Source organism: Bubalus bubalis, chromosome 3 (assembly GCF_019923935.1).
Source record: "Bubalus bubalis isolate 160015118507 breed Murrah chromosome 3, NDDB_SH_1, whole genome shotgun sequence".
In the NCBI taxonomy this organism is placed as follows: Eukaryota; Metazoa; Chordata; class Mammalia; order Artiodactyla; family Bovidae; genus Bubalus; species Bubalus bubalis.
Genome location: NC_059159.1, coordinates 126,623,130 through 126,767,308, shown reverse-complemented (window position 1 = coordinate 126,767,308; position 144,179 = coordinate 126,623,130). Strand labels below are relative to the sequence as shown.

At 40.8% G+C, this 144,179-nt stretch overlaps 2 protein-coding genes, 1 long non-coding RNA gene and 1 pseudogene across 11 annotated transcripts; 1 reads left to right on the top strand and 3 right to left on the bottom strand.

The window, feature by feature from the left end:
* Positions 1-20,404: 20,404 nt before the first annotated feature.
* LOC123332875 lies at positions 20,405-21,295 on the bottom strand. The gene is made up of 2 exons (XR_006550016.2): positions 21,235-21,295; positions 20,405-21,126 (listed from the first exon to the last, which is right to left on the bottom strand). It is a non-coding gene; the product is annotated as an uncharacterized LOC123332875 (long non-coding RNA).
* Positions 21,296-27,258: 5,963 nt separating this feature from the next.
* On the bottom strand, positions 27,259-69,944 carry NR4A3 (nuclear receptor subfamily 4 group A member 3). 9 transcript variants are annotated; one of them, XM_025281795.3, is made up of 9 exons: positions 69,425-69,944; positions 65,960-66,133; positions 64,811-64,943; positions 62,140-63,113; positions 58,395-58,524; positions 57,763-57,935; positions 47,433-47,632; positions 44,224-44,402; positions 27,259-30,538 (listed from the first exon to the last, which is right to left on the bottom strand). In XM_025281795.3, exons 3-9 carry the CDS (start codon positions 64,839-64,841, stop codon positions 30,291-30,293), a joined length of 1,935 nt encoding a protein of 644 aa, XP_025137580.3. In that variant the 5' UTR covers positions 64,842-64,943; positions 65,960-66,133; positions 69,425-69,944; the 3' UTR covers positions 27,259-30,290. The 9 variants fall into 9 exon arrangements, with proteins under 9 accessions (XP_025137580.3, XP_044796012.2, XP_025137579.3 ...); XM_044940077.2 differs by having other exon boundaries at positions 62,140-63,912; positions 64,811-64,882; XM_025281794.3 differs by having other exon boundaries at positions 64,811-64,882.
* Positions 69,945-71,649: 1,705 nt separating this feature from the next.
* LOC102389162 (homeobox protein Hox-D9-like) lies at positions 71,650-106,443 on the top strand. Its single transcript, XM_044938454.2, has 5 exons — positions 71,650-71,771; positions 71,859-72,027; positions 88,799-88,914; positions 105,443-105,616; positions 106,331-106,443. Exons 1-4 carry the CDS (start codon positions 71,650-71,652, stop codon positions 105,498-105,500), a joined length of 465 nt encoding a protein of 154 aa, XP_044794389.1. The 3' UTR covers positions 105,501-105,616; positions 106,331-106,443.
* LOC112583926 lies at positions 82,884-83,203 on the bottom strand (annotated as a pseudogene).
* Positions 106,444-144,179: the final 37,736 nt, after the last annotated feature.

Sequence of the window (144,179 nt, the reverse complement as noted above, 5' to 3'; positions counted from 1 at the left end):
ATACAGACTCACACAACACTTGCTGATTTCTTAGGGGAGCTTCTATGGCCCTCCAAGTTTTCATTTAAATTTCCAGCTTCATAGCCCAGCATTTTCTGAAATTCCATGAAGTTCCTATAATTTCCTAAAATCCCATCCACTTTCCTGCTTCTATGCTTTTGCTTAAGCTCTTCATTTCTTTGAAATGTTTTCTGCTTCCTCCTTTTTTTTTCTTAGATTTTTTTTTTAATGTGAACCATTTTTACCGTCTTTATTGCATTTGTTACAACATTGTTTCTGTTTTATGTTTTAGTTTTTTGGCTGTAAGACATGTGGAATTCTAGCTCCCTGGCCAGGGGTCAAAACTACACCCTCTGCATTGGAAGGCAAAGTCTTTTTTTTGGTATTTCTTTCTAACTTTTAATTTTATATTGGAGTATAGCTGATTAACAATGTTGGTGGACAGCAAAGGAACTCAGCCATACATATGGTATCCATTCTCCCCCAAATTCCCCTGCCATCTAGACTGCCACATAACATTGAGCCAAGTTCCAGGTGCTTTACAACAGGTCCTTGTTAGTTATCCATTTCAAATACAGCTGTGTGTACATGTCGATCCCAGACTCCCTAACTATCCCTATACTATCAGGGAAGTCCCTCTGCTCCCTTTCCATTTATCAAAAAGTGACTTCTCCCTGAAGACCCACATCAAATCTCTTCCCGCCCCAGAAACCTTCTCTTATTCACCACTCTTGTGCCCACAGTACCTTGGTTTAATTTCACTCTGCAGTAGAGTCCTTCACATATCTGTCTTTCCATCTAGAGCAGAAACTCACTGAAGGCAGGCACCTTGCGTAATTTACTGTGTGTTCCCAGTGCACGCCCTGGAATGTGGCATTTGACAATTGTTTGTTTTAAACACAACATGTTTGTCTCATCACCTTTGTGACCTCATTGATCTTCTCCAGTTTCACAACTGAGTTTGCCCAGCTGGGCAAATTTTCTTAAAGCTCAGTTTGTAACTGAGGGTGAGAGCAGAGGAAGAATAAGAGCACCACCTGAGGCACACAACAAAGTCACTTGGGCATCTTTAAAAAATATAATTGCCTGGGCCTCACCTTCGGAGATTCTGATTTAATTGGGCTGAAGTGGGAACCAGGCGTCTGTATGTTTTTTAAAGTTCTCAGGATAATTCTTAAGTGTGGTTGATTTTGAGGATCATAGACTTCAAGGGCATTTGAGAAATAGTTACCAGTCCCCATATGTGAACTAGAATAATTTCTAATTCACATATGTTGATGCTTTTCCCAGAAATTAAAAAAAAAAAATCCCAAAGGAATGGGGCCACACAGTTTGGATGAAATTGACTTTTTTTCCCCAGAGAAATCTTTGCTACACGGTGCCTGAGTTTCTGTAGGATGAATCACACATTGGACATGACACCTGGCCTTCATAATCCTGATCAGCTTGTCCACAGAATCTCATTGTGCCCCCTCATAGACATCTTTAATACAAAGTTATAGAAAGCCATAAAACGAAATCAAAATGCCAGGCACCAAGCCATCAAATGAGTTAGAAATCTTGAGAGTCCCCAGTTCTCTTCACAGTCCCCAACACGGGTACCCTCTATACACCTCAGTTAGTGGGATGGGAGGACAAAACCAGACTCTCTGGGGAGGATTCCACGTTACACAACTCCATGGGCACCATGCTGCTAAGTCGCTTCAGTCGTGTTCGACTCTGTGCAACCCCATAGACGGCAGCCCACCAGGCTCCCCCATCGCTGGGATTCTCCAGGCAAGAACACTTCAGTGGGTTGCCATTTCCTTCTCCAATGCATGAAAGTGAAAAGTGAAAGTGAAGTCGCTCAGTCGTGTCCGACTCTTAGCGACCCCATGGACTGCAGCCCACCAGGCTCCTCCGTCCATGGGATTTTCCAGGCAAGAGTACTGGAGTGGGGTGCCTTCGCCTTCTCCATGGGCACCATGCACGTTGTATTTCATATGAAGAGCGCCCCCTGGAGTTGGGTAATGCCACATTTGGACGCAGGAATTTTCCTGTCCTAGGGGATTTCCAATAGTGTTCTCCATCTTGCTTTATCTCCCCAGCCTTCTTCAGGCTTGGACCTGTCACTCTGAACCAAGATGAGGAAGGAAGAGCTTCCTCACCAAAATACCTCTACTGGAGTCTTTTCCCACCTCATGATGTCTTCATTGGAAATTTCCGTAAGTGGCAGCTCTTGTAGGAACAGCTTTGATCCACTCAATGTGCTATGCCATCTTGCTGAAATCTACCCAGAATTGGTCCCTAAATCAGTCTCTGCAGTAGAGTTTTCATAAAGGGTGTTGGCTCCTTCTTAGCATCACTACCCCCTTTCTTTCCTTAAGAGAATATCCACAGAGAAGGACAGTACCTATTTTATTTCTAGATTTTGGCTGGGTTTTTTGTTTGGGGGTGGGGAGATGGTAGAGAATCAAATTGAACAGTCTGTGAACAAAGAAGATAGCCATTGAAGCTGTACAGTCCTCCCTTGGAGTCCAAGGGATACTGACTCCAGGACCCGCATGGATACCCAAATCCAAGGATGCTCAACTCCCTTATGTAAAATGGCATAAATGCAAATGCTATGCAAATAGTTTAAAATATAATGTAAATTCTATGTACATAGTTGCCAGTGTGCAGCAAATTTGACTTTAGTTTTTTGCAATTTTCTGGACTTTTTTTCAAATATTTTCAATCTGTGGTTGGTTGAATCTGTGGCTGCAGAGCCTGAGGATATGGAAGGCAAACTGTATTAGCTATAAAAAATTATCCCCAGCATCTGGCAGAGAATAGGGAGCTGAAAAAATGTTAGTTTCCATTGGAGGATGATAACATAAGTGTGGTGGTGATAACGGGCAGTGTTAATCTACTGATTCCACTTTTTATGTTTTTAGAGAGTGTGCAGAGACCAACAGGGTACTCAAGGTAAAGAGGATTATTTTTTCTTTAAATGAAGCTGTTGTGAGAACTAAAAACAAACAAACAAACAGGTATTCAGCATGAGAAACTGTTTTGCCAACTGTAAGACACTATATAAAATATATGGAGGGATTATTGTCATAAGAAATGTGTAAACCAAATGCCACTGAGGGTTTGAGGGAGAGGAGGAGACCACGCTCTGTTGTGGAAATCAAGAGAAAATGGCATCCAGCACTTAATAAAGATTTATCTTCTATGAGACTTAGTTTCTGCATTGTAGGAAGGTCCATGATCCCTACTCAGACCAAAAGGCAAGCTGGTTGTAAGGATACTTTAAAAATTTTTGTATATACACTTTGTTAACTGTAGAGACTATACAAATGCGAAGTGTTATTACAGCTGCTACTGGTGATGGAGATGTTATCATTATTATTGACTTTGAAGCTATTGGTCAGCATTCAACAGGAAGAGAGGTGTCAGAAGGTCTTGCTGCTGCTGCTAAGTCGCTTCAGTTGTGTCCGACTCTGTGTGACCCCATAGATGGCGGCCCACCAGGCTCCCTCGGCCCTGGGATTCTCCAGGCAAGAACACTGGAGTGGGTTGCCATTTCCTTCTCTAATGCATGAAAGTGAAAAGTGAAAGTGAAGTCGCTCAGTCGTGTCCGACTCTTAGCGACCCCATGGACTGCAGCCCACCAGGCTCCTCCATCCATGGGATTTTCCAGGCAAGAGTACTGGAATGGGGCGCCATTGCTTTCTCCAGTCAGAAGGTCTTACAAGTAGACGAATGAAGGTTGGAAAGGTTTCTGCCAACTTTTTTGACTGATTGAGAATTCCTCTATATAATATCTTTGAGAGTCTGTTGACACCTACTCAGTCACAAAATCCTATGACAGTGTTGGTTAACACAATATTGAATAAGAGATGTCTGCCTTCAGACAGGCCACTTTGATTTGGTTTTGAAATTTGGGCTCAAATATTAGATGAAGACATTTATAGTGAATTTATAGGCAATGAGAGCTCCTGAACCTTTTAGAGCAGAGGAGTGACGTGATCTGAATTGCTTTTCAGGCACCCCTGACAAAATACTCAATTTTCAATCACCATGAAATATTTCAGGTTAGCAGATGTTTGAGCTCCTCCACCCTCAGGATTCAGAATCTAGATTAGCATCCCCCTCTAAACAGACCTTGTTCCTCCCCAAACTTTATGAATCATGGAACTGTTTCCTCCTTTGTAATGGCTTTTAAAAAGCCCAAGTCAAATTTAGCAAATAAATTAGACTTCAAATCATGAATGTGAATATTCACTTCAGCCCTTTCTTACTTTTCCCACATTCATTTTCTTTTTAACCCTTCCCTTGCTTTAAAATTTTTTTTGTTGAATTTAGAATGTATAAACAACAAAGTCCTACTGTATAGCACAGGGGACTGTATCTAGTCTCCTGGGCTAAACCACAATGAAAAAGAATATCAAAAAAGAATGTATATATGTATAAAACTGAGTCACTTTGCTATATAGCAGAAATTGGCACAACATTGAAAATCAACTATACTTCAATAAAAAATAAATTTAAAAAAATAAAAGAAAATTTTGTTGAATTATATATAGTTTTGTAAATCATCTTTAATCCTTTTTGGAATAAAGGTAAGAAAAAAATAGTTGAAGATCATTTCTTATTTTTAATTTCTTACTTAATCAACTTCTTGTGAAGAGTATTTAAAATGTCCCCAGGGGAAATTTGCATGGATGAGGCAGATTGGGAAAATAACTTTACAGACGTTACTCTCTGGTTATACTGCTGATCTCCTAACTTTTAAAATTTTGGTTAAAGTCCTGTATAACATAGCACTTGAACATAATGTGAATCTACTGGTAACTGAATATTTTTGCATTTAAAATTTGAATTTTGTTTTCAAAAGACTTTAAGAAAAGATACAAACTTAAGACTACCTAAATCTTTGCTCCTGTGTGTTTAAAAAATTCTATTTAAGTTTAAATAAAATAGCTGATTTACAGCCTATCAGAGCATTAGGAGATAAAATCTGTTATCCTGGGTGTTTTTTTTTTTTAAATCATACATATAAAACTGCATTTGAAAAGGAATGTAACCTGTTCTGTTACTAAAAGATTTTTGTAATGCTAAAATTACATTGCTAGATCAGAAAAAAGGAAGACATAGAAAAGTCTGTATGTCTTCCTGTATTCAATATTCCTTATCATTTTAAAGTTACATTTTAAAATATTTGAAAGCAAGACAATCTTTAAGAATTTGAAAGTATTAGGGATATTTTCCTCCATTAAAAATAAATCCCTGTTTAGAGATTGTTTTCAGAGCCAATTTATAAGACCCCCAACTAAATCAGTTTCCTTGGCTTTCTCACTTAATTCAATTGACTAGGTAATTAAAGTTCATGTTTTTTGTTTCTAGTAGACTTCACTATAGGGCTTCCCAGATGGCACTAGTAGTAAAGAACCCGCCTGCCAATGCAGAGACACACAGGTTTGATCTGTGGGTCGGGAAGATCCCTTGGAAGAGGGCATGGCAACCCACCCAGTATTCTTGCCTGGAGAATCCCATAGACAGAGGAGCCTGGTGGGCTACAGTCCATAGGATCGCAAAGAGTCAGAGACAACCCAAGTGAATTAGCACAGCACAGCACAGACTTGACTATTTATGAAAAAGTTAAAAATCAATTCTCCTTAGGGCAATAACTTTCTACTTGTAGAGACAGAAAGTAAACTTCAGAAGAAAATTCTGAAAGTGGAATTAGAGATGTTCCATATGAAGGCAATATTATTAGAATGAAAACATTGCCTTCAGGGTAACTGCAGGAGCTAGAGTGGGCACTTGGTCAGGATGGACTCACTGCTGAGTTTTACCCAGACTTCTGAGGAACAAATAATTGCTGGTACATGAACTGACTTGGGACATAGAAAGTTAAATACCATCCAGTTGATTTTATTATTTAAATTTAGGTTTATCTTAAATCTGATAAACCAATAAATAAATGTGTCTGCTAATAATGCAGCCTAGAATGTAAATGATGAAATTGTTGAATGGCGGATGCATTTGTAGTAAACTCATGTTGCTTCCTGGTCATCCCTGCATTCTTTTCTACACTCAATAATCTGCCTGAATTTTTCCAGAGGTTTGCATTAAACTTACTTTTCCTGTCTTTGCAGGATCAAATAATTTCCTTTTTCAAAAAGTCAGAACATACTTTTTATTTTTAGTGTTCAAGCACCTCTTCTCATTTCTATGATGTCTCAAAATGCTCAGAGGATGATAAACAGTGTCTGTTTTTCTTGTGCATTATGGAATAGAATTTATCTAGAGAGTTGAAGTCATGCAGACTATTTCGAGAGCTCTTTCTTACTCCTCATATATCTTGAGCCAAGGTTCTCTACTACTGTGGTTTGTCTTGACTCTTGATTTCCTATTATGTTTCCATTTGCACCAGAAGAAAACGGAAATCATATTCAAATTGAATATAAAATGTCAGAACTAGAAAATCTATTTGATCAAATTCAGGTAAAGAAACAAGTGAGGGATTTGATCTGTCTTATTCCTTGTGGAGGCGCGTGCACTGGGCTTTATGAAAGTTAATGCTAGTAAACATTTGAATCGTGTGCCAATTCCCCTTACTCTGAATCTATGCTAATGTGCAATAGATTTTTGATAATAATTTGACTTTCTTTGTAGATCTGTTTATAGAGGACAGATAGAAATCAGAGGAGCCAAGTTCCTAATTATAAGTTAATAAGTTTCTTGGTTCATATTTCAGAGTTTAACAGTAAGTGTTCATCTGAGAGAGAGAAAAACATAGAGAAATCCACTCTCACCATGTTGTAAAATCAGGTTCCAAGATATAACCCTGGAACTTGGAGGTACTGGCACTTTGAGGCCTCCCCGGGTACCTAGCAACTCTCTACCATGGGGCACTTTGATTCCTTCTTGTTGCTAGCTGTCACAAACACCTGCTCTGTAAAGACAGTCCACCTCTTGGTTTGCAAGTTCAGAAATGAACACGGCTACTTCTTAAGAGACAATTTCTAACCATGATAGATCTTTTATTCTGAAGAGCAAACGCCTCCCATCTGTTAACACCTGTTAATCTTCTGAAATGCACCATGGAACAAAGACATTTGTTTTTCTTTAGACATATGATGTGAAAATCCATTTTTACAGCCATGCAGTTGTGTGGGAAGCTTCAGAAATAAAGATGACAATAGAGTCCCTTGCAAACCTTTTAGAGATTCTTCAGATAATGAGTTTGATGCATGTTCCAAGGACTGAACTGTGAGCCTTTTCAACAAGTAGGAAAAAAGGATCAAAGATGCCTAAAAGCTCTAACACCCATTTAAAAACAAACCCACAAAATATAATTATTGAAAAATGCTATTTGGAACTTTATCGTGATTAAGGAAGCATCTGAAAGGAAAGTTGCTTGACAATTTTGGGTTACTCTCCAACTAAAAAAATCTGTTTAATGGACTTTAAAATGATTTTGTGTTTGTGTTTAAGAAGTTTGCATTTCAAAAAAAAAAAAAAAAAGTATGCATTTCTATCTGGTTTGACAGCTTAAGTACCAAACCCTAGCCAGATAAAATCTGAAGTGACGAAGGCAGTGCTTCTTAAATAAGAGCAAACTGGAGCTGCCATCCCAAATCACTGCCATCTCTTCTGGCAAGACTAGATTAGCACTAACTCTCATCTGATGAAGGAGTCACCTAAGCTTGGAAATAGCCAATGTGAATCATCCAGCAAGTATAGGGTAAAACCAAAAGGAGATTCCAGAATCTTGCTCTTTGGTCAGTCCATAAAAAATAGAGAATTTTGTAGAGATGATGTTGTTAACACTTAGATACACTCAAGAAGAGAGCACGACTCTAGTTTCTTTTCTGTCTCTTTGGGTGAGCTCAAAACAACCAAGCACTTGCCCTTGCTGACCTCTAAAGGTGAGTTACTGTGAAGTTTCTTACTTGCTCTTGCTTTACACCTCCTCTTTGTTTTATTCAGCTACCTGACTTTGGTTCTGCTTCTAGTTTTTTGGAATTAATGTCTGAGCTTGGTCTCTGGTCCTTTAGACCCTGGATCTTCCTAACAGATTCCAGTTTGATTTATTCTGCTGGCTTTCTATGCTCTGGGCTATCCTAGTTCTTGCATTTCTGAAGCTAGTTTCCAGCACAGTCCACTTGATGGGGTTACTGGCTATTTTCTGTGTCTTGAAGAGTACATGTGAGTGTATGGAGGGCAGTGGGTGGGTATGTGCACATTTTGGATAATCACTCAGTAAAATAAGAGAGAGAGATCTAAACAGAAACTAGGGAAGCGGGAGAAGTAATGCATTTGTTACACCTTATTAACTATCCTGAGATTTGAGGCAAATTCTTGTTTACTTTTATCTCAACTCTCAGATTTTTCTGCCATCTGGTGATAAAATGTTCTAGGTAGTGGTGCCGAAATAGTTTGACAAACTCCAGAAGTATAACCTAGATTCAGAGATACCACAAGTTAGGATACAGGACATTTAACAAAATAAATAAAGGATATGACATTGAAAAATCCCTAATTTAATATCATACAATCATTTAAGAAATGAATATAGTAGTATACCTGTTAAAGCAAATATATAAGAATCAGTGATAGTAAATTACTATGTAGTTCTGAGATGTCACCACCTCTTAGAAGTATGGTCCCCATTTGAGCTGTCACTCATAAATATGACAGAATACTTAGTGTTATCACATTAACAACATTTCTCTCAATTTTCTCACAATAATTTCTCTCAGTTAATGCCCCCCTCAATTAAAATGGGAGGGGGCACTTAACTTATACTCTTTGTAAGTCAGCTAAATTTTGAAGAGTCTCAGATTTTGTTCTTTTTCCATCCTTTTATTCCAGAAAGATTTCATGAGAAGTTTGATGTGTTTGGTAAGAAATACCTAGCTCACCACCTGGTGAGTGAATATAACAATTGTCCAGGACTTCCCTGGAGGTACAATGGATAAGAATCCATCTGCCAATGCTGGGGGCACAGGTTCAATCCTTGGTCCAAGAAGATTCCACATACCAAGGAGCAACAAAGCCTGTGCACCACAACTACTGAGCCTGCAAACTGCACACACTAAAGCCCGTACACCTAGAGCCTGTGCGCCCCAAGAGAAGCCACCACGAGAAGCCACCACAAGGAGCCTATGAATTGCAGTGAAGAGTAGCCCCTGCTCACTGCAGCTAGAGAAAGCCCATGCGCAGCAAACAAAGACCCAGTGTGGCCAAAAATAAATAAATAAAGTAAATTGTTCTAGAAAATTAAGAAGAAAGCAGCCTGTATCTAAATCCATAATGTAAAAAGCTACAGGTGTTTCTGTTTCAGTATTTGACACCCTGCATTTTTAAAAAGGCTTAATTTAGGGGGCTATAAATTACTAAGATAATATAAAATGTAAGCCTTTATTAAACAAATGTGTAATTTGATCCTGAATTTATAAAATTTTATTTTATTTTTTGCCTTTCTCTTTAACGAGTTGGCTAGCTGTTCTTTGTGTATGTGTATGTATGTATTGGAAGGTGAGAGAGAGCAAGATATGGCATGGTGTTCACCTAATTTGATGATTATTATTTTGAAGTTGTAAGATTGTAGGTGATATATGTTCTCATCTTAACCTTCTTGTATTGCTTAAAATTTTTTAAATGAGAATGAACCTTAATAGAATATTTTTAAAAGTAAAGAAAAAAAGATTGGCTAAATTTTTCCAAGATTTATTTATGTTCCACAGAAACTATTCTTTCCTTTTATGACCTTCATCCATCTGCTGTTTCTCCCCATTTTTCATCCTGCCGCTACTGTTCATTGCTTCTCCAGGCAGGATTTGCTGCTATTGCTCTATTGCTCCTGCATACGTGCTAAGTTGCTTCAGTTGTGTCCAACTCTTTGCAACCCCATGGACTGTAGCCCACCAGGTTCCTCTGTCCATGGGGTTCTCCAGGCAAGAATACTGGAGTGGATAGCCATGCCCTCCTCCAAGGGATCTTCCCGACCCAGGGATCGAACTGGTATCTCTTATATCTCCTGCATTTGCAGGCAGGTTCTTTATCACTAGTGCCACCTGGGAAGCCCTCTATTGCTCCTGCTGCTGCTGCTAAGTCATGTCAGTTGTGTCCGACTCTGTGCGACCCCATAGACGGCAGCCCACCAGGTTCTGCCGTCCCTGGGATTCTCCAGGCAAGAGTACTGGAGTGGGGTGCCATTTCCTTCTCCAATGCATGAAAGTGAAAAGTGAAAGTGAAGCCGCTCAGTCGTATCCAACTCTTCGAGACCCCATGGACTGCAGCCTACCAGGCTCCTCCGTCCATGGGATTTTCCAGGCGAGAATACTGGAGTGGGGTGCCATTGCCTTCTCCGTATATTGCTCCTACTTTTCCATAATTGTTTGTCCCTATTCTTCCACTCACTGTGTTGAAAGAGATTTTTTCCTTCCAGCTGATAACATTTCGTGCAATCAACTTTTCCAATTCTACCTTTTAAAGGAATGCTACCTACCCTGTTGGACTCCCAAATAGAACTTTGCTCATTTAGCTTTTGAGTCCCAGATGTGAGGGATGTTAAAAGAATTCCCCCAAACCCAGACAAGAGGGCAGTTTGGTAGTGCCATCCACCTGTGGCAGATTATATTTTCAGGACATGACCAAAAGAATAACTCCCACTCCACATGCTCTTACTTAAATGTGACTTTGACCATTCTTCCATAGAGAAGTGGAATCTATGTCCCCTGCCCTAGAAACAGGTGGATTTGTGGTTGAAAGAAGTGACACTATGTGACTTCCAGGGTTAAATTATAATAAGGAATGAAGTTTCTGCCTGGCTGTCTTATGAAGCTCACTTTCAGAACCCAGCCACTAAGCAATGAGGAAGCCCAACCTCCCCGAAGGAGTGTGGCCTCAGCTACTGGTTCCTACAAAAAGAGTTATAGCATTGATAGCCTAATATCAGTGTTTCCTTGATTATTCTAAAATGTGTTGAGATATTACTATTTGCCAAACATTATGCTAAATGCTCTACATACTCATTTCAATCCTCTCAGCAACTTTATAGAGTAACAGCGATCATCCCTCCAATTTTAAAATAAGGAAAGTAACAGAGAAGTTAGGTAATTTGCTCAAGGCAAGACAGGCTGTAAAGAGGGATTCAGATGAAGGCAATCTAAGCCCAGAGCCCATGCTCTTAACCACATGCCCCATGTACAGAACACTAAACAGCTCCAGGCATCAGACCAAGCCCAGCTTTTAAAGACTATTCCAGGGTGAGTGAAGATCTTACTTACATGTCCCTCTTCTCTTCCTCACAGCTTCCTATTTCTTCACATAAGGGCACATGCATCTCTACCACTTCCAGGTGAAGAACATCCAGTTTAACTTTTTACAGAGAAAATAAGCATTTCTCCCAGAATAAGCAACAAAATATGTAGATGCACAATTTTGGCTGCTAAAACCTAGCCAGGACAATTTATATTATACCACAGTCGGGTTTTAGGCTAAAACATCTGTATTCCCGTTACATCACAGCTCTTCTCAAGAACAGGGGGAAACTGGTTTTATATTTGGGTAACTAAAGGGCCAGTCCAGGGCTTTAGCCTCCTGAAATGAAGGGCAATCTGCCTCAAAGTATATTCTTGCAGGGTAGAAACTACTCACAGCAACTTAATAACAGTGCTTTGCATTGGTTTTTGCCAATATGACAGGAGTACGGCAGGCTTCCTGGGAGTACCTACAGCTCGAGCTCCAAGCCTACTATTGAGACGGCGCTGAGCATTTTGATGTATTCCCACTGTAGCTCCACCTCTTCCAGCATGGATGAGAAATAGGTATTTTACTGAAAATTCCTTGGGACTAGGGGAGGAGGTTCTATATATATTGTAAAAGTGTATTTTAAACCTTAATAAAATCTGTTAAATATCTCTGTTCTTTCCCCAATGTTCCATTGTGGACAGCAGCTTTCTTTTCTCTTCAAAAATTTCCCCCCTCCCTCCAGGGATAGTCTCTAAGCTCACACACCTCTTCAGCCTCTCATTCCAAATCATCACCCCAAAGTACTGGCAGAAGTTGAAATGGGATGCCTGCAGCACTCTAGCTCCACTCAGGTGTGGCTATGAGGACAGTGTTGAGAAATCTTCCCAGCGGGCAAAACTCCAAGCAGTACACCTGGTTGGTTAATTTGCCTGGAAGAAGGGATGAACAAAGGTATTTCTCTACATTAACTCATGAGCAAATCCCTAAGAGTTTGGACTTGGAAGGCAGATGACTGGAGAACTGGAGGCAGTAAGTTCTGGAGAAGTATGAGGATAGACCTCTTTGAAAGAGTACAGAATATGATATTTGTGTCCCAGATGAATGCTAACCAAACAGCAAGATCTGTTTTGTGGATGTCAGTCCATCTCTTTCCCCAGTCATTCCTGTCCTTGCCCAAGGTACTCATAAATAAAGGGGCCATTGGCTGCAGGGACAAAGGTTGCCCATATTGCTGACCTGGTTACCTCCACTACTGGGTCTCTGACTGCCAACACCAGTCAAAGATAAGATACTATTTCTCAGGTCACTTGGCATCAGACTGATTATATTGAGCCATTTCCACCATAGATAGGGAAGTGCATTGTTCTTACTAGAATAGAGCCTTATTTTAGGAATGGATTTGCTTTCCCCTCCTCACTGATTCTTCCAAAAACACCCATCTCTATATGGACTTGCAGAATACCCTCTGTACCATCATAATATCCCACAGAACCTTATTTCTGATCAAGGAACTCATTTTCCCATCACCTGGAAACAGCTCACCTGATTGAGTTATGTAATAGCCTTTTGAAGATTCAATTTAGTGCCCAATGAATGGCAAAATTTTGCTCTTCAGGGAAAATGAAGTGTACTTTTGGTATCTTTTGGTTAGGAGATGGTTAGCATGTTTTTCAGTTGTGTGAAGAATAATAATGTTTTACAGAAGCATGGTCTTGATGATTTTATTTGAAAATTACATATAGTTTAGGAAATGTGCATAGATACCAAGTTGACAAGAGATGTACTATACTGGATTGTGATATGTCAATTTGGATAAACTGAGAACTTCATTTCCTAGAATTCCTTTTTTTTTTTTTTGTATGAGTTAGAGTTGGCCAAGAGAGGAATTTGTGCTAGATTTGAAAGCCTGAAGTCAACCCTTTCTGAGGGTTATTTTGATCAGATGTGATGATGAACAGATACAGAAGTGCCTGGCAAACCCATCTTGTCCTTTCCATTAGCATTTAAATATGTTTTTCTGATCTTTAAAAATCTCTCCCTTGACCTCAGGTCCCTTTCCACAGGATCCTCTCCTCTTTAAAGCCATGTCCATTTTCACCTTTCTTCTCAATCCTCTGCCACAGGCCTGTCACATTCTTCCCCTTAAAACTTCTCTCATTGTTCTTCTCCCTAAACTCATTTCCCCCTCCTGGATTTCTATTACTATTGTATGCTGATACTGCTCAAGATATATTCAGATGTCTCCTGAGTTTCATACCAGCATATCCAATGATCTATTCAACACCACCACCTGGATGATAGACAGGCAGCTACAACTCAGCATCCAGTTCAGTTCAGTTCAGTCACTCAGTTGTGTCCTACTCTTTGTGACCCCATGAACTTCACTATGCCAGGCTTCCCTGTCCATCATCAACTCCTGGAGCTTATTCAAACTCATGTTCATTGAGTCGATGATGCCATCCAACCATCTCATCCTCTGTCGTCTCCTTCTCTTCCCACCTTCAATCATTCCCAGCATTAGGGTCTTTTCCAGTGAGTTGGTTCTTTGCATCAGGTGGCCAAAGTATTGGAGTTTCAGCTTCAGCATCAGTCCTTCCAATGAATATTCAGTACTGATTTCCTTTAGGATGGACTGGTTGGATCTCCTTGCTGTCCAAGGGACTCTCAAGAGTCTTTTCCAACACCACAGTTCAAAAGCATCAGTTCTTCAGCTCTCAACTTTCTTTATAGTCCAACTCTCACATTCATACATGACTACTGGAAAAACCAAAGCTTTGACTAGATGGACCTTTGTTGGTAAAGTAATGTCTCTGCTTTTTAATATGCTGTCTAGGTTGGTCATAACTTTTCTTCCAAGGAGCAAGCGTCTTTTAATTTCATGGCTGCAGTCACCATCTGCAGTGATTTTGGAGCCCCCTAAAATAAAGTTTGTCACTGTCTCTCAGCATGTCCATAACTAAATATGTCTTGAGTGTGTGCGTAATAAGTTGGTCCAGTTGTGTCTGACTCTTTGCAACCCTATGGACTGCAGCCCACCAGCTTCCTCTATCCATGGAATTTTCCAGGCAAGAATAGTGGAGTGGGTAGCCATTCCTTCTCCAGAGGATCTTCCTGACCCAGGGATCGAACCTGTGTCTTACTATGTTTTCTGCATTGGCAGGTGGGTTCTTTACCACTAGCACCACCTGGGAAACCCCAATACGCTTTATTTCCCCTCAAAACTATATCTCCCTTATATATCAGTGAATAGCACCATTATTAACTCAGAAACCAAGCTAGAAACCTGCTACTCAGGTTTCCTGTGTCTTTTGCCTGGATTATTACAGCATTCATTTTTCCTAAAGTTCCAAAGATCCAGCTCAATAATACAACAATAATGTACCACAAAAGTCTATGGTTAATCTTCAATGTAGATCTGTATTAACCCTGAGAATATGGGGCAATAGATCTCTATGTTATGGGAGAAGTTGCAGCTGATAATGGGCTAAGATGAACAGAGGAGAAACACATTTGCACAATAGTGGACATTGACAGTGTGTTAGACTTGATGACAATTTTATTCTTTCCACAAATATTTATTAATTTCCTAACATGAATTGGAACTGTGCCTACAAGAGATGCTTCCAGGGAATTGAGTCACTGTGTACTTTTTTTGGGTCCTGCATATGCAGGGCATACAAAGAGATGAAAAAGTCATCGTCTCTATGCTTAAAGGGATCTCAGCTCTCTCCATCCATGACCCATGTCAAATGATACCTCAAATGGCCCTATCTAATGCTGAGCTCCTCCCACAGACAGTAAAATTCGTTCCAGGGCCTGTTATTTTCAAAGAATAAATTAATTTCAGAGGAAAATAAAAAGTCAATCTAGAGACATAGGTAAGCTGTTGTCCAGATGCAAGGATTCTGGAAAACCACTGAGATTTAAAAAGCTGTATGTGTGTGCTTAGTCGCTAAGTTACATCTGATTCTTTGCGATACCATGGACTGTAGCCCACCAGGCTCCTCTGTCTATAGGATTTCTCCAGGCAAGAATACTGAAGTCGGTTGCCATGCCCTCCTCCAGGGGATCTTCCCAACCCAGGGATTGAACCCAGGTCTCCTGCATTGTGGGCAGACTCTTTACTGTCTGAGCCACCAGGGAAGCCTGAGAATACTGGAGTGGGTAGCCTATCCCTTCTCCAGGGATCTTCCCGACCCAGAATGGAACCAAGGTCTCCTGCAGTGCAAGGGGATTCTTTACCAGCTGAGCTACCAGAGAAGCCCAAAAAGCTGTCTGCAAGGATTCTTTTTTGATAACATAGAGACCACCTCCTTGGGACCTCAGTTAAACTGCAAGCAATCTCAGTAATGAATTCAGTCTTGTACTCAGCCCATTCTCAGAACCTTTGGCATAATTATGAGAAGAAAACCTATTTATTCTGGAGCATCACCACTTTGGGATAAATTCCTGGAAGCCATCGGAAAAGCAAATGGAAGATCTTTCTCAGAGTCTCTTCTTCTGGATTTCTGAGAAAGAAGTGTTTCATGTTTAGCCTGTCAACTTGCTTTTCATTTCAGTCCATGAATTTGCCCTGTATTGAATACTTAGTTCTCCCTGTCCATCCAGAGGCCTGGGTCTCCTATGAGAAGGTAATTCAACCTTTTCTTATGTCTTCCTCAGATATCATCTTTCTCTGAGCACATTCTTCATATTATTGGTCACAAAAAATAATGATATTTATATAGTACCTTACATTTCACAAAGCTCTTTCCATGTGTTTTAGTTCATTTAATCCTAAGAGCATCACAGAGAGGCAGAGCCATGAGGAACCTGAGGCTCAGAGAAAAGTAACCTAAGATCACACAGCTGTTGGATGACAGACCTCACCAAGAACCCAGATATTCTAACTCATATCTTCTTTCAGCTATTTCTCCCTATATTCATCCAGTGGCCAAACTCATTTCTAGTCCTGATCCATTTCAAAAGTATTTTAAAATCTGAATACAGCTGTGTTCATACTGGGAGCCAATGAACACTGATGTCTTTCCTGGGGACTAGCCTTGTTGTAAGGACCAGGAAGCCCCTCATAAGCCAGGACTCCCAAGACCTACTGAGAGCAAGAAAATACAGGAGTTCTGAGGCAGTGGTTCTCCATTTTTGCTACACATTGAACACACCTGGGGATATTTAAACACTACTGAAGCCTAGGTTCTAGCCCCAGAGATTTATATTTAATTGGTCTTGTGGACAGACAGGCCATTAGATGTTTAAAAGATTCCCTAGGTGATACTAATATGCAGCCAAGATTGGAAACATTGCCATAAGGCTTCCACAGGTTTACCTGTTCCTTGCAGGACCTGTGGCCTCATTCTCTCTTTGCTAAATGCATATTACATCAATCTTATATGGTTGTTGATTAAAATCTAGAACCTACAATAAAGAGGATCAAGACAGAGGAGTACGAAGACCCTGGACTGACCTTTCCATAATGAACTCATAAAAAACTACAACTACGTATAGAGCAACTATTACTGAAAATGACAGGAAAACTGGCAGAATGACTCTCCTGTGACCAAGGCTATAAAGAAGCCATAGAGTCTGGTAGGAGGGAAGGAAAAATGACCTAGTCGGGACTCGCACCCCTATCTGGTGATGCAGAACAGTACAGGGTATCACAGGCTTGAGGATCCTCCCTATGGAGTGAGGGATTAGAGCCTCATATTAGGCATCCCAACCCTGGGGTTCAACACTGGGAAGATGAAACAGTTTGGAAACCAGTGGGGCTGCCTGAGGGCTGTAAGAAACTGAGACTCCACTCTTAAAGATCATGTGCACAGACTTGCTTGCTCCCAGTCCCAGTGTGGAGGCAGCAAATTGAAACCTGCCTGGCCCTCTGAGGGCCTGCCAAGACCCCCCAGGCCTGCCCCTCACCCAACCTGAAGCTTCGGCTCCAGCATTTGCTGCTCCACCGCTGAGGCCACCACAGCTGGTGAGTGTGCCTGCACTTGGAGGGAGATGAATCAGCTCAGTCTGGCCCTGCCCCTACACAGGCTGGAGACTGCCACTGCTGGCCTGCACTTACACTGGGGAGAAAAAAACCAGCTCAGTAGTGTGGCTCCAAGCACTTTGGCTCCAAACTCTCTGACCTCAACCCAGCCTCTAACCATGCCCAAACACTGGGGACAAAGTGGAACCAGCTCAGAAGTATTAGTCACTCAGTTGTGTTCGTCTCTTTGTGACTCCATGGACTGTAGCCTGCCAGGCTCCTCTGTCCATGGAATTCTCCAGGGAAGAATACTGGAGTGGGTAGCCATTCCCTTTTCCAGAAGAATCTTCCTAACCCAGGGATCAAACCCACATCTCTCACACTGCAGGCAGATTCTTAACTGTCTGAGCCACTGGCTCAGAAGTGCCACTCCAAGCCCTCAGGCCCTGACCAGGCTCTCAACCAAGGTGGAGATTTCCTTTTGGCTGTTGCTCCAGCCCCTAAGGCCTTGGCCCTGTTCATGATAGGGCCATAGGGTAGGGACTGCCACTGAGCCTGGAGAAACTCCTATTGACACTTGGCTCTGGCTCTAGAGCCCAGTGACTCCAGCCCTCCCTCCCACCAAGGTGGTGACTGCTGGTGCAACCTGGGGGGAGATGTGGCCCACACTCTCACTTCAGACCCAGCTTTCCCACTAAAGCCACTGGAGACCCGCAGATCACCTGGGGACACCCCCCACAAACGGTCATGCCTTCAAGACCAGGATAGGTAACTGTTTCACCTAATTTCATAGAGACAAACAAAGAAAGGTAAGCAAAATGAGAAAACAGAGGCCTATGTTTCAAACAAAAGACCAAGATAAAGTTCTTGAAAAAAATCCCTAATGGAAGAGAGACAAATACTGATAAAGACTTTGAAGCAATAGTGATAAGAATACTAACTGAACTTGGGAAAAATATAGATGGACACAGTGAAGATTCAGCAAAGTACTAGAAAATATAAACAAGAATCAGTCAGAGGCTGAATATAATAACTGAAAAGAAAAACATACTAGAAGGGATTAAAGACAGATTAGGTGATACAAAAGAATACATAAGTATCTGGAAGATGCCTGCGTGCTAAGTTGCTTTAGTTATGTCCGACTCTTTGCAACCCTTTGGACTGTTGCCCACCAGGCTCCTCTGTCCATGGGATTCTCCAGGCAAGAACACTGGAATGGGTTGCCATGCCCTCCTCCAGGGGATCTTCCCTGGAGGAGGGATCAAACCCGCATCTCTTATGTCTCCTGTGTTGGCAGGTGAGTTCTTTACCACTAGGGGCCACCTGGGAATCCTGATCTGGAGGACAGACTAGTGGAAATTGCCTAATCATAACAGCGAAAAGGAAAAAAATTTTAAAAAATGAGTCCCTCTGGGACATCAAGCATACTGACATTAACATTCAAAACAGCATAGTGCTGGCACAAAAACAGACACAGGGATCTTTGGAACAGAAGAGAAAGCCTAGAAATAAACCCATGTACCTATGGTCAGTTAATCCACAACAATGAGGCAAGACTATGCAATGAGGAAAACAGTCTCTTCAATAAGTGGTATTGGGAAAACTGGACAACTACATGGGAAAGAATGAAGTTAGAATATTTTCTCATACCATCTACAAAAATAAATTCAAAATGAACTAAAGATGCAAATATAAGACTGGAAACCATAAAACCTTTAGAAGAAAACATAGGTTGTAGTCTGACATCAGTCTTAGCAATATCTTTTTGGATCTGTCTCCTCAGGCAAGAGGTTGGATCTCCTTGCAGTCCAAGGGACTCTCAAGAGTCTTCTCCAACACCACAGTTCAAAAGCATCAATTCTTCGGCGTTCAGCTTTCTTCACAGTCCAACTCTCACATCCATACATGACCACTGGAAAAAGCATAGCCTTGACTAGACAGACCTTTGTTGGAAAAGTAATGTCTCTGCTTTTCAATATGCTATCTAGGTTGGTCATAACTTTCCTTCCAAGGAGTAAGCGTCCTTTAATTTCACGGATGCAGTCACCATCTGCAGTGATTTTGGAGCCCAAAAAAATAAAGTCTGACACTGTTTCCACTGTTTCCCCATCTATTTCCCATGAACTGATGGGACTAGATGCTATGATCTTAGTTTTCTGAATGTTGGGCTTTAAGCCAACTTTTTCACTCTCCTCTTTCACTTTCATCAAGAAGCTTTTTAGTTCCTCTTCACTTTCTGCCATAAGGGTGGTGTCATCTGCATATCTGAGGTTATTGATATTTCTCCCAGGAATCTTGATTCCAGCTTGTGTTTCTTCCAGCCCAGCGTTTCTCATGGTGCACTCTGCATATAAGTTAAATAAGCAGGGTGACAATATACAGCCTTGAATACTCAGCCTTGACGTACTCCTTTTCCTATTTGGACCCAGTCTGTTGTTCCATGTCCAGTTCGAACTGTTGCTTCCTGACCTGCATACAGGTTTCTCAAGAGGCAGGTCAGGTGGTCTGGTATTCCCATCTCTTTCAGAATTTTCCACAGTTTATTGTGAGCCACACAGTCAAAGGCTTTGGCATAGTCAATAAAGCAGAAATAGATGTTTTTTTGGAACTCTCTTGCTTTTTCCACGATCCAGCGGATGTTGGCAATTTGATCTCTGGTTCCTCTGCCTTTTCTAAAACCAGCTTGAACATCTGGAAGTTCATGGTTCACATATTGCTGAAGCCTGGCTTGGAGAATTTTGAGCATTACTTTACTAGCATGTGAGATGAGTGCAATTGTGTGGTAGTTTGAGCATTCTTTGGCATTGCCTTTCTTTGGGATTGGAATGAAAACTGACCTTTTCCAGTCCTGTGGCCACTGCTGAGTTTTCCAAATATGCTGGCATATTGAGTGCAGCACTTTCACAGCATCATCTTTCAGGATTTGAAATAGCTCAACTGGAATTCCATCACCTCCACTAGTTTTGTTCATAGTGATGTTTTCTAAGGCCCACTTGACTTCACATTCCAGGATGTCTGGCTCTAGGTCAGTGATCACACCCTCGTGATTATCTGGGTCATGAAGATCTTTTTGTACAGTTCTTCTGTGTATTCTTGCCACCTGTTCTTAATATCTTCTAGTTACCAATTGTTCATTATCCTTATTGAGAATCAATGCTCCAGGCACTGAACTAGGCACTTACTATAAGTCTTCTATTTGATAGGTCTCATAAAGCCTACACAATGGCATTATGATTCCCATTTTACAGTCTCAATAGAGTGCCTGAGTTCACTTGTTAAAACTTGGATTATGTCATTTTTTTATCCAGCATTGTATAGCTCAGCGCCTTGTACTGTGCCGAGCAGAGAGTAGGCACTCAAAACATGGTTGATGAATGAAGGAATAATTAAATCCCATGCCATTTCATTAATTTATCCTGTCTCTGGTTGATGCAGAGATTGTTTCTCCAGAGGAGATTTACTTCCTGGGCCTTCATTCTTTGGCAATGATTGCTCACCAAGTAGGGATTTGACGGCTCACAGAAATGTGTCTATGTTTTTTTCATTATCTAGGGCAGTGGTTCTCAAACTGTGGACCCTGGCCCAACAGCCCTGCTGTCACCTGTGAGCTTGTTAGAATTGCAAATTCATAGATCCCATTCCAGACCATTGAATTAGAATTTCTGGGCATGAGTCTCAGGAAACTGTGCTTTAATTAGCTTTCCAGATGATTCCAATGAATGTTAAATTTGGAGAACGATGGGAAATAAATGAATTTTTTCTGTCCAGAGATTTGCAATAATAGTATGGCTTGGCTGATTGGGTGGATGGAGGAGCCATTTACGGAAATTGGAAGACAGGAGGGAAACATTTGGATGCAGATTTGGGTTTTGTATGTTAAATTTGGAGTACCCATGGGTTATCCAGGTGAAGATATCTGGAGGCATCTGCAAGGACAGAGTAGAGACTTAGATTTGGGAGTGGTGGTTGAAGCCACAAATAAGAGTGCCCAGGATAGTGGGAAGCACTGGAGAAGACAAGAACCATCGACATACCTTAAGTAATAGCATTGCTCCCCAGGTGGCTCAGTGGTTAAGAATCTGCTTACCAATGCAGGAGACTCAGGAGACATGGATTTGATCCCTGGGTCAGGAAGATCCCCTGGAGGAGGAAATGGCAACCCACTCCAGTATTCTTGCTGGGATAATCTCATGGACCTGAGGAGCCTGGCAGTACATGGGGTCGTGAAGAGTCGAACACAACTGAGCGACTGAGCTCACACACAAGTGTGTGTGAGTTGAACACAACTGAGCAACTGAGCTCACACACAAGCATTACTTAAGGAGAACAGGGAAGAGATGCTTAAAAAAAAACAGACTCTGAGGCCAGTCATTCTTCTTTGTGAGTGACTTGCATCGGAATGTTTGTCTCATCTTCCCCTCTGGATTATAAACTCTTTAAAGCCCGGGACTGTGTAAACTTTAATAGGTCCCTCAAACAAAAGTACATTGCTGCACAGCCTGTGAATAATCAATGAATTCCTACCAGGATTCTGCTTTGCAGAAATCCAATGTGATCAGAGCCATGAGCAAGATGTTTCCCCAAAAAAACATTTATATAATTTCCCAATGGACAGTGTGGCAGATTAAAAATAAGTGAATAAATACAGGGCATCATGTGTAATCCACTGATATCTATGCTAATCACATTAATCAGAGTGAATTAATTACACCTGAAAACAGATGCAACGTTAAATTCCTTAGAAAATCAATTCATTAAACTCACATTGGAATGCACAGTCAACAACCTCCATGTTTAGAAACTATCAGCATGATTTGTGACAACTTCTGATTTACTAACGAAACTGCTTTAAACATTTTTAAAGGCAATTACAATTACTGTCTGGCATTTGATGGAAAGAAATCTTGTCAGCATTGTCCCTCGTGTGTCAACTGTCACAATTTTCTAAAAATTTGGAGGTGAAAAATAGGCAGGCTCTACTATTTGCTAGCCTCGATTAGGGTTAATTCAATGTGTGTCTGCAAATAATAGTGTTTAATGTAATCTCTCTAATTACAGATAAAACGCATTTTCAGTCATGCTCATCACTGACAGTATTTTGGGATAAGTTAAACTGACAGCTGCTTTCTACAGGGAAAGGAAAAAAAAATAAACCTTCCTTAGGGTTGTGTTGAATTTTTGCTTTTCTTTCTCTCTCTCTCAGGCATTGAAATTCAGAAAAATATGAAAGTAGACACTTACACTCTAGATACCAACTTTGAAAATCATGACATAGTCTCTCTCTTGGGAATTTGATATGGTTTCTGTCTCCCACCTCCATCAGTGAATATCTAACTTGAATTCACTCAGTAAGCATTTCTAAGGGTTTGTGCTGACCTGGGCATTGTGCTAGATACTCAGGATGATTCTACCGAAACTACCCTCCACAATGGCTTCATAAGCCAAGTCAAGTTTCCTACTGTACTGAACATGAGAGTTACAGTACCACTATATTTACAGCTCTTTCAGATTTAAACTATTCAAGTCACAATACTTTCTGAAGCGTCAATGCATGTTCTTCTTCAATACCAACAGTATAGTAAGACAGCGCTTTCCCCTTTGGTAACCATAAGCCTTTTTTCTATGTCTCTGAGTCTGTTTCTGTTTTGTAAATAAGTTCATTTTTATCATTTTTTAGAATCCACACATAAGTTATATGATATTTGTCTTTCTCTATTTGACTTCCTTTACTCAGTATGACAATTTCTAGGCCTACATATATTGCTGCAAATGGCATTGTTTCTTTCTTTTATATGGCTGAATAATATTGCATTGTATATATATATCTTATTTATCTATCTATTCATCTGTTGACAGATGGAAAAATACAATTTGAGCAAAGAGAAAACAAGTTGCAAAAGAATATATACATTATGATACAACTAATATAGAATTTTGAAAGTGTAACTCTAAACCATAAGTTGTTTAGGAATATATATATATATATATATATATATATATATGCAATGATAAACCAAAATTCAGGATGTTGGGGAGAAGTGAGGAATATTATTAGAGAATCATAGAGATTCCAACAGTTCTTGAATTGGGTGATAAGTTAATAGATGATTGTTATATTATTGTTTTGCATGTACAAATAATTTTACAGTTATTTTTTCTTTTAAATTAGTCTTATTTTTTGTATATATGAAATATTTTACTTTTTAAATCAGTTTTATTTTTCCAGTTTTATATTACTTTAGTTTCATGTAGGCTCTTTTGGCAATGTAAGAAGCAAAAATGCAAATATATAAGGATGTACTCTTTATTTTTTTAAATAAGAAAAAAAAACCCTAAATATGTACATATGGACAGTGAAACATATGAAAGCAGCTATGTTAGGATAGTATATTTACATGTCTTTTTTAATATATACTTAAAAACACTTTTGTATAATTCTGAACAATTGATTAGAAACGCGCAGGAAAAAATGGGCAAGGGTGGAATAATCAGAGTGAAGAAATTAGGATTTTAGGAACAAAAGGTGGAAATTGTGTTAGGAACACATATATTCAATGTGCAAAATGAAGGCCTGGCTTCTGGGAAGAGAACAACTCCGAGACTGTCCAGGACTGCCTGGTTCTCTGCTTGCTGTAGCACCCCTCTTCAGGGACAAAGAAAGTAGGTTCTGGGGATCAGGAGGCCACTCTTTGTGCGTTTAGTGATCATGGTCAGAAAGGGACAGAGAGGTGACTCTAGAATCTGAAGGAGGACAACTTTGAGGCCGTTGACGACAGAGCCTGAGTGTAAGTTTTAAATCAACTGGAAATTGGGAAGTTGGCTGAGGGCAGGAAAGAGCTGTGAAGCGTTGAATGATTGAAGTCCACTCTGAGGACAGAGAACATTTGTATTTAGAGGGGGAAAGCACAGGAAAGGAACTCCAACAGTGGAGCAGAGCTTCCGTATTACAAGGCTCTGCAGTCTAAGGCTAATGAGGGACAGAGTTCCCGGAGACAAAATGGTGGATACCTTGAGTCAAGGAGGCTGAAGAATTAGTAGGACAGGTGATAAGTTTGACAGAAAGAGAAAATGAGGTTGTGACAGAGTATAGGCTAGTAGCTCTGTGCTTGGGTAGAGTTTCTTACCACTTGCTGATGAGCAAGGAACTCAGCATAAATGATCTCTGTGCTCAGAGAGGAGGCAGGGGTCTAAAGACTAAGCTCCAGGAAGGCTGCCAGAGGTTTTGGAGCCATATAGACATGCATTCAAATCTCACGGGATGTCAGGCAAGGTACTCAACCTCTCCTAGCTCCCTTCCCCATTTTCAGACAGGGGATAATGACACCTTCTCAGCAGCAGTGAGCATTAAGTGATGTCATGGATGAGTATTTCTATCAGGATAGCTGGCACACATAACAGATGCCTAATAAGCGTTGAGTCTCCTCTTCTCCTCAAATAAAATACCCTTAGAACCCCAGCCTGGAGGATGACCAGCATCATGGCAGGTGATCAGGTTAAGGGGCCAGTGATCCTTGGGCTGACTGTTAGAGCCATGAAATGGGCTGAGATTTAAAAAAAAATAAAACAAAAATGCCAGTGTGCTTGCAAAACTAACTGAATAGAACACACAAAAGTATTGTTTATAGTAACGTCACAATGCAGTTCAGGATGACACTGAAGAATAATTTTCTGAAGTATCTTTTGAAGAATTTTGTTCATGGTGAGGGGTGTCAGATAATAGATGGTACAAGAACCACCCTCTTTGAAGCCTGATGAGATTTTCAACCTGCTGGGCAAAGTACAGACTTTTTCAAATATTTGGACAAGATGATGGACTATTTAATACTCTCAGATTTTAGTATTCTCTGTTTTTTGATTTTGTTCTTTTCCATTTTTCTCCTAGTCTTAGAACAAAAGTTTATAAGTAGCTTGGTCATGAAGCTACCTGATAGAAAAAAAATGGGGGAGAGTGTGAAATCAGTGCCTAAGGCAAAAAAATCACATATAATCAAGATTATCTTTGAAAATAATTTGCATTAGGCTTTTTATAAGCTCAAAAGTCAATATTTAGTCAAAAGAATTGAAAGCAAAGTGTTGAAAAGATAATATTTCTACATGCATGTTCACATCAGTATAAAAGGAGGAAGCAAATCAAGTGTCCATTGACACGTGACAAGGTGTGATATAATATTTGTTATGGAATATTATTTAGCCTTAAGAAGGAAGGAAACTCTGACACGTGCTATAGCATGCTGAATCTTGAGAACATTATGCTAGGTAAAATAAGCCAGACACAAGGGGACTAACTCCACTCATATGAGGTACCTAGGTAGTCAAATTCATAGAAACAAGAAGAAGAATATTGGTTACCAGGGCTGTGGGAGGGAGGAATAGAGAGTTATTGTTTAATGGGAACAGAGCTTCAGTTCTGTAAGAAGAGTTCCAGAGATTGTTTAAACAACAATATGTGGTCTTAACATCACTGTACATTTAAAAATGGTTAAAATGGTATGTTTTCTGTGTGTTTTACCACATTTTTTAAAAAATCAATTAAAATTGTGCACAAAAATAACAATTCTTGTGTTATCTTTGTCCATTTAACCAATGGAAATTCATCCATAGGCATATGCCCCTTATCTAAAACTAATCTTTCTTGCCTCCTTCCCCACTCAAACCAGACTTTTGCCCCTAGAGTCCCCAAAGAGCGAGCTTCTCCACTCCCCTTCTCTTTTATCCCTTTGGTCCAGACATTGACATTTGAATTTGTATGCAAGATGGTGCTTTACTGTATCTCTCATTCTCTTCATACAATATTTTATAGTTGAGGAATGAAGGTACTGTCAAGAAGCAGAGAGAAGTGTTTGGCTCCTAGACCACACACAGCACCTAGATGTCACAGAAAATACTTTATGTATGAACCAATAAAGAAAATCATGAAAACTCCCACATTTCTGTTTTTGAGCTATCCATGCATTAAAAAAAACCCATATTTGGAACTGTGAGATTAGGTTTGACATAAATACACTTCCATGTGTAAAATAGATAGCTAATGGGAACCTCCTGTAAAGGGAGCACAGGGAGCTCAGCTTGATGCTCTGTGATGACCTAGAGGGGTGGGATGGGGGTGGGGAGGGAAAGCCAAGAGGGAAGGGATATACGTATACATATAGCTGATTCATTTCTTTGTATAGCAGAAACACAAGCAATTATATGCCAATTAAAAAAAATATTTGTACTCACTTGGAATATATATTTGGGATATGCTAAGTCATTTCAGTCATGTCCAACTCTTTGCAACCCTGTAGACTGCCAGGCTCCTCTGTCCATCAGATTCTCCAGGCAAGGATATGGAGTGGGTTGCCATGCCCTCCTCCAGGGGATCTTCCCCACTCAGGGATCGAATCCGTGTCTCTTAAGTCTCCTGCATTGGCAGTCAGGTTCTTAACCACTAGCGCCACCTGGGAAGCCTGTATGTTTTGGCCAGTGTTGAATAAAAGTTGTATTTGCATTGCCCACAGGGGCGTTTCTAAGCAATGTAGTAGGTAGTAATGGCTTCAGCAAAAAGGCAGAGTACCAATCAATCTTTGAGAACTCTAACCCGGATTCTTATAAATTCTGGTTCACAAATAACTGATATCCCATTAATTTGAAACAGAAAGAAATCCTTTACATGCCTAAATGATACTTTTAGGCAACAAATTGTTAATTCCACTATATACAGTTGAAAGCAAAAGCTTCATACACTGCACGTTTGTATCTCCTCAAAGCACCCAATTGTGCTTTGCTTGTAGGAAGTAATCAATAGATAGTTATTGAATTTAGAATGTCCCTCTTCCCAATCAGTGAAGTTTAATATATTTCTGATTCAGAATGCCTATTAATTTTTCAGCACTAGTAAGCCTTTAAAAAATCCATTCGAGATATGTTTAAGAGTTCACATGGGGTTGCAAACAGTCGGACATGACTGAGTTACTAACACTTTCACTTTCTTCACTTTAAGAGTTCACAGCAAATACCATTATATAAATGATTAAGAAAATACCGTTAAATGAAGCGTGCTTATTCAACAGACCAGTAGCCATTGATAAAATGTAATTTAATTTAATCATTTAAATTTACATTGTTAATGTACAAGAGCATTTCTTTCAAACACAAGGTTAATACCCACTAAAGAGCAATGCTGTTAGAGGAGCAGAGAAACTTTGGAAAACTCTGCCGTCTGAAATGGAAGCAAGGCACTCTCCATTAACAGCTGGTGGATTCCTGATTTCTGCCCACAGAAGGCATATTAGCACTGAGAGAGCTCTCCCACAAGGGAAGATCACCTGCTTTAATTCTTTGCTGTCCTCTTCTGAGCTAGTTCGGTAATCCACTCTGTATAAACTTGTGTGTCAACATTAAGACCAAAAAAAAAAAAAGAGAGCTGAATTGATAGATGACTTGGTGGGGGTTTGGGGGGCTCTCATAGTTGTAGTAACTATGGAAGACAGAAGAACACTGGCTATAATCTTTATTTTCAGCACTAGTATCTGGACCTATAACTAAAGACCTTCTTCATTCCTTCCAACCAATCAATATTGACTAAAAAGTCTTCCTTAAATCCAATGGGTGTAAAAATAAAAAGTGACAGCATTTCTCTAGGGCTCTGGTTTTTTGTTTTGTTTCTCCTTTACAGACATGACAAAAAACAAGGATTAACATTCTAAGACTAACAGTGCACAAAAGGGTTATATGTATGCACAGCATTTCTAATTTATTCAAATTCAACTTGAATTTGGTCTGAAGCTACCTTGTATGAAATGTTAGCTTTCCTGGTATTTAGTAATGTCTATTATGTCTGCATATAAACTCAAAAAATTACTGCAAAAGTACTACTTTACTCATGGTAAAATGTAAGTATTAGTGGTTATTTTTAAAAGCCTGTTTTCCTGTAGATGCAGTAAATTAAGTAAGAAGACCATGGAAAGAAGAATTAAGTCCTAGTCTTGATTTTGTTACCAGCTGTTTGATCTTGCATAACTTTGCCTTTTGCTGGGCCCCAGTTCTCTTCTCTATGAATTTCAGGGAGGGTTGAACTAGTTGACAAGTCAGGCCCCTTCTAACATTCCAAGATCCTAACATTCCAGATCCTATCATCTTGATATTAATATAAAAATAATCTCTCACAAAAGCTCACACAAACATAATACAAGATCAAATATCAGAATGACACTTGGAAAAAAACATAGACGATTTGCTATCTGGACTCTCCTTTGCAGCAATTAGGCAATCATTTGGCATTTGTTTGATTGTATAATTTAATGGCAATATAAACAGCATAGTTTTGTTATGTTTCCTTTAAAAAGACTAAAGCAAAGATGATTTAAAGCTAACAAAAACTACTATGACATCAGTTTGACATTCAAAGTTTGTTTCTTAGCAAAATGGCCAAAGATATTTTGACTTGATACAGAGTATATATATAATATAAAGTTACTTTTAGACCTAAAAATCTTCAAACATTATTTGAATTTAGCAAAACATAAGCAAAATTTTAATATCAAAGTGCTAAACAGTACTGCCTTAAAAGTCACTGCAAATGAACCATAAAATAACCGCATGGAAAGTAACATTTATTTTACAAATGGTTAATAAAAAGACACATTATAAATATATATGTAACCTGCTATATTTATATATGTATTTGCTTATTTAATTTCTAAGTGGTGTATCCAAGTTCACCGTGAACACCCCATTTAAGTACTCTGTAACTCAGCTTCCGGGAGCTGGTGGTCTTGCAATAAATACAGGCAAAGCTATTACAATATAACGTGCATACAAATGTTTATACAAATAAGGACACTATGCAACAAATTATCTCATAATAATATGGCATTAACAGTATAAACATACAAAAGGGAGTACGAACACGGAATGTTGAAACGCAGCCCACTAATTCTTTCTAGTACTTACATTCACACTATTTTTTTTATAATAAGACTTGCCTGTTCTCCAAAATTGTCTCATTAACCAATAACAAAAATTAAATTATATATATTTTAAAAAACCTTATTATCCCTGGTGCTTACCCTGTATGATCCATTCCTACTTATTTGTATGTTCTTATCTAGGGTTCAATATACTTGAAACTTATTGAATGCTCCTGGGGCTTCTGAATGAATGCCAGTCAGTTTCTATAATTGGAGCAAGTTTAGGGAACTCTGGCAGGATTTACAAAACATGACAAAAAAGAAGCTATGTGGCAATCCGTCTTATAATCTGAGCCCTCTTTAGGACAGTTGGACAGTTGGGGCAGGGGTCTGGATCCATCAAGAATGGCCTAAAATCTTGGATGGACCAAACCTCAGAAGGGTTCTACAGGGCAGGTGGACAGAGCCTCTGCTAGGGAAATTAGCATGTGTCATTTGCTAACCTGACTGCCTCCTTTTTATTTCCATACAAAATAAAGGAGAGTTAATAAACAAGACTTAGTAAGACAGCACTTTAAAAATTGCACTTGTATATGGAAGCGAACAGCCATTATCATTTTGCTATGTCTGATGTATAGGTAATCCTCCATCTTTCACCATTTGTTAAAATAAAGGAAGAAAGAAACTACGAAGAGGAAAGTTCTGCTTTGTTTGCACCACATACATACCCTTGATACAAGAAGTGTATTCTAAAGGGATCAGTCTCAAGACACATCCTACCCTGGAGAACAACCCTTGGCTGTTCTTGTTTTTAAATACAAACCAACTATAATTGTATTCCCCAAAAAGAGTTTTAAAACAGTTATATTATCCTTTTTTTTTTCCTGCTGGGATAGCATTGTCCAAAAGTGCTTTGTTAGCAATTTCTTAGAAAACCCTCATGAACTATACCCACCTCCCATCCCAACCCCAAAACCTAAATATAAAACACAACCCCAACACAATACTTTGCAAGTTTTCTGGCTTTCAGATGTAAGGAAAAGTGCCAGAAAAAAAAAAAAAAAAAGTCTTTCATTTCGACAGGAGCTTGCTTTCTCTCTTAAGGAAGGACAGAAAATGGTAGGTGTCCAGACCCCCTCCCTCTGCTACTTAGCAAGCGGCTGCTAGCAGATGAGGCAGCTCCCTGCTCAGGCTGCTCCTGCTCAGAAAGGCAGGGTGTCCAGGAAAAGCTTGTCGATGATGGAAGGTGGGGACACCAAGTCTTCCAGCTTCAGGTAGAAGATGCGCTGGAGGCCCAGGGTGCAGATCTTCTTCAGTTCTACCAGGGCACGCAGGACCTTGGGCTCACTGGGCTCCAAAGCCTGGCCCTTACTCTGGTGCTCTTTTAAGCTGCTTGTGATCTTGTTGCATAGCTCCTCCACTCTCTTTGGTTCTTTTAACCCATGTCGTTCTGCAGAGGGATAGAAAAGGATAGGAAAATTTAGGAGGCAGTTACATCTTAAAAAACCCTGAATCCCTAACGGAGGACTGTGTCCTGTTCTGCCAGTTGGGATGGCATTTTACAGTCATAGTGCCCTCCCTCTTAGAGGTAGTTCATGGCCTTTAGTATCAAATGCAGCTTCCCAGGTGGTACGAGTGGTAGAGAACCCGCCTGCCAACGCAGGAGACATAAGAGACACGGGTTCGATTCCTGGGTTGGGAAGATGCCCTGGAGGGTGCCATGGCAACCCTCTCCAGTATTCTTGCCTAGAGAATCCCCATGAACAGAAGAACCTGGCGGGTCATAGTCCACAGGGTCGCAAAGAGTCGGATACCACTGAAGTGACTTAGCAGGCACGCACACAGTATCAAACAGCACTAGGGACTGAATCTCAGTCCTGTCACTTACTCAGTGTCCCCTAGAGTCCCTTAACGTCTAAGCCATGATTTCCTTACAAAATGAAGATAATAATCATACCCAATTCAGACTTTCTAGGAGGACCAGCTTGGGAGAATAACACAGATGAAGCACACAGTTCCCAGCACAGAGCCACAGTGAATGAATAACAGGGTGGTTACTATTTTGCACACATCATCTGACAGAGGTCTTACAAAAGCCCCATGAGGACGCAACTCTTTTCAGAGTGACACAGACACACATCCAGGTAAATGAAAAAATCTTGCCATCCTGACAGACTCACTTGGTAGTGGGGGCTGTAATTTTCCATTTGCGAATGCAAAAGCTGCCCCAATACAAAGTGCATTCTTGTGTTTTCATGCTAACCAGCATTGAGAAGAATCTAGATTTTCTTTTCTTTATCCCCTCCCTCCCCACTCGCATACTCCTATTGACCTATACCTGGCACATGTTTCTCGTCTGTGAAGATGGAAAAGTCAAAGAGAAGAAGAGGGGGACCTGAGGAGGTGATGCAAGCATTTCATAATGTGGCAAGACATGAACACCAGTAATCTTATATTTTATAAAATAATATATAAAATTATCCCTATGTTAAATAGTATGATGTCTTATTTTGTATAGATGGTTAAATGGTTTTCCCAAAGTCACACAACTGCTAAGAACTGGGATTTGAACCCAGTCTTCTGAGGCAGCCTCTGTCCTCTGGTTCCAGAGCAATGTTGTATCTCCTGTGAACAAAAAGGAGCCTGACATCCAGTGCCAATCAGTTTGCTCTCCCTCAGCGTGTAGATTTCAGAGCCTCCTTCCTGAAAGAAGACGTTGGCCCCTGTTATCTCAGGCAAAGTTTTCTTCTCTCAGTATGTGCATGCTAAGTCGCTTCAGTCATGTCTGACTCTTTGAGACCCCATGGACTCTAGCTCGCCAGGCTCCTTTGTTCATGGAATTCTCCAGGCAAGAATACCGGAGTGTGTTGCTGTTTCCTACTCCAGAGGATCTTCCTGACCCAGGGATCAAACTCACCTCTCTTATGTCTCTTGCATTGGCAGGCGGATTCTTTAGCACTAGAGCCACCTGGGAGGCCCTCTTTCTCTCAGTATGCTGTGCTGTGCTGTGCTTAGTCGTTCAGTCGTGTCTGGCTCTTTGCGACCCCATGGACTGTAGCCCACCAGGCCTCTCTGTCCATGGAATTGTCCAGGCAAGAATACTGAAGTGGGTAGCCATCCCCTTTTCCAGAGGATCTTCCTGAATCTTCCTAACCCAGGGATCAAATCTAGGTCTCTTGCATTGCAGGCAGATTCTTTACCACTAGTGCTGCCTACTGTCTACCTCAAGAGCAAAAAATCTGGCTGCAAACTTGGCAGCAAATTTCAAAAGCTATAAAATGTCCATAGTCTCTGACCAAGTAATCCCACTCTTGGGAATTTATCTGAAGAAAATGTTGAAAAAAGAATAAGACTGTAGGCAAGAAGACACTTGGGGTGGCATCACCTAGAATCTAGAAAATTTGCATAGATGAACTTATTTGCAGGGCAGGAGAGGAAATGCAGATGTAGAGAACTGGCGTGTGGATGTGGAGGATGGGGAAGGGGAGGGTGGGATGTACTGGGAGATTAGGTTTGACATAAATACATAACCAAATATAAAATGGATAGCTAGTGGGAAGCTACTGTATAGCGTGGAGAGTTCAGTTCGGTGTTCTGTGATGAATTAGAGGGGTGGAATGTGGGTGAAGAAGGGAGGCCCAAGAGGGAAGGGATATATGTATACATATGCCTGATTCACTTTATTGTACGGCAGAAACTAATACAACACTGTAAAGCAATTATACTCCAATTAAAAAAAAAAAACAGAAAGGGATAAAATGAAGAAAAATAGGGAAAGTGTTGAGTAAAAAACAGTATGTCCTCATAATGGAAGATTCTGTAGACATCAAAAAGGACATGAAGGCTGTGAAGCAACATGGTGAAATATATACTATTACATTAAATAAAGAATGGAATACAAAATGGTATCTAAGCTGTGCTACCATCTATGCAAAAATTATTCTGATATCTAGAGAAGGGTGAATGGAGTAGGAAATGGCAACCCACTCCAGTATTTTTGCCTGGAAAAATCTATGGACTGAGGAGCCTGGTGGGCTACAGTCCATGGGGTTGCAAAGAGTCAGACACGACTGAGCGACTGAACACACACAGAGAAGAGTGAATGGAAACAGAAAAGTGAAAATATTCATGAGACTGTCAGATCACCCTTTTCTTTTAAAATATCCAGGTTAATGGTATTGGTATAACAATGTTAAAAGAGAACAAACTGGGATTTGGTCCTTTGTGAAACCTTTTTGTTGCTGTAACATGATCAAACAGTCATCCTGCTGATAGTAAATTCTATTAAATCCTGAGATATATCAAATTAGGTTCATAATGCAGGGAGAGATGCTTTTCCCAGAATAAAATACCAATCCATTGATTTAAGCTTTCCCTTCCCTTCCATGCCTCATGTCTTGCACTATATTCAGGATCCTATATTCATTATCAGAAGAAAGAAACTGAGCAATGTGTGGGCTGGATTTCAGGAGGGGGTTGATTATGGAACCCTGTAACCAGACTTTCTCATGGCCAAACTCGCAGAAGGTGCCTCAGAGTTTTCCCTGCTCTCCAACCAGTTGTGACTGCTCGATAACTATGGCAACCATTATTTATTCAGTGAATTCAAGTGGAGATCGATACCTCCTGCCAGCTGGATCAACCCTAGGCCTGGAATTCCTTGAGGAATTCAGAGACACTCCTGTTAGAAGCCAAAGGCACCTTCTTTGTTGTGTTGAACAGCTACTGGATTTGTGGCTTCTTTACTCTTTCAAAAGGATTGAAATAAAATTCAGTCTCCAGGCAAACTACTGCCAGCAGTCAGTAAGATTTTCAAATCACTAGGGAGTCACTAAGTGTCTGAGACCTTCCCCATAATCTGAAATTCCTTAAAACCCCAATCACTGACATTTTAGTTTAAGGGAACCTCCCTTTCTTATTGCAGCTTGGTAAACATGGCTGCAGAGCTGATATACAGAGAGTTCATAAATTGTAGGGGAAATTAGACATTTGGATTTTCCCCCTTCCTATATACAGATTTCAGTTTAAGATCTTTGTCCAATTAAGTAAAGCAAGCTTCTCGGTATTTCTTGCATTTTGATCTACATCATTTTTATCCAATATGTATTTTAACTCAGCTTCATGTATTCATAACTTTAAAATACAGATTCTGTAAAGAATCTGCCTGCCAAAGCAGGAGATGCCAGAGATGTGGGTTTGATCCCTAGGTCGGTAAGATCCCCTGGAGGAGGAAATGGCAACCCACTCCAGTATTCTTGCCTGGAGAATTCCATGGACAGAGGAGCCTGGCAGGTTCCAGTCCTTTGGGTTGCAGAGTCGGAATGAGCATGCATGCCCACACATATGGATTTATGTGTCATAACCATAGAATATTTGAATTGGAAAGCATTTGAGTCATTTAGTTCAAACTCTCTCCTAAGACAAGAGTCTCCACTACAAGATACCACAAAGAAAGTGCCTGACACCAGCCAGACTGGGAGTTTACTTTTACACCCTGATAATAAAAATATATTTAATAGTACTTTACATTACATTCTAAAAATTTAGATTATTTTATTGTTTTATTATTTTATTCACCATAACTCTATGAACTAGGCAGGGCAAAGATAATCTTTATTCAATGAATAAGAAGGTTAAGGCACAGAGAGTTAGGTGATTTGCCACAGTTAAAATTAACAAGTGGCTCATTTCTTTCATGCCAAGTCCAGAGATATTTCTATTATATCTGGTTGCCTTGAACATTGTTAGAATGTCCCTTCTCTTCCTGAGATGAACTCAGCCTCCCTGTAACTCCCTCCTACTTTCTGTGTATCTAATTAGCTAATTGACTAATTGCTTCTTTCAACAAATATTTGAGTATCTGTTCTGTGCCAAGCAGCTTTATAGCCACTGGGGTTAGAACAGTGTACAAAGCAGAGCAACAACTTCCCTGGTGGCTCAGATGGTAAAGAATCTGCCTACAATGCGGCAGACCTGGGTTTGATCCCTGAGTCAGGAAAATCCCCTTGAGAAGGGCATGGCAACCCACCCCAGTATTCTTGCCTGGAGAATCCCACAGACAGAGGAGGCTGGTGGGCTACAGTCCATGGGGTCATAACGAGTTGGACACCACTGAGCAACTTTCACTTTCTGTGCCAAGCAGTGTTATAGCCACTGGGATTAGAACAGTGAACAAAGCGAGCAACAACAGATTGCACTTCTAACCTGCCTCGTGTTAGTATCTAAAGACACTGCTGGATTCCTGTGCATTCTAGCTAGCCATGCAGTAGACATCTCTGCTAGGAGAGAGAGGAAGGCAGGGAGGCAGGGAGACAGGCAGTGGGGAGAAGGGGTGGGAGGGAGGGAAGGAGAAGGTACGAAACAGAGAGAGATGGGGAGAGACTGAGTGAAAAAATGAAGCCATTTAGCTTTGTGCTCCTGTTCTTCCCTCTTCACCAGGTTAACATGTATTCATCCTGTAGATTACAGACCAAATATTTCTTCAAGGAAGCTTCCCTTTTTACTCCAAATCTAGATCTTGTTCTCCTGTGGCATTTTCTCTATTTTTTTTTCCCTTTGAAGGATATAACAGGTTGAAATCAGGTATTTTTTTGTGACCAATGCCTGCCTCTTCCATTAAATGTAAACCCCATGGACTGTTGCTCACTTTCTCACTATTGTATGGTTATTATTTGCAGTTTAACAAGATGTCCAATAATTTGCATGCACGTGAAAGTTGGAGAAGCTGTTGTTACAGTCAATCCCAGTCCCCATAAGATGTTTGATACAACATACAACTAGCATTCATTCAATCTCGGTAAATCTCACTCCTCTAGGCAGGAACTCACTCCCCATGGCTGCTTATTCCAATTTCAAATAGTTCTGTCTTTTAGGAAGCTTTCCTTATGTTGAGCTAAATTTTGCCTTCCTACAGTTTACAGTTCTGCCTCTTAGGCCCACACAAGAAATGCCAAATCCTCTTCCTCATGGCAAGGATCAGGGGGTAAGGAAAGGAGTGATGGTACCATTAGCAGCCTCAATAAGGAAAAGTAACTTCTTTTGACTTTGAACAGATCCTGGCACAGGCCAACTCAGTAACAACAATAATATAGGTCCAGCCAAAGGGGAAGGATAAGAGAGCACTTGGGGAGAGATGTGTGTGTGTAACTCAGACACCCACTAACAAACAGGACTTCCTGCTCGGAGTTCTACTTCTTTCTCTGGGAAGTCATCTCACTGCTACTTCTCATGTCATAACATCCTTTCCTGACGGGCAGTCCCATAGACGCTGAGCCCACACTGATCAGGAAACCACAAGTCAGTCAGCAACCTGTGCTCAGGCTGTAATAGTGCATTTCAGGCTGTCTTTGATTTATTAGAGCAGGTGTCTGTCTCCCCAATGAGACCACAGATTCTTCAAGGATAAGGGATTTTATGCCTGGCACATAGCAGATGTTCAATAAATATAGAGCCACTCTGAATTAAAATAAGGTAGTTCTCAGGAATTCTGACTATCTTCTAATAATAAAGTAGTGGACTAAAAATAAATAACACAGATTTTCCTAATTTGGGACACTTTCTGCAATTCACAATTAACCCATTCATTCAAGCAATATTTACCTTATGCCAGACACTTTTCAACGCTAAAGTAATTATAAAGATGAATAAACCTCTCCCTTCCCTTAAGAAATCCTGACTCTAGCTGGAAAAGAAAGACCCAAAGAAATTGCTTAATGTGATGTGCACAAACAACTGTAGGGAAGCATCAACATTTTGGGGGGCTTCAAAGGTGGTGCCAGTGGTAAAGAATCCACCTGCCAATGCAGGAGACATGAGAGATGCGGGTTCGATTCCTGGGTCGGGAAGATCCCCTGGAGTAGGAAATGGCAACCCACTCCGGTATTCTTGCCTGGAAAAACCCACAGACAGAGGAACCCGGCTGGCTACAGGCCACAACACTGCAAAGAGTCAAACATGATTGAAGCGACTTATGGATTCTTAGAACTGCCAGCTCTTCTTGGAAGTAAAACTTGTGCCATTTAGGGTAATAATAATAAAGATTTGTCTAATTTTTTTTTCTGTAAAGTACACATTAAGTCATTCAATCTTTACAAGAAACCTACATGTAGACATCATTATCCCTGTGAAAAAGGAGAAAACTGAGATTCAGAGAAGGTAAGGAACTTGCCCCAAATTGCACAGTTAGGAAGTAAGCATGGTGAAGACTTGAACCCAGTCCTCCAATCTCCAACTCCCATGACATCCCTTCTCCACTACCATTTTTTTTTTTAATATGGCCCTGCCAAGTTTTACATTTAGTTTTCCTTGCAATGTAGCTGATGGCTATATGCAACAGAAAAACAGAGTAACCAGGTAACCATTTTGAGTGAACAGGGGAGCTCTGAGAAGACAGGTGCTGGAGGGTGTGGCAGGATCAGCCACCTACTGGGTTCTGCCATGTCACTGTTTCACTGCTTTCTGCCCCCTCCTCAATCTCAGAGTTCACATTCCCATAAGACAAAAGAGAAAGACTACAGAAAGAAAAGAAAAGAATAGTTTCTACCTGATGGAAGACATGAGTAGGGAATGAAAGCCATGGGGAACATTGATTTAATGTAGTGTCTTGCAAAATGGCATTTGGGCACTCAAGATTCTCTCTACTAGCTGGTCTAAATCTGCCTTTCCAATGTTCTTCCTCTTTAACTCTATGTGCTGTGCTTAGTCACTCAGTTGTGTCTAACTCTTTGCGACCCCATGGACTGTAGCCCGCCAGGCTCCTCTGTCCATGGGGATTCTCCAGGCAAGAATACTGGAGTGGGTTGCCATGCCCTCCTCCAAGTGATCTTCCCAACCCAGGGATCGAACCCAGGTCTCTTGCATTGCAGGTGGATTCTTTACTATCTGAGCCACCAGGGAAACCAGCAAATCCTGGAGTGGGTAGCCTATTCCTTCTCCAGGGGATTTTCCTGATCCAGGAATTGAATCCAGGTCTCTTGCATTGCAGGTAGATTCTTAACCAGCTGAGCTACCAGGGAAACCCCTTTCACTCTATGGGAAATGCATTTTACTCTGCGGTTAGATCATAATCATAAGCCATAAGATAAATATTACATAGAATCAATATTTTTCCCTGAAAATTCTTTAAATTTCTCCAGAGTACAGGACATACTGTCAGCTCTCACCATCAGAAGCAGGGAGTCCTTGGCCCACAGTGGATTCATGTTTTCTTTTTCATGCTCATTCTAAGATACAGCATCATCAAGTGCAGTAGCTTGTACTCTTTTAGTTTTTCTGTTCTTTCTACTGAGATTACATATAGGATTTAAAAGACCTACTGTATAGCATAATGGCCTATATAGGAAGAGAATCTGAAAAACAGTAGATATATGTATAACAGATTCACTTTGCTGTACACCTGAAACTAACACAACACTGTAAATCAACTATGCGCCAATAAAATCTTGAAGAAAAGGAAAAAATAAAAAAAATACATAATGCAACTCCAGCTCCTTGCTTTTCCCCAGACTGTGAAGAGTTCCCCTGCCATGCCCCTGCTATGCAGTTTCCTCCATTGCACAGCGGAATGTCCTTCCTCTAAACGGTCTCATTTCTCGATGCCATCTGCTTGGGAAGCCATGCATGACCAGTACCTCCATTTTCCTTTACCCCCAAAGTGCTAGCAGTAATCTGAACTTCCCCTGCCCTGAATCTATCCCTTTTGAGGATCTGAGCACTCACTACCATGCACTGAGTTCACTACATCAACACATGTGACTTCCTAGTAGACCATACACTTTTCTGCTGTGAATTCTGACAGCAGAATTCACACATGGCTCATCGGCTCATCTTTGCATCCCTAGAGACTGTCACCGTGCCCCACATATAGTAGGGCCTCAATATTTACTTAGTGAACAATACTTATAAAATGGTAATTCCATACTAACTTTTTATTTGGGAGAGGGCTTCTTATTTATTACACATACTTAACTGCAACTAGATATTACCTCATTGGTATTCTATCAGAAGCAAAGCGTTTCCATTACTCCTATGTCAGAAATATAGGAGTGGTTAGTGTAGATAAAGTGAGGACGTAAAAACACGTAAAAACATGTGACAACCACAACTGTGGGGAACTTCCTTTTACTGTGCGAAAGGAGAGTGATCTGAAGAAAACCATTTCCTGCCCCACCTCGCCACCTAGTTTTTTATCAGGGCACAGAGACAGAAGTGGAGGAAGAAAAAAAAAAAAAAAAGAATTAGGAAAAAAAGTCATGTTTGTACAAACTACCATTGTGGTACAGATTCTTAATAACTTTCCTGGAAGCAAGACTGATTAAATGTCTAAAACCCCATTTCCTTTTGATGAGTTCTGTGTGGTTTGGAGCAGACAATTTGGGGACAAATTTTCTCCTGCCAATAGCCCGACTGATATTCCACAATCACCTTTTATGATCAATGGAGCTTTCTCAGAGGTCAAGATTTCAGGGAAGCCCACGTTCAAATGAAAATTAATATCCATGACAAAGTGCACTGCTGGGGCTCAGGCACTGCCTTTTCTGCCATTTCCTGAAGTTTTCACACATTTCAACCCCTCTCCTAACCAGCAAATCACAGACAGAGTTCTGCGAGATCCAGAAATGAGAGAAGAGGCCTTGTTTTTCTTGTGTATTATAACTATAGCACCTGTAGCAACCAGCTCTGCACAGGCCTTGGGACTGACAGCAGGGCCTGGAAGCACCCCATCAAGGACTGGGCCCTTTGTCAGAGCCTGGTAAGTGGAGCCGAATTTCTTTAATATCACTGTCTTTCTTCAAGCCTCTCTCCAGCGTCCTAGGAGATATTCACCAAACACACTGCCTTCTAAGGCTACCACCTGTTTCCTCATGCTGCCGAGTTTGATTTTGGACTGCTAGGGTTTGTGGAAAGGGCAGGCATGTGCCTGATTTGAGGGAGTCCCTGTTACTATCCCTCCAGGATGGAAGATAAATGCAGAGAGCACCTGTTCTGAAACCAGTTTGGCTACATCACAAACCTAGTTATCTGTCATCCTTGCTGCCACCAGAGGGAATAGATATTATTATCCCCATTTTACAGATGGGGAAACTGAGTTCAGAGAAATGCATTTCTCAGTAGCATGCACTTACTAAATACGTGATCTCAGATTCAAACCTGGGGTGGTGGTCTCCAAAATCCTTGCAATTTCTGCCATGCCAACCTGCTGCCTCTCTGAGCAAGTCTCCACATAAATGGGCAAAAGCTGAGCAGCTATAGTTGGCTCAGCAGCAAAGGATCTGCCTGCAATGCAGGAGATGTGACTTTGATCCCTGGGTTGGAAAGATCCCCTGGAGAAGGAAATTGCAACCCACTCCAGTATTCTTGCCTGGGAAATTCCATGCAAAGAGAAGCCTGGCGGGTTACAGTCCGTGGGATCACAAAGAGTTGGACACATCTTACTGACTAAACAGCTGCAGCAGCAAAGCATCTGTAACTGCTGTACACACAGCAAACTGCAGGCAGAGATGGGACTAGCACCACCTTCTCCTAATTCCTAGTCCGTATTCTCCACACTGAACTGCCCATCTCTCCAGGTTGGGATTGCCTGGCACTCACATGCTGTGACCTCACTGTTGTCTATTAATTTCTACTTAAAGGGTAAAACAAAAAAAGATGTCAGCCTCAGGACCACCTCTTAAACCAAACTTTCATACCTGGACTGGCTTTTTCCCTCTCAGTCTCTTTCCTGCTAAAATCTGTGCTCAAAACCAGCTGTCAGGGTCAGTTCAGTTCATTCGCTCAGTCGTGTCCGACTCTTCGCGACCCCATGAATCGCAGCATGCCAGGCCCCCCTGTCCATCACCAATTCCCGGAGTTCACTCAAACTCATGTCCATTGAGTCGGTGATGCCATCCAGCCATCTCATCCTCTGTCATCCCTTTCTCCTGCTCCCAATCCCTCCCAGCATCAGAGTCTTTTCCAATGAGTCAACTCTTCGCATGAGGTGGCCAAAGTACTGGAGTTTCAGCTTTAGCATCAGTCCTTCCAAAGAATACCCAGGACTGATCTCCTTTAGAATGGACTGGCTGGATCTCCTTGCAGACCAACGGACTCTCAAGAGTCTTCTCCAACACCACAGTTCAAAAGCATCAATTCTTCGGTGCTCAGCTTTCTTCACAGTCCAACTCTCACATCCATACATGACCACTAGAAAAACCATAGCCTTGACTAGACGGACCTTTGTTGGCAAAGTAACGTCTCTGCTTTTCAATATGCTATCTAGGTTGGTCATAACTTTCCTTCTCAAGAGTAAGGGTCTTTTAATTTCATGGCTGCAGTCACCATCTGCAGTGATTTTGGAGCTGTCAGGGTAGACTTTTCTAAAATGCAAGCCTGGCCATGATGCTCCTCTCTATGGATGCCCACTGCTCTCAAGATAAACCCCAACCTTCTCATCCAAGTGTGAAACATTCTCCATGCTGTGCCTCACCTTAACCTATCACACCTGTCTCACTTCCCATCACTCTGGTTTTTAGACCTGAAATGTATGACAGCCACATTTTCAATGGCTTTAGCAAATTTATATTTATGCCTAGAATTCTCACTCCTTCCATTTTAGCTTGGAGATATCCTATGTTTTTATCAAAGACCAGCTCATGCTGCCTCCTTTTTTTTTTTCCTGGTTTGGATATATTTACATCTTAAAAAAAATTTTTTTTAATGGAGTATAGTTGATTTACAATGTTGTGTTAGTTTTAAGTGTACAGCAAGTTGACTCTGTTATACATATACATGTATTCACTCTTTTTTAGATTCTTTTACACTACCTCTTTTGAGATGACCATCTCCCACCATGGGTCTCTCAGCACCTTGTACCCACTCTCACATCCCCACCTTGGCACTCAGCACTTTGTATCACATGGATTCTTTTGCGTGCTCTATCTCTTCCAGGGATATGTGTTACCATCTCTGAAAACCCACTGAATTGCAGCAGAGTGCCTAGATCAGGGAATACTTGTAGATGAACTATACTCAAAACCCATTTCCATAGAGATGTGCAATGTGTTGGCTTTACTCACTGAAAGCAAAGGTTAGCTGGCTCTGGGTTTTGTGTCTGTTTTTCTAAATTAACTAAATTTCATACTTTCTAGCTTTGAAGGTTTAACTGTTCTAGGAAGAGTTGAATGATTTTAAAACTGAACTGGAGAGCTTCAGTGGAAAGCTAGCCTTTGACCCAGGTTCATTCCAGTCCTGCTGGAGTGAAACGTTTGTGCCTTCAATGTGTTTCTTTTCTTCAGGTGCTGCCTTATGTGTGCCATTTGAAAGACCCCTTAATCAAATCCATACTCTTGGAGACTGTTACTTTTTGTTTTGTCAATGGTTTCTTTGTAAGCCTCTGGCAGGGGAGACTTCTCATTCAGGACCAAAGACCAGGAGGAGTCAGTTTCCACTTGGAATCCTGAGGGAACTGGTGTCCTGTTCCTCCCATTGCACACACCTTTACTCTTCTTGGCCTTTATGTAAACCATCAGATGATGAACCAGCTTAGTCTGTTAATGTACTCAGACATATCTCCCTTTAGCTAACAGGAGACGTCCCAGGGAGGTGTGTGTAAGCATATTTCTGATGCATCAGAGAGAAGGGCACGTGTGTGCCCCAGGATGCATTTGGCCCTCTGTGAAATGCATCACCAGCCTAAAAAAACATGTTTTCCACAGCCAAGAGCATGTCAAGAATCTGAAACTTAATTCTCAGTCCAATGACCTAGCCTGTACTTGAGTCTGATGAAAAGGATGGGAGGTGAAACCCGCTCTGGCTAGCCTCTTCTGGAGCCTCCATCTACTGTCACTACCTCACCAGGCCCCAGTTTGAACAAGAAGGATGAGATCGAACAGGAAACTCTGAAAGTATGAAGGAGCAGAGGGGAGCTGGGACCTCAAGCAGCTACAGGGAGATGGTGTTCCCTTTCTTATCCACTATGCCTTTGTTTTTCTTTGTCATTCTGCCTTGGAATCGTTTACCTCCCAAAAGATAGACAGGAAGAGACATCTAGGGGGAGAAAGGCATAGCAGAGAAGCTGAATATGTTCTAGGCTTCTGGTTTAAACCCTTAAAGTAGTTGAGTTGAACCATTTTTGCTGTATATGAATACCCATTTTCCTCAGTCCTCTGCCAATTAAAGCTGCTAAATAAAGCTGTAAATAAATAAATGTGTGTTTTATGTGTATGTAGTTCTTTGGTTTTACTTTGGGTTACTAGCCAAGGACTGGGGAGAAGCAAAGACCCACCCCTCTGTCCCAGAGGACCAGGCTGGTTATGGTAATCATCCTTCAAAAGCTCCTGTAAAAATAACCCTGAAGCAGTGAGTCCAACTGCCCACAGTGACCCTGTGGAAATTTAGATTTTCATATAACTGGGTTTACTGACAATAACCAAACCCACTGGGAATCTTCTGTCCTGGAAGTTCATGACAATAAGTTGCAGCTGTGTGTCTCCTGTTTTAAACTATGATAAACCTAGTGGGGCGGAGAAGGCAATGGCACCCCACTCCAGTACTCTTGCCTGGAAAATCCCATGGATGGAGGAGCCTGGTGGGCTACAGTCCATGAGGTCGCTGAGAGTCGGAGACGACTGAGCGACTTCACTTTCACTTTTCACTTTCATGCATTGGGGAAGGAAATAGCAACCCACTCCAGTGTTCTTGCCTGGAGAATCCCAGGGACGGTGGAGCCTGGTGGGCTGCCGTCTATGGGGTCACACAGAGTCGGCCATGACTGAAGCGACTTAGCAGCAGCAGCAGCAATGGGGGACTTTTCTGGTGGTTCAGTGGTAAAGAATCCACCTGCCAATACAGGAGGCGTGGGTTCGATCCCTTGGTTGGGAAGATGCCCTAGAGAGGGAGATGGCAACCCACTCCAGTAATCTAGCCGGGGAAAGCCTATGAACAGAGGAGCCTGGTGGGCTACAGTCCATGGGGTTGCAAAGAGTCAGACACGACTTAGCGTCTAAACAACAACAAACTCAGTGGATTTCAGCAAAGTGGGGCAATCATTTTCCTAATTTCCTGTGTTTGTGGGATAGCCAAAGCCAGAATCAAACATAAGCCAGGAAAAGAGAGAGGGGGAGACACAGTCCTTTCACGTCATGTCAGGGTGGCGCTTACCTGTGACCATGCTCAGTGCTGACAGGCAGGCTAAGGCTTGGATATCAAGGTTCAGGCTCTGCAAACTTAAGGAAAAGTCTTTAATGGAGTCGAGCCACTCCCCAAATCCACGAAGGCACTGAAGTCGATGCAGGACAAGTCCATTGCAGAACACAAACTTATCTTCAGCAGTGTTTGACCTACGAGAGAAAGTCATAGGGGGGTGAGGATAGAGACACAAAAATAGGTCTGTTCAATCTGTCCAGTGGGATAACATCATAATGCACCGGTACCTGCACAGCTTTGGGCAGCCTTCACAAACCCAGTGTGGTGCTGTGAAACCCGCCCAGACACTGTCAATGAACAGCCCTGGGATAAACAACCACTGCTAGTGGTCTGACTTCCCTGGTAAGCCTCAGCCCTGGAGATGCTCAGAGTAGGGCGTTTGCTCTCTTAGGTTTAGAAGCAGTTTCTGGCTTGCCCTGGGATGGATGCTGGAAGTGAAGCCCAGTGCCCTATCTCTCTGTGCCATGAACATGAGACTGTTCCCTTCAGTGCTCCTTCGCCAGGACTTCTCTTTCATTTTCTTAAATGTCGAAAACTGATAAGGCCCGAGGTTAGACACTACAATTCCATTGTGCAGACTCTAAAAACACCAAGTCCTCTCAAGCGCCAGAAATCAATCATAAACTGAACAATGGTCTAAAGTAAAAAGAGTCCTTGTTTTGTACTACATTCTCCACTTTTAACAGTGGGGCTGTAGAGGGCTATTTCTCAATCCATCCTGATAGTTTATGTTATGTCCACAGTGATCCCATTCTTTTCTCAGGAACGGCACCCTGGAACTTCTAGTTAGCACCACTTCTCTGTGGAGCCTTGGGCACTCCTTTAATCTTTCTGCATTTCCTTATCCTTATCTATAAAACAAGAATTCTAATTGCTACCTCCAAAGAATGTTGTGGGAATTAAATAAAATAAAGAATTTGAAAGTCTATGCACAGTGCCTGAATACAAGAGGAGCCCAACCAGTGTTGCTATGCTATGTTATGCTAAGTCGCTTCAGTCGGACTCTGTGCGACCCCACAGACACAGCCCACCAGGCTCCGCTGTCCCTGGGATTCTCCAGGCAAGAATACTGGAGTGGGTTGCCATTTCCTTCTCCAATGCATGAAAGAGAAAAGTGAAAGTGAAGTCGCTCTGTCGTGTCCGACTCTTAGCGACCCCATGGACTGCAGCCTACCAGGCTCTTCTGTCCATGGATTTTCCAGGCAAGAGTACTGGAGTGGGGTGCCATTGCCTTCTCCGCCAACCAGTGTTAGGTGTAACTAATTCTGAATTTTAGGTGGACCTTAACTTAATCTTAACTCTCCTTTAATTTTCAAATCTCTTGCTACATATTTCTCTCTCTTGGCCCATTGCAGTAACATGTTAATGTCTTTTTATTTTAGAGAAATAACTTCATTCATTCATTCACTCAGCAAATATTTCTTGAGCACAAAACCAGTGCCATTCCTTGGCTGGACACTGGAGAAAACCTGATGAATACGGCCTACATGGTGTCTGCCCTCATGGAGCTGATCATGGACTTAATCCTTGCTGCCTGCCTAATAGATAGTAGTCATATTGCTGATTCAGCTTGGCTCCTGCACATGCAGGATTGGCTGTAATTATGCTAATTACTGGCAGTCTGGTTGTAACTCCACTTTGGTCTCTCCCACAGATCCCTCCCCAGAGGCATGCATGCACAGAACAGAATGATTCAATCTCAGGGTTTAAAACCTGGACCTCAGATCAGTGGCATCAGAATTGCTAGAATATGACTTAAAAATGCAGATTTCTAAGTTAATATGTCACACTATGATTATATATATTTTTTCTTTTCCCTCATATTTCTTCTGATTTTTGCTTTATGTATCTTTGTTTCTTTGTTGTTAGGTGTCTAATGGTTTACGATGTCTATCTTCTTTGTGAATTGTACATTTCATCATTAAAAATATTCATCTTTCATTTAAAAAATTAATAAATACATAAAAAAAAGCAGATTTCTAGACTTGCTTCAATGTAGATCCAAACCAAAACAGCTGGGAATGAGGCATGGGAATTTGCATCTTAAATGAGAGTTTCTGGTAACATGATGTGAAACTGGGGAGTGGGTAGCAGGGAAGAGAAAGAGGGGAAAAGTGATGGTTTTTCCTATAATATTGGTAAAATGTTGGTACCATCTCCTATAAATATATAACTGAAAGGAAGCAAGGAAGATAGAATTTAAAATGCTACATGTGAACTTTATGGCAGAAGCTTAGATTCCAGGTTCTAGCTTTTTGAAAAATAAGTTTCTGTTTGTTTTTGATGTCACTGAGTGCGGTAAGGTGAACCAAATTTATTGATCCAGAAGCTGCTGCTGCTGCTGCTAAGTCACTTCAGTCGTGTCCGACTCTGTGCGACCCCATAGACGGCAGCCCACCAGGCTCCCCCATCCCTGGGATTCTCCAGGCAAGAACACTGGAGTGGGTTGCCATTTCCTTCTCCCTCTTGGAATAAATACTGGAGGCTGCAAAGCTGTGGGAACTCTTTAGCGCCCCCTCTGGTGTATCAGAAAGTAACACTAAATAGAAACCTGGGAGGTAAAGGCAATGCTGAAAATACTTGCTCCCAGGAAATACCTTATGTACCATGAGAATCTTCCTGGAATCACAGATTGATGGCGCTGCAAGGGGCTTTGCTGTGTGTCGTGCTTAGTCGCTCAGTCGTGTCTAACTCTTTGCGACCCCATAGACTAGCCAGCCAAGCTCTTCTGTCCATGGAGATTCTCAAGGCAAGAATACTGGAGTGGGTTGCTATCCCTCCTCGAGGAAACCTTCCTAATCCAGGGATCAAACCCAGGTCTCCTGCAGTGCAGGTGGATTCTTTACCAGCTGAGCTACCAGGGAAGCCCATCAATTGCCAAATCCAACCTTCTCATTTTATGAAGAAGGAAACTAGATTTCTGGTGAAGCAAGTGACCTGCTTAGGGTCTTACAACAAGTCTGTTAAAACTGAGACTAGAACCCAGGAGACCTGGCTACCAGCCCAGTGTTCGATCCACTGCTCAGTTTTTTTAATGCCTGGTCATATTACATATGTCCTTCTTGAGCAAACTTTTCACCACTGACTTAGTTAAAAATCCAGCAGGTTTCAAACTTCTTCAAAAGAAGGAGTGGACTAAAGGGAGATAAAAGAATAGTAATTACCTGATGGAAAGTCTGAGAACAAACAGCTCCAAAAAGGCTGATTCTATAAGTAATGTCTGATCTTCTTTGGGGAGATCAGTAAATCCGGGAATCTTTTCTGCCCAGCTTCTGGATACATCAATGGAGGCTGTTAGAAGGTTGTAGAACTGTTGTACATGCTCAGCATCTGTGCCTGCAGCAGCCTGGTCAGTGGGACAGTACTAGAATGCAAACCACAGAGAGCAGCGTTATCTCAGTCCAATAGGGCTGACAGCATCATTTGCTAATTGGCTCTTGCAAGATTGTCAATGCCTTCTCTTTTCAGGAGGGCTTTCTTTGACCACCAGAGCCCACTCTTAGTGTGATTGACAGCAGAAAGTGCTAGAAATTAGCATCCTCCCTGGAGAACCTCAGTCAGTGGGTTGGTGGATAACCAAGCCGTGTATCCCTTGGGTGGGGTAACTACAGTTCAATGCAGGTTCTAGGACTGTCTCCTAGAGCATTCCTTTGGGACCAAGTGTCAGCTGCCCATACGGTGTTTTATGTTATGCTGCATATTTTATTGCTTGCTTCTCTTACAAGTCTTAGTCCTCATCCCCCTAATTTCCAGCACCTTCTAATAAAACAATTTACACTCAAAGAAAAAAAAAAAGACTGTCAATGCCTAAATCTTTACTCTTTGGTCCTACAGTTTATAAAACCTTTTTGCATTCATAGTCTCATCAGATTCTCATGATAGCCCTGTGACATAAATAGAGTGGACTCTGTTACCACTTAAATAGGCAACGAAATTTGCCTAAGTCCCATGAGTGCACTGGTTTTCAGTTCTGACTGCAATTATCTGGGGAGCTTTAAAAAACACTCATGTCTGGGTCACATCCACAGAGATTCTAATTTAACTGGTCTGGGATGGGGACTGGTCATCAGGAATTTTTAAAAGCTCCCCAGGTGATTCCAAAGGGCTGCCAGTGTTGAGAGTCATTACCCTAGGGGGTTGTCTTTGTGAGCCTCCAGGATCCACAGAGTCCCTAAGGCATAGCTGTCTCCAAACAAGATGTTTAATTAACCCCTGGTTCTCAAACTGTGGTCCTTGGACCAGCAGCATCCGCAACACCTGGGAATGTGTTAGAAGCAAAAATCTCCAGCTCTGCCCCAGACCTACAGAATCAGAATCTCTGTGGGGAGTAGCCCAAGAAACTGTTTTATCAAGATCTCCAGGTGAATTCTCATGCACAGTGAAGTTTGAGAATCTTAGAATTAACCAGTTCAAGAAGATGAATGCTTACTGTTGATGGATTTCTGAGAGATAGAACAAAAAAGGAGGGATTGGGGGAGGAATGTGTCCTTGGCACGGCCCAGGCAGTAGGGTGCCATTAGACTCAGGACTTGTGGCTACTTAAATGAGTGAAAATCCTCTATCACACTAGCCATATTTCAAGTGCTCAATATCCACCATGTGGTGTAGAACGGGTTCTGTTGGACAACACTGACCTAGAGGGCTCCAGGAGAAGGAAGGTACAGGCAGGATTAAAGTCTCTACCCAGCTTTTAGCTATGCTGGTGGCCTCAGAGTTTTGCTTCAATCTTTGGAGGAAAATCTTTCCTGCTTCAGGCAGAAAGATTGATACAGCAAGGTAATAATCCAGGGACAACCAACAACAGAGACTTAAGAGATATGCAAAAACCTTCATGTAAATGTGCATCATTGCCTTCACAGAAACACAGCTGATGGTGCTTTTGTGTCTCCTTTCTCAGTTGATCTTCCAGGGGCATGGATTTTAATCCTTATTTTACAGATGAGGCAACTGAGACTCAAAGAAGCACAGAAAGGCTAACAGACTTTCCAAAGTTACATAACGAACAGTGGTACAGCCAAGACTTAAACATGCCTCTGTGATTTCCAGTCCTACACCTTCTGGCTATTAACAGTTCTGATATTACTAGCTGGTGGCCTAGGATAGTTTTTAGAAGTATTTTGCTTTGATCAATGGAAGACTAGAGTATATGTGTATATGAGAATTTACTCTGTAATAAAGGTTGCATTTCAAAAAAAAAAAGTATCTTGCTCTCCATGTATATATTCCTTGGTCTCATATTTTGTCACCACAGTGACTGGCACATAATTGACTCTCAGTGACTAAATGATAACCGTAACAAACCATTGTTGAATATTGTTCAATGAAAGAACAGTCAGGGGATGGAGGACAAAAAGCCAAAGAGCAGACAGGTGTTGACTGTAGAATTACATAGGTCTGAAGAAATAAGGCCCTTGTCTGAATTGGGTCTCTCCTCATCCCACTGTGTTTTCCCAAAAGGCATCATGAAATAACAAAAGAAACTTCAGACAAGGAACCCAATTACTTCAATCCTAGATTTCTCTAGGCCCCTAATTTGTGAAATAATGTAGCTCTGCTACTATAGTTATCTAGGGTAAATTAACTTTTCTGAGCCTCAGTTTTCTCCTCTGTACAATGGTGGTACTATCTTCCTCAACATTTTGTTGCAGTGATTAACTGTGATAACATATGTGGAAAACCTGGCACATAGAACATATTTAACACATGAAGACAGTAATGATACCGATAATGATTTTGATATTTAGAATTATCACTGTCCCTCAGCTCCCATATTATAAGATGAGGGATGAGGTTGAACTGGAAGGTTCCTAATTTTCAGCCTGACTTTCTAGGATCCCATAATATCAGGTCCAGTCCAAAGTCCTGGCTCCTCTATTCCCAATAATCTTTCCAGGGCTGGATTCTATTAATATGAAGCCCTGGATGTTCTGAGTTGGAATGGGAGGAAAGTAGGGTAGAAGGAAGCAGTCATCTCTCCTTTCCATGGATATTCAAGGATGACAGCATGATCTGGTGTCTCGGACACTCCCCACCACCTCCTTTTAGCACATGTACTATTAACTGGAGGAGAGTGGGGAGAAAAAGATTTTATTTTTAAACTTTCTCTTCTTACATGAATCTAATTCCAAATGTTCCCCACAGGCAGCATGAAATTCAAGGCAGCACCACGTTTAGAAAACTGATAGCACTACCTGTGAACCTCAGGTAACGGAGAGTTGAGGAGAGAATGTTGGATCAGACAGCAAATCTCGGGTTCCTCCTCCAGGCTTTGACACTGACTTGCTGTGAAGCCCTAGATTAGGCACTTAACTTCTCTGGGTCTGTTTCTGCCTCTGAAGTAGGAAGTGACTAGACTAGCCAATCTCTAAGATTCCTTTGGCTCTTGTATTCAGTTGTGTTTCTGTTATTGATTTCTAGTTTAATTCCAGGGTGGGTTTGATGGCAGACACTGTATGATTTCTATTCTTTTACAGCCCAGACCATCATCTATCCTGGTGAATGTTCCACATGATGGCTCTTGCATTCAATGATTCTAAACATTGCTAATCACATCAGGTATGATGGTATTGCCTAGAATTTGATACTAATTCAGCCTTATTGTTTCAAAGTAGGGTGTTAAATGGAGAGAAAAAGACTAAAGAAGGTCAAGGAATGGGACCTAACAGCTCCCTCCTGCACTGTTGTCCCTGAAAGCAGGGCTCACAACTCAATAATCTCCCTGCTTCCAATATTTGCTCAGAAGCCTCCAGAGCACTTAGCTTTCACCCAGGGTCCTCTGCAGGCCTCTGCCCCTGCTGGGCTCACATTTCATGCATCCTGAACACAGGGAGATGCAGTGGCTGCCTGTGTATGCAGTTCTCTCTGATGGAGTCCAGCAAGGAGGAAAGCCAGCAGGCCCTGTGTGCCAGACTCCAGCCAGATTCTCTGGGCTTCACCTGCAGTGATTCCGGTTCACATTCCAGAATTCTGGAGCCAAACTGGATTCAGTCTGAGCCACCAGTAACTAGGAGGTGACTGGAGGGTCAGCATCAACTTCTGGGGGTGAAAAATAAATCAACTGTCCCCTCTATTGAATATAAGGTTTAAAGAAACAGAACAAAACATATTAGAGTCTCTCTCTGCCTGGGCTAGAAGTTTATAAACAGCTTGCTGTGAAATGCTGAGCATGGGGTTGGAAGAACCAGACCCCAAACTCTGCTTTTGTACTCCCCTATATCGCTCCATCTCCGGGCTAAGCAGTTTGGGGTTCACCAAAGAAAATCTGGAATAATTTGTTTATTGATCATTCTAATCAGATATAGACTGAATACAGAAAGACCTTAAAAGTCAATCTTTTTTCCTCTTTATGTAACGTTGTATTCCAGCCTTTATGGATAATTGATCCATCAATAATCAGATTTTGCCACTACTCAAAGACACAGGATTGCATTTACTGATAGCTAATGTCTAATGCAGATTTCTCTGAAGGACTTAGATTGAGAATCTAGGACTGCAAGCAACAAATATTATTTAAATGAGTTGACACATTTCAAATGGTAATACCATGTATGTACAAGTCAGATTTCAGCCACAGCTAGGCCTAAAATAAATTATGCAAGACCTTTGGTGAACACCAGACCTAAAATTTAGCAATGTGATGTTTTCATAGCAGAGTGGAATCTGATACTCACTCTATCTAACCGTCAGTTGAGGCTAAATATGTAAAATGTCTTAAGAACATTTTATTTTCTCTTACAATGTTACTTTTCCCTGGGTCCTTATATTTCAGATGTTACTATTCTATGAGCCAAACTATGTATACATAGTCTTAGGATCTTACACTGTAAAAAGTGACACTTTCAAAACAGGCAATTAATACAGTTTTCCCCAAAATTTCTTCTTTTCTGATCTAATTGCCTCCCTTCTCTAAAAAAAAAACAAAAACAAAACCCCTAAACCCTCCTCTCTTCCCAAAATGGCATCACTGGAGTTACATATGGGTTTATTTTCTGTCTCCCTCACTGGCCTGTAAGCTCCATGAAGACAGGAGTTGCATCTTGTTCAGTAATGTGTCCACTGCTCTGGAAGAACTGTTCAGTGAGTCAGTTACTTTCTGTTAAATTCATATCTATTGCTCATTTCTTCTCAATGCCAGGCAAGTTGGGAAATAGGAGATTCGGGGTAAAATTGAATTGTTCTTATTAAATTATAATGATGGTTCTTAAACCTTAGTGTGCCAAAGAACCATCTGAGGCCTTTTTAAAACTGATTCCTTTTTAAAGCAGATTCCTGCCTGCTTTCCCCGTCCCCCAGTTCTGAGTCAGTAGGCCTGCGTGTAGCCCTGGGAATCTGCATTTTAAGCAAACACCTTGGCTCCTTCTGATACAGGCAGTCTGGGTACCACACTTTGGGAAATGGAGACCGGTACTGATAGGGGAATTGTAGCAGGTATAATGGTCACAGGGTCAGGGGATGAGAAGGCTGGAAGGGATTGTGGCACTGCATGTAGTCCAATCTTCTCGTCATTCAGATGAGAAAACTGAGGCCCACAGAGGGGCAGAAATGGCCTGAAATCATCCAGTGGGTTAGTGGCAATTTGAGAGGGTCTTTGAAGTAGCTTTAAGAAGGACTCTGCAGAATCTTCATGTAGTTTATACTTTGTAGGCCTAACATGTGCCAGCTACGTTGTTTCTTAGGCTATTTTGTTAACATATTTAAATGCCACTTGCTGGGGCCTGGTTGTATCTGTACTGTATCTTGTTTTTGGAGTCTGTTACAGTGCTAAGTGATACTCTTACCAGAAAACATCCTAGTTTGCTGGCAAATACTTAAAATGACCAACAAATGAGGATGTGAAGTACACTTTCTCATTAGGAACTACACAGGCTCTGAAGTCAAGTCCGGTATCTATATATACTTGTAATGCTAAATTAAAAGCAACTGTGGGGTAGAGAACAGCAACATTTTGAGGCGAAACAAATCAAATCTGACATGTTTTGACTGCACTGATATATAATGATCTGAGCTCACTTTTGAAGGAGAGAAGTCTGGCCCAAAGGAGAAGAGAAGGTCTCAGCGCCAGGAACGTTTCACAGAGGGAGGAGCAATCTTTCTGGCCTTGAAAACACCCTTCCCTCTGTGACTTGGAACAAGTCCTCCACCTCCCTGTCCCACAAACCAGGAAAACACCCACTTACTACCTTAAAGGCATATAGGCTGGGACAAGAAGATTAGAATGAACCTGTCTGGCAAATGTTTTCTCATTTCTCTGACTCACTGGGGGAAGGTAGCATCTTTAATAAATTGTTTTGGTCATGTTCAACTGTCTGACTTGAAACTGACAGTGCATTTTCTTATTTAAAATGTAATAAATTATGTCTACCACTATGCTATGGTTTAAGCAGGAATAAATGAAGAAGATACTTTCATTTTTCACCTGATTCACTTCTAAATGGTTTGCCTTTTTCAAACCATGAGTATATGTTACTCTTATTGTAATTTAAAAAATCTAATAAAGACTTTTATTTGAAAAAAAAACCAAACTAGTACATTTCCATTAAATAGAAAGGCAATATGGTGAGAAACATACTCTCTTGAGGGGTGAGATTTGGGTCTAACTGTTTGCCACTGACTTTAGGCAAGCCACTTAATCTTTTTAAACTTTTATTTACTCTTTGAAAATATGAATGTTGGATTAGATTACCTCAAGATCACCTCCAGTTCTCTGAATTCTTAAATAAAAACTTTAAAGAGAAGGTAATATGAAAACGGAATTACAATGAATGATATTTAAAAAATGACTGAAACCATAAATTATACCACATAAACTAAATATATGTGATGGTAACTGGCTCAGAGTAGACTTTCAATAAATTCATTTTGCTTCATTCACTTTATGTTAATTTTTTTTTAAGAAAATGAAGCAAATTCAATCTTGTGAAGTAACAATTACTTAACAGCACACATTCTTATATGTATATGTATACCTATTCACTTGCATTTAGGGACAATAAGGTAGACCCTAGAATCATGAAATCTTAGAGCTGGAAGGAACTTAATATCAGCCAAAACAACCTGTCTTCTTGTGAGGAACCCTTAAAGAGTTCTCCTTAAGTTTCTTCATACTTCCATAGCAGTTCTTGGAGCCAACAGAACTCTTTCTTGTCCTCAGAATGGACTGGAAAGGCCACTTCCTTCACCCTCTAGATCTGCCCTTGGGAGAACTGTCCTCTTGGTAACATGGCAAAAGTGTGACCTAGTCCCAACACACCTACTCTCTTTCTGTCTACATACTTTCATTTCTTCCAACTATCCCTTTCAAGTTTTCAGAAACAGTGTATCCATTGCCCTCTTAAATCCCAGCTTGGAACTGAACTCCATCCTTGAAGTGTGGACTGACAGCACAGAGCCCATGGGGCACCACGAAGTTGGTCCTGGTCCTATCCTTCTTCTGCAGAGGCCGAAGCTAATTTAGCATCCCTCCTTCCACCACCTGAACACACTGGTGGTTCTTACTGAGCATAGGGAATAGACTCCTGAGATCGTCTCAACATGAACCACTGACAAGCTAAGTCTCTCCCATTTAAAAAAATTCTAAATGCTGAGCTTCACATTTATTTTTGTTAACTTTCTCCATGATGGTTTCATCCATCCTGTTCCAACCTGTCGAAATCACTCTGAATGTTGATACTGACATCCATCATATTAGCGATCCCTCCCAGCTTTCTGTCATCTGCAAATGTGATCAGCATGCCTTCTATGCCTTCATCCAAGTTTTTGATGAAAACTCACTGTATTTTTTAAAAAAGACTTTTAATTTAATTGATTTGGGTCCAATTTTTGATAATTTTGTAAAGCTATCTAAAAGCAGGAGAATCCAAGCTATGAGGTTCGATCTGATTCCAAAACAATGCAATTAAAATGAATATGCTTTGCAAAACTGAGCCAGGCCCCAAAGGTAGTATCATCGTGACCCAGACTCTGGCATGGTCAATCTGCTATTTTGGACAAAGCTAACAATTAAATTGGATAAATGTTTGTTGATGAGGATGATGACTCTAGTCTAACACACTGAATGGTGTGGAAGCAAGCAAACACAGTGGATTGATTTTTCAGTGTGGAGACAGTTCCCAGCTGGGACAACTCAAAGTATGGGACAGGGTTTGCCACTGAATAACTAATTAGGCCATGTAGACCAATAATTGGATGATGTGTCCCCGCCATCATCACTTTGTGGACAAAATTCTTTGGACTGGCCATAGTCATTGCCAATGCCCTAGAACAACATCAGATTGTATGCTGTAGCCTCAGTGGAGGCAGTGCCAAGAAGCTTCATTAATTCAGACAGATTGCATAAGGGAAGGCCAGAGTTGGTTCTTGAAAAAGTCTTTATTCCCAAATGCTTTTCTATCACCCATTCTCACTGAAACCAGAGAGGCAGGGAATTTTGGTCTTAGGAGCACAGACTTTGTGGGGCAAATTGGACCCATTGGCTTCTAATTCTATCTCAGATACATATTAGCTAGGTGACCTTGGAGAAAGAAATGGCAACCCACTCCAGTACTCTTGCCTGGAAAATTCAATGGACTGAGGAACCTGGTAGGCTACAGTCCATGGGGTTGCAAAGAGTTGGACAAGACTGAGCAACTTCACTCACTCACTCATGTGACCTTGGGCAAGTCAGTTCTTTAGCCTTTCTCACTTTCAATCTCCTCATCTATGAAATGGCAATCATCACACTTACCTTAGTGGTTTTTCTACATAGCACCTGACATATGTAGTGTTTATACTCATTAAAGCATTCAACAAATGACAGAATAAGAAGGTATGGTCAAGGAGATAACATACAGGGTACTGAGCTAAAGCTCTGACAAGTATCTTATTTAAATTTTACAAAAACAATCCTGGGAAATAGATATTATTATTATTATTCCATAACACAGATGAGGAAGGTGAGATATTAAAAGATTCAATCAGTTGCTCAAGGTCACCCAGCTTGGAATGTATTGGTCATTCCAATACATGATGGTATTGGAATTTTACTTGAGGCCTGTACGGTTCCAAAGCCTTAGCCCTTTAACCACTGCATTATTCAGTTAAACTATTATTTGAGACTTGACTTCAGTCAAGAGATGCTACTTGTAATCAGAACAAGAGTCCTCAACCTTTGATGCTAAGGACCTACCATGCTTCTCATAGGAAGTCTTGTGCTCCAGAGTGCAAAGGAGGCCTCACAGCCTAAAAGGAGGGAGGGGAGGAAGGGAGGAAGATCACAGCAGGTATACCAATCACCCTTTCATTTTTATCAACACTACAACCTAAAAAGAGGGCAACGGCAGACACACTCACACTCTTGGCCAACCCTTCAACCAGAAGTTCAAGATACTGATTGGACCTGGAGAAGGCAATCTGGTAATTGCTACCAAGCCAAATCAACCAATTGGGGATCCCTTGACTGGTTTCTCTCTCCTCTGTGTGGAAACTGTGTTTCTAAGTTTTCTTGTCTTAGAGTGGGAGTAACTATTCTTACAGTTTATGGTTCTTTAAATGGTCGTTAGATGAGACAAAGTACCACAATGTCTAGCATGTAGAAATGGCTGAATAATTATGATCTTTTTCCTTTCTTTTTTTCTCTGGTGAGACCCTGCCTTACTAGAAGTTTGCTTTTCTAAGTCTCTTTTAAAACTGTCTTCCAGTAATATTCATACATTTGCTCAGAAAATCATTCTTCTTCATGTTATCCAAATTTCTGGGAATTTTCAGGTTTCAAACTGATGATATTTCACTATATCCCATATCAAATAAAAGTGTTGATATATTTTGGTTGACTTAACAACACTGGTGGTCATTTACAGTTTCAAATGTTTTCTCAACCATTGTTCCTATGTGACTGATGTTCAAAACATCCCTCTGAGGTTAAATATTGTAATCATCTCCACTGTAAGGATGAGAAAGCCAAGAGCAGGAGCCAGGTGACCCAGGCAGGAAGCAGCAGAGGCAACATTCCATCCCAGTCCTCCTGACACCTCCTGATGTCAAGGCCAGAGTTTGCTCCTCTCCATCAATGGTCTAATCCCTCTCCATAAGCAGTAGGTCAATCAATGCCAGTGCAAATGGGTAAACTGTTCAAGGATAACTTGAGGCTTACCCAGCTGGTTTGGTCACAATATGAAAAACACAGTAGTCATGTTGTCTAAAGCATGAAAGAAATGTACAAATTGTAATTCACCTGTGCAGATTTTCATTGGCACAACCATCAGGAATCCTGCAACAATGGGTATGACAGGTGCAGCACTGTCAGGGTCATTTGTTAAGGCATTTAGAGATTCAATAAGGCAAAAATTATTTGGTGCAATGGATGCACTGGAATTGCTAAGTGAAGTGAAAAAATAGAGAAACGATATGAAAATGGTTGAGCACAGTGCCAGACACAAGTCATTCAATCCAAGCTTATTACTAGCATCATGAATAGAGACCCTGATCATTCACTCAAAAGCAGGATATCATAAAACTTACTCTGGAATAATCAAGATCTCTGGGCGTTGAGTCTGTTAAAGCTCGGACAAGGGCATTCATCATACAGATCGGAGGAGAAGGTGGAGAGGGCTGAGAGGCTTCCTGCTGTAATGGGCTCTTTGGTTTGGAAGGCAGCCGACCTCTCCTCCCTTTCAGACTGTCTGTACGGACAACTGACACCAAGAGAAAAAAAGAAAAAACGTCTCCAAAGATATCCACAAACAGCCATAAATCACAGAAAGGAAACAAAACACTTTACAGTTGAGCAAATCGTTAATGAGACTGACCGTTTAAAGTGGAAAAAGTTTGGAGTAATATCCCCACAATGATTTAATGAGAGTTGAAACATGCAGCATAACAGCCACCCCATACGTACATTTGGTAATGAATTAGCCCTAAAAGTCTCCTTCTCAAATAGAAGAAAGATGTATGTACACAAGCTCTCTATTGATTTTGAGAAATTAGAATAAGCAGAACTCTGCTATTTTAAAATGTAAATACACCATAAAAATAAAATGCTGAAAGGAAAGGGAAACTAGGAAAATTCACCATCCCAATGTAAATATTAATTTTTTTCAGGGATATCTGAGAATATTTTCAAGCAAGTTGGATAAAAAGCATTATACCCATACCTTCTTTAACCATTCCGACACTGAGACACTTCTGAAATCGACAGTACTGACATCGGTTTCGACGTCTCTTGTCTACGGGGCAGTTTTTATTTGCCAGGCAAACATATTTTGCATTTTTCTGCACTGTTCTCTGAGGAAATACAATACACAGATAGTCAACTAATAGTTTCTGGAAAGAGGTAGGACCTGACAAGATGTATTTTAATTACAATGTGAAAAGCGACAGTGCAATTCGTATAATTAGATAAATTTAATTTCCTAACACACTAGCCTGCAGGAAAAACAATTTTATTAGTGTTAGCTGCTGACAATGAAAATCATCTCAGATTGTTCTGAAGCAAGTCTCAGGAGATATCCAAGTCTGAATGATAAAATCATATCTGAAATTACCAGGTCAACATATCATACCTTGGAGGATTAGATTATCTTCACTTTTAATATCCCCTTGGGAACAATTTTCTACTTGGTCCACTCCCCTGATTATTGCTGACCTTATTAAAATAAAATCAAAATTATCTGGGATATACTTTGTTGCCTATCACTATTGTAAGTCAAATATCACAGAAACTGGCTTTGTCCGCCAACAGAGATGAAATCATAAAAAGCAAAAAATGAGGACTTCTCTAGTTACAACATATAGGAAATAAAGTTTTAATGCAAAAACAAATCACTTAATCAGCCTTTGCAGTGTATTTTATTTTTAAAAGAATGGTAAACTGTCCATTTCTGACTTTTGAAAGTAAAGATTTAAAACTGGATACTAAAAACCACTATCACATCCAATAAAAAACAAACAAAAAAGAATGAGATAAAGAAAGGAATATGAGGGCCATATATTTTCAAGGAAAATTCCCATTAATAGGTTATGTCATAAATGACTATTGACATGAAAAAATAGCCATATTGTAAAAGATGCAACATTAAACTTGGGTCTGGATATAAAATAATGTTGTATTCTTCAGAATCACATACAATTTTAAAATGAAACATGAAATAATAAAAGATATTTTATGCTCCAGATACAAGAGAATGCTTGATTTAAAAAAATAAAAATAATCTGTGCAAATGGATGTATATTCATCACTCATTCAGAAGTTACCTGAATCTATTCAACTCCAAATAGAGCAGAAAGGTGAATTTATTTGGTAAGCCTGGGCTACATGAAAAAAAAAAAATCTAGGTAATCTAGGATTGGTGATCTATTTTGTGTCTAAAATTCTAGATTTACTTTCTATCTTTTTAAATTTTCAGCAATTCTCAATCCTCTTGTATCAGTTTTCACTCTATCACCTTTTAATTTCATTTTAAGGGATCGTTTCTAAACTGCTTATATAAAATTTAAAGCCAGATACATTTTCCCTGCTTTAGCAGGTGATTTTAGTTCAAAATGAGAAATTTCAAAAATACAACATACTTCTGATGTTTCCAGCATTTAAATTTGTAGCAGTCTGTAAGGGTAGGAAACTTGTGTTTCCTGAATGAAGCTCTCTTTCATTGTAATTAAAAGCTCTCTTTCAAAGTAATTTTAGAAAACTGTATTTCTTGTCATCATCCTCAAGGATATACCAATTTGAGTGCTGGTGGCATTTTGCTTCAGGTATATGTTTTCCCAATAACCTGAAACCTTCCTAACATTTGTGTGTGCCTGCACAACTGTTTAAGGACAGGGAGAGATCGTTATGGTTCAATCACTGAATTCCCATCATTAACTGCACTTCATGTCACATTTTTAAAGAATTCAATTTAATGGTAGAAAGCCACTGGGTAAAACCTGCTCCTGCTCCCTTAATTAACAGATCCGTGGGGTGGTTCTCCCCTATCCTACTCCCACCCATTCAAGTATAGATTTGTTTTCAAGGTATTGCTGTAGAACAAGGATGCTTGTTGGGGAACACAACTGACATTTCTAGACCAGAAATGTATTATCACTCCTGCATTTAGGTCAACTCTCAATTATTCAGGGGTGGTTATATTTATGGATTACTTATACTTCTTGTAATTGTTTTTCTTTCTTTTCCCTCTTCTGGCTGCCTGTTTGACTGCCTTTCAGTATTTTCACTGAAACACTGTAAAAATCAAATCTGCTGAAGAAATGGAGTTACTTGACAGAAAAAAATGACTAAAACTGACGGTTCTACATTTAAGACATCATAATCTAGCATACCTCTTGTATGGCGCTTAATATACTGTAAAATCTTTCCACAAACATTTTCTCATTTGTCTGCACAATTTAATTAATCACATGATTCCTATCTCCATCAAAAATAACTGTTGCTTATTGGTATGTATACCAATGTACACATGTGCATTTTTCATAAATATTTTGTAGTTTTCATTTACAATGTACTATTCTTTTATGACCCTTTAAAAATTATATTTTCATAAATGTTTTATCTCATTTAAAACTAACACTTCTTCTCTGTATTGTATTCACCTGATAGGGAAACTGAGGTCTGGAAGGAAGTGTCCTACCCAACATCATAAAATTGATAGGTGACAGATCAAGGATTCCTTTCTGGGTGTTCTGAGTCTTAATTCCAGCATGCTCAAAGATTCAGCCTATTGGCCTCCCAAATCCTCATTACCCAGTCAGCATCCAGCTTCTCCTCTCTCTCCACCCTGGCCAGTACTGGAGGTTAGGAATTGAGAACTGTGGGAGAACATTCTTGGGTTTTGAAATATCTGATGCAATGACCAAGGCAGTGGAACAGGGAGGGTGGTGCAGAATTAAGTGTCTGGGGGTCAAGAGCAAAAGTAGAGCTGCAAGAGAATAAGGCCTTTTCTCTTTGAGTGGTGCAAAGAGCACTGAACTCCAGAGTAGCAGAAACTAGTTGGAACTGTCCCCATGTGCCACTAAATCACCTCTCTAACCTTCAATATCCTCATGGGTAAAATACTGGGGAGGCTGAAGACCCCTCCCACTGTAAAATTCTCCTTTGGGTCTATGAGCTAATGAAGAGTGTCCACACCTGGCCTTGTGTGTGGCACAGAAGCGGAGCAGATTGATGAGACTCCAGCTTCTCTCTTCTGCAAGGGGAGCTAGCTGCCCCAAGCTGCATCCCCCAGATGTCCCTGTCTCTTCTTCAGCTGCTGAACTGTGAAGAAAGCATGCACTTTGGGGTCAGGCAAACACCAGTTGGCATCCTGCCTCCATCTCACTTTCTGAGTGTGTGTCCAGGGGCAGTTGAATAACTTCTCTGAGCCTCCATCTCCTCATCTATAAAACAAGGATAACTAATTCAAACCCTCAAGATGCTATTCATAAAACTAGCTAGTGGGTGGCCAAAATTCAATCTCAGTTCTGTCTGATCTAGAGTCCTAGCTCTCACTAGGAGGATTAAATGAGATACAAATACCCAAGGCCTGGCACACAAGACTCTATTCCTTCAGACATTTGGGATGGATAGAAGAGGAATACAGAGAGGTGTGTGCATTTTTGAGGTCACAGATCCCTTTGCGAATCTTCTGAAAGCACTCTCCAGAAAAAAATTGCAGCCGGTAAAGCCAAGTCGGGAAGTTCACAGTCTCTGCAAGCCCACCTGGGGCAGCCTCCTGTGATGGACACCAAGTTAAAAGGCCCCAAGAAAGTGGGTGTGAAGGTGCTAGTAAAGGCTACAGGAATGCACAGTGTAACATCACACCTCTAATAGTTAGGACCGGGAAGGACCCGCTTAGATGCTCTCAGCGGGTGGCTGGGGAGGCAGGCAGTGGAGGGGAGGGGAGCCAGAGGAGGAGAGCGGCTCACCTTGAAGAAGCCCTTGCAGCCCTCGCAGGTGCGCACCCCGTAGTGCTGGCAGGCGGCGTTGTCCCCGCACACGGCGCACGTGCCCTCGCCCGAAGCCGAGCTCCTGCTGGGCGGCGACGGCAAACTGGGGCTCTCACCCAGGAGGCTGGACGCGGTGGGGGAGGCCGTGAGGCCCAGCGGCGGGAAGGCCAGGGCGGGCGCCCTCTTGGCCAGAGGCAGCCCGTACGGGTGGCCCTCGAGCGCGGCGGCCTGGCTGCCCGCGGCGGCCGCTGCGGCAGCGGCTGCGGCGGCGGCTCCCAGCGGAAGGCTAAGCGCGGCGGCGGCCGTCGGGTCGTAGCCCAGGTGGTGGCCGCCGGCGGGGCCCGGCGCGGGCGGGTGCGGCGGCGAGGGCTTGAAGTGGAAGAGTGGGAAGCGCGCGCCGGCCACCGTGGGCACCGCCTTCATCGGCGGGTCGAGCAGTGTGCCGGGCGCGATGCATCCGGGCGCCGAGGACATTGCGTCGTCCCACATCGCCCCAGCCTGCGAGGGGAAGCCCGGCGTGGTGGGGGTGGACGGCGGGGACTGCTTAAAGTACATGGAGGTGCTGGGTAGCACCTCATCCTCCGGCCCGGAGGGGGGCGGAATGGATGGCTGCTGCTGCTGCTGCTGGTGGTGGTGGTGCTCATGGTGATGATGGTGGTAACCGTGCGCGCGACCCTCCTCCATCTTAATCAGCGGCCGTGGCCCCGACGGCTGCATTTGGTACAGGCAGGAGGGCTTGAGTTCGTAGTTGCTGGAGTAGCCCTCCATGAAGGTGCTGAAGCTGGGCAGGGACGTGGTGGCTGTGGCGGTGATCTCGGTGCTGCCAAGGTCCATGGTCAGCTTGGCGTAGTCAGGATTCATGATCTCCGTGGTGTAATCCGAGCCATATGTTTGTGCTGCATAACTGGAACCTGGCGGTGAAGGGCTATACTGGGCTTGCACGCAGGGCATATCTGCAGGGAGAGGAAAAAAGAACTCTCAGAAGCGTCTTCCTAGCTAATGGGTGGCAATGGATTCGTTGCTCTCTAATATGGGAACTAGGAAATGACAGTCTTTCCACCTTTCTAGCAGCATTGATTCCTTCCTTCCCTCCAGTGCTCGCTCTCTCTTTCATTCCTTTTTTATTTCTTTCCTCCTTCCTTCCTCCCTGTCTCCCTCCGTCCCCCCCACTTTCCTCCCATCCTCCATGGGCAGAAAACTGAATCCTTCAGGAACTGTCAATGGGGACACAGACTGTCAAAACCTAGCCTCCTGGGGACCTCTGTGTCCACCTTCCTTCCCTTGCCCTGTCCTTCATTAGATCTGGGAAGTTTGATGTCTTCCCTCAAAAGCCCAATTGTGTTTTAAAAAGTGATTTTGAGCCCTGGAAATTTAATGGAGTGACCTCAGCTATCAATTTAGGAAGACAAGAAGAAATCCGGTGAATGCCCTGTTGGTTTATTTTGGGAGAAAGAGACCACTACTCCCCCACCCCCCAAGTCAACTCTCTGATTTGTAAACCTGAGTGTTAGTAAAAGAAAGAAAAATAGGTGTCCTATTTGGGACTTACTGGCCCAGTGACATTCTAATATTTTATGAGTGCCAACTTAGGGTACCCACACACTTTGTGGTTGCTTTCTCCCACCCCCTCCCTACTCCTCCAAACAGGACTGGCAGCCTGCTCAAACTGGACCCCTGTTGATGATTTCAGCCAGCTAGGTGGTGAGGTGGGAACGTAGGCCCAGGAAATGGGCTCGAGGGAGTTTGCACCATCTGCAAAGAAAAAGATGGGCAGCTGCAACAAAACACCCACCAAACCTGCTCTGTGCCATATACACCTATATATAGGTTCCCAGGGGGCACTAGTGGTAGTGGTAAAGAACTCAACTGTCAATGCAGGAGACATAAGAGATTTGGGTTTGATCCCTGGGTCAGCAAGATCTCCTTAAGGAGGGCATGGCAACCCACTCCAGTACTCTTGCCTAGAGAATCCTATGGACAGAGGAACCTGGCAGGCTATAGTCTACAGGGTTGCACAGAGTCAGACACAACTGAAGCGACTTAGCACATATATGTAAGCAAGTGTTAGTCGCTCAGTGGTGTCTGACTTTGCGACCCCACAGACTATAGACCTCCAGGCTCCTCTGTTCATAGAGTTTTCCAGGCAAGAATACTGGAGTGGGTTGCCATTCCCTTCTCCAGCACTATATATGTATATGTATAAATGTATATGTAAATATATATATTTCTCCATCTAAGTAATAAATATATCAATAGCTGCTTAATAACTACAATTTGGTTATAATAAGTGAGTTATCTACATATTTTCTTATGATAGAAAAGTTAGCACCTCTAGAAAAGAAAACATTTTCTTAATAGATATAGTTTCCCTCAGCCCCAAAGCACTGATATCTGGAGTACTTATTACTGTTCAGAGAGGTTGAACTAATGAGAAAGCCCTGAGATATATTGGATCCAGTGGATAATGTATCTAATTATTTCCTCTCTTCTATGGCTAAATATAAATAGTAAACCGGGCAGTTTCTGGTGGTTGGTTTTTCTGAACCAAAGGAAAACCATGTGCTAAACGTCTCTTTGGAGTCTATGGTGTAAAAGGTGTGACTAATAGAAAAGCGAATACTTCACATTTCCTTTGACATCTTTCTCTTACCCACATTTCCAAATCTGATTGAGTCATACATGTATGGGATGAAATCTTGACTTGAAAAAAGGTGTTGAGGGCCTGTTGGAAGAAGCAGTGATGAGGAGAGGCCAGTTCAAGCCTCTATTTTCCAAGCAAGGCCCTACAAATGATCATTAGTTTCAAGTTAAAAGAGCACTTACCCTGTGAAATGAAAGGCTAGTCATTAAAAAAAAGAACATTGCCTGATGTTTCATTTGTTCTCTTCCCTTGGATTTCTCTATGACTCTTTTCTATCATTCTTCACCAGTCCCTACCTATTGTTGTTCTTTGTGACTTTCTGAGGTTTCCAGATAGAAGGTGAGCTTGCTGGGACTGAGTTCTATTTATTTGCATCTCTTTGGCTAGGCACCTGGTATCCCTTTGTTGTTGTTTAATGGCTAAGTCCTGTCCGACTCTTTTGTGACCCTATGGACTATGGACCCACTAGGCTCCTCTGTCCATGGCATTTCCCAGGCAAGAATGGTGGAATGGGTTGCCATTTCCTCTTCCAGGGGGTCCTCCCAATCCAGGGATCGAACCATGCCTACTGCATTGGCAGGTGGATTCTTAACCACTGAGCAACCAGGGAAGTCCTTTACCAAATGCAAACAGAGGTTCTACAAGCTAAACCTGCAATCCTTTCTTTTGCTTAACTCAAATTTCCTCCTTGGTTTTCAGCTCAAATGCTTTCCCTCTTTCCCTCTGAGCTTCAATAATCCAAATGTCTGCACTCAAATGATTTGGGTTTTATACAAACAAAAATGCTTTGTATTGTTCGAAATGATCCCATAACTCTTAAATGCCTTAGCATTAAAAGGAAAGCAAAAATGAAGACATTAAAATGTATAAAAAGATCCCAATCTATTGGTGTATTTGCATTTTTCTTAGGAAAAATATCTTTGAGAAATGCAACGCTTAATTTAATCTGGCTGCTCCACTAGGTAGCAACAGCGTGTGGTATCCAGAGGAGCTTCGTGCAAAGAAGCCACCTGTGCCGTGAAATTCGCGGCCAGCAGTCACTCACTGTCCTGGCGCTGGGCAAGTCCACCAGCCTGCTTGTGGGTGTGTGGCTCCCCTCCCCCCCCCCCCCACATCTCCCAGCCCGGGAAGAATAAGGGGTCGTGCCTTCAGACCTACCTGGAGGGTATCTTGCGCGCTGAATGGTGGGGCTGGGGGTCTCTCCAGCGGAGGCCGAGAGTGGAGGAGGCGGGGAAGTCCGGCTGGGTGAAGTGGCTGCGGTGCTGCCCGGCTCCGCTGAGGGTCCAGTCTCAGCGATGGGGCTTGCCGGGCTGCGCTCTTCCGCAGTAGGCTCTGGGGGGACGGGGGCAGGCACCAGGAGAAAGGATAAAGGTCACAGTGAGACTATGCTGGGTCACCGAGGCCTGGACTGGGCGTACGGGGGTGGGGGTGGTAGGAATCTCTAGAAATGACAAAGAATTAAAAGGCAAAAAAGCAATGTTTAAGGTGACCGGAGTCCCTGGGCAAAAGGCATCACAGCGCCGTGGAGAAGCCGAGGAAAGGTTGTCCGCGCTCACGGCGGTTTTGTGGTTCCCGAACCGAGGCTAGAAAACGCGCAACCAGTTTTGGCCCAGAAATTAATCTGCCTGACCCTCAAGTGGTTCCGAGCTAGCGATGTCAGGAAAACCGAATGGGAACACTTGAGGAAAGAGTTCCGCCGGAATCGGAGTCTGTGAGTGTGCAGGAGCGGAAAATATTTTCCAACTTCACCCGCCCCCACCCCTCAAATACAGATTTTACACGTTGCGTAGGAAATGCACAGGGTCCGGAACGAATGCATGAATGCCCCGAGGAATTAAGAAAGTCTGCGCTTTTCATTCTAAATGCTAATGGAGCTTCGCTTCTATTAGCGGAGAGTTTCGGGGTCCAGGGGTCAAGCAAACAAAAGGACGCAGTGGAAATAGGCCGGCGCCGGAAGCACGGCACAAGGCTGTTGGCGTTTGCCGCTGCTGGTGCCAGCGGAGGGAGGCCCCCCTGCACCCACGGGCGGTATCCCAGAGAGTGGGCGACTTCGAGGCTTGGGGCCATAGGGCGACCCGGAGGGGGCATGACCCGGAGGGGGCACTCTCCAGAGGGCGCCGAGAGCGGCTCTGGGGCAAGTGTCTCTGCGCAAAGCCTTAGCGAAACTTTGTACCTGGAAGCGCATTTCGGTGGGCCTCGGGAAAGGATCCCATGGCCCCAGTTCAGTTCAGTTCAGTCGCTCAGTCATGTCCGACTCTCCGGCCTATAGCGCCCCCTTTGCCCGGACCCACTCACAGCTATAAGAATGGGAACCGGTACCCGAAAAAAAACCCGCCAAAATCCCAAAAACCTCCGGCGTGCGCGGACCGCGGGTATCGAGTAAGTTTGGTCTCCCGCCGCCCCTGCGCCCGCGGCTTGCCTGAAAGGAGACGGGATCGGAGTCCCCAGATCCGGAAAGCCCTTGACAGCCAGGAAGTGGGGGATTCCCTTGCCACCCCCACCCCCAGCCCCAGCTGATACTACAGAAAGCTTGCGCTCGCCCTAGTGCAGGATCTTCCCACGGCTGTAACGTGCGCTTCGCGTCCCTCCGCATCTTCAATGGGAGTCTCCAGCAACCTCCCACCACCTCCTCCAGGTGACCACGTTCCCACCCTTCTTTGGGGTCTTTCAAGCGGAGTCGTTCTCCAAGGATCGACCTCTGGCTAGGGTGGGTGAGGGAAGTGTCTCCCCAAGGAAAGGGAGGCTTCCCTCGCGCTCCCAGCGTTCGCGGGGGTGGGGTGGGGTGGGCAAGCCACACCACACCTCCTACAGCAGAGCCTAGTGCCCCTCGACTCTCTCCGCGCCCCCCCTCTCCCCCCGCCCCGAAACGACTGGTTACCTAGGCAAAGCCTCCGCGCCTGGAAACACGTTTCTCCGCTCCCGCTCGCGGCCGCCGCGGCCGGGAACACGGAGCCTCGGGGTTGTAAATTAGGAAGAAATAACTACCTCTGTCAAAGCCCCTTTCTTTCTCGTGGGCAGACGAAAGGAACACCCCCGTGTTCCCCTCCCCGTGGTGGAGTGTGTGAAGGAAACCGTGAAACGCACCATTGTGACCGGGGCTCCTCCACGGAGTTTCCAACCCTGGGGAGCGGGGGCGGAGGTGGGGCGGGGGCAGGAGGAGTGGAGGAGAGATCGACAGAAAGGGAAAGACAGAGATTCTCAGAAAGACCGAGGGAGAGGAGGCAAACCGCGGGGGAGAGTTTCTGCGAGCGCAGGGTCCGAGGGAAGGGGGAAGGGGGCAGGGTGGGGTGGGTGCGGGGGTTGGGAGCGGGTGTGAAGTCTGCTGTGGCCCAAGAGGTTTTTGATAGTCACATTATGAGCATCTTGTTAAGGTAAGAGAACTCGAAAAAACTCAAACTTCATTGACTGTGCTCAGAAGCCACGTTGGGCAGCTTTTCCTTTACCCGACTCAGTTCTGTAAAATATCTCTCCGTCTTGGGAAAAGAAGATTCAGGATTGGGTTCGCGATGAAATGACTGAACGGCGCTCTGTACCTTTCTCCCGGCACTCTAGGACTCGAGGGATAATAGCCTGAGATTTCTGATTACCAAACTCCTTGCAGCTCTTCCCTTTAGACAGTCCGTGGGCACAACAGATAAATGACAATCTCCAAGAACGTTCTTTAGAATCAAGGGACAAATGCCTTCTCCCTTACGATTGCCCCAAACTTCCAAAAGGTTTGAGAGGTGCCCTTGGAAGTCAGTCTCCGCAGGCTGCACTCGCTTGACCGTTCTCTTACCACTGAGAACTTTCATTTCTATCAAGAGTAAAACACTCTGAGCAACTTCTCCAAAAGCGCGAATTCTGTCAGTTAAAACATGCCTTACCCATACCAAGTCAAGGCCCAGAGGAGGGGGGTGGGGGTGGGGGACACTGTCCCCACGCATGTTGGGGCACGGGGGTCGGCAATTACACCCGATTACCTACGAAGGGAAAAGTGTACACGGGCAAGTCGGCGACGCCAGGCAGACGTGCCTGGTGGAGCCCCAGGCTCATTTCAATACAATAAGCCACATTCCTACAATTACGCCCTCTTTCCTGAGATCCTCCGAACCCGGCTGCAAACTCCGGCCAGGTCCTCTTCCCTCTCAAGCTTCCTCCCAGTCAACCATCTCGGAGTCACCATTAGGTAGATTAACTTGGACCCACTGGAGCCCCTATTTCCAATCCTGGTTAAAAGGCAGAAAAATTACTGCCGTTCATCACAGGAGCTGCAACTCCCTGCCGCTGCCGCCGCCGCCGCCGCCTAGAGCATCATTACCATGACAACTAGAGCCGAAATACCCTGAATTACATCGCTGGAGCTGCTACTGCACAAATCCCGGTCCTGGTCTTTGTTAGAGGCTTTTCGCCTCTTCGGGTAAGGAGAGGAATCCCACAAGCTCCAGAGATCCCCGCAGGCCCGCTACCTGAGGGAAAAGTTTCAGATCAGAACCCACCGGCGACTCCGCGAGCAAAGCCAGAGCGAGAAGGCTAGGGGGGGAAAACCCCAACTCAAAAAGTTGTCAATTTCAGAAGCTGAGCTTCTCAGCGCGCCAACTTTTTAACAAGTCCCCCTATTAACTGAGCGAATCTCATACGTACTTGAATGCTGTGGCGGTTCCGTCTTTAGTGCGAGTTTCTAGAAAGCTGCCCCGAAATCTGCACTGGGAGGGGAGTCAATGTTGCTGTCCCGGAAGGGCTGCGGTGTACAAGTCCAGCGGCTCCCAGAGGCAGTGAGCTGCTGGCAGGGGATGCTGCGATCCCGACTCATGGGAGAGCGCCGCCGAGGGGTTCCGCGGGCGTCCCGTCTCCGGCCGCAACCAGGGGATAGGATGCCGCTTCTGTTCCCACCTCCACGGCCACCGCCGGCGCTGTCAGCGTTGCAAAGTGAGCCCGGGAGGGGAGTCCGACTGTGGTGCTGCGCTGCACCCGCGAGGGCGCAGGGCGAGAGGGGTGTGAGCGCGCGGGAGAGAGTAGAGTGTGTGTGAGGAGCGTGTGTGCGCGCGTGTGTCTGTATGTGCGAGTGAGGGAGCGGGTGTGAGCTTGTCTATGTGTGGGGAGCGGAGGAGGAGCAGGAGCTGGAGGGGTGGGGGGTGGGAGGCAGGAGACTCCGCTCTCCCGGCTGCGCGTTCGCTCGCTCTCTCGGCACGTCATTTATGCCACAGGAGCCCTAGCGCCCTCTCCATAGAGTGCCTGGAATGCGAGACGTCAATGTGACGCCATGGGACGCTACGTCACCCTCCTCCTCCCTCCTCTGGCCCAGTCGGTTCCGCGTGTGCGAGGGAGGGTGTGTGTGTGTGTGTGTGTGTGTGTGTGTGTGTGCATGTGCGAGCACGCGCGCGCGCGTTCCCCGGCCATTCGCAGGGCAGCACAATGGAAACTGCGGCGCAGCCAGTCCTGGCGCGGGGACCTTTCGGACTAGTGCTGCCAACCCCTTTGCAACCGCGCGGCTCGCCCGGTCGCGAGTCGGTAAGAGGGTGCAGCGGCCCGCCCGCAGGTCAGGCGGGACCGCCCAGCTGTCAGGCTCGGGTGGAGTAGAGTTGGAGGAGTGCTACTGGCACGCCTCCGAGGCTGCCCCGGGGCAGGGAGCCAGGGCGAGGGGGTAAGAGAGAGGACAGCTCTTCCGAAAGGCAAGGCTCCGCCAAACAGCTTCTCTGAGTGACCTGGCAGCCAGTACAGGAGTCAGGCACCAGTCCGAAGACTCCCTGAGGTGCAGTTGCGCTTTCCCCAAGCAACAGCCTAAAGCTGTTTACGTCTCTCGTCTCTCTGGCTCTCGGTGCCTAGGCTTAATCCCTCTCCTCCTCCGGTCATTTGCTGGGTGCGTGTTTTGCACAGGGATACCGTTGGCTCTGGGAAGATAAGGTTTTCTTTCTTTACACTTAAGTTGTGAATTTCCTAACTGGACCTTATAACCCAATTTAGTGCACATCCACCATCCGCGCGCGCTGTAGCAGCAACTACTTAATGTGTGTAAAACAAACACACACGTGTTGAACAGCTGAGCGGGTCTGACTGTTGCAAATCACCTTCTCCCGTCAGAAATGGAACTCTCAGCTTGCACTTTCACTTTTTGATGGTTGTTGATGGGCCTCCCCTCCACCTCCCAAATTAAACATTTCGAAATCAATCAACAGGATTTATTAGTCAGTCATTCGTTAGGGGATTTGTTCTGGTCTCCCGAGACGCGTTTGTTATGAAATGGTGAGCTGAAAGCCTGCGAGATTCTGTTACGGAGAGCAGTTTCTTCCTGGAAGTGATGAATTTAAGTGTGAATTTCTTGCTGAAAATAATAACAAAATTTTATCAGAGTTAAAGTCTTCTAGCTCCATAAGTTGCAGCTGGATGCAAGCAACCACTTTTAGAAATGAATTTTTGAGGAGGAGAAAATATTTGAGTGAATCTATGCAGACAGACAATGGTTCCATGTGGTCCGCTTGAATCAGACGTGACATTTATGTTTCTGACCTGTCACAATCTTTGCGTGTGTGTTGGGGGTGGGGTGGAGCGGAGCACACAATTCAGAATCGAAGGTTCGAGCTAGCACAGGAAACTTGAAAACTAAAGTTATATATATGATCTGGGTATATTTCTTCGCCTCCACTTCCACTTCAGACAGGGTGGTGTGGAGAAGACCTGGAAGGGTGCTACGAAAGTTGACCTAGAGGACAGGAACAGAGTCTCTGCACTGCCACAGGTTCCAATCCAGTCTCGGAAGGAAGGAGGGCGCTGCTACATTGCATCCATTCAAAGACTGGCGGGTGGTGGGGGGAGCAGGACCTGGAGCCGCGCAGCACTGACGCACGCGAGGCGCGTGATTGACGCAGGCGATGTTACTAAATTCGGCGGTTGGCCCGGCCCCGCCGCCGGCGCGCGCCGCAGATAGCGGAGTAGGTTCCCCTCGGTCACCCCCGCCCCTTCTCCATTCAGCGCAGCGCCCCGGCGGGGAAGGGCGGGGCGGGGCGGGGCCGGGTGCGCGCGGGGCGGGGCGGGGCGGGGTGCGCGCGGCCGCGCCGGGATCCGGCCGCACCAAATATAGTCGGGCCTGGTTATTTTTAGCCGGGCCTCGGGCGCGAGCGCGCCGCGTGAGGGGGCGCCCTGACTCCGCGGAGTGCGGAGGGGGCGGGGGTGGAGTCGCCATCTTGGACTCGGCTCGACCCCGTCTGGTGACCGGCGACGCTGGGCCAGGCTCGGCGCAGGGGGTCGGGGTGAGTGGGTGTGAGCTGTGGGAGAGAGTGGGGCGCGCGGGCTGTGACGGGAGCGGAGGGCGAGTCAGGGCGCGGAGGCCGCCATGAGGGGTGACTCAAAGGAGGGCCCGGGGCGCGCGGACCGCGGGGCGTGCTCGGCTTTCGGCCGGTGATCCCCGTCCGTCACGGGCCCGGCCTTCCCGCCACCCGGCGTCCTAGCCAGCCCAGAGTTGCCTGGGGGCGGAGCCGCCCGCGGCCACCACTTCCTGAGGGCCGGGGATACCCCTCCCGGACGTCACGGAGGAGCCGAGGCGGCGGTGGCGGCCCGGGGCTCATCCTGCACTTGCATCACGGGTGCAGCAGCAGCTGCTCGGCTCCTTTGTGGCTTTTTCCCCTGTTGAGTAACTGCTTTGTTAACTGAAAATACCATGACGGGCCAGTGTGATCACCAGCTCCAGACCTCAAAGAAAGTGAAGCTGTCAGGCAAAAAGAGGGAGACTCCCCTAGCCGGCTGCGATGGTATCTGGTGGGTGGGTGTGTAGAGAAGGACTTGACAGTTTCCACGTATTACCTCTTGCCTAACTTTTCACCCCAGGAAGGTTTAAAAATACTTTTATTTCCATGCTGTAAAAATTTCATGTATTCTGCACCCCACCCATTCCCCCTTCAATTTGAAATCGCGTGCAGGACTGGAATCACTCAAAAGGACAACTGTTAGGTACAGTTTTTTAGGAAATAGGACATCTTTCAGTGAATTTGTTGAGTAAACTACGTTTTGTAAATGTTAATATGTAAAACTTGTTAGTTAAGTTTGTTCATATGACTTGGATTTCCTCCGTGACAGTTTCGATATTCTTATTTATCTTAAATTAAAAAAAAAAAATCCACCCCAGCTGAATGTCTCCAGGTAACGCATTTTTCTCTTTGACATGTTGAGTGGATGTGACTTTCTGGACGCTTACGTTGGTTAATTATGTTCTCTCCTCGTCCCCTTCCCCCCTCTCCTGCCTTTTACATCCTTTTTTCCCCTGAATATCTGGTCACCAATCTTTGTTCCTTGACTGCTTTGAGGCTGAGGCCTGTTGTCTGATTGCTCTGAACCAATCAGCTGTCTCAGTGCTCCTCTGGGTAGGAAGCCGAACTGACTGTTGGAGAGGTTCCAGTGGTCACTGATAAGTGGCAACATTTTTGCACTCAAATGGAAAGTCGTGGAAGCAGAGACTAGGCTTTCTTACAAACTGGGACACCACCCCCTGCTTAAACCTAGGGCCCTAATCATATGCACTTCTTCAGATGACCTCAAACCAAGTGAATCTTTTCAGTCTTCTTTTTCAAATACCTGTTCCATACTGTTTCAAAACTCTGATTTACTAAAAATGAGGCATAATTTTTTGTAAGGCTTATGTAACTTGACCATTTTGGTGTACCTTTTTGATGACTTTTTTTTTTTTTTTTTAAATAAAACGGTACTTTATAATTAAATCTCTTCTTTTGGGAAATCCAGTAGAATAAGACTATCTTAATCTGTGAAATGTTGAAAACTTAACCTGGTTTGGTCCTTTTTCTAGAAGAGGGACATTCATGTGTGGCCCAGTTTACACCCAAAGCAAAGAAAGCAGTTAGTTTCTGCTTTCATGATACTTGGTGGCAGCCAATCTGTTAAAAAACTCTATGAAGTAACTATTACACATTCACTGGATAATTACGTTTTGTTTGTTTTGATTATGTGGTTGTAGTCTGCAAGAAAGAAAGTGCTCTTTCTCTTGGAAAATAAAATATGAAATTTGAGGGAAATTTATTGTGTATGATATAAAGCAAATTCTTTAACAAAATAGGATTTAAAAATTGCTATAAGTGCTCTTCTGATTAAGCACTGATAATGTACATCTTGTTGATTTTGCTAATATGTAAAGATGATAAGGAGTCTTATTGATAAAAAAACTTGAGTGAGGTAAAGTGAAATAAAAATTCCAAGCCAGAATTTGTTACTAAGGTGAAGATAGGAGGGAAAATTAGGAGACTTGTGTGTGAGTCCATGTTTTCCTGAATCACTATAGAAGTTCTATATTACATTCAAGATATGTATGTAAAATGTGGTAGCTTGGCATAGCATTGACTTATCCACTTAAATTACTCGGCTTATGAACGTGGGACAATTGTAGTATTCTGTCTGACCTGCCTGCATACTATTCCTTCTCTGTCAGTTCTATTATTGCCAAATTATTCTTCCTCAAGTGTGGCTTCTGTTATATCACTTTTTTTTTAAGCTTATGCTAAATAACACCGTAGGTTTAATAGTCTCTTCCAAACATATGAAATATAGGCCTTTGTTATATCACCCTTGGGTTCAAAAGTCTTCAGCAGCTGGGTATTGTCTCCAAAATAAAACCCCAAAGGCTGCACACCTTGGTTTCTTTATTTCCAAGTAATTTTCCTGTCCTAGTCAAATTGATATCCTCTCTGTGCTTCAGAAGACATCCTTTTACCCTGCCGCATTTGTTCCTAGTTTTCTTTTTTATGGAGTTCTCTTCTTCTTTGTCTCTGCTTATTGAAATCTTACCCTTCCTCTAAAACTAGCTCAAGAAATGAATTCTGATTGTGCTTTAGTCTTTCATAAAGTTCTTATTTCACTTTCTTTTTGTACTCTTGTGTACATTGCTTATTCTCCTGTCAAACTGTAAGCTTCAAAAACATGCCTCATATATCTTTGATATTCCTGTGGCTCCTAAGTCTAACAGAGATAGTAAATACCCATAAAATATTCCCCCATCTACATTTGAATATAAATAGAGAACAGCTATAATATAAATAACCAATTATATGGATTAGGATATTCTTGGAATGAATGGACAAAATGGTATCATGCATTGGTTCTTTTCTTTAACTTTTAACACTTTTAATTGAATATACCTTGTCAAGATGCCCACCACAAGGCCAGACAGCTGCATGGTGATACAAAGAAATTGCAGCTTGACTTGTGTTATATCTGTGTAGGAAGATTTGCTATGATTTTTTTTTCCTGACAGACTTTTGGTTTGACTCTTCTATCATTTTCCCCTCTATTGGTACTTTCTCTTGTGCTGCTTCCTCTCAATAAAGAATGGGCTGCTGTAGGTGAGGAAATATTAATATCAACTAATTTTGGGAAAATTTCTTAAGGTTCAGGAAATAGAACCATGGCACCTTTGTATAGCCAGTTAAACATAAAAATTCTTGAATTTCTTATCTTTTCTAAAATATATGTAAGTAGATTTGTGTGACACTACATATATGTTGAAATAAGCGAGGCAAAGAGATTTTGGAATTTTGGTTTCTTAGAAGTTTTAGAAAGAGGCTCATGGGAATTTGAATATTAATATTTAACAAGGAAAAAGTAAATAATAGAGCAGCATAGACTTTCTGTTATGGAAAATTTCAGAAAAGAGTAAAAGCCAGAGATGGAATGATTACTTAATGGTATAAGTGCTAATATTATTTTTTAATCTCATTAAATAATAATTTTCTCAGTGAGTGAGTAAAAGTTGCTCAGTCATGTCTGACTCTTTGTGATCCCATGGACTGTAGCCTGCCACATTTCTCTGTCCATGGAATTCTCCAGGTGAGAATTCTGGAGTGGGTAGCTATACCTTTCTCCAGGGGATCTTCCCAACCCAGGGATTGAACCCAGGTCTCCCCCTTTGCTGGTGGATTCTTTACTGTCTGAGCCACAAAGGAAACCCCATTAGTAAATAATAGGACAGGCTTGCAGTCTGTTTGAAAAGATAGTTTATTTCTTTGTCATGTTTTTCGCCAGTTGCTGGTAAACTCTGGAAGCCCACAGTAATATGGGGGAGAAAAGTTATTACTCATGTCTGATAAATAAATTCAGGATATTATTTAGGGCTATGAAATAAGATCTGCATTTTATCTTGGGTTGATGGATGAAGCAAGTATCTCCTCACATGTAACTAACTACATAGCCCTTTACTATCACCCAACTCTGGGAAAAAAAAAAAAGATTGCCTCACATGTACAAGGTCAGTCCTTCAGCATATTCTCCAAGAGTGGGATGCTGTATTTTGCAGAGAGCACTAGATTGCTTCTCAGAGGCCTTGGACTGGTTTTGCTGCTGTGAAACTGCCAAGCCTTGGGTAAGTTAAGTAATCTTTTGGGTGAACATAAGTATCATCATCTGTAAAATAATAATGTTGGGCTTACCATGTGATCTTTAAGGATCTTTCAGTTTCTGAGGTTGAATGCTTGTGTCAGCTCTGACCTAGCCTCTTGTCACTGCCTGATTGTTGTAGTCAGGTGGCTCAGAACTCTTTTGTATATTATACAAATAGTAGTAGTAGTAGTAATATCATGCTTAGCATTTTTGGCCTATGTGGTAAATAACTGTAGCCATTGAGTGAGATCTTGGTGACCTGAAAGAGTCAATGAACTGCCAGCTTCACAGCCTTGTTTTGTCCATAAAGTGAAAACAAGCAGAAATCTGGATAGTCCAAAAGTCATTTTATATTTAGCTTTGGAATTTGTTTTTGTTCATTCATTTGAATATGGATGAATCACAAATTGACTTCATACAAATTAATAAACTTTCATTGGAATAGACACTGTTGTTTGCTACTCCTGTTCCTTTCTGATTCTTACTGCATGCTAAGCATAAATAATTTCTTCTTAAATGTAGCAGCTAAGGCGAAACTGTCCTTTTTGCTTTTTCCTAGAATAGGACTGGTGATGGTGGGCTTGTAAGTCTTTACATTTCCTTTTAGAGTGTAAATAGATTAAGTGAAATATTGAGAAAGCAGATCAAAAGTAAAGTACCACGTAGGTATTAAGTTGGAAAAATGTTAGCAAATCAGGCAGGAAGAATTCAATAAGTTCTGTTTGCAAACTTGTTAGATTTGCAGTTGGATACATTTTTATGGATAAATACACGCACACATGCTAAGTCGCTTCAGTCATGTCCGACTCTGTGCGACCCCATGGACAGCAGCCCACCAGGCTCCTCTGTCATTGGATTCGCTAGGCAAGAATACTGGAGTGGGTTGCCATTTCCTTCTCCCTTGTGGATAAATAAGAGCTGACTTTATAGGCATTGGGAATAGCCAGATTTTAACACATTGCAGGTTTATGTGTTATCTGAGTTAGGTTTGAATAGTAAAAACATGGTTTGTCCATTAATTTTAAATGCCTCTTCTAGGTATTTAAATATCTGATTTACTACTTGGATCGTGTAATTAGTAACTGATTCTAAATTTTACCATAATACATTTTTCATTATTTGCTTCTCATGTTTATAGTTCACTACTGGAAAAATTCTTCCCTGACATCTGTTCTGAATTAGTTCCCTATTTATGTTTTCTTGTTTTATCAATTATAGTGATGAGAATATGAAGCCATATTTTAAGTTTAGTATAATTCCTCATTATCTAAAAATGATTGTCTTATTTAAATTCACATGTTGTCATTGATTTCACTTTTTTAAAAAACAATAAGATAACCTGTGTACATTTTGAAATCTGTTTACCATAGTTTCGTAGCACTTTATAGTTGTCAGTTAACTTTTAGCGACTTCTTTTTTAAACTTTTAAGCTTCTGTTTATCTCAGAAATCTTTTAAAATGCCATTTGGTTTAAATTATTTTGGACATATTTATTTGGGGGGATGAATTTATTGAGCCCGTGGAGAAGTTCTTGGCACAGAGTAGGTGTTCTGTAAATATTTGATGAATGAATGAATGAAAGCAGTTTTCAAGAAACTTCATTCAAAATACTGTTTCCTTTATTGTAACCAGCCTTGTGGCCTTATTTGCTTTTCTCAGAGGGTTTCACTCGGGTTCAGCCTGTGAGCAGCAGAGAAGGCCTGCTGTTCATCACTGTGCTGCTGCGTCTGCACTGCCCTTCCCTCCATTGCAGCTGCCCACCTGAGGGCAGCACCCCTGAGTCACAGCATTCTGTGGCATCTGTGTTTGAACTAACAGATTCAAGTACCCTATGGAATTATATCACCTTTGATCCTGAACCATCTCAAGAGTTAACCTCTGGTTTATCTCTTTATCTTGATGTGACACGTTTGCTCCCATCTTTCGCACGATAGTATCCTTCCCTCTTTTCTTTAGTCTTGGTTTCTATAACCTGTTCGTTGGTAAGTTCTTCCCTTCTCCTACATATTTCCTTCTGTAACATTCATTGTGCTTTGAATTTGAAGTTAAGGCCTCAGTCATTTGTCTACCATCTATAACCTATAAATGGAGGGGTGCAAAATGGAGAGGTGTAGAATATTATCTAGGAACTCAAGCTATATTTTCTAAACATTTACTATATTAAACTTTAAGATTTAACTTTTGCAAAGGAAATGCATTCACATGAGTCTACAATATGTTTAAAAATAAAAAGTTTCTCTTCCACTTCTATCTACCATCTACTCAATTCCTATCCTTTCAGAGTTTTAAAATTTATATCCAAGTCAATACAAATATAAATTCTGTTCTGCTTTCCTTTTTTTATACCAGTGAAAGCTTATGCATATTATTCTGCTCTTTTCACAAAACAGGGTGTTTTAGTGTTCTTTACATAACAAGGGAGAAATATATGAAGTATATTTCACTTTAACAATATGTCTTAGAGATCTCTTGCATGTTGTTGTGTGGATATATGATCAGTACCATATTGATGGACATTTGGGAAATTTTCAGTCTTTGCTATTAGAAACAGTGCTGCAGTGTTACATAGATTATTTCACACTAGTGCAAGTATTTTTGTAGGATAAATTACTGAAAGTGGAATTGCTGGTCAAAGAGTGTATCTCATAATAATTTTATAGGTACTGCCAATTTGTCCTTCATAGAGGCAGTTTATATCCCCTCTTGAGTCAGAGAGCACCATGCTACCCGTCTTCTTGCCAACAAAATGTGTTCTTGAACTTTCGAATTTTTTTCCAATCTCATAGGTGAAAATTTCTTAGTGTACTTTTAATTTTTATTTCTTTTTATGAGTGAGTTTGAATATTTTTTCATATGTTTAAAATATTTTTGTATTTCCTTTTCTGTAAAGTATCATATTCTTTGCCTTTTTTGGGGGAGTCATTTGAACATCAATTTGTGGTTGATGTTTATAATATGGAGGTTTGCAAAGTGAATTGCAATATCCCCTTTACCCCCAGTTTGTTATTGGTCTTTTGTCTTTGCTTGTGGTATTTTTGCCAGGTAGATTTTTTCCTAAGCCGTAGTTGAATTTGTCAGTCTTACCTTTTATACTTTTTGGATTTTCTGTCCTAATTAGAAAAGCCTGTCTCTTTACAAGGTTATAATTGTCTTCTACTACTACTTTTATGGCTTCTGTTTTACACATAAGGTTTGTGGTGTGTTTTTCTTAGTGTATGGTATGAGAGATAGGCCCAAATTAATTTTTTTTTCCAAGTGGCTACTCACTTGCCCCAATACTATTTGTGACTAGTCCCTCTCTATGTTGTTTTACTTCTTACTAGAAACAGATTGATTCATATGCCTTGTTTTTTCACATCTGCTTTGCTGTGACTGAATGTAAATGCAGTTCTCCATTTTCCTTCCTGGAGAACACCTTCTTTAATGGCAAAGATGTCTTTGCCTTCCACCCTGCTACCTCTCTACTTACCTCAGCTACAGCAGCAGTTTGGCAGCCAGTTATACTTGAATGAATACAGGCTTCTAAGAAAGCTCTCCAGGATTTTCCATTGAGCAATAATGGACTAAAAAGAAATCTTAACTATAATCAGGTTCCTTTGAAGATTGTTCAAACCAGAGAGGGCTCTAGCCATGCTAATCAGCTGTTCCAGAAGCTGAAACCCACTACCTGGGTATTTTACTCCTGAGGCAGTCCAGTTCAGGTTGCTTCTTTCTGTGCAGATTCACATCATTTGCCACCTCTGCTTTTTCTGACAATTTGGGATATTACCGTCTATAATTTGGGAGAGGGAACCATAATATGCCCAAGAAGTGATTTGGGTTCCCCATCATGCAGTAGTCAGTTCCAGAACCTCATTTACTGGGAAAGTGACTGTGGATGAATAATTTGGGGAACACGCCTCCTCATTTTGAACCCCAAACAAATTATAAACATTTTTTTCATCTAGGGAACCTAGGGAAAATACAGCATTGTTCCTAGGGGAGCATGTCCAAGCAGGCAGCTGAAACTGAATTTACTTGATATGCATACTAGCACTTTCTAAGTTATTTGGGCTAGTTTTATAGCTCCTTGATAGACATTTCCTTCTACTTTGAACCATTGCCCTTGGTGATGTTTCTGTTTCAGACTTGCCTGTTCTTATTAATGAACCTTTTGGGGAGCCTATTTCTTATCTCTGCCTTCAGACTTCCCCCCTAATGCTGGTAGTATACTCTGTCCAATACCAATTTATCTTAAAATCATTTTGGCCAAAATCAGTTTTATCCAAATACAACTTAGTTGAAAGTGAACTAGTCCACTAGAAAATTTGGTTAAAACAATTATTTAGTAGAAAGTGAATATGCTAAGTTACAAATTTTTGAGTAGTAATACTTTTAGTATATTATGAGTTGTTTAAACACTTTTGGTCATTTTTCTAGAGATTTTTCTAATTTTTCTTCTTTTATATTTCAAATTAATTTTCAACTACAGGAGCACTATGTTGCTTGTGATACCAAAAGATTAAAACAACCTAGCTGCCCAACAATAGCATAGTTGGACAAACTTGATCTTAACTCAAAGTCAGTAAGAGGTTATTGGTTATTGGAACAACCAAAACATTGAGCGATAAGATAAAAACATGTTTCCTTTATTGCTTTTTTCCCCTCATTAAAATGGCAGTGCGTATGTGGTACAGGACACTCAGAAAAATGAAGATAAGGAGTATAAAGACTTAGTAGAAAAGGAAAAAAAAAAGCCATTAATTATAATTTACGGAAGAATAACTGCTGTTGTCCTTTTCTCTCTTTGCAAGTGCATTTTATACACATAAACTCTGAATGCTGCTTGTCATCTGCCATTATTTAAGCATTCTGCAGCTATTGGTTCATCACCTTTGTCCAGTTTTAGACTTTGGTTCCTTTCTACTTTTTGACCTACAACTATGGGCCTGTTTTTCCTTCAGTCCCTGAAGCCTGCTGAGGTCCATCACTAGCCTGGGCCCCAAAGAGCCCCCTGCTTTCTTTAAGTGAGACAGTTTATAAATTAAGTGATTCTGTCCATCCTTTCTGTGTATTTACAAAAGGGTCTCTGTGGAACTCTGATCATCTACAAAATAATTTTTGGTGTTCATGCTTCATGCTTAATGTATATTATGTATATATATGTAAATTAGATGGAAGTTATAAAGAGGAATTAGATTGGGTCCCGACTAAAATAAAAATAAGGCAGAGAAATCCATTTATCATTAATGGGAAATTATTTAAATAGCTTTTCTCTAAATCAAGGCTGGCAGATACATGTTGTGTGTTGTGCCCAAGCTCTAGTACATGGTAGACATCACTGATCAGTCACGGTACTGTTACTCATTGGATCCAAACTCAGCTTTGGATCTTTCTTGAAATGGGATTCTAGGCAGATATACCTACTGGAGTTGCTGTGACAAAACTATTTACCATTCTTGCTATAAGGTATTGCATTGAAGTTTTTTTTTTTTTTTTGAAGGACAATAGCATGTGGCTTTATTTATAATGGAAGGAGGGATGAATGTGAAAAAAATGCTTGAAATTGGTATATTTTGCATTGATGACATTCCTTAAAGTCTTGAGAATGTAGAAAAGAATTTGGCAAAAATCACTATGTGATCCATGGGTACTTCTTTCATAGAGAAGAAATTAACCATTCATACTTGAGAGACTACAGAAGGAAATTAACTTAATCTTGCAATTCTAGAATCCTTCACAATAAGGAATTCTTAAGTTCTCATTGAGTGAGGGGGAAAAAGGGGAGAGAGTGAACATTTAGAACAGTGTTTTCCAAATTTGGCTATTTTCAGAGACATATTTTTGGGGGAGGGGGATACATATTTTCCACGCAACATTTAAATTTTTATGTTTTTCTTTTGTTTGTAATCTAAACAATACATGCTTGTTCAGGATTCTCTGGACACCATCTGACCTAACAGTGTTGCCATATGGTCACCGCATCTAGATTTAGACCTCTGATCCCTGTAGCACAGAATGTGGACCAACAATGTCTAACTTTTTATATGGCATCTCTCAGATTGGGTGCTCAGCCCCCTCACAGAACTGTTGAACATTTCCTATGAGATCTGTGAGTTGTCAAGGTTCAGGACAGTGGTTCACAGCAGTGACTGTCAAAGTAGGAGGGGGTGAGGTGGGGTAGGGATGGTGGCCTGGGAGACACCTTTTGAAAAAGCACATTCAAAATACCTATTGATTTCATAATACAAATTCTAGGAAGTCAAACTCAACAAAATAATTTTCAGGCAGTAGCGGAAAACAAACTCTAGCTTCATCCTTGGGGACCTGAGATATACTTGGTTGAGAAACACTGGAGTTAGAGGTAGCAGTGTCCCAGCAGAAGGAGAACACTTGCTAAGAACATGTGCCACAGAGATTTGGATCAGTGAGTGAATCCTAAGCATACCTTGTCATGTCCCTTTGGAACCCAAAGGCCAATCCACGTGAAAGCCGAGACATCCATCAGACTGCTCAGACCTGTTATTTTGGGCACGTTGGTCCATTTTTTAATACTGGGTCAAAATAAGCTGTTTTTTGCCTCCCAAAATGCCTCTCCCCCTTTATTGAGGTTAACATATTTCAGAATTTTAAGTAAACCATTGCTGTAGCTGGGTAAAGTCGCCCCAGGTCCATCCTCTAGGAACTGCTGTTGTTATCTGCAATGCCATCCATCCCTCAAAAGGGTTATCAGCCTAGGTCTGCTCTGTAATTATTGCAGAGCTCCAATTTGCTTTAGCCATGTCAACAGTTCCCCTGTCTCATGCATATTTACTAATCAGTGCATCCACCTATGCACTCTTTACCAATGAAGACCTGAGGTACTGTTCTGGCTCCTGTGAGCTGTTGCAAGTAATCTTGAATTTCGTTGATGTTACTGTTGGCTGTGATACCGGCAAATTCCAAAGGCCCTTGTTTGAAGGGCAGTTGGCTGAGGAACTCCTGCGTCCTTCTGCAGTAGGGGTAGGTGGGCTTGATGAACATGACCACCTTCCCAGGCTGGATCTTGCTGTTCACAAATACTTCAGCCATGCTGTCAGGCTGCTGCCTCTCTGGGAGGACACCTCGATTGCAAATATTGCTTGGGAGTGAAGTTTTTTTTTTTAATAGTAGATAGACCAAGAAAATCATAATAAAATGTTTTAAAACTGATTAAAAAAGTTTATGATGGCAGGTATGGAATGTGAGCAAAGAGTAATTATTCGAATTTTGGGCAAAGCACATGCCTCGTTAAGATCTTGGAAGCAACACAATAAGTTAATAGATTTGTTATGGAGTGAAAATGGTGTCATGGTAATTACTCATCATCAGAACTTGCCCATCGTATGGTCGTGGTGATTGACTACCCAGCTTTCATTCTGTTCTAGATGATTAGTCTAAGCCGTCATGGTTAATCCCATTTCATCTGCTAATGAAGAATTAGAGTTGGTCTGTAACCTGTTTTGTTCAGTGAGATGTGATGGAAAGTCTGAAGGGTCAGGGTGCATCTGGAAAATGGTTTCTTGACCCTAAAAAGAGATAAAGAGATAGTGCCTTTTCTTCCTCTTACGCTGTTATGTCTGAATATGATGGCTAGAACTGCACAAGACATCTTAGGGTAGTGAAAAAAAACTAACTTAGCAGGAAGCTGATCTAGAAGATGGCAGAGCAGAGAGAGGAAACCTGAGCTCTTGATGACCTTACTGAACTGCTGATTGTATTGTACTTGGTCTGCCTTACTTCCGAACTTCCAGTTCTGTGAGATGATACAGTTCCTTATTGTGTAAGCCAGTGTGATCTGGCATTTTGTCACTTGCAGCCAAAAGCATTCTGAGTGGTGTACTCACTTTGTCACAGGCAGATTCACAGCAGCTGGTTTTGATTTGATTTTGATAGATTTCCTTTTATTGAGGCTCTGCCCTCCCTCTGTTAATGGCTTCAGAAAGTGGGTGCAGCTTTTAACCAGTCAGCTCTTGCCTCAGTCTTCTCTTAGAGGCTCTGCGTTAGACCAGGGTTCTTCACAGAAGGCAGCAGGGAATCTACCAGCACCCGTCATCTCTTCTGGAGCCTTTTGGATCTTTTGACTGTCTGGTGATGTGACTGCTTTTTTGTCATTCATTTGTTCTTTTTCCTGACTCTGATTTCTTGATATGTTTTAGTCCCTGTTCTTGAATACTTTGCATCTTATGCCTGACCTCAAGATTGTTTGATAAATTTATTTTCCTCTCTTCCTTCTTCCCTGAGCCTCTCTTCTTTTATCTCTCTCCATTCCTGTCTCATTTTGTGACTTCATGGCAGGTAGGGGCTAGTCTAAGATGTATATAATCTTTGTCAGAAATAGTAGTGAGTTAAGTAGTCACACTTAAGATCTGGCATCTGGTCCCATCACTTCATGGCAAATAGATTCGGAAACAGTGGAAACAGTGAGAGATTTTATTTTCGGGGGTCCAAAAATCACTGCAGGTGGTGACTACAGCCATGAAATTAAAAGAAGCTTGCTCCTTGGAAGAAAAGTTATGACCAACTCAGCATATTAAAAAGCAGAGACATTACTTTGCCAACAAAGGTCCATCTAGTTAAAGCTTTGGTTTTTCCAGTAGTCATGTATGGATGTGAGAGTTGGACTATAAAGAAAGCTGAGTGCCAAAGAATTGATGCTTTTGAACTGTGTTGTTGGAGAAGACTCTTGAGAGTCCCTTGAACTTCAAGGAGATCCAGCCAGCCCATCCTAAAGGAGATCAGTCCTGGGTGTTCATTGGAAGGACTGATGTTGGAGCTGAAACTCCAATACTTTGGTCACCTCATGCCAAGAGTTGACTCATTGGAAAAGACCCTGATGCTGGGAGGGATTGGAGGCAGGAGGAGAAGGGGACGACAGAGGATGAGATGGCTGGATGGCATTACTGACTCAATGGACATGAGTTTGAGTGAACTCCAGGAGTTGGTGATGGACAGGAAGGCCTGGTGTGCTGCGGTTCATGGGGTTGCGAAGAGTTGGACATGACTGAGCAACTGAACTGGACTGACTGAAGTAGTCACATAGCTGTTTGCTCTAGACTAGTATGGCAAATAGTAAGACTTAGGTCAGTCTTCAGTCCATTTTCTCATCTAGTGCCTTTTACTCATGGCATAGTACAAGTAACGCCTGACATGTCTAAGGGTCAGGGCTTGTGAGTCGTCTTATGGCTTCACTATTTGCTACCTGAAATCTTGGGCAAGTCACTTAAAGAGACTGAGTATCTTCTTTAGAATTTGTTATTAATTGTTCAGTTTTTTTCCCAGTAGTTTTTATTGGGATTCAAATGAAATAATGTGAACATGGCAAATGAAAGAATTTTTTCCTGAAAAAGAATAAGCAGTCTTGGTTGGATTTTCTGGTTTTTTTTTTTTTTTTTTTCAGATAAACTAATGTCAAAGTCTCTAGAATCAATTCTGTAGCTTGTTAGTATGTTCACAAAAAGGCAATGAAATATGATGTGAGACATAATTGTACAAGTAATCGGGTTGAAGTTGATATTTTAGTGGTAGATTACAGCCTGAAATAAAAAGAAAGGGCCACACAGTATGAAGGGGAAATAAAGGTCAGGATGTTGATCTTGAGGCTTGTTTCTAGTTCAACCAGAAATTCTGGTAAGCCAAATTAAGGGAAAGAGAAACCAATAGAAGAAACACCCCCCTCTAGTGGCGAGGAGCCAGGTTCTACACTTGTTTCCTAAGATGTGTGATTGGGGAATGGATGGCTTCTTAGGATGTCTTCAGTTTCTTAAGAAGTACCCTCAAGGGATCCAGAGTTGAAATTCTTAACAAAGATCATTACTTCAGGTTTTCCTGATCAGGTGGATTGATACATAAATAGTATGTTGGCAGTCTCACATGGGATCAATTGTCTGAAAAATGTAGAGGCTCCTGCTGTTGGAAGAGATTCACAGTTTTTATGTACTTTTATGTAGGTCATTTAGAGAATTAGGAGACCACTGTTACTAAATTTCTTATTGATCTGAGATGATACAGTAGGAACCTCTATAAACCCATGTGTAGGCGGATAAAGCCTGTGATGGTATAGAGTAGTATTCATCTGTATTTATACAAAATAATGATTGTGGATTTCCTAAGGGTAACTTTTGATTTGAAATATTTAGTGGTCATTGGGAGAGCCAGGTGTTTTATTTTATATCTCAGAAGTGATTTAATTTTTGCTTATAGAAAGGTAGTGAATTTAAATATATTAAAATAACTTACTGCCCATAATTCAGTGGCTTGGTAGGGACACCTAATGTATTCTTGAAGGACATCTCATCTTAAGGATGTGTTACCAATGATAATACTTGCAATTGATTATTATTGAATCTACAAATTTCAAGAGTCCATTCAGATTTTTATTGTTTTGAACTTCTATTTGGGAGGAATTCTTTTACGTTAACTCTGAAGAGGCAAAATTTCAAAGAATGAAATGTTTATGGTATTCTGTGTTAGACCTGAGGAAACTTTGAATATCATTCAACTGTGATATAGAAAAGAATGATTATGGAACAAGAAAATAAAGACTGCATCATCAGAGTGCCATTTCTTTATTTTTAATGTCAAACTTTGTGCTCCGAAGGAAAGAAATGTGAAGCTTGCAGTAGAACTAGCTTCTCAATAGTTCAGAATATGTTTGATGATATTTCTTGTGAAATAAAAATGGAAGAATTCTCTAGAAAATATAAACTCGTACATGGATAAAGTGAGATTACAGGGTTATGAAACTTTAGTGTACAATGGATAGAATTAATATTCTTAGTTTATGATTATACTTCATAAATATACTTGATTTCAGGAAAGAAGAACTAGATCTGGCAGTAGATCAGGATCCACCTATTGGGGAAAACCAGAAAATAGGAGGAAGAAGTTATTAATGGTTCATTCTTAGCCAGAAGAATTCAGTATGGAATAATTAAGGTCAGCTAGAGAAAGAATTATGATTATGTTAAGTGAGTTCACAGATATCTTTGAAGGCAAATCAGTTAGAATTGATTTGTTAATGTATATGGGGCAATAAAACAATTAGATGGTCTCTTTTCTAAATTAGTATGACAGTAGTAGAAGATATTTGGAGGGAAGAGAAATGGCTGATAAGGCTAGTGGTAATTAGACCTTCTTCATTAAATTCTAGCACTAAAGAAGTTCTCTGTACTTTAGTAATTGCTTAATTCTATAAATAAAATTTAATATTAAAAATTGATACAAGGTTGGCATTGCTAAAATTAGGCAGTACTGATTTGTGTAAAGGGTTGCAGTAAGTGGGCTTGACGAAAGAACCCAAACTTCAAACCTCATTTGAAATTCCAGATAAAGTTTAAGAATAATAATTCATATTTGTAAAGGATTTTATAGTATTCTTAATATTTTCACATGTATGATCTCATTGATTCTGTATGTATGATCAGAACATGTATGATCAGATTTCTGGGGGATAGTAGCACAGGTTTGATTATCCCATTTTTACAAATGAGGTCATGGAAGCTCAGAGAGGCTAACCTACTTACTAAAGAGCCTATAGGGACTAAATGACAAGAGTGGGACTTAAGATGTGTACCTTTTTCAGGGACCACCAGTTCAACCCACTGCATTCAATGTATGTTGTTTAATTCTATATGTTCCTTTTGGATTGAAGAAATAATCTTGTCTGAACGTGGGCAAATGGGCTAGGGAATTTTTAGCTAGTATGTATAGAGGCACATTTAAAATACATATGTTTGGTGCTAAATGCTTAGTTACTAGAATTGAACTAATTAACCCAAGAATTCCACCAAATCATTACACTAGGGTTGCATTTGCAGAACTATGAAAAAAGAACTAAATTAAAGTAACATCTGACTATTCATGATTAACAAGAATCCAGCTCTTTTGTTTCATGTTCAATTGGACTAAAAGGTGTATGTGTGTATGTGGTGTGAATGAATATAAGAGATATTCTTTGGTAATGGGATAGATTTCTTAAATCACATGGGTCATTTGGGTCGTATAAATCAAGGTCCATGTATGTAGATTCTTGGTATGTCTTGTTCACAATTAGATCCCCACTGTTGTTCCTGATACATAAATGTGCTCAAAGAATTTGCTAAATGAATGAAATAATTTTTTATGACACCCAGATCAGGCAGCCACAAGTCCCATACTGTTTCACTTTGTGGAGATCCCTGAATAACAGTAAGATTGTAGGAGAGTCTCCACTGACTGCAAGAGATTCCATTGTGAGTCCATTTACTTTTGACGGAGCCTATGGCCTTTTCTTCTCTGTTAATCTTTACTCTGGGCCAAAAAACTGTTGTCAGTGTCTTGTTCACATTAAAGAATAATCAGTGAGATTGCTTCCGCCTATCAGTTCATGTCTCACTTGCATGGAGCTCAGCTGCCGCTGGAGGCATTCTGGTGGGCTAATCCAGCCAGCTCTTCAGGTCATTAGTGCTACACATTAAGCTCTGGGGAGAGGGCAGGCTTTTGTCCTCTCAATAGTGTGCAGAGTTCAGACTCTGATACAGCTTTCAATGTTAACGGGTAGAAGTTTGGTGACTCAAATGATGTGCCAGACTTCCCATGTGTTATCGAAAATACTGTTTCCAGCCAGCCTTTTAGAAGCTAAGAACTATCATCATCCCTGTTTTACAGAAGCACAAAGAAGTTAAGTACTTGACCAAGTCACACCAAGGTATGAGCCCAGGTAGTCTTGCTTCAGAGCCTACATTCTTATCCGTGCCCATTGCCAGCCTCATGCTCATTCATTTGTAAGTAATCTCTTCTTTCTTTCTGAAAACTCATATTTTTCTTTCTTATTCTTAAACTTCAGAAATTCCATGAGGATATGTCTAAATGTATACCTTTTTTCATTTATCCTGCTGGAACCCAGTTAGTGCTTCTGATCTAACAACTCTAGTCTTCTCCTGAGGGTAGTTTTCTAGTATTGTGTTTTCATTATTGCTTTCTCCAGTATGGTCTTTGGTCTGCCTCTGGAACTTCTTTTATTTACAATTAGGCTTTCTAGAACGGCCCTCTGGTTCTTCTTTTTTTTTTTTTTTCATTCAGGAATTCCATTTCTTTTTATTCTTTCCCTGGACAGTGTGTTAAACTTTCACTTGCTTTTCCAGATAACAGATTTGTTCTTCAGAAAGGTCTCTTCTACTTTTTACTTCCTCAATTAAAATTTAAGTCATGTTTGAAGAATTTCCCAGTATCATATTTTGTTCTGTTTATGTTTTGCATTCAATATCTTATAAAAATACTATAACCACGCAAACCTGATTTATTTTAGAAATGTGAAGCTATTGCAATGTGAATAAATAGTAACGTAATATATCATGTTGGTAAATCAAAGGAGAAAACCATAAGGTCATTTCCACAGACATTGTAAAGGTATTTGATAATCAGTACCCATTCTTGATTTTAAAGACAGAAACAAAAAATAGCTCTAAGTAATCCAGGAAATGAAGAATAACCATTGTCATACTTAACATTGAAATACTTACACAACATTTCCCAAATGTATCCCTCTGAAATGTGGATCTAGTGTTTTATATAAAAAAGAGTATCTTGGTGTACTACTTAGCCTAAAGCAAGTTACTATAACACACACTAACATTTTAGCAGCTTAATACAATAGAAATTTATTTCTCCCTCATGCAATAGTCAATGTGGATGTTTCTGATTGCTAGACAGTTGTTCCCTCTCAGGTGATTCAGAAACTCAGGTTCCTTGCATCATATGGCTCTCCCTTTCCCTCCAGCCTTGAAATCTGTTTCCAGCTGGTAGAAAAACAAAGAAAGGGTAGAAAATATGCATCGTCTTCTCAGTTTCTTTGGCCTGAATATGACACATGTCTGTTCATATCCCTTATTCTGTTGACCAGACAAATGACCTCACCTGTCTGTAAGGGGTATGTGTGTGTGTGTGGGTGTGTATGTATGTGTGTGTGTGGTGGGGGAGGAGAATGGAAAATAGTATCTTGCTGGGCAGCCAGAGGTAGGGAAATAAGTAGGTGTTCTCATTTGTAGTTGGCAGGACTAGAAATTAGGACCATCTGAATGGAGAATACTGTGGTAATGTCTATGAAACTAAAAATGTACATATCCTTTGACCTTCTGCAGATACAGTCACAAATGTGTGCATATTTGCATTTTAAGGATATATGTAGCATTACTGTACTAGCAAGAGGTTGGAAATATTCTGAATGTCCATCAAAGTGTACTGGATGAATAAGGTATTGTATATAAGTACAATGGAACACTCTGCAGCCACTAAGAGGAACAAGGCAATGATATGTGTACTGCCTGGGGGATAGAAGCAAGGTACAAAACTGTGTGCACTACTACCATTTATTTAAAAAGAGAAATATACACACACATGCTCATATAGTCATAGACTACTCGTGGAACGATCACAAGAAACTGGTAAAAGTGGTTGCTTCTGTTTAAAAGTGTAAGGTAATGGAGGGTAGAAGGGAGAAGGCTTTTGCTGTGTACTCTTTTTGTGATATGCTCCTCTTAAAATATAAAAGTCAGTTTTAGAAGTATAGTAAATAATGTGGAAAGATGGTTGTAATATATTGTTGCCTGAAAAGCTACTTACTGAAAAGAATGTAAAATGTTATTATTTTTATAAATAAATAAAATTTAAATGGCATATACCAAAATGTAGTGATTTGTAGTTTTTTGCTTATCTGTATTTTTTCATAATGAACATCAATCACCTTTGTAATTAAAAAAAATTGTAAAACTAAAATAAACACAATGAAAACTTTTCCTAGGGGTCCCAGTTAACCCTGCCATGAAATCTTCCTCCATGTTTCCTGTTAAGATTAATGAGTACTTCTTTTTTGCTTTCATGCTACATTTTTCATGCTACACTTATCACAGCCTGAATTGGATTATCGTGTACACATTTGGCTCACCTTTTCTGTGTATTCTTTAAGGGTCTGGGTCATACCAAATTCATCCAGGTATCCCTGTCAATGCAAAGAAGAGTGTCTTTCCCCTAACAGGTGTGCATTCAGTATCGAGTTGGTGTGTAAAGCAGGGGACACAATCAGTACAGTGGTTGTAAATTTTGTTCTTGCATGATGTAGCCTGTATTTTAACACTGTATCATTCACTGACTCTTTAGTAATGCCAGTGGCTTACTGGGTGGAGTGCAAAGTACATAAGTCAGAAGGTTTCCTTTCTAAAATAATAGCGATTGCCTTCAGTGATTGCTGTCTCTGCATCATAAATTAGTGTGAGTTCGTTACAGAAATTTATGTAGTTAAAAAAGGACTAAGTTAAATAAATGTAAGAACAGTCAAACTGCTGATGACATGGGCCCTGCTCTGATACAGGTGAGACTCCTATCTGCTTGGTATTTTAATTTTAGAGCAGTTTCATCCTACTTTTTATACTATTTTACTTTCCCCATTTCTATCCTTTTGCTACAATCCCTCTTTGTATGCATTGCTGTATTATTGATGTGGTCATTATGGGTTGGTTAAGGTCCTCCCTTGGTGGCTCAGAGGGTAAAGTGTCTGCCCGCAGTGCAGGAGACCCGAGTTCGATCCCTGGGTCGGGAAGATCCCCTGGAGAAGGAAATGGCAACCCACTCCAGTATTCTTGTCTGGAGAATCCCATGGACGGAGGAGTCTGGTAGGCTACAGTCCATGGGGTCGCAAAGAGTCGGACACAACTTCACTTTCATGAGTGAATGAAAATAAATGCAAATCGAAGAATTGGGAGCGGATAACATTACTTGGGCAGCAGTAACTTTTCTTTTTTTTTATGGAAAGTTGTTTCAAAATAGATTTGATGATCTTGATTCTTTGCAGTTCCCAGTTTTATTGTCACAGTGACCTTATCCTCCCTGTTTCCTATGTTCTAGTCATAGAAGTTTACTTATTATACTCCAGAGTTTTCTTCTAGAGCCTTTCCTCAAACCTTTTCTTCTTGGGAGGTCCACTTGTGTGTTCACTGATCCAAGCATTCAGTTCAGTTCAGTTCAGTTCAGTAGCTCAGTCGTGTCTGACTCTTTGCTACCCCATGAATCGCAGCATGCCAGGCCTCCCTGTCCATCACCAACTCCTGGAGTTCACTCAAACTCATGTCTGTCGAGTCGGTGATGCCATCCAGCCATCTCATCCTCTGTCATCCCCTTTTCCTCCTGCCCCCAACCCCTCCCAGCATCAGAGTCTTTTCCAATGAGTCAACTCTTCTCATGAGGTGGCCAAAGTATTGGAGTTTCAGCTTTAGCATCAGTCCTTCCAATGAACACCTAGGACTGATTTCCTTTAGAATGGGACTGGTTGGATCTCCTTGCGGTCCAAGGGACTCTCAAGAGTCTTCTCCAACACCACAGTTCAAAAGCATCAATTCTTCGGTGCTCAGCTTTCTTCACAGTCCAACTCTCACATCCATACATGACCACTGGAAAAACCATAGCCTTGACTAGATGGACCTTTGTTGGCAAAGTAATGTCTTCGCTTTTGAATATGCTATCTAGGTTGGTCATAACTTTCCTTCCAAGGAGTAAGTGTCTTTTAATTTCATGGCTGCAATCACCATCTGCAGTGATTTTGGAGCCCCCCAAAATAAAGTGTGACACTGTTTCCACTGTTTCCCCATCTATTTCCCATGAAGTGATGGGACCGGATGCCATGATCTTCCTTTTCTGAATGTTGAACTTTAGGCCAACTTTTTCACTCTCCACTTGCACTTTCATCAAGAGGCTTTTTAGTTCCTCTTCACTTTCTGCCATAAGGGTGGTGTCATCTGCATATCTGAGGTTATTGATACTTCTCCCGGCAATCTTGATTCTAGGTTGTGCTTCCTCCATCCCAGTGTTTCTCATGATGTACTCTGCATATAAGTTAAAAGAGCAGGGTGACAGTATACAGCCTTGACGTACTCCTTTTCCTATTTGGAACCAGTCTGTTGTTCCATGTCCAGTTCGAACTGTTGCTTCCTGACCTGCATACAGGTTTCTCAAGAGGCAGGTCAGTTGGTCTGGTATTCCCATCTCTTTCAGCATTTTCCAGTTTATTGTGATCCACACAGTCAAAGGCTTTGGCATAGTCAATAAAGCAGAAATAGATGTTTTTCTGGAACTCAGCGGATGTTGGCAATTTGATCTCTGGTTCCTCTGCCTTTTCTAAAACCAGCTTGAATATCTGGAAATTCAAGTTCACGTATTGCTGAAGCCTGGCTTGGAGAATTTTGAGTATTACCTTCCCATAAAGAGCCAAGTCAGGTGCTGCCTCTTCAGAGAAGTTGTTGCAGACCCTCCCAGTCAGTCTTTACTCATCCTACCAGTAAATTGTTATAATTCCATGAGAGCACTAGTTAGAATTAATGTGTTCATTCTGTATACATTCACTGAATGTCTGCTGTGCATATGTTGTTCTGGGAGCTAGGATGGGAGAATAGTGCAGCAGACTGTCCTCAAGCTTACAGCGTAGTGGAGGAGGCAGATAAACAAAGGACTTTGAGTTATAGCATAAGAAGTGTAACCAGTGTGTGCAGGATTCTGTGGGAGCATCTCACCTAGCAGGGGATGGGGGGTTCCAGACAGATTTGAGTTGAACAGCAGGTTGTAGGTCATGGAGAGAACGAAATGTCTTGCACCTCTGAAGGATGAGAAATAACTCGGTTAGGCTGGAGTGTGGATGGGGGAAGTGGTAGGAGATGAGACTGGAGAGGCAAGAAGAATGGAGTCCTGATGGGTCTTTTGTGCCTCTGTTATGGGGCTTTGTGTGGGGATTTGCTAGACATTGCTCCATTTTTATTTAAAGGATTGATTTATCTGAAATAGTAACAGAGTTGAACACTTTTTGCACTCCATCAAATCTGCATGCGTTATCTTAACCTAATCTTTACAACTGTCTAAGGTAGGTACAGTGTCTTAGAGTGTTTAAGTGAGGCCACTGTACAATAGTAGTTAAAATGGCTTAGGTTTGAATTTCAGCTCATCAGTTTACTAGTTTTGGACCTGGAAGTTACACATTTGCCTCAGTGTCTTCATCTGATAACTATAATAATGATAGCTACCTCTACCTCGTGGGGCTTCCCAGGTGGCTCAGTGGTAAAGAATCTGCCAGCAATGCAGGAGATGTGGGTTGAAGGAGAAGGAAATGGCAACCTACTCCAGTATTCTTGCTTGGAAAGTCCTATGGACAGAGGAGCCTGGCAGGCTACAGTCCCCGGGGCTACATGACATGGTGACTAAGCATGCATGCATGCAAATACATGTAAAGTGCTTAGCTCTATAGTTGCTAAGTGACTGCATACTCAGTAAATGTGATTCTTGATTATTAAAAACCGTACCTCTGGGACTTCCCTGATGCTCCAGTAGTTAAGACTCTGTGCTCCTAATGTAGGGGCCTGGGTTCAATCCCCAATCAGGGAATTAGATCCCACATGCCATAACTAAGACCTGGCATAGCCAAATAAATAAGATAAATTGAAAAAGCATTCTCCAAAGTCACATGAGCAGTTAGTGGTGAAGCCCAGGGTGAACAAGGCAATCTGATTTCAGAATCTTTATTGTAACTGCTTTTGTGGTTACAGAGAGATGATTAAAGATAGGTTCTAAGCAGTGGAATCAATGAAGAATTTCAGTCAACACGGGAAATACCTTTTAGGGTAGGAAATTCTTAACAGCTCTTCACATTACCCCGACTTTAAGAACTCTTCTTTGCTACCCAGCCTGCATATAGGGACTTATGTGAGAAATGCATCTCTGTAATTTAGGTTAATGACATGAATTCCACATTTATAATGCACATGAGTAATGAACCTGGAGAATATCTTACAAATATCTCCCTCTAGGAATTGGTCTACTAGTGCTGACACCTGGGATACCATGTCAAGCCTGTTGCTCTGTTCATCTCCATACTCCCTATATTTTTCCAACTTTAGGACCCAAGTGGGAGTCTTATGTTGGAGGATGTTGTGCAAACCACATGCATAAAGAAAATAATTTACATTTTTCCTTTCTTAGCTTCTGGAACATCAGTGATTCCATCCTCCCACTTCCATTGGGCAGAAATTGAGGTATTCTCCTTATGCTTTCTCATTTTCTCCAAAACCCACCACACATATAAACTCTCTCCCCCATAAGAGAGAGGGATCCAGCATAGCTACTTTTTTCTGATTCAAGGACCCAAGAATATACAAAGTCTTTGGTAATAAAGGAGCACACCAGCATGCTAACTTCTCCATTCCTACTCTTGCCACTCACAATTGTCTTGTAGCTTTCTTTTCTCTTTCTTTGCTCAGTTTTGTATCCCTCTTGTCTCTTGCACAATGTCTGGTGTGTAGTAGGCATTCAGTAAATAGGTTTTGAAAGATGCGTTGCATCTTCAATATCTTAATGATATGCAATTACAGAAAAATGTGCAAATATATTGCCTTGCTTTAAATTGTTTTATGAGAGTGGATTGTTCTTAGCGAGCAGGCCCCATCTTCACCTCCACTGCCACACTGGAGCTCCCACAAGTTCCAGATTTATTCAGTTATTCTGAATATAGCTGTGGTGGTAAAGGATCTGAATGGATGTCCCACAAACCTGGGAGAAGATCTCCAGGTTGAAGGCAGGTCCATCTCATGGGATTGGTTATTTTTCCAGGGTCTTTGGAATTTCATGACTTCACAATGGAAAAGTTTCCACAGATTTAAGTTTTGTAAGGAAATAAATAGATCATAGGAGACACATACTGTTAGAAAGGGCTAGGAGCAAATAATCTGAGTAAAGTAGAAGATATCTAGAAGGCCCAAGTTCATTATTTTAACTTATTTTTTAGGTTTGAAGCCTCCTTGGAATTCACTGGCTTCTACAGACTTCCAACCCAGAGAGCAGCAGATCTAATTCTCTTAGTTTCCAGTTTTTGAACCTTTTGCATACATCATCAGTTATATTTGAAATTGTAATAATCTTCTCTCATTATTTTCTTTCAACTTCAACCCTCTCATATAACTTTTCTCCCACCAACTCTGATAACCTTTTAAGAATTTTTAATTAGTTCAAATTGGTTGACATCACTTGTTTATCAGGGTGCCAAAACCTGCAAAATTATAGCTATGGATATCTGGGGCCTCAGTCCAGAATAGATAACCTTCATAATTCTGGTACCTATAAGAACTCAAATTTATGTAGACAGTGTTGTTGACACAACTCTCATATCCCTGGGTTCCTAGGAAAACCTTTAGAAACATGAAAAAGAGGCTTAAACTTTTAGGACTTTATGCTTGCCTGAAAGTCCATACTCATGTTAATCTTAGGGTCATGACGATGTACCAGTAGACTGTCCAGACATGTTCAAAGCAGTGAACCTGGGCCTTCAGGACTTTGATTGGTCCTGATTACAAATGATGTACTGCAGTATGCAGAAACACTCAACTTGTGTCCAAAGATGAAGAACTTATGTCATTATTAGAGCCCACGTATTGTGTGTATCTGTCTACCACTTGAAGGTCATCTCCAAGACTTCAAGAGAAACTGATACCCAGGCTTGAATTTGGTGTCCTTCATACATAAATCTTGTTCACAGCCTGCTCTGTTTCCAAACCTCCAGAAGAAATTAGAAAAAGAAGACCAATTAAACCCCAAAGAAGTCAATAAAGAACAGAAATCAGAAATAGAAAAAAAAGAGACAATTAATGAAGAAAATTAACAAAGCCAAAAGATTGTCCTTTGAAAGTAAAATAAAATTGAGGAACTCTTAGCATTACTGATAAGGAGAGAAAACAGAAATTACCATAATTATGAACGAAAGAGGAATAGATCATACTGACATTAAAAGATTAATAAATATTATGGACACTTTATGCCAATAAATTCAAGAAATGAGATGTTTTCAAATTCCTTTAAAACACAACTTACTAAAGCTAATACAGGATGGAATAGAAAATCTGAATAGCCCTATATTTAAAATTTTGAATTTGTGATAAAAAAACCTTCCTGTGAAGAAAGCTATAAGTCCAGATGGTCTCTCTGGTGAATACTATCAAACAGTAAGCAGTAATATGAATGTTAAACAAATCAGAAAATAGAGACAGAGGGAACGTTTCTTAACTCATTTTATGAGGCGAGCATTACCCAGATACCAAAACCTGAGAAAAATACTTCAAAAGAAGAAAATTGCTGATCAGTATTCCTGAGATCATAGACACTGCAATAGACAGTGTTTGTGTCCCTCCAAAATTCATATGTTGAAGTCCTAACCCTTAATATGATGGAGAGGTCAGCAGCCTGCAACCTGGAAGAGGGCACACACTGAATCTACTGGTGTCTTGATCTTGGACTTCACAGGTTTCAGAACTGCGAGAAATAAATGTTTGTTGCTTAAAGTCACCAGTATATGGTATTCTTTTATAGCAGCTGTAACTAAGACAGAAATAAAAATCCTTAAAGGAATATCATCAGATTGAATCCAGGACTGTATGAAAAGGTTAATGCATCATGGTCAAGTGGGGTTTAGTCCCAGGAAACAAAATTGCTTAACCCCAAAATTATATCACCTTTTAACATAACAAGGAAGACAACCCATATAATCCTTTCAATAAATACAGAAAGGATATTTCACAAGATTCAGTAATTTTTAATTCAGCAAATCAGGAATTGAAATTTCTTTAACTCGATAAAGAGCATCTATAAAGCTCCTGTAGCAGCCTCACATTTAACACTGAAATATTGAAAGCCTTCCCCCATGATTGAGAACAAAGTATGGATGTCCTTCCTTACTGATTGTTTTTATTGATAATACTTCATTGGAGCTGCTGGCCATTGCAATGAGGCAAGAAAGAGAAGTATAAGATACAAAGCCCGTAAAGGGTGTAATTCTGTACATAGAAAATCTTAAGGGATCTGCAAAACCACTACTGATACTTAAAAATGAATTTAGAAAGACCACAGAAAAAAGTCAATTATATTTTTATAGATCAGTTGTAAGCAATTGGAAAATGCAATTAAGAATTCTTTATAACACCAAAAATCAAAATACTTAAGTAGATCATCGACACACATGTAAAATCAAAAATTATAAAGTTTCTAGAAGAAAATACATGCTTGGGTTAGACAAAGATTTCCTGGAGAGAGCATAAATAGCATTAAACAGGAAGGAAAAAATAGATCTATTGGAACTCAAAACTTTTGCTCATTAAAAGTTACCACAATAAAAAATGAAGAGGGAAGACACAGACTAGGAGAAAATGTTTATAATAAACTATCTCCTGAAAATCAATAGACAAGTGATCTAATATAAAATGGGCAAAAGACTTGAGCAGGTAGTTCACAAAGGAATGTGTACAAATAGCTAATAAGCACATTAAATTGCTTATTACCATTGATCTGAGAAAATGCTAATTAAAATTACAGTGAGATACTGTTTTATATTCATTATAATGGCTAACTTTAAAAAGATAAGACAGCTACAACTGTTGGTGAGAATGTGGGAAAACTGCTGATAGAGTACAAAATCACAATCATTTTGGGAAAAAATTGACAGTTTCTTGAAAAATTAATCATGTATCTGTGCTGTGGCTCAGAAATTCCACTTCTAGGTATTTCTCCAGAAGACATGAAAACGTATGCCCACAAAAGGGCATGCAAAAGAATGTTCACAACAACTTTATGCTAGTCCCAAGCTGGAAAGAACCCAAATATCCATCCAGGATAAATTAGGGTATAATTCAGATAAAAGAATACTGCTCAGCAAGTAAAAAGAATAGACAACTGATACATCCAGCAATAAGAGCCAATCCCCCCAAAGATCATGCTGAGTGAAAGGAGCCAGACACAAAATAACATACTGAATTATTCTCTTTATATAAAGTTATAGAGGGGGAAAATTTATGGTGATAGAAATAAGAACAGTAGTTGCCTGGGAGGGTATATGGTAACTTTCTGGAGTGATAGAAATGCTCAATATCTTGACTGGTGTGGTAGTTACATGGATATACATTTATCAAGACTCATCAGTTGTACACTTTTAGGCATTTCATTATATGTATATTTTACCGCTATGAAACCCAAATCAATAGTTAGCTATATGCCATTACAGCAGTGAGCAAAATAAAGAATATTTCTAACACCCCAGAGAGCTCTCCCATGTGCTTTTTCAGTCCATAGCCCCATCTGTATATCCCATCACAGATAATTACTATTTTGAGCTAGATTTGGTTTTGCTCTTTCTTAAACTTCTTATAAGTGGAATAACCAATATTAGCTTTTGGGTCTAGATTGTTTTGCTGAACATAATATTTTTGAGATTCACTCGTATTGTATATATTAGTAAGTTTCCTTTAAATTCCTGGTCTATTTATAACTATCCCACAGTTTATCTATTTTTTTGTGTTAGGCATTTGAGTTATTTACAGTTTTGCTGTAAAATAAAGTGGATCTGAATAACCTTCCATGATTTTTTTGGTGGTCCTGTTATCCATGTCTCTTGGGTGTATACCTAGGAAAAGGATTACAGGATATGTGCATCATTAACTCTTTCAGATGTTTGCCAAATTTCTCTTCAGAGTGGTTGCATGGATTTGCATCTCAATGAGCACTGCTTGAGAGCTGCCCATTCTCTTTTCCTTCTACCACCATAAAGTAAAAAACAAGGCAGACTTTTTTTAATGGGAAGACCAAAGCTAAGCATGGAGGAATGTGACAAAACCAACTTGCGTGTGATCTGGTGTCCAATCCAAGAGAAACATACAGAGAGCAACAGCAGATCTTTGGGTCAATAATTGTGCTTGGTGTCTATGTGTCTGAGTTACAAGCCCGGGAGGAGTGTGGGAAACGTGTGAGAGGTGTAGAAAACCAGTCTCAGGAAAGGGTCAAGAGGTCAGGCTCCCCCAGTGAACTGGTTGGGTCTGCAGCTCCTGAAGGAAACCAGAGGATCTTGGGTAGCATGGGTAGATTCCTGAACCAGCTGTGTGCTGAATGTTTGGATGATTCAGGTTTTATTTGAAGTTTATACCAGCATCAAGATTGCTGTTGCTTTGCCTTTCTGGGCACAGAGGGTAGGAAGCTCTTCATGTGCCACTCAATCTGGGCTGACTTCAACCTGTAAGTAGAAGTACTTACAGGCAGATGAGACAGAGCTCATCTGCCTCAGACAAGGATGCCAGTGCCCCAAATCCAGTGTCTGATTAAACCTAATCCTGTAGTGTAGTCTGTGTATCAGTTTTCTAGTTAGGAAGCTGTCTGAGTGCATGGGGGAAGCTGGGTCTATAAATGTGTGAGCCAGGTAGGTGCTGCTTGCCAAGACAAATGGGACCATCTGAACTAAGTAGCTGCTACTGGGTCCTAATAACAGCAGTGACAATGAGGCCAAGTGTACAAGTATAACCCCCCACCCCTGCATCCCCTGGCAAATAGGTTACTCACTTTGGTATTTTTCATGATCAGAAATTTGTTATTGGTGACCCAGATGACAAGTTCAGCTGATCCTGACTGTACTTCCAACATATATCTTGAATTCTTGTGCTTCTTTCCACTTTTATTGCCTTCAGTTTAGTTGAAGCCACCAAGATATATAAGTCTTTGTTATATTCCAACAGCCTTTTTCCTGGTCTCCTCCTATCAAATTCTGCCCCACTGATAGTCATTCCATGTAGAATTACTCTTCTGATCATGTTATTCCCTTTATTAAAATCATGTTGAAATTTCAGGAGCATGTGTTTGAAGGTAGATAATGTGAATACTAGAAAATGTGCCAGTTTGGGAGGTAGAGGACTCAGGTTCTAATCTTGACACAACTACTAATTAGCTGTGTGACTTAGCAGTCCTCTCCCTATCCTAGGTCTCAGTTTTTTTCATCTGTAAATTTAAAGATTGGAGCAAACTAGGAAGTTTCTATGGGCCATTATAAGTCTAACATTCTGTAATACTTTGTGGGACTGATTCAGAGGATTTTTATTGAGTTCATGCCTGGGGTGGAGAAAAGTAAGACTTTGGGGTGGTATTTCAGTCAGCTTTCCTATTTTTCTTCTCAGAGATGACTGGCATCTTTGAAGTTGTTGGACAGTTCCCTTTACACTGAGTGTAAATCATTTGAAAATGTTTCAAGAGAATTTTCTCATTTCAGCAGGTATGCCTGGCGGACTGAGAGTTCCCTGTTGTTTCACCTTGCTGATGTAGGCCCTTGTCAAGCTTTCTGTGCTTCACTGCATACTTTATCTTAGAGGTTATGTAGATTCTTAGAAGTCATCCAACCCAGGCCTGTTGGTAGGCGAGTCCTTAAGTCCCATGAAGTGCTGCTGACATTTTGTAGGATTCTGACTGAGCGGTGGACACAGACATATCCATTTGTCTAGTTATGTTTTTAAAATGTAAATCTCATGACAGAGAACTATAAACACATATTGCACAAATGTCAGTTTCCTGGTTTTGATATTAAACTGTAATTATGTAAGATACAACCCCTAGGGGAAACTGGGTGATGGGCACACTATACTTCTCTGTTCTATCTTTGTAACATCCTATGAATATTTAATTATTTCAAAATTAAAAAAATAAGTCTTTATGAGGTTGTTAATAGGACTCTGTAGGACTAATTTCCTTATATAATGTCTTCCATAATTGTCTGAGTTGTTTTTTTTTCCCCTAAAGCAAAATGCAGATTTCCTAACGTAAAATGTAAATGTAGATTACCTGACAATGCAATGATTTTCATAATTTTGACCACAAAGTCTATTTCCAAGGAATTTTCAGTTGAAGGCTCAACCCACACATTCAGTGCCTTGTGTGTTTATGTTGTGTTTGATCAGCACCAAGGCCATGCTTAGTAATAGCACTGTGTGTGCTGGTCTCCCTGGGTTCTTGGATTCCATGCCAGGTCCTTATCTTTTCCATGTAGGCTCAGTCCTCTGTAGCTCTGAGGACGGAGTGTTGTAGAATACAACGCTGTAGCCAGGGGGTCAGTGTCCCTCCCAGGTCTCTGAGGAAAGGATCCCCAAATGACCACTGGGCACATCTTACCCTACATGCTCCAGTAATCACTTGGGGACTCAGTCAATTTAGACTCCATTTTTCTCTATATCAGCTGAGGGGTGTCAAAGGATGAGAAGAAGGTGCTGAAGGGAAGAGGAAAGATTAATGATCCCTCAAAGATGTTCATGTCCTTTACCCCAGAACCCATGAATATGTTAGGTTATGTGGCAAAGGGGAATTAAAGTTGTAGATGGAATTCAGGTTGCTAATCAGCTGACCTTGAAAAAGAAGGGTTATCCTGCGCTATTCTGATTGGCCCAGTGCAATCACAGTTGTCCTTAAAAGTGGAGGAGAGGGGAAGAAGAGGGGAGTCAGGGAAAGAGATACGATGATGGAAGCAGGATCAGAGAGGTACTACATTGCTGATTTTGAACATGGAGGAGGAATCCATGAGTTGGTGAATGTGGGAGACTTCTAGAAGATGGAAAAAGCCAGTAAACGAATTCTCTCCAAAACTTTCAGAAGAGAATGCATCTTGAATTCAATCCAGTGAGACCTATGTCAGAATGTCTGACCAATACTACTCTACCATAATAGATGTGTGTTGTTTTAAATCGTTGACTTCGCAGTCATCTGTTATATCACAACAGAATACTGATACAATAGAAAACAAATATGCTCTTTCAGGATATGAGGTCTCAGAGTAAGAATTGACTGAAGGATGCCTGGGCTTAGGAATTAGAAAAGAGAGTCCTGGGACTTGGTGGAGTGAAATCTGGAACAGGAGGTAGTCATTGGAAAAGACAAGTAGACCAAGGTTTAGGGGCATGGTCATAGGGAAAGGACAGTGCTACTAAGAGGGGTTGAGTTAAAAATGGGAAGAAGAGGTTCAGCTCAAGCAGTCACAGAAGCAGTTTTGGAGACTTGGAGCACATGGGTCGTAGCATAGAGGTGAGACTTGGATGGGGAAAGTGTTTGTGAGAACAATGGGTTTTTATTAGGCTGGATAACAGAAAAAAGGAATGCAAAGAGCCCAGGGCTAGGAATCACAGTGCCTAGGTTGTAGTATTTTGCTCTCTGAGTTGTTTGACACAAATGTCCTGGGCCTCAGTCTTCCCTTATGTGAGATGAGGGACTGAGTGTCTCAGGATTGCTTCCCAGATTCAAATAAAAATTACACGATTTGGTGAAGGACCTTAGTGAGCTCTCTAGGAATAACCTAACTGTGGTTATGACATTTCAGCTCATTGTGTCACTAAGTCAGTGGCCCTGGACACAGCTCAATGCAGTGCATGTAAATTCCTTAGTGGAATAACTTTGCTCACTTCTGAGTGTTCATCATATTACTTCAACATGGAAATGGTGACCTTGGCACACACAAACTCCTCAGGATTGAAATATTTATATTTACAGAGTTGTATGTACGCGATGCTTCTTACGGGGGATGTTCAAAGTTTATGCAAACTGCCATCTCCTATTCCTTTTAGGGTCAGCAGGGAGTAGCCATTTTGGAGTTGATCAAATAGAGAATCACAGGGTATTGATCCCCAGATATGTCTTAATTCTTAAGCATTAAGTATTCCAGAATCCTGAATTCAGTAAAAATGTCTTTGCATTCTGTTTGATTTTGTACACTTTTCAGTTTCTCACAAACCTTTTACTGACAGAGCATTGTAGCATCTGCCAGTGATAGGGCAACCAGAGGGTTTGGCAGCTTGTGGGTGGGAGTTTCAGGGTTTGGGGACTTGGCGGCAGTTAGATTGGGCTGTTGGTGTGGGAGGATGGAACTGTGTATTGATGATGGTCTTGGCTTTTTCTAAATCACAATTGCATCATATGAGATAGCTGAATTTATGTTGAGCTTTACAAAAGCCTCCTGGGAAAAGGGCAAAACTGGTTTTAGTGCGTAAGAAATTTATTTATGGCAGTTATGGTACCAAACTGAGACTGGAGACTGCTGAGAATCTGGACCACTTTCTGGTGGAGGAAAAAAAGACTATTTTACTTTTTAAAGTAGGAATCATATAGTGGAAGCACTTTGTAGTTACAGTGATTTTTGAAAGTCTTCTTATCCTTTCCATGGGGTGACAGGCTGGTTATTCTTGTCACATTAATTCAGATAAAGATGGCTTCTGGGAAGAAATATGGTGGGGGTGTGGGGTGGGAAGAGAGTGGAAATAAAATGGCCAGCTTCCAGGGAGGTAGCTTGAGGATGTCAGAGTACGGTTAGCCAGGTTTCTTATGACTCATCTGCACAGCAGAGCTGCATGACTGGTCCTGCTGGAAACACAGGGTCACAGCTTTCTGTAGTATTAAAATGACTCACAGAGAAAGGGGCTGAAGGTCCCATCTCAGGTTTATCTGATGTGTAAAAATGTGACTTATGTCTTTAATTTGACATGATTTTTTTAAACTTCTGGTGCCCTGATAGAATGCCATGGGAGGCAAATTGTGTTAAATGATTCTTTTTTTTAAACAAGAAGATTGAAAAACTAATGTTAGGTACTGGAGTCCCTCAGTCATCATGCATCTTGTGTTCTCAAATGGTAAGGATCTGACAGTTCTTCTGGTACGTCATGAGGTAAGATGCTCCGTTCATCAACAATACAGATGGGATATATTAAGCACTTTACCTGTTTTCATCAGTTCTTTCTACTAAACTCTGTAGAAATCTTTTTTACCCTTCCATGACACCTTAGGTAAGTATCAAAACATTATGATAATTTTTGATGCATAAGCTTAGTTTAATACAGTTTAGAACTGTAGTATCATGTCCAATTTATAACTTTCCCCCAGCCATTGCTTAAGGGACCTAAAAAGTGGGCTGGAAGAGGGATTGGAGAAAGAGAGCGGTAGAGAAGGCAAAGGGCAGAGAGAGAGAGAGAGAGAGAGAGTTTCTTCTCTTTTTCTCTCTGTCATGTGGACCATCTAGGATTAGGGCAAGTGCTTTTGGATAGATGTAACAATAGTTCTGTATACTTGACCACCTGCCAGTTGTGGGAAGGTGTGTATGCTCACTCTGATCCCTTTGATCTTATTGCTTATGGCAACTTCTGCTGATGTAATGATCTCTACATGATGGTTTCTTGTTTAGGCCAGCCTGGTCCACTTTGTCAACGAGGACTTCCTTGGAGAGGCTAGCCCTCCTGTAGACCCTATTTCCGGTCCTGTCTCTGGTAGTGTGCTCAGTCACTCAATGTTTTTGATTCTTTGCAACCCCATGGACTGTAGCCTGCCAGGGTTCTCTGTCCCTGGCGCTCAAGAATACTGGAGCAGGTTGCCATTTCCTACTCCACGGCTCTCTGGTAGAGTGTCAAGTCTTTTGTTCTGGTTAGTCCTTTTAGTCTCTTTGACTCTCATCTGTTCTAGAGTGCTCCTGTGGACCGATGGAAACCACCGAGCTTTTCTTCCACACGTTCTGTCATGAAACTGGGGTGGAGGTGCCACACGTCCTTTCTTCCCAGGATTGCTACCCCACTTCTCAGTGTGCTGTTACAGTGCTACTCCAGGAAGCCTTTTGCCTTCATAAATCTACAGTGAGAAGTGAGTACAAGTCTGTGTTCAATTACACACACCCGTCTTCAGGCGAAGTCCTCCCCGGAACTCTCTCGCCAGGCTTCCCTCTGCTCTACTCATGGCACAGTGAGATGCCAGCCATCTCCCTTTCTGCAAGATGCTCTCCACTCTGCTTGGAGTTCTCTTGCAGCAGCACATGCCCCTCCCCCTGACAAACACAAGGCTGGGAACTCTGATCACTCCTCCTTGCCCAGGCTTCTTATAGGAGCTAGGAAGAATGTGAGGGTTGGTGGATGGCTCTCAGTTGTAGTGTGGGTTTTGTTTATTAGGAAGCCTCGAGGAAAGGTTTCTGCCCCTTTCAATACGGAGAGTCAGTGCCTGTAGATTTCATCTGTAGATGCGTGTCGGTTCTGGGCCACAGGAAAAGTTCCACTCAGTATCCTGGCATACTAATACCTGGTTTTATGTAAATACAGTATTGTATTTTCCTGTCAGTCAGTGCCTTTCAGTGTTATGTGATGGTATGATGGGGATTTTGGTTTGTTTTTGTTTTTATATCTGTCAATTCATATTACTAGAAAAGTCATAGAAAATAATGGTTTATAAAAAATAATATCAGGCTCTATTTACTTCAGTAGCAACTTGTTTCCCAGGAAGTGCTTGACTTTCCTGGCTAGCTGCCACAAATACAGTAGGACTTTGTCTTTACCTTGTTTATTATAATAGGGATTTATTCTGTAGGTCAAATCACGGTCTTCATGATGTGTTCTACGTAATAAAAGGCCCAGGGAGGCAGTAGAGTGTGTGTTGGAGTCGAATCAACTTGGCTGGAATCAGCAGCTTTGTGAGGCTGGTGAGTCACTTAACATCTCCCTCACAGGCAAAATAAAAATACTACTACCCACCCACATAAGAGGTTATGAGGTCTCATTTGAATTATGTATGTAAAGTATGTAAAGCACTTATGATTGCCTGGATTGTAGGAAGCATATAATGAAGTTAGCTACTTTCATTATCTTATGGTATAGATAATGCCATATCATCTTTATATGATTCCACTAATTTGAATAAAAACATATCACCTTGTGCTGAGGGGGCTGAGAGTGGGAATTCTACTAAATATAAGGAAGTTTAACATATATCATGTCAGTAGGAAGCAGAGTCAAGTTCAGAAGAATCAACAGCAGAGGTTAGGGACTTCATGTAAAATATGGGGAAATATGACATCAGGGAATAAGGGCAAAGAGTATGGAGAACTAAAGTTTAGGTGTAACACAGCAACAATAAAGCTTGGTAGTTTTATAGATTTGAAAGATATAGTCCAGAACACACTTTAATGGAGGTGAGCGACCTGGCACTGGGGGTTGGAACAGACCGGCTTGGGGTATGAGAAAAGGTAATTCCCTGTTGCAGTTTTTCTGTTTGCCAGAGAAATCCCTTAACTATTTTCCCCTTTGATCATATCATCAAGTCTCATTCGTCTGTTAATTTGTTTTCTTCTAACTCTGGTAGGAGTGAAGTAGAATTGAGCATTAAAAAAATTATTACTAAGTGGATAGGCAAAAAACATCTCAAATTTCTACTTTTTGATCATAAGTGGAGTTTAACATATAACCCCTTATTGTTAGTCTTCTGCATTTCTGCTTTTGTGAATTAAATATCCATGCCATTTATTATCTGTGTGTTGAAATTTTAGGGTTTTTCTTATTAATCTATGCATGCTCTTGATATACTGACTCATCAGTCATATTTTCATATTTTTTTATTTTGCTATGAGTATTTTCTCCACTTGTATTTATCTTCTAATTTTTAAAAACTTTAAAAAAAAACAAAACTTTTTATTAAGGTAAATTTCAAATATATATTAAAAAAACAGACTATAATGACCCCCTTTATGTACCCATCTCCCAGCTTCAATACTTGTCAGTTTCTGCCATTTTTGGTTATCTGACTCCACCTACTTCCCATTTACTTCACCCACTCCACTTGAGGTTGTTGTTGTTTTATAGTTTTAAATTTGTAGGTATAGTTTACACACATATGCACAGATCTTATCTGTTCAATTTGCATGAATGAACAGACTTGAGTAAAACACTGACAGGGCTAAGAATCACACACAGAGACTCCGGGGGAAAAGAGATAACCCCCACTGCTTACACCCACAGACAGAACAGACAGAGCCAAGCAGGTGTCTCGTATCCTAAGTCTCAGAGCCACTGAGCCAGTGCTGCATAAAGTCACCCTGGACCCAAGGAAGCAGAAGATCAAGACTTGGATTTGTCTTGGCTGGGATATGGGCCTGCGTCAAGAAACAGGTTCTTAAGTAAACCGGATTTTGACTAGAGGCCTTGGACTCAGAAGAGGCCATCTTCTGCTCTTCCCTCACCTGTAGGTTCATTTCCTTCTTCTTTCATTGAGTCTCTGAAAAGAAGATCCGTTTGGGAGAATGTCAATATGAGGGTAGGGAAGTCCAGGCAAACACTCTTAGCGTGGTACAGTGGGGTCAGTTTGCACTTTTAGATTATATGGAATCAGCAAATTGAAAAAGCAGCCAGTGGAATGGAAGAAACTATTTGCAAACCATATATCTGATAAGGGGTTAATAACCCAGTGTATAAGGAACTCTTTATAATTCAATAGCAAAAACCAAACAACCTGATTAGAATATGGTTCTATCACAGTGCTATATGATATATCCTTATTAGTTATCTATTTTATATATGAAAGTAAAAGGGAAAGTGCAAGTCGCATCTGACTCTTGAGACCCCATGGACTATACAGTGCATGGATTTCTCCAGGCCAGAATACTGGAGTGGGTAGCCTTTCCCTTCTCCTGGGGCTCTTCCCTACCCAGGGATCGAACCCAGGTCTCCCACATTGCTGGCGGATTCTTTACCAGCTGAGCCACAAGGGAAGCCCAAGAATGCTGGAGTGGGTAGCCTTTCCCTTCTCCTGCAGATCTTCCTGACCCAGGAATCAAACCGGGGTCTTCTGCATTGTAAGCGGATTCTTTACCAACTGAGCTATCAGGGAAGCCCATTTTATATATAGTAGTGTGTATATGTCAATCCCAGTCTCCCAATTTATCCCCTTCCCCTTCTCCCTTGTTTGTGGGAAAGGTAATCCTTTGTAGGAAATGAGGAAAAATCCTTTGTAGGTGAGGAAAAAGCAGAAGGTGCCCTCTTTCAGAGTCCAAGTCCTCTAGTCAAATCCGGTTTACTTAAGAACCTGTTTCTTGGCCCTTTCCCAAAGAAGACATATAAATGGTCCATACGTACATGAAAAGATGCTCAATATCACTAATTATCTGGACAATACAAATCAAAACCACAATGAGATATCATCTTACACCTGTTAGGATGTATTAAGATAATAAGGATAAGTATGTGTTAGGATAAGTTAAAAGATAGCAAGTGTTTACAAGAATGTAGGGGAAATGAATCCTTTTTTTAAGCTAATTTTTATTGGAGTATAGTTGATTTACAATGTTGTGTTAGTTTCTGCTGTACAGCAAAGTGAATCAATCCTGAATATTCACTGGAAGGACTGATGCTGAAGCTGAAGCTCTGATACTTTGGCTACCTTGATGCGAAGAGCCACCTCATTAGAAAAGACCCTGATATGCTGGGAAAGACTGAAGGCAGGGGGAAAAGGGGATGACAGAGGACAAGATGGTTGGATGGCATCACCGACTCAATGGGCCTGAATTTGAGCAAGATCCGAGAGATGGTGAAGGACAGGGAAGCCTGGCGTCCTGCAGTCCATGGGGTCACAAAGAGTCGGACACAACTGAGCGACTGAACAACAACAACAAAGTGAATCAGTTATACATATATCCACTCTTTCTAGATTTTTCCCCATGTAGATCATTATAGAATATTGAGGTCCCGGTGCTATACAATAGATCTTTATTAGTTATCTGTTTTATGTATAGTAGTGTATATATGTCAATCCCAGTCTCCCAATTTATCCCTCTCCCCTTCTCCCTTGGTAACTGTAGGTTTGTGGGAAAGGTAATCCTTGTACATTGTTGGTAGGAAATAAATTGGTACAGTCACTATGCAAAACAGTGTAAAATTTCCTCAAAAAATTAAAAGTAGAACTACAATATGGTTCACAATTCCACTTAGGTGTATAAACAAAGGAAATGAAATTAGTATCTCTAAGAGATATCTGCACTCTCATGTTCTTTGCAGCATTATTCACAAGAGCTAAATTATGGAAATAATCAAATGCTTGTTGATTGATGAATGGATTAAGAAAATGTGAGATATATATATATGTATATATGGCTTCCCTGGTGGCTCAGTCAATAAAGAATTCACCTGCAATGCAGAAGATGCAGATTCAATACCTGGATCAAGAAAATCCCCTGGAGAAGGGTGTGCCAACCCACTCTGGTATTCTTGCCTGGAGAATATCATGGACTGAAGCTATAGTCCCTGGGGTCGCAGAGTCAGACATGACTTAAGTGACTGAGCATGCACAATGGAATATTATTCAGCCTTAAGAAAGAAGGAAATTCTGTCATTTACAACAACATGGATGAAACTGGAGGATATTATGCTAAGTGAAGTAAGCCAGACACAGAAAGACAAATCTTGCATGGTCTCACTTATATGAGGAGTCAAAAAAACAAAAAGCCAACAACAAACACAAAATGCTGAACTTATACTAACAGGGAATAGTATGATGGTTGCTGCTGCTGCTGCTGCTGCTAAGTCACTCGTTGCTGCTGCTAAGTCACTTCAGTTGTGTTCAACTCTGTGCGACCCCATAGATGGCAGCCCACCAGGCTCCGCCGTCCCTGGGATTCTCCAGGCAAGAACACTGGAGTGGGTTGCCATTTCCTTCTCCAATGCATGAAAGTGAAAAGTGAAAGTGAAGTCTCTCAGTCGTGTCTGACCCTCAGCGACCCCATGGACCACAGCCTTCCAGGCTCCTCCATCCATGGGATTTTCCAGGCAAGAGCACTGGAGTGGGGTACCATTGCCTTCTCCAGCTAAGTCACTTACCAGAAGCTAAAGGGTGAGGGAGATTTGAAAAAAAAATAAAGCAAAATTGTTCTTGCCAAGGGCTATGGAGAGGGAGGCATAGGCAATTATTGTATAATGTTATAGGGCAGTTAAAGAATTGTAAGATGAAAAGAGTTTGGGAGATAGATGATGGTAATGGCTGTATAACAGTATGAGTTACCTAATACCACTGAAACTCTATACTTAAAAGTAGTTAAGATAATAAACTTTGTTGTATATGTATATATATTTTACAACAATAAAAAATTGAAAAAAATGTGTTGAAACATAAAAAACAGGTACCTATGTTCCCAGGTGGCTCAGTGGTAAAGAATCTGGTACCAGAAGCTAAAGGGTGAGGGAGATTTGAAAAAAAAAAAATAAAGCAAAATTGTTCTTGCCAAGGGCTATGGAGAGGGAGGCATGGGCAGTTATTTTATAATGTTATAGGGCAGTTAAAGAATTGTAAGATGAAAAGAGTTTGGGAGATAGATGATGGTAATGGCTGTATAACAGTATGAGTTACCTAATACCACTGAAACTCTATACTTAAAAGTAGTTAAGATAATAAACTTTGTTGTATATGTATATATATTTTACAACAATAAAAAATTGAAAAAATGTGTTGAAACATAAAAAACAGGTACCTATGTTCCCAGGTGGCTCAGTGGTAAAGAATCTGGTATTTTTGCTGGGAAAACCCCATGGACAGAGGAACCTGGCAGGCTATAGTCCATGGGGTCGCAAAGAGTTGGACATGACTGAGCATGCACGCATGCATGCATGCATGTTCAGACGTTGCAGAGATTAAACAGATAACAGAAAGACATTATGGTGAAAAAATAGTTGGTGGTCCTCAAAAAGTTAAACATAGAGTTACCTACCATATGAGCTAGCAATTCCACTCCCAGGTATATACCAGAAATAATTAAAAGAGGGACTTAGGACTTCCCAGAGTTCCTGCTCCCAATGCAGAGGTCCAGGTCAATTCTCTGGTCAGGGAACTAGATCCTGCATTCCACAACTAAAGATCCTGCATGCTGTAACAAAGATCAAGGACTGTGAGAGAGGGAGAGGGTGGGATGATTTGGGAGAATGGCATTGAAACATGTATAATATATATGAAATGAGTTGCCAGTCTAGGTTCGATGCACGATACTGGATGCTTGGGGCTGGTGCACTGGGATGACTCAGAGGGATGGTACAGGAAGGGAGGAGGGAGGAGGGTTCAGGATGGGGAACACGTGTATACCTGTGGTGGATTCATGTTGATATATGGCAAAACCAATACAATATTGTAAAGTTAAAAAATTAAAAAAAAAAGATCCTATATGCCACAACTAAGACCCAACATGGCCAAATAAATAAATTTATTAAAAAGTAAAAAACCCAGGGACTCAAATAGTTATATGTACACCGATGTATAGCAGCATTATTCACAGTAGCCAAAAGGTGGAAACAATCCAAATGTCCATCAACAGATGAATAAACAAAATTCGAAATGTACATAATATGGAATATTATTCAGCTATAAAATGAATGAAATTCTGACACATACTCTAACATGGATGAATCTTGAAAACAACATGCTCAGTGAAATAAGCCAGACAAAAAAGTAAATATTATACGATTTCACATATATAAGCTAGATAGAATAAGCAGATTCATAGAGCCAAAAGTATCAAATAGAGGTTACCAGGGACTGCAATGAGAGAAGAAAAGCATTAGAAAAGCAGTTGTTGCTTAATGAGTAGAGTTTCTATTTGAGATAATGAGAAAGTTCTGGAAACAGTGGTGGTATTTACATAACATTGTGAATGTACTCAATTCCACTGACTTGTATACTTGAAAATGGTTAAAATGGTAAATTTTATGTTATTTATATTTTGCCATGCTGAGTTTTTTAAAAAAGAAAAAAGATGTAACAATCCATTACTTTAAAAACTCTCTCATGATTTTCAAGATGACTTCCATGACTTTTTCCCAATGTACATTTTTTACTTATAATAATATTTTCCTCTGGGCATTATAATGTTCATTTTGTGCATATAACCCTGTTATCCATCTGACATTTATTTATGAGATACAGATACAAATTTATCACACCGTTATTTATTGTGTATTATTTCTTTTCTGGACTGATTAATGGTCTTTATTATATATTAAACTTATACATAATAAGCCCTGTTTATGTGCAAATTCTGTTATTGATTTCAAGACTATCAAAGGGACTTTTGCCTCATTGTGCTTTTGAGTATGGAAATGTGCATACTGAGCTTCTGGTTGTATATTTACCTAAGACATCTTTTTTGGGGATCATGGTTATCCCATGTTGGTATAATCTTAGTGTTTTTAGATGTTTTTATCAAGTGATGCTCTAGCTCATTTAAATTTATTTATTAGTCTTTTTGCATATGGCAAAAACAGCCTCAGTGGTGTTGACAAGAAACAATACGTATCATCTTCAGTTTCATTAGCAGGGAGAGATGAATTAAAAAAGGAAATCTGTTTCTATACCATGTGTAGAGCCATTAGTTGTTATTATGTCATATTTGTTCTTATAAGTAATGCCCTTCTACACTATGCTTCCAATAGGCTGGTGGCTGTTAATTCAGCAAATTTAATTTTCCAAGTGAGAAAAGTCGCTACCGCATCAATCTCATGAATATAATGCCTAGTGGTGAATATAATTCTTCCATTATCAGCCTCATTCATCACACTAAGGCAAGTGGTCAGAACTGTGAGCTTGAACATGGCAACCACTGGTAACGATTCCTCTAGCTTAATATCACTAATCGATTTTATTTCTTCACTTTAACAATGGTATATCTTATCTACATATAGGACTACATTTAGAGGGTGTATATTTTCAATATTAAGCCACTTCACATCTTTTTAGAATACTTTAATTGAAATCATTCATTGATTATTCATTTGAAATGTTGATCTCTGGGCTGCTTGCTCAATGATAACTGCATCTGAATTTAGTAACTGTTAGATCTTGCTGGGGGTTGAGGCTCATAGAGTGGGGAGCTCTAGTACTATCATGTCTTTTTTGTGATTTGACCATCCTAGACAATTTCTCCTTCCGTGTGGATTCATGCTCTCTTACATCTAAGGGATCCAAAGAAACATAGTTCCATTATTGCTACTCAGTAGAGCATGAAATCTTAGTTGATTGTTTCTTAAAAATTTCTGAGCTTCCTTATGTTCCTGATGTGTACTGATTTTTATGAACTTGACCAACTGACCAAAGCATTCTACCTCCTCTTTCATTCCAGTGAAAAAAGCATAATTCCAGACATAAGCAGGCATTCTAGCCCCTGTGGGTTAGGAAATCTGGCTGAGGCTTGATTCATGGATTCTGTGGAGGAAGGATATTTTATTGGAGTCAGTGCCTGCAGATTTGGTAGGTTACAGGAAAAGCAACAGAAGGTTTCTGTGGAAAAAAGGCAGATATTTTTATGGACTTTAGGAATCATACAGAATTGGTATTTGAGATAGAACCATTGAATGTTCAGGGATTTAAGGAGAAATAGGCACACATTTCTGGATCTTTGGCTATTTTATAGGATTCATGGGGCAGAGAGGTTTTTATAAGCTCATCTATGCATCAAAGGCTCCTTTAGTAGGTTCAAGACAGGGATGGAGGAAACAGAATATGTTGCATAGCCTAGTGACAAGGGTATGAGCACTACTGTCCAAAAAGCCTAGGAGGAAAGTTTCCCAGCTCTTTGGGATATAACTGTGATTGGGTTCCTAGGTTCTGATAAAGAAATGGCAAGAAGGGAGGGTAAGCAAGTAATGCTTCATAAGTTCAAATCTTGCAATGATATGATCTGGTAAAGAAGAGGGATTTTGTTTTGTTTTCTCCTTTGTTAAGGGCTTACTCACCATTCTCTTCCATTGAAAGAGTCACCAGTTGAGCCTGAAAGAATCAGGTCTCAATGGGAGCAAATCCCAAGAAAAAACAGTAGGGATATGGGATGCCAGGATTAGAGACTGAAGAATAAAGGTTTGAAGTAGAAAGGACTGCAGTACTTACGTTAAAGAGGGACAGTCAGATAGCAGAATTAAGCAAGGTTATGGAATCAAGATTGCCAAGAGAAATATCAATAACCTCAGATATGCAAATGCCACCACCCTTATGGCAGAAAGTGAAGAAGAACTAAAGAGCCTCTTGATGAGCATGAAAGAGGAGAGTGAAAAAGTTGGCTTAAAGCTCAACATTCAGAAAACTAAGATAGGCATCCGGTCCCATCACTTCATGGCAAATAGATGGGGAAACAGTGGAAACTGGCTGAATTTATTTTTATGGGCTCCAAAATCACTGCAGATGGTGATTGTAGCCATGAAATTAAAAGACACTTACTCCTTGGAAGGAAAGTTATGACCAACCTAGACAGCATATTAAAAAGCAGAGACATTACTTTGCCAACAAAGGTTCATCTAGTCAAGGCTATGGTTTTTCCAGTGGTCATGTATGGATGTGAGAGTTGGACTGTGAAGAAAGCTGAGCGCCAAAGAATTGATGCTTTTGAACTGTGGTGTTGGAGAAGACTCTTGAGAGTCCCTTGGGACTGATAGAAGATCCAACCAGTCCATCCTAAAGATCAGTCCTGGGCGTTCATTGGAAGGACGGATGTTGAAGCTGAAACTCCAAAACTTTGGCCACTTGATGTGAAGAGCTAACTCATTTGGAAAGACCCTGATGCTGGGAAAGATTGAAGGCAGGAGGAGAAGGGGACGACAGAGGATGAGATGGTTGGATGGCATCACTGACATGATGGACATGGGTTTGGGTGGACTCTGGGAGTTAGTGATGGACAGGGAGGCCTGGCGTGCTGCGATTCGTGGGGTCGCAAAGAGTCGAACACGGCTGAGTGACTGAACTGAACTGATGCCTAATTGGGCTTCCCTGGTGGCCCAGATGGTAAAGAATGTCCTGCAATGTAGGAGACCCAGATTTGGTCCCTGGGTTGGAAAGGTCCCTTGGAGAAGGGAATGGCTACCCACTCCAGTATTCTTGCCTGGAGAATCCCATGAATAGAAGAGCCTGGCAGGCTACAGTCCATGGAGTTGCAAGGAGTTGGACATGACTGAGTGAGGTAAAGTTATACCGAATATGCATAGCGCAGTGGCAACAAGAAAACAGGACTTTGGGAGGCATGGATTGTGTTCAAGATTTTAATTTTTAGAAGAAAAGAATAGTATGTATGAAATAATATATAACCCCAAAGATTCCTCTAATGTATAATTTAAAGTAAAATTCTGTCTGTATTCAGGCAATAGTAGTCCTGTTCCTGTAGGGGAAAAAATGGTCTCTAGAAGATTTAAGTATTAATAATAAAGACTAAAAACTAAAAAAAACCCTCTAATATCATAATATATTGTGAATGTTGCAAAACTTTATAAAATTATACATACATATACCTACTTAAGATACAATATGTCTCATCTATGTATCTAACCATCTATATGTGTATACATGTATGTTTATATGTATGTATATATGTATCTACCTATTTATAATACGAAATTAGCTTGATTCCTTTCCTGGTGTTGTGCTTTTATTTTTGGTTTGCTATTTGCACTAAATGACTCAGAAACGGAAGTGAAAAATCATTACAATCTGGCTAGATTTTTTTTCTGTTAGAGTTGTAATTCTTACATAATAGTGATACAAACCTCTGAATGTTTATTAGATGTGTGGTGCTAGGTTTCTATGTAGAACAACAATACCAGCCCCCTAACTTCCATGCCTCTCTAATTATATGTAAACTAGTTTAAGATCATCAAGTACAATGACTCATCACTCCAAGGTGCTCTGCAAAAGCCTACATTGTTACAAGACTATTGTTCCCTACTGAATATATTTTGAGCTTTAGTTAATTTTTTATTTTTAACATAAGCTCCAGATCTTTATCTGTACTTGTTATATAAGAAATAATAAACACTTGAATGCAGTTATCTACTTAAAATTTTTACTTCTTATGATAAAAACAGAAAGCTACTACATTCTTAGAAATGTCTGTTTAGATTTCTTGCTATCATGATCAGCAGCATCATAATTACCATTATCATCATTGTCTGTTAATATTGGTTGCTAAACATTTAGTTCAAGGATTATTGTAAGTTCTAATAGTATTTACAAATAGTATGTATCAAATAACCAAGCTTTTTCCTTAGAAAAATATAGATGAAAATGAATATTGGTCAAAATTATAAAAAGTTCCTAACTTTCAAATGAGTTGGTTGCCAAATTTTGTTTTCAAGGTAGTTTGTTTGAACTGGGAGCCCTTTTGTTGATTGATTGGTAAACAGTGTTATATATGGGATGTGTGCATGCTAAGTCACTTCAGTCATGTCTGACTCTTTGTGACCCCCATGGACTGCAGCACGCCAGGCTTCCCTATTCCTCACCGTCTCCCAGATCGTACTCAAACTCATGTCCATTGAGTCAGTGATGCCATCCAACTGGCGTCCCCAACTGATGTCATCTTCTGTCATCCCCTTCTTCTCCTGCCTTCAATCTTTCCCAGCATCAGGGTCTTTTCTAATGAGTCAACTCTTCACATCAGGTGGTCAAAGTATTGGAGCTTCAGCTTCAGCATCAGTCCTTCCAATGAATATTCAGGGCTGATTTCCTTTAGGATTGACTGGTTTGATCTCCTAACTCAATGAAACTATGAGCCATGCTGTGTAGGGCCACCCAAGATGGACACGTCTTGGTGGAGAATTCTGACAAAATGTGGTCTACTGGAGAAGGGAATAGCGAACCACTTCATCATTCTTGCCTTGAGAACCCTATGAACTGTATGAAAAGGGTCTTTGTAGATGTAATCAGTTTAAGGTGAGGTCATATTGGATTAAGATGAGTTATAGTCCACTGACTGGTGTCCTTATAACAGGAGAGAATTTGGACATAGAGACAGGAAGAATGCATGTGACAATGGAGGCACACATTGGAGTGAAGCATCTACAAACCATAGAATGACAAAGATTGCCATCAACCACAGGACACAAGGAAGAGGCAAGGAAAGAATCTTCCCTAGAATCTTTGGAGAGCACATAGCCCTGCTGACACCATGATTTTGGACATCTAACCTCCAAAACTGTGGGACAATATGTTTCTGCTGTTTTTGTTGTTGTTCAATCACTCAGTCATGTCCGACTCTTTGTGACCCCATGGACTACAGCATGCCAGGCTTCCCTGTCCTTCACCATCTCCTGGAGCTTGCTCAAACTAATGTCCATTGAGTCGGTGATACCATCCAACCATCTCGTCCTCTGGCATCCCCTTCTCCTCCTGCCTTCAATCTTTGGCAGTATCAGGGTCTTTTCTAGTGAGTCGGCTCTTCGCATTAGGTGGCCAAAGTGTTGGAGCGTCAGCTTCAGCATCAGTCTTTCCAATGAATATTCAGGATTGATTTCCTTTAGGATTGACTGGTTTGATTTCCTTGCAGTCCAAGAGACTCTCAAGAGTCTTCTCCAACACCACAGTTCAAAAGCATCAATTTTTTTGGCACTCAGTCTTCTTTATGGTCAAACTCTCACATCCATACATGACTACTAGAATAGCCATAGCTTTGACTATACAGACCTTGGTAGGCAAAGTAATGTCTTTTCTTTTTAATATGCTGTGTAGGTTTGTCTAAGCCATCCAAATTTGTGGTAATTTGTTTTGGTAGCTATAGAGAACAAAAATACAACTTCCAAATAAATAAAACTTGATCACTGAAATTTCTCATATGTCTTCCTGCTCCACAATAAATCTGAGAATGGACTTACTACTAAAAGAAAACTTGGCATGTGTTATGGACTCAATGTTTGTGTCTCCCCAACATTCTTGTGAAAAAATCATAACTCCTATGTGATGGCATTAGGAGGTGGGGCCTTCAGAAAGTAATAGATCATGAGAATGGAGCCCTCATGAATGGGTTCTATTCCCCTATAAAGGGACCCCAGAGAGCTTTCTCTCCCTCTTTCCACCAAATGAGGATACAGGACAAGACAGCTGTTTATGAACAAGAAAGTAGGTCCCCACCAGACTCTGTATCTGCTAGTACCTTCATCTTGGACTTCAGCCTTCAGAACTGTGAGACATAAATGTTTGTTGTTGTATCTACCCAGTCTATGGTATTTTTGTTATAACAACCTGAACAGACTAGGCATGCTTAAGTTTGGCGTGTATGTATGTGTTTTTAATTTTAATTGGAGTATAGTTGATTTACAATGTTGTGTTAGCTTCAAATGTACATCATTGTGCATCAGTTATACATATACATATATCCACTCTTTTTAAGATTCTTTTCCTATATAGGTATTACAGAGTATTGAGTAGAGTTTCCTGTACTATGTATAGGTAGGTCTTTATTAGTTATCTATTTTATATTGTTATATATATGTCAATCCCAATCTCCCAATTTATCCCTGTCCTGCTTTCCCCTCAGGTAACCATAAGTTTGTTTTCTACATCTGTGACTCTACTTCTGTTTTTGTAAATGGTTCATTTGTACCATTTTTTTTGTTGTTGTTAGTTTCCACATACATGTGATATCATATGATATGTGTCTTTCTCTGTCTGACTTACTTAACTCAGTATGACAGTCTCTGGGTCCAACCACATTTCTATAAATGGCATTATTTCATTCTTTTTATGGTGGCATAATATTCTACTGTATATATGTTCCACATCATCTTTATCCATTTGGTATGGGGTTTAGTTCAGTTCAAATCAGTTCAGTCACTCAGTCGTGTCTGACCCTTTGCGACTCCATGGAACACAGCACACCAGACCTCCCTGTCCATCACCAACTCCCTGAGTTTACCCAGACTCATGTCCATTGAGTCAGTGATGCCATCCAACCATCTCATCCTCTGTCGTCCTTCTCCTCCTGCCTTCAGTCTTTCCCAGCATCAGGGTCTTTTCCAGTGAGTCAGCTCTTCACATCAGGTGTCCAAAGTATTGGAGTTTCAGCTTCAACATCAGTCCTTCCAGTGAACACCCAGGACTGATCTCCTTTAGGATGGACTGATTAGATCTCCTCGCAGTCCAAGTGACTCTCAAGAGTCTTCTCCAACACCACAGTTCAAAAGCATCAATTCTTCGGTGCTCAGCTTTCTTTATAGTCCAACTCTCACATCCATACATGACTACTGGAAAAACTATAGCCTTGACTAGATGGACCTTTGTTGGAAAAGTAATGTCTTTGCTTTTCAATATGCTGTCTAGGTTGGTCATAACTTTCATTCCAAGATGTAAGCGTCTTTTAATTTCATGGCTGTAGTCACCAAATGCAGTGATTTTGGAGCCCAGAAAAATAAAGTCAGCCACTGTTTCCACTGTTTCCCCATCTATTTGCCATGAAGTGATGGGACCAGATGCCATGATCTTCATTTTCTGAATGTTGAGCTTTAAGCCAACTTTTTCACTCTCCTCTTTCACGTTCATCAAGAGGCTCTAGTTCTTCACTTTCTGCCATAAAAGTGGCTGTTAAGTCACTTCAGTCGTGTCCGACTCTGCGTGACCCCATAGACGTCAGCCCACCAGGCTCTCCTGCCCCTGGGATTCTCCAGGCAAGAAAACTGGAGTGGGTTGCCATTTCTTTCTCCAATGCATGGAAGTGAAAAAGTGAAAGTGAAATCGCTCAGTCGTGTCCGACTCTTAGCGACCCCATGGACTGCAGCCCACCAGGCTCCTCCATCCATGGGATTTTCCAAGCAAGAGTACTGGAGTGGGGTGCCATTGTCTTCTCCGATAAAAGTGGTGTCATCTGCATATCTGTGGTTATTGATATTGCTCCCGGCAATCTTGATTCCAGCTTGTGCTTCACCCAGCGCAGCGTTTCTCATGATGTACTCTGCATATAAGTTAAATAAACAGGATGACAATATACAGCCTTGACATACCCCTTTCCCTGTTTGGAACCAGTCTGTCGTTCCATGTCCAGTTCAAACTGTTGCTTCCTGACCTGCATACAGATTTCTCAGGAGGCAGGTCAGGTGGTATGGTATTCCCATCTCTTTCAGAATTTTCCACAGTTTATTGTGATTCATGCAGTCAAAGGCTTTGGCATAGTCAGTAAAGCAGAAATAAATGTTTTTCTGGAACTCTCTTGCTTTTTCCATGATCCAGCGGATGTTGGCAATTTCATCTCTGGTTCCTCTGCCTTTTCTAAGTCCAGCTTGAACATCTGGAAGTTCACCATTCATGTATTGCCGAAGCCCGGCTTGGAGAATTTTGAGCATTACTTTACTAGCGTGTGAGATGAGTGCAATTGTACGGTAGTTTGGGCATTCTTTGGCATTGCCTTTCTTTGGGATTGGAATGAAAACTGACCTTTTCCAGTCCTGTGGCCACTGCTGAGTTTTCCAAATTTGCTGGCATATTGAGTGTAGCACTTTCATAGCATCATCTTTTAGGCTTTGAAATAGCTCAACTGGAATTCCATCACCTCCACTAGGTTTGTTCTTAGTGATGCTTCCTAAGGCCCACTTAACTTTGCATTCCAGGATGTCTGGCTCTAGGTGAGTAATCACACCATTGTAATTATCTGGGTAGTGAAGATCTTTTTTTGGTACAGTACTTCTGTGTATTCTTGCCACCTCTTCTTAGTATCTTCTGCCTCTGTTAGGTCCATACCATTTCTGTCCTTTATTGTGCCCATCTTTGCATGAAATGTTCTCTTGGTATCTCTCATTTTCTTAAAGAAATCTCTAGTCTTTCCCATTCTGTTGTTTTCCTCTATTTATTTGTACTGAACACTGAGGAAGGCTTTCTTATTTCTCCTTGCTATTCTTTGGAAGTCTGCATTCAAATGGGTATATCTTTCCTTTTCTCCTTTGCTTTTTGCTTCTCTTCATCTTTACAAATAGGGGGATATTTGTAAGGCCTCCCCAGACAGCCATTTTGCTTTTTTTGCATTTATTTTTCTTGGGGATGGTCTTGATCCCTATCTCCTGTAGAATGTCACGAACCTCCACCATCTTAATACATAGTTGTGATGATGATATTTAATTACTGTATTGTTAGTGCTTTTAAAATATAACTTACTTAGTTCATTAAGAATTTTAAGATGTGGATAATACATAATGAATACTATACTTTGTAGAATTAGTATGACAAGACATGAATAGATGAAGAATGCTTCATCTACAACAGAAGCCTATACATGTCAGTTCTTGCTTTAATTAGAGAACACAGGAGGTTCTTAGGAGATTCTTATGTTTACTCTTCAGGTTTTTTTTTTCACTTGAAATCTCCCTATACATCAAATTTCCAGAGTAGAAGGAGTCCATTATATCTCTAGGTGTTCCCCTCCCTCCAACATGATCTAAGAATCTAGGGACCTTAACGAGTTCAAAGAGGCCAGTCATCTTTTGAAATACTTCACAAGGAAACAAAAAGAATTGGAAAATTTGATCAATCTTCTGTTGGGTTCCAATTTTCATCTGTCATTGTTTCTATTGTCTGCAAGTTACCGGTAACAACAGTTCCTTATGGTCTGATGCATCCTTTTCTACCCCTGTGATGTTGCACTTTCTGGTCAGTAACCCAGTGCAGCAGTGTTGTGTTTCACACTTGGACAGCAGTTCTTTAGTTTACACTCATTGCTTAAGAGAGGCTTGAACATCTGACAGTTAACGTTAAGGCTTGAATGTCTGACAGTTCTCTGTGTGAGTCCCCTTGGAAAATTTACTCATTAGGCCTCCATTTTCAGAACCATAAAGTGGTTATACTATTGTATCTTCCTCATAGACTAGTTGTGAGAATTGAATGAAAAAATTGCCCATAAAGTACTTAGGAAATTGCCAGGCACACAGCAATATTGATAATAGTAAAACAATGACTAAATAACAGAGGTTCATATTTATGTGTTTATGAGGAGATTTAAGGATGTGTAAAAATGCTTATAATTTTAAGCACAAAGAGAGGAATAACCTTATGTATAGAGTGTGATTTTTTTTTTCTGCCAAACCAAGAGGCACATGGGATTTTAGTTTCCTGACCAAGGATTGAACCCATGCCCTCCGCAATGGAAGCATGAGTCCCAATAACTGGACAGCCAAGAATGTCCCCTATAGTGTGTGATTTTTAATGTGACAAGGAGAGTGGTGGTCACCAAACATTCTGTTTTATGTCCTTGACATTCCTATCCTTCTACCTGTAGGTATGTAACTTGTTCTAGACTGTGGGCTGTGGATAAAAGTTATGTGCCACTTCTGGGCTAAAGTAGAGAAGATGTGATGTAATAGCCTCCAGCTATTGCTTCTTCTTCCAAGGTGACTGAAGAACTCGTATGTTCTAAGTATAAATAGAGAATGGTGGAGTTTCTTGATGAGCCCAGGCTCCTTGATGGACAAAGGTTCCTGGTGACCTATGATGGGCAGGTAGGATGAATAGGAAATAAGCCTTAGTTGAGTTAGGCCAGTGGGATTTGGGGGGGTAATTTGATACCATGGCATAATCAGGCATATCCTGCCCAGTATTCTTATCTTTATTAAAAATTAAATGTTAAAATATTAAAATATAAAAGACTTGAAGACAGTTCATCAAAATTGTTAAAGTGATTAATGTTAGATAGTATGATTTTTAGTGGGTGATTTAAATTTTGTTTAAAATTTTTTTCTGTATAAGCAATATTTTTAAGGGGAAGCACTGATGTATTTTGTTCATATTAGAAAAATTTTGATCAAAACTAGTTAAATTAAAGCCATTGACTCAAGGGTAGGCTTTAGTTATTTAGAAACCACTTAATCACTCTCTGGCATTGACAATAGAATGCAGATTTAGTATAAATTAGGGGTTAGCAAGTGACAGCCTATGGGATAAATATGGTCTGCAGCCTGTTTTTTTAAATAAAATTTTATTGGAACACAGTCACAGCCATTCTTTTAAGAACTATTGTCCATGGTATTTTAGCTCTAGAATTGCAGAATTGAATAGTTGTGACAAAAAACTCGTGGCCCACAGAGACTAAAATATTTACTATCTGATCCTTTTCAGAAAAAATTTTCCAACCATTTGTGTGGTTGTAAACTCTGAATAGAGCCAAAACTAGGATGAAAATAGTGAAGAACTTGTCTAAGGTGCAAAATTAAAAGAGGCACCAAAAAAGTCAGTTCAGCTCAGTTCAGTTCAGTTTCTCAGTCATGTCTGACTCTTTCCGACCCCATGGACCACAGCACGCCAGGCCTCCCTGTCCATCGCCAACTCCCAGAGCTTACTCAAACTCATGTCCGTTGAGTCAGTGAGTATCTAACCATCTCATCCTCTGTCTTCCCCTTCTCCTCCTGCCTTCAATCTTTCCTAGCATCAGGGTCTTTTCCAATGAGTCAGCTCTTCACATCAGGTGGCCAAAGTATTGGAGTTTCAGCTTCAACATGAGTCCTTCCAATGAATATTCAGGACTGATTTCCTTTAGGATTGACTGGTTGGATCTCCTTGCAGTCCAAGGGATGCTCAAGAGTCTTCTCCAACACCATAGTTCAAAAGCATCAAAAAAGTCAGTAATCAAGATTAAATTACATTTTAATACAATATTTTAAAATATAAATGTGAAAAATCCATGATGAACAAAAAGTCAAAATTTCAACAAAAGTAGAATTGATAACAGAGCTGTGCCATCTCCAGTTATTGATAACCAGAGCCTGAGACAATATTGTACTGTAAGTCATTCAGTCATGTCTGACTCTGCAACCCTGTGCACTGTAGCTTGCCAGGCTCCTTTGTTCATGGAATTTCCTAGGCAAGAATACTAGAGTGGATTGCCATGCTCTCTTCCAGGGAATCTTCCTGATCCAGGGATTGAACCTGCGTCACCTGCATTGGCAGGTGGATTCTTTACCACTAGTGCTGCCTGGGAAGCAATACTAATCCTGTCTTTATTTAGAATTTTGATATTTTTGTCCAATGTGTAGGGCAGAGAGGTGCCCTAAATTCCCTAGCACAAAGCTTAGCATATAGTGGGCTTGTGGTAAGTATTTTCAGTGATTATGAATTCATTAGCCTATGATGCTGTGAAGAAAGAATTAGGAAAACTGTGTTGAGTGGGAGACACTTAAGCTAGTTGTTCTGGTTCTTATGTACTTATATGCTAAGGCTGTTCAGCAGTTTGGTGCATCAGCAAATATTGGCTGATAGGTTTTACTTTAGTCCTAGGCCTGTGGGCACCATCCTAATTTATATGACTATTTTTAAGGTGGTATTTTGGGGATTTATTATGTTTTAAGCATAATTTTGAACAAACTTTTTTGAAATTTAGATTGTCTATAAAGACTTGCTTGTACAATCCAAATGCTTGACATACTACTTTTTGGCCAATGATTTCTGGCATTTTCTTCCATTTCTTCATTGATATTCATCTAAGATAGACAAATTTCATCCTCTCCTTCCAGGGTTTTCTTATAATATCTTCATTCTGACTGGAAATTGGAATGTCCATTCCAAAAACCAGATTTGTTGGGATTCTAAACCACATTTTTCAGAGTTCAAGGGTTCATGTACTATGTACACTTGAACTTTTCTCAATATGCTATTTGGATAGAGCTACTCCCAATGAATGAACATTATATTGTTTACTTTTTGGCACAGAGACCCATGTTGTTCAGTACAGAGCCTTGAACTAGGATAGTGGATGTTCACCAAATACCTACTATTTGGGAGAGAGGGGTTGATTTTGGTAAAGATTGCAGAAGGAAGCACTATGTGAGTAGACACTAAAGTTACATAATGATCATTACACAAAATATTTTAAAGGGGGTGTAATAAATATAGAAACAGAGGACACAGTTATACATTTAGCTTACCATTGAAAATCAAAATAAATAAATGGACTGTCACTCAAATGCAAAGAGAAGATTACTCATGAAATTCTGATAAACTTATACTTTAGTCTGAATTATACTTAAAATATTAGCTGACATTTTGATATCTAACAAAATATCTTAGATATCTTTGTTACCAGACTTCTATTACCTACAGGGTAGAATTTGTGATTCTTCAAGTAGGGAAACAGAGGAAGAACGAGAAACATACTCCTTTCTCACTTTAGTTCTTTTATGTGAATGGGGGAAGGGGAGGGAAGAGTGGTAAGAGAGAGAGAGGAAAGTGAAAGTGGAAGTGTTCTTCGCTCAGTCATGTCTGACTCTTTGCATCCCCAAGGATGGTAGGACACCAGGCTTCTCTGTCCGTGGAATTATCCAGGCAAGAATTCTGGAGTGGGTTGCCATTTCCTCCTCCAGGGGGTCTTCCAAACCCAGGGATCAATCCTGAGTCTCCTGCATTGGCAGATTGATTCTTTACCACTGGTGCTGCCTGGCGGAGAAGGCAATGGCAACTCACTCTAGTACTCTTGTCTGGAGAATCCCAGAGACAGAGGAGCCTGTTGGGCTGCCATCTATGGGGTCGCACAGAGTCGGACACGACTGACATGACTTAGCAGCAGCAGCACCAGCAGCAGTGCTGCCTGGGAAGCAGTACTTATCCTGTCTTTATTTAGAGTTTCGGTATTTTTGTTGAACATGTAGGGAAGAGAGGTGCCCTAAATTCCCTAGCACAAAGCTTAGCATATAATGGGCTTGTAGTAAGTTTTTTTTGTTGACTATCAATTTATTAGCCCATGATGCTATGAAAGAATTAGGAAAACTGTGTTGTGTTGAGTAGGAGATGTTTAGCCTAGTTGTTCTGGTCTTTACCGTCTGAGCCACTAGGAACCTAAGAGAGAGAGGGAAAACCCAGAAATGAAGTTTGAGGAAAGGAAGAAGTAGAGAGTGAGAGTGAGAGATTAAAGGAGAAATGTGGAGTGGAAAGGAGGTAGAGCATAGAGAGAGGTGTGAGGAGGGGGCAAGAGATAGGAGTCTGAGTGTAATAGCTCCATTTTGCGTACTAGTTAGAGATGATGGAAGCAGAGCCTTAAGACCTTTGCCAGTGGAGACTTACCTGGTTTACTATACTGAACAAGTTGTCCTTTTGAACTGTGTGTTGGAGAAGACTCTTGAGAGTCCCTTGGACTGCAAGGAGATCCAACTAGTCCATCCTAAAGGAGATCAGTCTTGGATGTTCATTGGAAGGACTGATGTTGAAGCTGGAACTCCAATACGTTGACCACCTTATGCGAAGAGCTGACTCATTTGAAAAGACCCTGATGCTGGGAAAGATTGAGAGCAGGAGGAGAAGGGGATGACAGAGGATGAGATGGTTGGATGGCATCACCAACTCAATGGTTATGGGTTTGGGTAGACTCCGGCAGTTGGTGATGGACAAGGAGGCCTGGTGTGCTGCAGTTCATGGGGTCACAGAGAGTCGGACACGACTGAGCGACTGAACTGAACTGAACTGAACTGAAGGAGGTAAAAGCCTGGAAAGATGGACTAGGTCATTTGGATTCTCTAGGATTTGGAACTGGGAAATCAAAAGACTGAACAAGTTAGCAGTGGGAACAGAGAGTTGAGAGAGTTGCCAAGGTTTAGAAGGTATTGGGAGTGGTCATGGCTTCCCAGGTGGCGCTAGTGGTAAAGAACCCACCTGCCAATGCAGGAGACGTAAGAGATGCAGGTTTGATCCCTGGGTCAGGAAGATCACCTGGAGGAGGACGTGGCAACTCACTCCAGGCTACAGTCCATAGGGTTGCAAAGAGTCGGACAGACTGAAGCAACTTAGCACATGTGCACACATGGGAGTGGTCGTGTTGTGCTGTAGGCTAGCTGAGTCTATGATGGAATGGAAACCATGAATAACCAGAGGAAGTAGGGCAATAGAGAGAAGGGAAACTGAAAAGAGAAGCAGAGGCACTGATAGAAAGAGAGAGTGGTTCAGTTTTAGAGCTTTCTTGTTTTCTGATAACTCTCAGTTGATCAGTGAGCATTCTTTGAAATGTTTCCTTTTCTTGAAATAACTTGAGTATCTCTCTAGTCTTTTAAGCATATAGGTATTTTGAAGGCCTTATTATGAAGAGCTTTGGATGCTAGGGGAAGGCCGAGGCTACATATTAACTATTTTTGAGATCCAGAGTAGTGCCATTAAGAGTGTGTTAACTGAAGATTAATCTGGAAGGAGTATGTAGGAGAAATGGAGACACTGAGTTGGGAAGCTATTACAGTAAGATATGCGGGAGGAAATTAAGGCCTTGGATTGAAGGTAAGAAAGAAGCTAAATTTATAGACAGGTATAAAAACATAACAAAGGAAGAATCATAACACATGGTAATTTATTGGCTATAAGGGGCAAGGAGAAAGAACATGTCAGAGTTGAAACTGAGATTTTTAAGGCTTGGAGGTTAGAAGTGGGTAATGTTATTAAAGGAAACCGGGAAGTTTAGGTTTGGTTGTTTTGGGTTGTGGAGGGCCAGACAGCTGTTTGGTTTTGTGTCTGTCTGTTTAGTTTCAGAAGTTAGTGGGAAATACTGTTTAGTTCAGCTTAGATAACTTTCACTGAGTTCCCTCCCGCTCCTCTGTTCCTGGCACTGATAGTGAAGGTGGGGAGTTGATGTTCAAGAGTGAATAAAACATAGTTTGTACCTTTGAGGAGTTCCTAGTGTTATGAATGAGATTGTCTGTCAGGTGAAAATATGTGACCCAGATGTCAAAAAAGCCCCAAAGAACTAGATTATCAAAGGATAGGATGAGAGGATGTAAAGAGGTGGTCCAAAGGAAAAACCATGGGGAATACCTGGTGTCATAGGACAGGAGAAGGAAGAACACAGGGGAGGCATGGCCAGGAGATTCTTAGGAGAAACAGGATAGTACAGGGTTCGAAAACCAAGGGAAGAAAGGGTTTCAGGAGGCAAAGTCATTCACAGTGTTAAATAATGCAAAAACTTTAGAAAATGAAGTTGGATTTGACATGTAAGAGGTCATTGTTATCCTAGAAGGCATTTGTGGGTAAGGGCTAGTGAAGAAAAATAGGAAGAAATGTAGACCTATCTTCTAATAATTTGAGAATTGATGAGGTGATAAGAGGAAACTTCGGGGGAAGGGCAAGGTCTATAGAAGAATTTTATTTATTTTTAAAGACGGAGTCTATCTGGTAGACAGGATAAGACTGGTCAGGAGAGATGAAAAAATTCAAGGAAGAGAAGTGAAGGAGTAAGGACATAAGGAAATGGCCTGGCAGTGGTGGGGGCAGAGGGTGGTTGGGATCAAGTGTAAAGGTAAAGAGGAAAACACTTATCACACAGAGAGACATTTTACCCTGGAGCCAAAGATTAAAAGGAGGAATACAATTTCCAATACAGAAGAGTTAAGACAGGGAGAGAAAGGAAATAACAAGAAAAATACCTCATCTGTCTTCTATTTTCTCAGAATATTAGCAGGCTAGAAATAGTCTTGTGATTGGGGATTTTAGGAACATAGAGGAAGAGAAAGTTTTTGAAAGGCCAATTAAGGGTTTGGAACACGGAATTAATAAGAGGTGAATGAGAGGAGTTTTGAGTGGTAATAAAGAGACAAATAAGAACGAGGAGGTGAGAGATGAATCAAGAAAATGAAAACTATTTCAAGTAGTAGTACTCAAAGAATTTCAAAGAGTTCCTCCTTCCCCCACCCACACTATTTTACAAATAAAGAATTTAATTCCAAGCAACTTACTCATGGATCTGTTGGAGTTCCAACCTCCACCCCTTCTTTCTACATGAAAAGAGATGTGACAGTTGATTATAAGGTTAATTTAGAGAATCGGTTAAATCTGAAATCTGACTTAATCTGGAAAAAATATAAAATTGATCAAAGATCAGTGCTTATGTATGTTGAACAAATATGATAGCTGGTCAGTGAGTCATAGGAAGTGACTCAGGAATATTCCTTAAACTATAGTGTCTGTGCTGGGTAAGAATATTTTTTCAAAACTCTAAATAATTCTAATTTTGCATATAAATATTTAAATGTTTGATTTTTACAAAATGACTGCCAATTAACTTATTATCTAAAAGAAACTGAGCTGTCATAGTGCCTATTCTATAATGAAAGAAACAGTTTTCAGTGTGAAGGTTACAGTTGTGGAAGATAGTCTGGGAAAGTATGATACATTCAGGAGTAATCAGTCATCTTAAGCAATGGAATGAGAACATTATTTAAAATATTTTTTAAAGTATTTAATTTATTCCAGATCTCAAGACTTAGTCCCTTAAGTTTTTATAAATCATCTTATTAAGATGAGACTGAATTTCTGAGGACTCAGGTTTTTTAGCAGATCCCCAAGAAAGGTTGAATTCCCTGAAAGGTAGTAGTGAAGTAATATTCTTATTTGTCTTTTGGGACAGAATCAAATAATAGCTTTATATTGAATTTCAGTAATCATTATCAGGGATCCTAATAAAAGGATCACAAGTCTTCTGTGTCATTTCCACGTGTAATTTTAACAGCCACAGACAGAACAGACAGAATTGCCTCAGCCATAGGCAGATTATTTTTATTATTCCAGACTAGAAATTCTCTAGACATTTTTTTTTTTTTGGTTGTTGAAACTAAAAATGACCTTAGAAAAAGGTGGACGTTTTATTAGATGTTTTGTGTTTCAGAGCATTTTGTGATGGTTGGTTATCCTTTTTCCTGCTGTGAAAGCAGATGGGAATACCATCAGTGATGTCCATAGGCTTCAGTGTAAAGTGGGGTCAGTGATCGTTCTGGCCTCTTGCCCAGGAGATGGAATGGAATGACTATTTTCTTGGTTGAATTCCAAGGAGGCCTCAGAAGAGCCCTTCACACTGAACTGGTACTAAAACCTCTAATACTTTTCTCAGTTGGTAGAACTTATCCTTGGAGTGAAATCAAAGCCAGTCATACACCTCTCTCTACCAATGTCTGTGTGTGTGTGTGTGTGTGTGTGCACAGCTGTTGGTGATCCATATTCATAACCTGCAAGGAGATGGCTGGCCTCTGACCTTTGCTGTCTCTTAGGTCTAAGTTTAGGAAGGGGTGTCCTGCATTTCAGAGGTATTCCTGGCCAAAGAATCTGGCATCTATGATGAAGTATTGGGTGGCTCTGTGGATGAAGACTTGGTTTGATAGGTCAGACTTGTTATCTGACTCAAAAACTTAGACACTGTCCATGGATATCCTTTTGGGGCCACATTCTAAAAAGAATGATCCCCTTAAACTGTCTGAAGTGTAAGCCAGGAGTGCCTGGAGGTTACTTTTCACTGGATCACAAGTTACTTTATTGAAGTAAGAGTGTTAGTTATTCAGTTGTGTCTGTTTCTTCCGTGACCCCATGGACTGTAGCCCACCAGGTTCCTCTGTCCATAGAATTCTTCAGGCAAGAATACTGGAGTGAGTAGTCATTCCCTTCTCTAGGGGATCTTCCTGACTCAGGGATTGAACATGGGTCTCCTGCATTGCAGGCAGATTCTTTACCACTGATCCACCAGGGAAACCCAAGTTACTTTAACTTCTCCCCAGATCTGCATCAGATACCTTTTAGTTCACTTCAAATTTCTGCCATCAACATTTCCTTGGTACCTGGCCAGGTGCCATCCTATTTGCTACCTCTGTGCTGAGGATTCAGAACAACTTTACAATGTGCTTATAAGAACTCTTAAATGGGAAGACAGAAGAGCTACCCTGACTCTCATGCTCTGTGCTCATCACCAGGATTGCACGTGGTGGAGCTGGAACCTTGAATTTCTACTGCCACAGAACCAAAGATGTTCTTTCTTTTCAACCCAAAGCTAAAGTTCTTTTTGAGTATGACAGCAGTTATGGTGGTAGATTTATCAGCTTTGCACACCTGCAGGAGCTATCTTGGTTCTCTTTAATGGGAAAAAGACTGGTGTTTACCTTTTCTAGAATGACAGTTGTCACTCTAGCATGCTTATATGTACAACCTGTAACAGCTGTCAGTAGAGGAGGCAATATAGCATAGAGCAAGAACTACGATAGATAGGCACTGAAATCAGTAAGATCTAGCTTTGACTTCTGGCTCTACCACTTTCTAACTATGTGATCTGTAAGAAGTTGCCATAAGCATTTTAACCCACCATAGGTCTGTTGTGAGAATTTAATGAACTAATTGTTCAGTCTCTAAGCCGTGTCCGGCTCTTTGTGACCCCATGAAATGCAGCATGCCAGGCTTCCCTGTCCGTCACTATCTCCTGGAGTTTGCTCAAACTTATGTCCATCGAGTCGGTGATGCCATCCAATCATCTCATCCTCTGTTGCCCTCTTCTTCTCCTGCCCTTGATCTTTCCCAGCATCAGGCCTTTTCCAGTGAGTCAGCTCTTCTTATCAGGTGGCCAAAGTATTGGAGCTTCAGCTTCAGCATCAGTCTTTCCAATGAATATTCAGGGTTGATTTCCTTTAGGATTGACTGGTTTGATCTCCTTTTAGTCCAAGGGACTCTCATGAGTCTTCTCCAGCACCACAGTTCAAAAGCATCAATTCTTCGGCACTCAGCCTTCTTTATGGTCCAACTCTCACATCTGTATATGACTATTGGAAAAACCATAGCTTTGACTGTATGTACCTTTGTTGGCAAAGTGACATCTCTTCTTTTTAATATGTTGTCTAGCTTTGTCATAGCTTTCCTTCCAAGGAGCAAGTGTCTTTTAATTTTGTGGCTGCAGTCACTGTCCACGGTGATTTTGGAGCCCCCCCAAAATAAAATCTATCACTGTTTCCACTGTTTCCCCATCTATTTGCCATGAAGTAGTGGGATGGGATGCCATAACCTTAATTGAATTAATACATGTACAGTTCTTAGCATAGGGCCTGGCACATGATATGTAGTCAATAAATGGTATTTATTATTATCATTACAGTTGATCTTCCTGAACATAGGGTATAAGTCTTTATGAAATTTGACAGCCAGGACAGTTATAACTTTGTTTTTTGGGAAGTGGCAAGTAAACACTATCCTTCCAGTTTTATTTTAGAGAGTCTGAATATATTGCAAGGCTATTTGGCATCTGTGCTCTTTGGCCATCTTCCAACACCCATTGAACAGCATCTTGAATGACTGCTGGGACTGAGAAATCAGTTTTCTTGGGGGACATGATATACTTCTATGATTTCCTGTCACATAAGTCCCATCTTTGGATAGTTTTTATAAGCCTCCTGTAGTATTTCTAGGTCAACTCTGAAAAATTTGTATTTGAGAGCACAAGGGTGATACTCATTTTTCCCTTCAGAGATTTTCTGGGTCAGAGGTATAAGGGTGGTTGGCTTTATGTCCTTACCCAAATGTTACAACTATATAATGTAAACAAGTCTGTCATTGAAGCCATTGATATCAGTCCACAGAAAGTTTTGGGACCTACCCTTTTTACTGCTATAGAATTCTCATGCCAGAGTTTGTTATTCTCTATGATATTCAGTTCCATAGTAGCTGTTACTTGCAGCCCTGCTACTTCAGTTCACTGCAGCTCTCACATCATGGATGTCTTCCATGACCTGGGAAAAATGCAAGCCCTTCAGAAGGACCTTCAGGACACTCTTGAGCTATCAAAGAACTACTACAAGAAGTGTTCAAGTTAGCCCTTGGCCTTCAGGAAGAATATCTGTGTGTGTTATGCCATTGAGCTGAAAGTGGAATGTTTCCACTCAAGGTCCTTTGAGGGGGGTTCCTCTGTGGAATGTCATCACTCCTCTCTAAGTGAATCAACCATATCTTCTGCATATGTATATATATACACACACACACACACATATATACATACATATATATAATGTTTAGCTATTTATATTTTTCATGTAAAAAATTGTCTGTTTATTGGTGGTGGGAAGGGAAGCCTGGTTGCAAAGAGTTGGACATGACTGAGCAACTGAACTGAACTAACTTATGTCCTATGCCAATTTTTCAACCAATATGCAGTTTTTCCTATATTTTTAATTTTTATAAACAAGTGTATTTTATAATTGAGAAGCAGGCTAAAGTAAAAACAAGTTGACTACCATCTAGGCTTCTGTCCTAGGGACTCCTCTTTTTTATTCTGTTCAGTCCCCTAGATTATTTCATCCAGTTTCATGGCTTGAATGACTACCTTTTTGCTCTTAGTTTCAAATGTCTTTCTTTAGCTCAGGCCTCTGTCCCAGATGATGGGCATACAACTTTGCCTCCAGGGAAGCTTCTCCTGAACTTACCACAGGAAACATGCCATGTCCTAAACTGAGCTCATTATTGCCCGTTAGAGACATTTTTCTATATTCTTGATCTTGAACTGTGGCACCAACATTCTTTCAGCTGGGAATTCAATAGTACCACTTGTCTCTGCCCTTTTCCTGATTTCCAAGCTTCAAATGCTATTATTTCTTTTGATGAAACATTTTTGAAATGTCTCAATTTGGACCATTCATTATTTATCCCATGAATTGATATAATATTCACCCATAATGGTTCTCCTAAGCTTCTGGCCTAGATCTCTTCATTTTATCTCCTTCATGCTTTTAGCATGGTTGCTATAAAACAGAAAAACTGCAAATATGATAATTTTTCTTCTCCCTCACTCATTCCCAACTAAAAAGTCTTCAGAGTCTCCCAGTATTTTCAGAATGAAAATGTAATTAGTTAACAAGACTATAAAGCCCTTTATGATTCAAACTCTGCCAGCTTTTCTTACTGCATCTCTCACCACTTCCCCATTTGTATTCTCCATTCTTCTAATAGTTAACTAGTTGGCATTTTCCTGCTTGTTCAGACCTCCGTGATTGCACATATTCTTCCCTTATCTACGTTCCTTTACTTATCCCTTCCCCTTAGTGAACTCATGCTGCTCTTCTTGTTGTTCAGTCACTAAGTTGTGTCTGACTCTTTGCAACCCCATGGACTGCAGCATTCTAGGCTTCCCTGTCCTTCGCTATCTCCAGGAGTTTGTTCAAACTCATGTCCATTCAATCAGTGATGCCATCCAACCATCTCATCTTCTGTCACCCTCTTCTCCTCTGACCCTCCTCTTCACATTATGTGGCTAAAGTATTGGAGCTTCAGCTTCAGCATCAGCCCTTCCAATGAATATTCTGGGTTGATTTCCTTTAGGATTGACTGGTTTGATCTCCTTGCAGTCCAAGGGACTCTCAGGAGTCTATTCCAGCACCAAAATTTGAAACCATCAGTTCTTTGACCTTCTTTATGCCTTTTTAATGGTCCAACTCTCACAACTATCCATGACTGTTAGGAAAATCATAGCTTTGTCGTTAAAGTGATGTCTCTGCTTTTTAATATACTATCTATGTTTGTCATAGCTTTTCTTCCAAGGAGCAAGCATCTTTTAATTTTATGGCTGCAGTCACCATCTGGAGCCCTAGAAAATAAAATAAAATAAAAATAAAATCTGTCGCTGTTTCTGCTTTTTCCACATCTATTTGCCATGAAGTGATAGGACTAGATGCTATGATCTTAGTTTTTTGAATGTTGAATTTTAAGCCAGCTTTTTCACTCTCCTCTTTCACATTCATCAGAAATGCTCTTTAGTTCCTCTTTGCTTTCTGCCATTAGAGTGGTATCATCTGCATATCTGAGGTTATTGATATTTCTCTTGATTCCAATCTTGATTCCAGCTTGTGATTCATTCAGCCTGGCATTTCACATGATGTACTCTGCATAGAAGTTAAATAAGCAGGATGACAATATACAGCCTTGATGTACTCCTTTCCCAATTTTGAACCAGGCTGCTCTTCTTGACCTCCTTCCTAAAGGAAGAGTTAAGTTTTTCTTTCTTTCTGTACCTATGGGTGCTGTATTATTTATATAATAAGCATTAATTGAGGGTTTATGATACAGGATAAATACATGAATAGATTTATTTTGGATTAAAATTTAGTTCAACTACTTAAGAGTGGGATAGATTATTAAGTTTTAGCCAAAATACCTACCTAATTACTGTGTGATTCAACTATTTCTGTATCTTTCCTCCAAATCATTTATGATATGTTGGCATTGTTGAGAAATAAATGCAACTCATCTATAAGGTAGTTATTTTTTGCTAAGCAAATAGTGACTTCAAGTTGTGACTAACTTCCATCTTTTTACTTACTTTTTTCAGAAAGTGGAAGGTTGAGCTTCTTAGACTAGAAAAAATCTTGTATGGCATTTTGGCATATTAGTTGAAGAGAAGAAGCACATGAATAGACCAGAATGAAGGAGTAGGGCCTGTATTGTTAGGCATGGGAAGTGAAGAGCTGGGACATTTTGGTATTAGTATTACATATCTAAAAGAGGTTCTCTAGAAGAAGGCAGTGGAAAGAAAACTCTTCACATACAAAGTAAGCTTTTGCTTTCATGATCCCACAATAAGAGTTTTCCCTTAATCTTTCTCTTCCTTTCAGCCTCTTTCTCTTCCTTCACCTAAGTATTTTGAGGCTCAGGATATACTATTGTAGTAAATCTCTGTTATTTTGTCTGCCCACCAGGTTTTTCTTTTCTTCTGGGAACATTATCCATTCTTTCTGGGACATACTTGTTTTTGCACCCTAAGCATTGATTTGAATGTGAGCTGCTGTGTTCTTACAGACCTTGCACCTGGTCACAGTTGATGGCTAATGGATGGTCAGAACTCATCGTTTGGATTTTTGAACTAGGAACTATTGAAGGTGTAAGCTGTTCTTTTCTCACCGTAAAGGCAAGATGAAGTATGATAGCTGAGGGCGGCCACTTTTCTCGTCATGTGCTTGCAGCTAGTTTAGAAGAATAAAATAAACTTGCAGAAAAAGCAATTATGAGACAGAAAATCCTGGTGGTACCCAAGCTTCTGGTTCCAAAGATGCTTATATTCAAGTCTTTGTCTGTGGTCCAGTTGTATCTTGCCCTTCTTGTAGTACTTGAACCAATATATCCCTTCTTTTGCCTAATCTAATTCAAGCTGGATTTCTGTTGGCTTGCAACCTAAAGAAGCACAACTTTTCTCATCTCTTCCTCTGTATAGTCTATTCTATGTATTTTGTTAATATTATTTTATTAATGTCCTGAAGATATTAGATGAGTTACATTGATAACACTTTTGCTGAATGTACAATGAGTGGTCCAATTAATGGTGTCATTAGAAAATCAGGTAGAACACATGAAATGTTTTTTTAAAGAAATATTTATTTATTTATTTGGCTGCATCAGGTCTCAGTTTCAGCATGCAGGATCTTTGTTGCATCATGTGGCATCTTTTGTTGCAACACATGGACTCTCTAGTTGTGTCACATGGGTTCCAGAGCACCTGGGCTCAGTAGTTGCGGCTGGCAGGCTTAGCTGCTCCATAGCATGTGGGATCTTAGTTCCCCAACCAGGGATTGAACCTATGTCCCCTGAATTGCAGGACTGATTCTTTAACCACTGGACCATTGGGGAAATCCCAAGAGAAATGATTTAAGCATAGCTAGAAGATTGGTAAGGAGAGCTGATTCACATCTAAGGCTGGTCAAAACTTGTTCTCTAGAAGACAGAAGACCATAATCTTGCCTAGAAAATAAGTGAAAAGACCTGGAGTTTGAACTTTGAAGTTGAGAGAACCTAGGGGAAAAAAATGGATGTCAGATTATAACCACTGATTTAGAATATGGGGAAGTGGTATGTTTTGTTTTATAGAAATGTTTAAGTAGACCAGGGGATTTTACATTTACCTAGGAATTCAACATTTGTGTGTACCAACTGCATATATTCTGTATCTATGGTTCAACATAAGGAGGCATTTTTAATTTGTCTATTTTATAAAGAATTTAGTGAAAAATTGGGTTTCAGTTTTTTTAGTGGAAAATTAAAAGTTAAAAAAATTAATCTAAGTACTAATATAACAACTGAAAATGTGACTTAGGCAGAACAGTTCATGTATCTTGCTTTTTGTACTTGAAAGGATTCTTTTAACTTGGATCTTGTAAAAGACATCATAATAATAAAGAAGAAAAGCAACCTAATAAAAATGAGCAAAAGATTTGAACAGATATTTCACAAAGGAAGATATACAAATGGCCAATAATAAGAACATGAAAATATGCTCAACATCATTAGTCATCAGGAAAGTACAACTTAAAACCACAATGAGGTAACATTTAATACCCACTAGAATGAATAAAATTAAAAAGTCTTCAATTTGAAGAGGATGTAGAGCCACTAGGACATTTTCATGGTTGATAGGTTGGTGTGTGAAATGGCTTCATCGCTTTGGAAAATAGCCTGAAAATTTTTTAAATAGTTAAGTAGACACTTCTTTATGCCCAGCAATTTCACTGTTAAGTATTTAACCGAGAAAAATGAGAAATATCATGAAAGCACGTGCACAAGGTTAATGTACAGCATTGTTCAAATAAATAAAAACTTCAAACAACCTAGGAGTCCATCTACATGAGAATGGATAAAAATACTATGGTCTATTTAAACAATGAATACTACTCAGCACTAAAAATGGCAAATTACTCTTATACACAACATGAAAACAATCTAAAAACAAACCCCCCAAACTCTAAAAAACTATACAGAGTGAAAGAAGTATACAAAAGAATAAAAAGTTTATGTTTCCATTTATATAAAATTCTAGAACAATCACAATCTATATTGAATATATAATATACACAATATAATATATACCATATATAATATATGTTGAAAAAATCAGAATAGTGTTTGCCTCTGGTAAAGTATGGGCTGAGATTGACAGGGAAAGAACAAGAGGGAGATTTCTAGTGATTTATACAGGTATGCATTTGTTAAACTCATCAGCTATCACAGTATTCATGAGTTTAACTGTACATAAATTTATCTCAAAAACAGCTATAAACAAATGCTAAAATCCAGTTAATTGCATATATGCAAAAGTGCTTTGGGGGAAAGTGTTCTGATACTGCAGGTTATCTCAAAATGCATTAAAAATTAATATGGAATGATGAACAGGTGGAAATATAATATAGTTGAATAGCTATGTGATAAAGCAAATACAGCAATATGTTAATTGTAAAATCTAGTCAGTGGGTGTGTGTGTGTGTATATATATATATATATATATATGTTCACCATAGAATTCTTTCAACTTTTCTCTGTGTTTAAAAATTTTCATAATAAGATATTATAAAAAATAAATAGCAAAGTGGAAAGAAATGTTATCAAATATGTTAGTTAATAAGAAGTGATGCTATATAATTTAATGGATTATATATAGTTCATTAAAGAACCAGCTTAAGCACAAATATACTACCACTATATAATAAATTACAATAAATACATAGATACACCTCATTTAGGACCACTCCTAAACAGGGTTGATTCGAAATAGTGAGAATTATCTCAGAAATACTTTTATGTTGAAATACACATGTCTTCTTTAATGCATGTGAATTCACTTAGTCTAAAAATTAAATAATTCTCTAACATGTAATTTAGGTAATGAGGCATGTACTCTCTAAGATCTGTTTGCTCTCAGACCCATTCCTTGTCCTTGCCCTGATCTACTCTGTGTCCCAAGGGGCCTGATCCCGCAGGCACCTTTCTCAGACTCCTCCATCAGCCGGGGTACAGAAGTCAGGCATGGGAGACACTGACAGGAGGCTGGAAAAGAAGAGGAAAGGAGAAAAGGGGATGTTTCTCCCCCTTTCTACCATGGGCAGCCTTTACAGTAGTAACTGCAGCTTCTCTGTGACGCTAGCTCTCAACAGACATGCCTGCAATGGACCCTCCACCCTGGGCTCCGGTGTCACCACCTGTTTTCTTTGTCCCTCCAGTCTAGAAGTGGTAGTGTCTTCCAACTTTGTTGCTAAGCTCTGTGTTGTTTCACTGTCCTCTGGCGAATTGACTCACCTGTCACTTGTGTAACCAATTCACTGCATTGCCTTCCCTCTTCTTTAACTTGACTTTTTTTTTTTTTTTCCCTCTTCTTTAAGTACTTAGAGTAATTCTGTTTTCCTGTTTGAGCCCTGCCTTATATATGTAATATTAATGGAGAGGAATTTGGCAAAACTAATACAATTATGTAAAGTTTAAAAATAAAATAAAATTAAAAAAAAAAAAGAAATCATGGGCAGAAAATTTTTGCTCTTTAAACTGAGAATGGCCATTTTCTGAAAGAATCTAGCCAATTCAGAAGCTGAGATTTGCCTGGAAGTTGTGGGCATGATGACCCCAAGATTTCCTGGCCCTGAAATGAACAGGTTGAGGGCAAGGACGCCCAGGGGACAGAGTGCAATGGAACAAAATGTATGTACATTCATTATAGCACAGAGTACTAAGGTCATGCAGTCGTCTCACAGTATCAGGGGGGATTGGTTCCAGGAGCCCCCTCCCCATGAACATCAAAATCTGTGGATGCTCAAGTCCCTTATAAAAATGGTTTATTATTTGCATTTAACTTTTGCATATCCTCCCATATACTTTAAATCATCTTTAGGTTACTTACTTTTACCTAATACCACATAAATTCTGAGTAAATAGTTGTAAATACAAAGTAAATGCTATGTAAATAGTTGTTGATGTGCAGCAAATTCAAATTTTGCCTTTTGGAACTTTCTGGAATTTATTTTTGAATATTTGTGATCCAAAGATGGTTGTATCTGAGGGTACAGAACTTGCAGATGTGGTTGGCTGACTGGTTGGTCCTTTTAACTGTATAGTTCAAGTGCAGCAGATTGAGATCCATCAAAAGCTCACGGTCAGCCAGAGCTAGTGAGGGACCCATCACTCTGTTCGCTTGTTCTTTCTGTGATGATTTCTCTTTTCAACATTGTTTCTGTTGTTTTTTTTTTTTTTTCCTGATAAATAGGCTTGATCCATAAGGGTTGATAGAGGTGTGCAAGTAGAAGTGTTGGAATTGCCACAAAATTACTATGCTTCATGTGTAAAATGCTAATTCTCTGTAGTGGCTGATCTGATCAAGGAAATAAATGGTATAAGTCAGCCATCCAGTAAGATTTGCTGGAAATCCTCTCAAAGGGAGGCAGTGAAGAGGGCAGGTTCTGTAGCCAGCCTGCCTGATTCCAGCCTTGGCCCTGCTGCTTTCCTACTGTCCTTGGGCAAATTAGGTGACCTCTCTGCCTCACTTTCTGGATCCATAAAATGAATATAATCATAGTAAGTAATGCTCAAAATTCTCCAAGCCAGGCTTCAGCAATACGTGAACTGTGAACATCCAGATGTTCAAGCTGGTTTTAGAAAAGGCAGAGGAACCAGAGATCAAATTGCCAACATCTGCTGGATCATCCAAAAAGCAAAAGAGTTCCAGAAAAACATCTATTTCTGCTTTACTGACTATGCCAAAGCCTTTGACTGTGTGGATCACAATAAACTGTGGAAAATTCTGAAAGAGATGGAATACCAGACCACCTGACCTGCCTCTTGAGAAACCTGTATGCAGGTCAGGAAGCAACAGTTCGAACTGGACATGGAACAACAGACTGGTTCCAAATAGGAAAAGGAGTACGTCAAGGCTGTATATTGCCACCCTGCTTATTTAACTTCCATGCAGAGTACATCATGAGAAACGCTGGGCTGGAAGAAGCACAAGCTGGAATCAAGATTGCCGGGAGAAATATCTATAACCTCAGATATGCAGATGACACCACCCTTATGGCAGAAAGTGAAGAGGAACTAAAAAGCCTCTTGATGAAAGTGAAAGAGGAGAGTGAAAAAGTTGGCTTAAAGCTCAACATTCAGAAAACGAAGATCATGGCATCTGGTCCCATCACTTCATGGGAAATAGATGGGGAAACAGTGTCAGACTTTATTTTTTTGGGCTCCAAAATCACTGCAGATGGTGATTGTAGCCATGAAATTAAAAGACACTTACTCCTTGGAAGGAAAGTTATGAGCAACCTAGATAGCATATTCAAAAGCAGAGACATTACTTTGCCAACAAAGGTCCATCTAGTCAAGGCTATGGTTTTTCCAGTGGTCATGTATGGATGTAAGACTTGGACTGTGAAGAAAGCTGAGCACCGAAGAATTGATGCTTTTGAACTGTGGTGTTGGAGAAGACTCTTGAGATTCCCTTAGACTGCAAGGAGATCCAACCAGTCCATTCTGAAGGAGATCAGCCCTGGGATTTCTTTGGAAGGAATGATGCTAAAGCTGGAACTCCAGTACTTTGGCCACGTCATGCGAAGAGTTGACTCATTGGAAAAGACTCTGATGCTGGGAGGGATTGGGGGCAGGAGGAGAAGGGGACAACAGAGGATGAGATGGCTGGATGGCATCACCAACTCGATGGACATGAGTTTGAGTGAACCCCAGGAGTTGGTGATGGAGAGGGAGGCCTGGCGTGCTGTGATTCATGGGGTCGCAAAGAGTCAGACCCGACTGAGCAACTGAACTGAACTGAATCTACTTTATAGAGTAATTGTGAGAATAAAATGACTTAGTACCCCCTTAGTAGAAGGTTCTCAGATTGTAGTTCTATAGTAAATACATATCTTTTCTTTGTCACCTAGCCTTCAAATTCACTTTCTGTGTTTGTGGAATCTTGTGTAGATCTGGGGAGAAGCAGGGTCCACCATGTGGAGGCCAACAATGTCATTTATTTTCTTCTGTCTTGCAGGAAAAAAAAAAAGCTTGCTAACTTTAGCCATATTCTCCTGCTCAAGAATTTCAATCTGTGGTGAATTACCTAAAGAAATGGACAGTTTAAAATTTCTTGTGGTGGTGGTGGTGGTGGTGGCGGCTGTTGTGCCCGGTGATGGTTGTGTCAGCAGTTTTAGTGGAGTTCCCTAAGCTGTAGGTGGTGGCAGTCCAGCCATGCCACCCAAAGTTCAGTGGTGATGACTGAGTGCCTAACCAGGCTATTCCTGGCATATGAACTTGTCGGTGGTTCTGGTTACCTGTATTTTCCTGATTTTTACATGTATTTTGACCTTAGTTCTTCAGTCTTTTTGTTGATTCTGTGAAGTACCCAGTAGTTTTCGATGAATTCTCTCTCTCTCTCTCTTTTTTTTCCCAGTAGCCAATGTCAATCTTATTGTTTGCATCATGAAAGTCTGCCTAATGCACTGATTTTCTGTGATCCACTGACAGATACCTATAACTACAGTGGCTATTTCTTTATGTCAGAGCCAATGTGTTGATACGTAGGAAAGTCTAACCTTTATCTGTTGCATTAAATCTCAATTTTTAATGTATAGGCTTTGTATACCTAGACATAATCAACTGTATTTCTTGTCGGAAATTTGCTGTGATACTACAATATTCATTATATTGATCCAACTCATTTCAATTTATCAAGCACCTACTGAACATTTACCTTGTGCTAAGTGATAGTTAGGCTTTGGAGACACAAAGTCAAATATGACAAGGTCCCTCCTGCATGTATTTGGAAACCTGGCTGTTTAATGTGTTATATCATGGTGAGATCTGGGCAAACCAATTCAGCTACATTCAAAGGGGTAAACAAAGAAAGAATGGGTAAGAGTAAAGCAGTGTGACATGGTGGTAAATCTTGGTATAGAAGCTGACCAGCCTTGGTTCGTATCCAGGCATTTATTTGCTGTGTTATGTAGATCTAACTACTTAACCTACCTAAACCTCAGTCTGTTTATCTGTAAGGATAATAACACCAAATTCCTCATATTATTTTGAAGTTTAAATGAGATAATGAGATAAAGTGATTAGCACAGTGCTATGATTAAGGGTTTAGTAAAATGGTAGCCACATTCATGTACTGGAATAGATTGCCCAAAGAGATTGTGGAATTCCTAGGTTAAATACAAATTTCAAGAGCATAAATTCTGCCTTGATCATCTATGTTAATTCCATAATCTCCTTGACCATTAGTTCCTCTTTTGTTTTTTCTTGTTCTAGCCCAGTTCTATTTTATTTTTTTAACAATAGTAGTCAGAAATGTATACCTCGACATAATCTACTGTATTATGATACTTGATGTTTACCAGCATTTTAATAAGAAATATCACTATTTGCTACAGTAGACCTGATTTGTATGTTACAAAACACATTTATAATGCATGAATCTCCCCTCTAGCCATTTTTTTCCCCACAAAAACCAAGATGAGTGATTCATTTACTCAATTGCTATCTGATCTTTTTTCTTGAGTGTACCTCTTTTAGACACTGATCATTAACTTGTTACAGAGTCTTCAGCTCACTTAAAAATTTGTATTAAAAGTATTTTATTGCCTTTGGAGTCCTTTTCAAAGTATTTTTCAAATTATATTTGGTCTAGTTTTCAGTTTATAGCTAACCTGCTCTGTTTTGTGTGCTGCTTTGCTTTCCTTAAAAGGGCTAATTTTCTACTATTAAAAACTGTTTTGTTTTTCTTTTTCCTAAACCTCTGTAATTGTTGTTGTGGACATCAATCAGACAAGGTGGGAGTTTTGTTTGTTTATTCTTGGAAGAGTTTTTAATTAAAAAATTTTTTTGGCATACTCCCTTCCCAATCTTTGGGCTTTCCAGGTAGCTCAGATGGTAAAGAATCTGCCTGCAATGAGGGAGACCCAGGCTCAATCCCTGAATCAGGAAGATCCCCTGGAGAAGGGAATGGCTACCCACTCCAGTGTTCTCACATGGAGAATTCCGTGGACAGAGGAGCCTGGTGGGCTACAGTCCATGGAGTTGCAAAGAGTCGGACACAATTAAGCGACTAACTTCCCAATCTTATAGATATTTTTATTTTTGGCTTCTGATGAGATGTTTTACAATAGTCTCAAGGCTTCTATTTTATTTTCACTTTTCA

Excerpts from the sequence above, each read along its gene's own strand:
- NR4A3 (XM_025281795.3), bottom strand. The coding sequence starts at position 64,841 with ATGTATGACTCAATCAGATTTGGAAATGTGG. Across the intron at positions 58,525-62,139 it reads GCTGCAAGGGCTTCTTCAAG|AGAACAGTGCAGAAAAATGC; the intron begins GTGAGCCGCTCT and ends GTATTTCCTCAG. Across the intron at positions 47,633-57,762 it reads GAGATCTTGATTATTCCAGA|TACTGTCCCACTGACCAGGC; the intron begins GTAAGTTTTATG and ends TTTGCATTCTAG.
- LOC102389162 (XM_044938454.2), top strand. The coding sequence starts at position 71,650 with ATGTTACTAAATTCGGCGGTTGGCCCGGCCCCGCCGCCGGCGCGCGCC. Across the intron at positions 72,028-88,798 it reads GCTCGGCGCAGGGGGTCGGG|AAGCACAAAGAAGTTAAGTA; the intron begins GTGAGTGGGTGT and ends CCTGTTTTACAG. Across the intron at positions 88,915-105,442 it reads AGCCTCATGCTCATTCATTT|AGTGCTCCTGTGGACCGATG; the intron begins GTAAGTAATCTC and ends CATCTGTTCTAG.